Raw genomic sequence first — 144179 nt, forward strand, 5'->3', positions numbered from 1 at the left:
CTTTAAAGGTTTTATAATCGCATGATATAATAATTTATTAACGCATGATGGAATCCGGTGTGACAGTGTAAGTGACGGCCGACAGCCTTGAACAAATTCTGTAAGGTGAAAGTTTTACGGATATACTTTTATTCAAATTTTCTTAAAATTTACCTAGGGTTATTAATGAAAAATATCGATGGAAATGAATCTTACTTAAAATTATGATCCCTTAATTGATTTACTTATATCCTGTATGATGAACTCAAACCCTATATTGACTTGTTATAGCGTATTCTAATTTTTAAGCATGTGCACGCCTTGATGGTTTTGTAGTGAATAAAAACACGTCGGCTGGGCTTAAACTGGATTGGCTGTCCAGGGACACTTTCACTACTTTCGTTATTGTGATTATGATCGGGTGGGACATTTTCTCGCTGTGTTTAATTTGTAAAAGGACATACCTGTGTTTCGTTTGTGTGTATAAAAATAACGAGGACGGAAAATAGAAGAGGCTAAAAATGTGCACATGTACCACGGGAAACACTCTCCCACCTAAAGTTTTGGTGCTTACGATTCAATGTTTATTTGCACGTACATACTTATATCTTTCCCGTGATAAATTCGTCTTTTTCCGCTAACTTCATCACTCAATTCATACATATGGTCCAATTGCCTTTTACACCAATTATTTTGGCTTGAATGAATTTCGATAAAATTTGGCGCAAAGTTTTTTCGACGCATCACTCATAGTGAAATTTCTATGGTAAATGAGATCACCTATTTTTAAATTCTTGAACGTACTTCTCAAATTATAGATATTAGCAGATTTATCAAAAGCCTTCTTAATATTTTAGACTACTGATTTGCGTATTAATTTCAGTCGGTCGGTTCTATCATTGATGTTCTCATCTAGTACTTCCAATTTTCGAATTAGCACATGTTCGCTTGCGTGTGTTAGCATTTGTTGACCAAACAGAGCAAAATAAGGGGTGAATCCGATTGTCTGCTGAATAGAACTTCACAGGGATTCTGTTATTTGTGGTAAATATATGTTCCAGTGTGGCGGCCACCGAAGCCGAATGGTTGGTGCGTGAATACCATTCGGAATTCAGAGAGAACGTAGGTTAGGATCTCGGTGAAACACCAAAGTTAAGAAAAAGTTGTTTCTAATAGCGGTCGCCCCTCGACAGGCAATGGCAAACCTCCGAGTGTTTTCTGCCATGAAAAAGCTCCTTATAAAAACATCTGCCGTTCGGAGTCGGCTGTAGGTCCCTCCATTTGTGGAGCAAAATCAAGACGCATGCCTCAAATAGGAGGAGGAGCTCGGCCAAACACCCAGATAGGACGTAGGCCCCAATTATATATATATGTATTTTTGTTTGTCCCAGTAAGTCTGATCGTCTTTGAAATATGACCGTATACCTTCAATGATGGATCGATTAACTCGCTCGCTGGCATTCGCTTGTGGGCTGTACAAGGCAGTGTAAATACATATTAGACATACATATGTCTGGCAAATACATATATTGGTAAATTGGGAGGTGTTTGGTCATATTATATGCGCCCCTTTGATCCGCATAATTTGATCCGCCCCTGCAGATGTTTGGTCATATTATATGCGCCCTTTTGATCCGCATCATCCGAGTTTGTCCGTACATTTTTTGGCGCCCAACGTGGGGCATGACATATAGTGTTTTTAAATATTTTAGTGGCAATCGCTGATAAACGGATTGAATATTGCTTCAGCAATTACATTTTTCGGAACCGTGGATTTCTGTAAACTTCTTCTGTTTGGCATAAAACTTTAGTTTTGCTGCAGTGATTCACCAACCACCAAATAATCTTCGGCTCACCATTTTCATCATTTTGTCATTTCGCAAATCACACATCCATATCTTTTCGCAAAATTTGTTTGGTGAATCATGTCGCTGGAAGGGTTCAAGCAGCAGCGCTTACTAACCTGGTAAAACATGTCCCGCATAAGGACAATAGTGGAGACAAGTGAAAGCAAAACTGGGAGAATACTTTCGCCCATTGAACTCAAGTGTCGACTCGGAATTTTAGATTCCAATTTTAGGCAGGTGTTGGGCTATCAAACGCAAATCGAGAAGCTCGATCCAGAAGACAATGGTCGGGGTGACCTGGAAGACCTCTACGTCACCATCCGTTCAAACATCCAAATGCAGCTCGGTGAAGATGAACACAATTCAACGTTCCGTGAATCAGCAGCAGCAAATCCTGTCTCGCATTCAAAAATACCAGCATTAAAGCTACCCGTATTCTGTGGAAGGTACTCAAAATATAAAAAATTCATCGCATCATTCATGCACGTCATCGGAAATGAGAATAATATTGAGAAGTTCAACCATCTCCTCAATTGTTTACAAGGACAGGCCTTGGAGACTGTGAAGGCATTCCAAATCACCGGCGAGAACTACTCAAAGACATTAGACAGATTGAAGTCCCGTTACGACAATAGCACGCTCATCTTCACGGAAACCATCAAGTCGTTATTCGAACTGCCTTCTGCTGCAAAAGGTGGTGCTTCTCAGTTACAAAGTTTGGTCGACAACGTATCTGCACTTTATAGTTCTCTGTTGTCAATCGGCTCTGATAATAGACGGAGAGCTGGCTACATAGATAGTGCCCTCATCAGGTACATGGCTAATTTATATTGAAAATAATAGTATTAGTGTAGACGAATATAAAAATGAATGTCTGCCATTGCAAAACTGGGGCGCAAAGGGGGGATACGCAGTGAAAGCGGTGAATTTTGGGTGGAAAAAAATTCATAAGGTACAGGTATTCTATGTACGGGAAAAGTTTAGTTATATGTATATTTGAGAAAGTGTAAAAAAAATTGGCAGACATTTTGCGAGGGGCTAACTCGCCGGCAGACGGCGCTGAAGATTGCAAAAATTAATTTAAAAAAAATCATAAGGTACATGAATTCCAATTATTGTATTTTAAAGTTTAAACATTCCAAAGGCCATTTACAAAATGGCAGACAAAAAAGTGAGGGCTAAGGCCGCGGCAGACGACGTTAAAAAGTGCGCTACACATCAATATTTTTAGTCACATTCTTGATATTTAAGTGCAGAAGAATTATTATCGATATTTATGGAGTGTTTCGAGTGTAAAGTGTCTTGAAAAAGGCAAATCGATGATGGTGCCCCTTATAGTCTAAGAGCTGGCTACATGAAAGTGCCCTCATCAGGTACATGGCTAATTTATATTGAAAATAATAGTATTAGTGTAGACGAATATAAAAATGAATGTCTGCCATTGCAAAACTGAAAAGATTTGTCTCTATAAATAATAAAGTTCAAGAAGTACGACTACAGCGTGACTTGTTCGGCCGAATGTTAGCTATTTGAATGAATGACAATGCTAATGTTGAAAAAATATTGACTTATCCTCTAACACCCGTTCCAATGTGTATGTGTCACTTGGATGGATCGATTTATAAAACAGATAAATCTGTTTTGTTGAAGTCGTTGGAAAAAGATGTTCAAAGTACAGCCCCAAGCTACACTGACATTTGTTTAATAGACGGATTCTTTCTCATACATTGTATCAAGGATTTACCAAAAACATTCGGAAGTATCTCCAAACAAATACTTCAAATGGTGACTAACAATGCAGCCCGTGAAATTCATGTAATTTTTGATAGATATTGGTCACCATCTATCGAAGATTACGAAAGATGTCAGCGAAGCGGTTCCTCTGGTAATCGTATGTACGTGATTTCTGGACCTGAACAATCAAGACCATCAGACTTTAATAAAGAACTCCGAAACAGCTTTTTCAAAGAGGCACTCGTGAAATTTTTAATCGTCAACTGGCAAAATCAAGAATTAATTCCATTCTTTCAAAATAAAAAAGTGCTACTCAATTTTGATAACTGTTATCAATATGAAGCTGTAAATGAAAGCATATTATTTTCAAAAAATGATAAGTTTACTCTCGATTTGCATGAAAAGGCGGATTCAAAAATAGTATATCATGCGTGCAATATCGAGTCAACAGCGAACATTCTAATAAAATGCTCAGATACGGATATTTTAATTATTATGTTGGCTAATATGATTCACGTACAACACAATAGCAAAGTTTATATTCAAACAGGGGTTTGGAATAAGCAACGAATAATTGACGTATCGACGTTGCATGAAAAGTTAGGCGAGATAATGTGTCAATCTCTGCCAGGATTTCATGCTTTGACTGGCTGCGATTTTAATCCCGCATTATTTCGCAAGGGAAAGCAACGTCCTTTACAGATTTTAAAGAAAAATGAAGACTTACAAAAAGCATTCGGTCAAATTGGACATGAATACTGTGATGAAACCGCTGTTTTCCCGATTCTTGAAAAGTTTATCTGTCATTTGTACAACTTTCCATTGTTGAGCTCCGTAAATGATGCACGATTCGCCTAATTTTTAAACCCTATAAGGTCAACGATTTGGAGGAACCTTTCCAGAAAAAAAAATTGCAGAATTTTGACTCATCCACTTTGCCTCCCAGCCAGGCTGAATTAACGCAGCATTTATTGAGGACCAAATATATTGCTACAATATGGAAAAATGCTCATAAGAAAATTCTATCATATTTACGACCAGAAACTTGCGGATTGATATTAGTAGAGGGAAAGTATACATTTAAATGGTTTGACGGACCACAGCTGCCTAGTACAATACAAGATATTATTGATCCTGGAACAAACGAAGGTAATATATTTATCCACAGAACATATAACTATTCCATTCTGTTAAATGTCTAAAAATCATTTTGCTTTGTGCTTTGTTACAGGCGATGAAGACATTAATGCAGAAAGCGAATCAAATGAAGATGAATATAGCGATAGCGAAGGAGATATCACGTCTGAATCAGATTCCGATTGCGAATGTGACTAAAAATGTTGACGTGTAGCGCACTTTTTAACGTCGTCTGCCGCGGCCTTAGCCCTCACTTTTTTGTCTGCCATTTTGTAAATGGCCTTTGGAATGTTTAAGCTTTAAAATACAATAATTGGAATTCATGTACCTTATGATTTTTTTTTAATTAATTTTTGCAATCTTCAGCGCCGTCTGCCGGCGAGTTAGCCCCTCGCAAAATGTCTGCCAATTTTTTTTACACTTTCTCAAATATATAACCAAACTTTTCCCGTACATAGAATACCTGTACCTTATGAATTTTTTTCCACCCAAAATTCACCCCTTTCACTGCGTATCCCCCCTTTGCGCCCCAGTTTTGCAATGGCAGACATTCATTTTTATATTCGTCTACACTAATACTATTATTTTCAATATAAATCAGCCATGTACCTGATGAGGGCACTTTCATGTAGCCAGCTCTTAGACTATAAAAACATCTCGCATTTACTGCTCACTCACCTTGTAATGGACAAGGTTGATGAAGAAAGGCAAAAAAGTGGAAGGAGTCGTTAGACCTCACAACGCTACCATATTGGAAACAGTGCGCAAAGGTTCTTGAACGACGCTGTCAGTTTTTAGAGTCAGCATCGGGCTCCCTCTCGTTTGGTGATTCTGTTAGATCCAGGAACAAACAGGAATAAGCCGCCACGTAAGGGCTATTAGTTTTCATGTACAAATCGCTCTTGCGCATTATGTTCTAATTCAGACCACTTGATTGACAGTTGCTCTCGCTTCAAGCAATTGGAGATTGCTGACCGCTTCAAAGAGGTAAAAAGGTTAGGTCTGTGCCTAAAGTGTTTGTCTAATAAACACCAAATAGCACATTCCTCGTCCGCATTCAGATTAAAACAGTGTGCTCGTTCTCATCACAGCCTACTGCATCGTGCTCCTACTTCAAACAAAATGCAGTCAGTATCGCTTTCTACATCACCCCTTGAGCAACCAACGCAACCTGTAAGTACTGCAGCTGCGCACACACATCGAGAAAAATCGCCACAAGACCAAGTCATACTAGCAACTGCAGTGGTGCTCATCCGAGATGCGTCTGGCTGTTTTCAATTGGGTAGAGCGCTACTCGACTCCTGCTCTTAAGTTAATTTTATTACCGAGGAGTTTTCTCGAAAATTGGGCCTCCCAAGAGAAAAGCACCACATTGAAATCCGGAATATTGTGGACTCGGTAACAAATATTAAACACAAGACATCAGCCAATGTCAAATATCGAATGTGTGACTATGAGACATCATTATCGTTCCATGTTACATCGCAAATCGCCTATCAGCCAGTGGCTGAATTTAATATCATCTCTTTGAACTTGCCGGCTAACATTGAACTCGCCGAAGAAAATTTCTTTAAGCCAACATGTGTAGACCTACTCATCGGCACAGAAATCTTTTTCGACATTCTGTCTATTGGGCAAATAAAAATAGCACCGGGTTACCGTCGCTACAGAAGACTTTATTAGGTTGGGTCGTCTCTGGTCGATATAAACGACCTACAGAGAATTCATCATCAATTTGCCTACTTTCGGTTGAGGAGTCAGTGGATTGCCAGTGCCAATTTGCAACGTCTCTGGAAGCTGGATGAGCCATCAAAGGCAGACATGTGGACCACTGAGCAAAGGAATTGTGAGCAAAGTTACATGCAAACCGTGCAGAGAAACATCGAGGGGAGAGTTGTTGTCAAGCTACCATTTAAAGAGGCCCCTCAGGCCTCTTGGCCTCGTACGCAACTGCACTTCGAAAATTTATTGCTCAGAAGCGGCGTATAATGTGCTATCCTGACCTTCACCAACAATACATCGCATTTATGGATGAATATTCCAGGCTTTGACATATGAGCAACGTTAAAAATGTGGATTTCAATAATCCACATTGTTATATGCCTCATCATTATGTCCTGAAGCCAAGTAGTGCTAGAACTAAGCTCAGGGTAGTACTCGATGCTTCTTGCAAGAGTACACTCCAAAGATCATTTAACGATATTCTTACTGTGGGGCCTACTCTGCAGAAGGATTTATACAGCTTGCTACTACGGTTTCGATTATATCGTTACACACTCACTCCTGATATCGTAAATATGTACAGACAAATTTTAGAGGATAAAAATGATCGCAAATTCAAATACATCTCATGGAGAAGTCCGCGCCACGATGAAATACGCACTTACCAGTTAAACACGGTAACATATGGTACGGCGTCTGCCCCTTATCTCGCAGTACAGAGCCTCAACTACATTGCTGATGCATACGAATCGGGATATGTTCTGGGTGCCAGCACAATTAAAACGTCACTCTACGTTGATGATCTTTTATGCGGTGTCGATACCCTGGCAGTGCTATCGCGAATCAAATACGAAGTCACGGAGATACTGAGGCGTTGTTGTTTCCCTTTGGCGAAGTGGCATTCAAACCACCATAAATTTCGAGAAGATGACACTATGAAAGATTTAAATATGGACGAAAGTTTTACAACGAGCACTTTAGGTATAAAATGGGACCAACTACGAGATATTTTCTTATTTTCTTTTCAGTCGAAACAACCTGTGAATGGACGTGGAACTAAGAGATCAATCTCATCTATTGTATCAGCGCTTTTCGATCCTTTGGGACTTCTCGCTCCCGTTATTATTACTGCAAAGATCATATTACAAGAAATATGGCATAACCTACAAACGGCTTGGGAACGATTTCTCAAGGACATAGCTCATCTCAGTACGCTCTCAGTTCCAAGGATTCTGGATCAACAAATCACAACTCTTTACAAATTCATGGCTTTTGTGATTCGTTTATTCGACCCTATGGCTGTGCTATTTATTTTCGCTCCAAAGCAACAGGAGGCAAACCTACTGTCACCCTTTTGGCTGCCAAGTCGCGTGTAGCTCCAATTAAGAAGCAATCGTTACCTAAACTCGAGTTGTGTGGCGCCTTACTGTTGGCACGTCTACTGGCAAAAATAAAACCTCTATTCAACGCCAACATCACTGTGTTTTTGTGGACTGATTCATAAATTTTGCTACATTGGCTTGAAATGCACTCAGCTACCCTATCAATATCGTGGATAATCGAGTGTCACAGATTCAAGATCTCACAGCAGATGTAAGTTGGCGGCATGTCCCAACAAAGTGTAACCCGACTGATATCGTGTCCCGAGGCTGTACTGCACTTGAACTAAGCAGTTCAATTTGGTTTTCAGGACCATCATTCTTACAACTTGAACCCGAAAACTGGCCCAGCAATCAGTGTGGCCAACTCGATATGGAAGAAATTTCTCGAGAAAAACGTAAGTCAGCTTTTAAAGCAGTCATCGAAGAAAACTACATTTTGAAGGTGCTTGATAGAAGCAGTACATACAATCATTGCTTACAAGTTATAGCCTTTCTATTTCATTTTCATCAATTAAAAAGCAGACCGCTTGAAACTCACCTAGACAAAAGAACTCTATCGGCTAAAGATTTGAAGCAAGCGCTGTGGTGCATTGTTCGGAATGTGCAACAACAGCACTTCGCTGACGAAATACGGCTGATCAACCAAAACAAAACAATATCTGGGCCACTTTTTCTCAACTCGTTTCTGCAGATTCATGGTGGCTTTCGTCTACTACTAGTGGGTGGGCGTCTTGAGCTAGCAGATTTGGCAGATTTTCATAAACAGCCTATCTTATTGCCAGGAAAATGCCACTTCGTGGAGCTCTATATTCGACATTTACACATCACGCATTACCATGCAGGTGCTAAAGCACTGGTGGCATTACTACGTCTTCAATTCTGGGTCATAAATGCAAGAGATGTGGCACGTCGCATTGTGAGATCTTGCATACATTGTGTAAGATATAAGCCGAAATTATTTCAACAGACGATGGGCAATCTTCCTGTATCACGTCTTACGCCATCAAGACCGTTCGCACGGTGTCGTATAGAATTTTGTGGACCAATTGAAACATACCTGCGCATTCGAGGCAAAACACCATACAAAACTTATATAGCCATATTTGTGCCTTCTCAACGAAGGCAGTGCACATAGAAATAGTATCTGACCTGTCAACAGATGCATTTCTGGCCGAACTGAAGCGTATGATCGGTAGGCGAGGATTACCAACTGATGTATACTGCGATAACGCGACTAATTTTGTAGGTGTCAGCAGAAAACTTCAAGAGTTGGAGATGTTTTTATTTCATCAAAAACATCAAGAGTCAATTATAAATTATTGTACTAATCAGTTTATAAATTTGCACTTTATTCCCCCTAGGGCTCCGCATTTTGGAGGCCTATGGGAGGCCACTGTAAAGTCCGCAAAGGATCTTTTGAACCGCAGTGTGGCGAATGGTCACCTTACCTTTGAGGAATTGAACACAGTGATGATTTCTATCGAAGCGATACTAAATTCACGTCCAATTTAACCTTTGTCATCAGACCCAAACGACCTTGAAGCACTGACTCCAGGCCATTTTTTAATAGGCAACTCTCTTAAAGCAATCCCAAAGCGAGAGGAAATGTGCACCAACATGGGTCATATTAGCAAATGGGCTCGCACTGTTGCGATCAAACAGTTGTTTTGACGAAGATGGTCACATGAATATATAAACAGCTTGCTAGCGCGGACCAAATGGACGAGTGGTAATCCTAATGTATTCGAAGGATTGCTAGTGATTATCCAAGACGAGAACGCACCTCCGCAGCGATGGACTATGGGACGTATCATTAAGTGCAATGCTGGCAGTGATAATCGCATAAGAGTCGTCGATGTTAAAACTTCAAGAGGAATCTTACGCCGACAAGTTCATAAAATAGCTGTACTACCTGCTTGAAATACATTTCAACGGGCCCGGCATGTTTGGTCATATTATATGCGCCCCTTTGATCCGCATCATTTGATCCGCCCCTGAAGATGTTTGGTCATATTATATGCGCCCTTTTGATCCGCATCATTTGATCCGATCCTGCGTTGCAGTTCACGCAATCATGAACATAAGGTGATTTGGTCCCCTTTTTTTAGAATTAAGTATGTGTGTATGTACATAAGCATGCAGATCTACATATATGCAAAATAAAACAGTATTGGAATTCATCGATTTATAACGTTTTTCTCAGCATTGACAAACAAACGAGTTTGTCCGTACAGGAGGATTTAAATTGTTTTCCGTCGTCACTTAATATAATCTCCGCAGTTCCAAAAATGCTAAAATCATGTTCTTTTAAAAAGTTGCAGATACTTGAAGTAATATTATATTATTAAAACTCCTAATAGCCTTCAGCAAGGGAAATTTTTGTGAGATGATCAAAAACAATCAAAATTCCTGTATTTCCTTATCTAGATCTGGGATATGGACCAAGTAAATCAATATACAACTTTTTAAACGGGCTCCGTCATGTCGGAGGGTAACAATGCTGATGACGTTCGCTCTTTACCGAGGTCCGTCATAAGCATCGGGTTGTTCTTCGACAGGGCGGAGGAGAAGAGGCTTCTGTCCGCGGAGAGCGAGAACACCGTCCTTGGGGTGATGGAGAGGATCTTGGAGGATGATTATTCTTCAGATAAATATTCGTCACTTTAAGGCGACGTCCGCCAAACCTACTTATCCACCTTGAGCAAGGTGGAGCTGATATAGTCCTGATCCAGGAGCCGTGGCTGACAGCAACGGCATTTCTGGGCTCAGGACGAAAAGCTACAAACTGGTGGCGTATAGCAGGACAGGTAAACCCAAATATGTATACGCATCAGAAAGGAGCTTAACGCATTTTATTTGCCTAATTTTGGCAATGAAGACATTGTAATGAAGCCTGGAGGGCCATTTTGGAAAGCTAGGGCTGATGTCCGTCTACATGGCACATGACGACGTGGTGGAACCACCTCCGGTGCTGCTAAGGGAAGACCTGGCTGAAGCAAAACGCAGGAGAATCGGCGTTATCATAGGCACTGACGCGAACTCCCACTACACCTGCTGGGGAAGTTCAAACGTCAATGCACGAGGTGAGTCACTTTTTGATTATATTTCAAACGAGGACTGGTTTATCTGTAACAGGGGTAAGGACCCCACTTTTATTACCGCAGCCATAGAAGAGGTGCTTGAGCATACTCTGGCTTCTTCTTCACTGATAAACCGAATCTCCGATTGGAGGGTGCTAAACCTTCACTCCTTCTCGGACCATAGGTATATTCAGTTCTCTCTCACTCAACCTCGTCCAATAAGATCCCCCTACAGTAACCTGAGAAGGACGGACTGGGACGCATAGTACAGAAATCTGCTGAACCTACTCCCCAAAGCACCGGGAGGAAATATAGATCAATAGGAAGAAGCGATCGACGAACTGGTGGAAACTCTCAACTCAGCTTGCAACAAAGCCCTGGACACCTCTTGTCCAATAACAGCTTTTTCCAGGAACGAAAAACCGCCTTGATGGACAACAGAGGTATCACAGCTTAGGGCCTCATGCAGACGCCTTTTTAACAGGGCTAAAAGAATTACGTCTCCCTCGGGATGGGAGCTGTATAAAGCAGGGCTAGAAATATACAAGTTCGAAATTAGAAAGGCAAAGAAGGACTCTTGGAGACGCTTCTGCGATAGCGTAGAGGGCTGCCATGAGTCCTCCAGTTTAAGACGAGTACTCATGAAGAGTTCCGCTCCCTTGGGGTACTTAAGAGACGAATTGGGACGTTGAGCGATGAGCGGCGAGGAGTTACTTAAGTTACTTCTCGGCGCCCATTTTCCGACGCGCCCAGAACTTAGCAGCACCGGCCTGGATAGCATTTCAACTTGTATTCCGGACCGGGGCGGGTTGCTGGATATGCGTCGCCTGGCTTGGACCATTGACTCCTTTAGGCCCTTCAAGTCGCCTGGTCCTCACGGCATCATTCCTGTCCAACTGCAAAAATCTGTGCAGGTACCTTGCCGTTGGTTGAGCCTTATCTATGCGAGCTGCGTAGCCAGGATCTATATACCAAGATCATGGAGGGCCGTGAGGGTTGTCTGTATCCCCCAGGCAGGCAGGAGCTCGCATGTCTCCCCTAAGAACTTCAGGCCAATCAGTCTCTCATCTTTCTTACTGAAAACCCTTGAGAGACTGATTGACCTGCAAAGGTAGATCGGTGGAAACTGCTCTACATGAAAGAAATTGAGCACTCTCTTTTTCAGAAGGAGTTTGCGGTGGGCGCCCTCCCCGACATTGAGGGGCTTTTAATAACGTCCTCCCGGAGGCAATTACTAGGTCTCTAGGTAAACTGGGGGTTGGAACGGTCCTTATAAGATTTATCCACAAAATGCTTAGCTACAGAACTGTCGCGGCAGAGTGGGGCGGTATCTCCATCCACCGGCAGGTGAGTAGAGGCACTCCGCAAGGTGGGGTTCTCTCACCATTCCTCTGGGTTGTTGTTTCCAATGACCTGCTGGAGGAGCTGGTGAAGGCGGCCTGCAGGGTAATTGTCTACGCGGATGACGTGGCACTTATTGTTAGAGGAAAATTTGTGGATCCTCTTTAGAACTTGATGCAGGGATATCTGAACGCAGTTGTTAGATGGGCAACGGATTGCGGCCTGTCGGTGAATCCTCTTAAGATGGAGCTCGTCTTATTTACGAGGAAATATAAAATACCCAGAGCTCAACTTTCCTCACTAGGGGGGGCTCCTCTGATGCTTTCTGACAAGGTGAAGTACCTAGGTAATATCCTTGACAGCAAGCTTACGTGGAAGCCCAATATTGAGGAAAGAGTGAAGAAGGCAACAATCGTCTTGTATGGGTGCAAGGGGGCAATTGGCAAAAGATGGGGCCTTTCGCGTAGGGGGTTTTTTTTGCTATATAATACTATTGTAAAGCCTATCTTGTTATATGAAGTCATAGCCTGGTGGAACTCACTAGAGAAGACGACATTGGTGAAGAAGCTGGAGCGAGTTCAGAGGTCGGCACTCATTGGAACAAGTGGGGTGCTTCGAACGACTCCTACTCTGGCGCTCAACGCAATGTTAAATGTGGTACCCGTAGACATCGCAGGCAGAATTGCCTGCCAGACTGAAGGGCTCGGGCTATAAGCTCAACCTCACTTATGGGCACTCAAGCATCCTTAGAAACTTCGAGTTCATCCTCCTGTTAACGGATAAGTGTATACCCTCGTTTAGTCTATCCGGAACCTTCTCCACTCATATTCCATCAAGGGAAGAGGGGACGAGGGGCTACACTTGAAGACAGGGTCTGGTGAACTTGTTCACGGATGGATCGAAGTTGGGAGGAAAGGTTGTCGGAGGAGTTTTCTGCGAGGAGCTCCCCATCAGACTCAAATTCAAGTTACTGGACCACTGCAGTGTGTTCCAGGTAGAGGAGGCGGCTGATTGGCTGCTCACATTCGTACTAACAGTCAGAAAAGTAAATATTTACTCCAACAGCCAAGCGGCAATAAGGGCCCTCGGATCAGTGACGGTGCACTCGAAACTGGTCACGGAATGCCTGACCTCACTTTGGACTGCGTCCGAATTCTTTGGCATAAGCCTAATCTGGGTTCCTGGTCACAGCGACATTACGAGAAACTGTGAGGCGGATGAGCTAGCCAGACAAATGACATGTGAGGAAAGGAGAGAATTGGGATCGGTTGGTTCGGTGACGCTGTAATTACTTTGAGCCTTACTTAATTTTTGAGAAAAGTAAGCAACCGGTATTTCGTCACCATCATCATTATTTTGTAACAAAACAGCACCTACGCCGAGCTGACTGGCGCCACTTTCAATTGTAAAAGGTTTCTCATAATTTGGACTGGCTAGGACTGGAGCAGAACATAGCATTTGTTTCAATTATTCAAAAGTTTTTTGCGCTTCCTCATTCCGAGAAAAATGTTTACCTTTCTTCAGTAAATTGGATAATGGGTTTGTAATCGCCGCAATAAAACGACGATACCAACCAGCCACCTAAGAAACGTCGTAGTAGTTTTACATTCGTCGGTATGGAGTAGTTTGTTACAGCTGAAATTTTATCAGGATCAGTTTTGAGCATTCCATCTCCAACGATATGTCCAAAATATCTTTCTCCTTTTATACAAAACTTATTGTATTTTCTATATTTATTGTTAAACCCACTTTTCCTTAAGTGATAAGAAACTTCGGATAAGATTTGTGTGTGTTGAAATCTTCTGACACTTATTTTTTACATTTATTGTTAAACCAGCTTCCTTAAGTGATAAGCATCTTCGGATAAGATATGTGTGTGTTGAAATCTTCTGACACTATTAAAAGATCATCTAAATCGTCAAAAACTTGGTTTTTTAATTGAGGAGAGATAACGCAGATCCAATGAACTTATGTATTTTCCTTTCGGTATCCTACTTAATATGCCATCAATGTGAGGAAGAGGATATGCGTCCTTGATAGTAACGCTATTCAGTTTTCTGGAATCAAGACACAGACGGACTTTGTTTGGCTTTTTCACTAAAACACTAGACCATGGACTATTCGGAGACTCTTCAATTACACCTAATTTGAGCATCTCATTGATCTCAGCGTGAACGAGTTTATCTACTGCAGGGGATATTGGGAAGTATCGTTGTTTTATCGGACGGACACCAGGTTGCAGTTTAATTACATATTCCATCAAATATTTTTTTCTAATCCTTCTTTCTCGAAGCTTGGAAATCTATTTTTAACAACATTCTAGCTATCGTTGCTGTTCATTACTTAAACAAAGTGTATTTTCCTCACGTTTTGTTTCAAGACAAATTTCAGAGATAACATGCGGAGCAATTTTAAATTAACTCCAAAAGTCAACTCCAAATATAACTTTCTGTGAAACGCTCGATACAATAAAAAATTTTATCTTATGATTCTTGTCTTAAAATTCAAAATTTAAGTCTGCCGTACCAACTATATACTTCTTGTTCATTTCCATCTGCAGTACAGACAGACGTTGTGTGCTTGAGAGTGTGTTTTCGTTTGCAAATGTCTTCCGCTATAGATGAACCTAACCAAGAGACTTGAGCCCCGCTATCTAAAAGTTCTAAATACTCAAAATACAGGATTTTAATTTTGGCTTAAGGCCCTAAGTCGAATGATTTGTGTTTAATGGAACAAACAAGGTGATTCACGATTTTACGATTATTTTAAATGGTTTTCCAAAACTTATTTAAGCGTACCGAAGAACGGCTACTAATTGGTGACTGTTTATTGTTGGTATCGAAAATTTGTTTTATAATCTTGTAGTAATTATTAAGTTGAACGTCATAGGGAATAATTGTATGCATATACGGATTAGTTTTATCGAATTTGTCGGCACGTATGAAAGACGTTGCGAAACCATGGTTTTGGGACTTGTCTCGTCGTATGAGCACTCTCTTCACATATGATTCTTCTTGTCGTTGCGAGGGTTCTGTGTTGAAACCTCGCTCTTTTTCAAGTTTCCCGGACTGCACGATGGGAATTTTGGTCGATAAACTACTGGCGTTCCACAACCATAGCAAAAGACAGTTCTGTCAGCACGACAGTCAGAGTATCTGTGTCCTTCCCCTTTGCAGTTCCAGCAAATTAATTTAGAATGACTAGGATACTTTGTAATCTCATCGGTTTCGCATTCTAGTTGTTTTCGAGGCTCCTCTTCCAATGTTAATTTATTGGCAAAGCGACGTTGTTGTTGATGTTTTACTGTTAAAAGCAAAGCGACGTGAATATTGTCGCTGATTTAAAATTGGTAATGAATTGGTAGATCAACTGATTTCATTAGCCAGGTTTACACCTTTATTTATTTTATTTATTTAATACATATAACAACTGTTGTCGCACTCAAGGTCTTAAATTATGTTGCAAAACTTCTACCAGTTCGATTTCGGGCAAAGGGGACTATAATGATTCAGCAATTTTAAGAACTGCATTTCTAAAATCATCAAAACATTCGATAGCCCCTTTTTGCGGATTAGTTCCTTAATTTCAAATCGCTTCTGTGTTGTTGAAAATCGGTACGCAATGCTTGGAAAAAAAGGCCAGGTGACACGTTCAACTAAGCGACGATATCTCCAATACCGTTCGAATTTTATATCCCAGTTGGATATTAATTGGGCTACTCTACCAGAGTTCGGCACATTAGATATGTCACTGAATCGTAAGTTATCAATGTGTCTGTGAAAACTTTGGTTAGAATTGTTTGCTAACTTCAGAATATCTCTAGGCCAAAAAGGAGTTGAGTTATGCTAATGTGTATTCGGTTGATGAACATTCACATTTGGACTGATATTAGCAGCAGGTTGCGATGGTTCACATTTACGTTTAACCGACCAAATATGTTTGCTACGGTATTTTCGAGTTTCTCTTCAATAACTTGTGAGATACGATTTTCCAAATCGTTGAAAAGATTTGTCTGTCGCGCTGATATCCCGGCGGCTACCATATTCCGTATTCGGTTATCTTCTTCATTGGAGCTAGTATTGTGTATCTTGTGTATTGGCAATAGGTAAGCTTGCTGCACCATCAGAGTGATGTTCTTCATTACGTTCTACAGCAGACAACTCTAAGTCTCTAATAGGATTGTGGGATTGAAAAGCTCCAGCTCTTGTAGGCGCACCAGTATTTTGCGAAAAATCTCTGCTATTACATTTATCATGGCACTGTGGACAAGACGTGTTTCTTTTAAGCCAGGTTAAGAGACATGATCGGTGGAAACGATGGGAATCAATTCAATATAATCATGTAGTTTCGTATAGAAACTAAACAAAGAAAAATTTAAAAAAATATATATTGGATAAGTGGTACACACTCAATCAAATTTGGTGATATCCTGTATTGAAAAAAAATTTACTAAACTATTAATCCAACGATGTTATAATAAGTCCAAAGAAGATTAAATTGCAAAAAAAAATATCAAAAATATTCTTGAAAAGTTATAAATAAGTAGGTTGCGATGAAAAAATTCTTTATCAACTTGCCTTAATCAAAAGCAAAAAATCTGTATATATGAAAAATAATTACAATGGTCTGATTCATCGGTCGTGTGATGATCTGGTTGGCTTAAGAGGTCCTAAGCTAAAGTAAAGTAGGTAGTCAGTATATTGGCATAAAGAAAAACAAATCGGTTCTAATCTAATCAATCGAATTTCCGATTTTTTTGTTTGTTTTTAATTTAAAATAACTAACTATCAAAAGAGAGAAAAACAAAATTTTTATGAGAAAAAAACTATAACCAAGAGTTTTATATGTAATTATGTAAATTGACAAGGCCACTGATAAGCGAGCTGGCATGCAGCCACACAGCAACAAAATTACAAGTAGCCTATAATTACAAAAAAAAAAAGGCTGAAAATAGTTAATCAAATTATTATCGTGCTTGTTGTTATACAATATTCTCAGCGGCCATTTCTTTCGAAATAAAGCCTGTAGAAAATTGTAATTCCCGCGCTTAAATTTTTGCAGAACAAAACTATAAAACTAAAATTCTAAGGTTTACTACATTTTATTTTTATTATTTATAAAAGCACATTATGTGTCCATAGATGAGTTCTGTTAGGCTTGCTTGTGCTAATGTTCTGCCACTGCACCGTGCGCACTCCCTTGTATATTATTATGCGTACCTATTTATGTACTCTCAAAATTGTTACATACTATACTTCCATACATACTCAGAGAACGTTAATGTATACAGAAGTCTCACGGGCTACGAATAGTTTGAATTGTCAGAAATGAAGTCTAACCACCGCGGGGGTGTGGTGAAACTTTTAACAGAGCTGATTACAGCGAATCCTCTCTTAATATATTGGCTCTGCTCAGTTTTTGGCTTCTGTAGGATATCAAATTGACGAAATTTGAAATTTGCTTGTGCATTTCTATATTCCATTGATAAACGAAATTTTATTCAATTCATATTTTCAAACAAACTTAAATGATTGATTGATATGCGCCAACATTTAAAATCAAAGTAACTTTAATATATGTTGATTTAATTTAAAAAGAAGAATTTAAACAAAATACATTATAAATGAGTGCATGTTAGTGCGTGTTAGTAAATTTAAAACTATACAAATTTGATGAAATTTTTTAGTAACTTTTTGAGTCGAAATTAATTCTAGACGAGAATTCATAGAGCATACAAGTGTTTTGGCATATCAATATACATATATTTACATACATATATTATGTTAGTTATGTTTGTGCAAAAGTTCATTTCCACCTTCAATTCTTATATTGTTATAATACATACATACATATGTGCATACGCATGAATTTTATATTTGATTAATGCAAAAGGGTTTTAAAAAAACACACAGCAGTTGCTTGACCAGAAGCTTTCAGTCACAGACTAACTTTATTAATTGACTTTAGGTTTAATGAAAGCTTAAAACTGTGTACATAATTTCTTATTCAGTAAATTTTACAATTGTACATAAATGTTTACTCAACATATTATATTTCTCAATAATAAAAATGCTTATTTATTAAAATGCTTATTTTTTAAGTTCGATGAAATATTGGGAAATCAACGGAAATGATATCATATTACTTTCTATTGATTTCGTGTTGTTTGACTTATTTGACTGATAAATTCTGCAAACTTATCATTTTCCTTTACCTGTCTATGTGCATATGTAACTACTCTCCCTTTTAGATTAGAGTTTTCCTGAATTCGGGTATTTAATTTAATAGTTATACGTTTGTGTTTATTGATAACAACAATGACAGTTATTAGAATTATGATTAAGCTTAGTACATTGCAGCTATGTGAGATTTTACTATGAATTTTCAATTTAAAAATGTTTTCTATATTTGATCTATTTTCCTCCAATATTTCATCGAATGTAATTTTTTTTTGTAAAGTTCCGAGTGTCTTCACATTTTACACTTTGAATATTCTCTTTTATGTTTTCGATATAATTTGAAAAATAGTAGTCACTTATTTTAATTCAACAATTATTATATTTTATGATATAGTTTCCGTTCATAATTGCTTTCTCTTTATTACATGTTTGATTAATTTGTAAATTTACAGCATTTTTAACAATAATCGTTTTACGCCTATGGCTAGAATTTCAAGATCCTTATTTCTGGTGAGGTGACAATTTTGTTTTAATATACAGTGTTTACTTGGTTTCAATCTTTTTAAGCATTTATTTTCTTCGAATAAAAAAATTTTGTTCGCATAAATGAATATTTCTTCTATTTTTGCTTCTATTTCGTTATTTGCTTTATTAGATATTGGAATAACCGTTCTTATTTTTACATATTCAAAGTTTTTAGGTATTTTAATGCCGAATATTAGATAGGTTTTATTTAAAATGGCTGTGCCTAATTGTAGATACTTAAGCTTATTATAATCAATATTATATTTTACTATTTCTTCACTAGTTAAAATATTTGGGTGTAATATTCCATATTTGGCTGATACAACATTTTCTTGTATTTGCTCAATTTTACTTTTTAATAACTGAATCTTTGTATACTGGTCTAAGCATAAATTTTGTTTATATTCGTCATACATAAATGTATTAATAGAATTAAGTTCTTTTTCAATTTTTACTCTATCACTTTTAACAATTTCTTTGAGATGCTCCATAGCTGATCTGAAATAATTATTTATTTTGATTTGTTGGTTCAATGTGTCATTCGTGTGTAAAAAGTGCGTTTGTATATTTTGTCTATCGCCTTCGTCCATTGTACCAAAAAACCATTTTGACATACTACCTATTGCATTAATTAGTCCGCGCTTATTTCTAGTTTTTACTGGCATGAGCGTTAGTAACTTATTCCTTATGTCTAACAACTCTCGTTGTAGTGTCTCTTTATTTTCTAATTTCATTAATATTATATTGTTGATAATAGTTTCTAGTTTGTAAACGTCAATCATGTGTAGTACTATGTCACTATCCTTGGGTATTTCTTGGTTTCTAATTTGTAAATCTATAACTCCGGTTTGTTCCGTTAGTTCCGTCAAAGTCATTATACCTTTACATTGTCGTATCGTTAGTATTATTGCTATCATCATGATCCATGTCTGTATATTTTAAAGGCCGTTTAATATTGCTTGGATGGACTTTATCTAATTTGTGTTTTCTGTATTTGGGTTGTTCTTTGTGTCTAACTGCCTTGTAATTCTTTATAAATCCTTCTGTTCTTTGTTCCGTATACTCTTCTCTGTTTCTATTTAGTTTGACAATTGTTTTTTTCTTTATCTGTTCCAAATTTCTTCTTACAACATCTTGATTCACTTTATTATTATGTACCTCGTAAGGAGTGAACTTTATAGTAGAATGAAACCTATCATTATAGTTTCTAATAGCTTTTTGTATTAACTGTTTAATTGATATGCCCTTGTTTAATTTATTTAACATTCTAAACTTTTCAGAAATGGTATTATGGAATCTCTCAATGTCCACATTACCAGTGTGACTGTTAGGCTTGGTTAAATGAAGTTCTATGTCTTCATTGCTTAGAAATTCCTTAATCCTTGTCACATTAAATTCGTTCTCAGCTATTATCTTTTTCGATTTACCTATTTTAGTGAAGTAGTCTTCCAGTTGTTCAATGATATTAATATGATTTTTTCGTTTAAAGAATATGCTACTTTGAAAATTTGTCTATAACTGTTAGAAAGTGGCAACTCTTCATGACATAGGTATCTATATGAATAATTTCTCCCTTATTTGTGGGTGTTTCCGTGTGAAAAAACTTTGGTTTGATTGGTCTTCTATCATATTTAATAATGGTTAATAACTATTTGTATTAGTTCCAATAATTTCGGGTAGTAAATTTTATTTTTAAGTTGGTCATATGTTTCTTGGATACCTGAGAACATGCTTTCTCTAACATGATATAGCGAAATTTGTTTAACCGCTTCAACCTGGGTTTCGATATCTTGTGCTCTTATTGTGCACTTTATAAACTCTATTTGTTTATCGGAATACATTTCTATTAACTTTTCCTGAGCTATGTTATATTTTCGTTCCGATATTTCCGAGAATATTCGTACTTTTCCCTTTGTTATGCATTTCCTGAAGATATCACTCATCCTGTCGAAATCGTATTCGGATACAAAAATTATTCTTTTTCCATGTAGTGGAATTCCTCTATCTTGTTTGTTTGAATAATGTTTGTTAGAATAATTTGTGTTTTATATTTGTTAACTATCTCGTCTTTAATATAGATATGATCATGTAAGTTTTCTTTAGCTGAATGGACCGTTTCCATCGACACATCGTCATCTAAATTGTCGATTATATTTACGTTACATTCATAATCTTCTAAATTTTGTAATGACTGTGCTTTGCCGGTATTTTCACCCTCCTCCTTATCTTTAATAACGTCCTCGTTATTCTCTATTCTGCTTAAAAAGTCTGCTACTCTATTTTCCTTTCCTTTAATATATTCTAATATATATTAAACTGATATTCTCCTAATTTTAATAGCCATCTTTGATGTCTCGGTGACATATCTTTACCTCTATATATTTTGAATGTAAATATTTTATTGGTTGATGGTCTGTTACTATTTTGAATTTCCTTCCATACAAGTATGGTCTAAAATAATTCACGCTCCACATAATAGCTAAAAATTCTTAGCAGTTGCTGAGTAGTTGTGCTCGTGTTTGTTTAGTGTTCTTGACGCGAAGCATACTGGATGTCCTTCTTGTGATATAAATGCGCCAATTGCATAATTTGATGCATCTGTGGTAAATTCTTTTTCAAAATTTGGGTATCGCAAAATTGGATGCGAACTGATCAATAGTTTTTCAAAAGCCTCTATATATGTGGGATCTTTTACATTAATTTTTACGCTCCTTTTTAAATATTTTGTAATGGGCTGTGCTACCTTGGCATAATCTTTAATGAATTTCCGATAGTAGCCAGTAAGTCCTAAAAAACTTTTTATTTGTTTCTCAGTTTTAGGTAATACAAGTTTTTCAATTACTTTAATTTTATTTGGGTTCGGCTTCATGCCGTCTTTTGTCAAAATATGCCCTAGAAATTCCGTTTCTTTCTTTAAAATATTACATTTGTCTATTTGTATTTTCAAATTTTTATATTCAAGAACTTTAAATATGTCCTGTATTGCTTTGATGTGCTCACTTAATGATGTACTAAATATTAAGATATCGTCCAAATATACAACGCAAGTTTTGTTTATGTAGTCTCTTAAAATTTCATTCATTAGCCTTTGAAATATGGCTGGTGCATTCTTTAAACCAAATGACATTCTTAAGAATTCATATAACCCATGTGGAGTTACAAATGCCGTTTTTTCGCGATCTTCAGTTTTTACTAAGATTTGGTGATATCCTTTTGCCAAATCTAACGTGGTAAAGTATTGAGCTCTTCCTAATTTATCTAAAATTGAGTCAATATTTGGAAGTGGGTATTTATCGTCTATTGTAACTTCATTTAGTTTTCTGTAATCTATTACCAAACGGTATTTCTTTTTTGAATTATGCCTTTTTCCTCCATATCTTTAATTTGTTTTCTTACTTCTAATTCATGTTGGGGTGGATATCGATATAATTTTGAATTGATCTGTTGTTGAGTTGTAGTTTTGAGTTCACGTTGAATTTCCGTAGTGTTAGTTAATTTATGGCCTTCTTTGAATAATAAATTATTAAATCGTTTTAGTAATTTTGTGATTTATCTATGCTCTTCTGCATTCAGATGGTCTAATGATAATCTATCTAAACTTAAGTCAGTAGTTTCAAGGCTATGAATTTGGGTAAAATTGAATGAGTCATTTAAAAAACTGCATTCTCTTTGGCTTAGAATTATTTTCTTTTCTTCAATATCTATTTGTGCATTTAGAAAGTTTAGTATATCCATGCCAATTATAAAATCGTATTTTCTTCCTATGAGTGGAGTTGCTTTCCATCTCACTCTTGCGTTGCTGGGAAGATTAAATTCTGTTGGTGCCACTGTGCATATTTCATAATTTATCATATATTTGTTAGTAATTGTGCTGAATCGTATTGGGTCTTTTAATTTTATTTTAGGAAAGTCTTTTATTTCTTTTATTTCACTATTAACTAAACTTAGGTTAGCTCCTGTATCTATCAATGCATTATAATTTTTATTTTCTATTCTCATTTCTATTTTTGGTAAGCATTCCGAGGCTGTTTCATAAAAAAAATTGAATTGTTGATTTCTCCTTGATTTTCAGATTCTCTATAGCTTTGCCTAGATAATTGCAAGCGATTTTGGCTGCAATTATGGTTAGGGTGTCCTGCATTTGGCGATCTACCGTAATCTCTTTCTACATTATCTATTTCCATTGGTTCTCCTCGATTTTCCCTTAATTGCTCTAAGTTATTGCCTCTATAAAATTGTTGATTCCTTCTTCCTTGACCTGAATTGTTATCTATATAAAAATGTTGATTATTTCGCCTTACTTGACCTGAATAATTGCCTCTACTTCCCAAGTTTGGTGTAAAATTTTGGTTATTCCACCTCTTTTGGCCTGAGTGATTGTCTTTATGACCTTCGTGGGAATATTTTTCACGTTGCTTATATTGGTTTTATTGGTGTTTTATTCTGTTTAAACTGTTCGTCTGTTCTTCTAAACTTTTTGAATTCTGTCCGGACGCAACTGTTTCATATCGTCGTTTTGTCATTATTTCTAATATTGTGTATTAATCATGCTCCTCATATATCTTGCCCAACAATGCCCCCTGAGTGATATCTTTTAAGCTGTTCACCAGTACACTGTCTATATTACTTAAATCTATACCTGCATCTCCTTTATAATAAACATTAATTTCGTCTGCCTTATACTTAATTTTTTGGGCTTCTGTTGCCAATTCACTTACCGTGTTTGCTCGCAGGTTACAGATTTTTCGATATATTTCATGAGGCTCCACGTCTGGCTTGTATCGAAGTTTAAGCGCCTTCTTTATTTGACTTCAGTTGTCCGGTTGAGGAATGTTGATGACTACGTCCTTTGCTTCACCTTGAATTACTCTATAGAATATTGCTTTTGTCGCTTCTCTTCGCGTTCCTTCGTCTTGAATAGTTGATAGCACATATTCGACACTGTTCATGAAGGAGTTGGCTGTTACCTCGCCTGCTCCCGTAAATGTCGGAAGGTGGGTAATGTTCTTCATTATTCTCTGTAAATCGTTGTCATTGGTTGCGTGTCGTTGTTGTATCGATGTACGCCTGTCTTAGTTGTTCCAATTGCTGTTCTCTCCTTGCTAGTTGTTCCACTATATCCTCTGACGGCATCCTTCTTTGAGCCTGCTCCATCTTCCTTCTTTCGCCAAAACTTTGCTGTCTTTTGCTAATTTTTTCGTTTGTTGGTTTATCAGCTAGCTTGTTTGCTAAGCTGATGGTTCTTTTTTTTATGTTGGTGGTGTCTACTTTATAAGTATTCACTGCACTGCACTATTTGTGTTTAGAGGTATTAACTAGTGTTCACTGCACTGCACTTTTTATGTTAGTGGTGTCTACTTTATAAATATTCACTGCACTGCACTATTTGTGTTTAGTGGGGGTAACTAGTGTTCACTGCCCTGTAGTATTAAATTATAGTGGCGTTCATTTTGTAAGTGTTCACTGCACTATTTTCTTAATTTGTTCCTTGGAGGGTCCGGTCAACTCCTGAGTTGGCTACGGATTCGCAGGATTAGTATGGGTATTATAGTGTTTATAATTTTTGTTCACTACTTTATCCCGTATTTTCGTATCACTATCCTTTCATTACTTACAAAAGGGTTTTAAAAAAACACACAGCAGTTGCTTGACCAGAAGCTTTCAGTCACAGACTAACTTTATTAATTGACTTTAGGTTTAATGAAAGCTTAAAACTGTGTACATACTTGCTTATTCAGTAAATTTTACAATTGTACATAAATGTTTACTCAACATATTATATTTCTCAATAATAAAAATGCTTATTTATTAAAATGCTTATTTTTGAGTTCGATGAAATATTGGGAAATCAACGGAAATTATATCATATTACTTTCTATTGATTTCCTGTTGTTTGACTTATTTGACTGATAAATTCTGCAAACTTATCATTTTCTTTTACCTGTCTGTGTGCATATGTAGTTCATGCATCAACCAGGACCTATCTCACAACGCATCGCCTTATCATATTTACAGAGAGTAATTAGGGAGTAAATATCCTAATTATCGAGCAACAATCCTCCTTTGCATATGCATGTACAAATTTGTATGTGCGTATGCACACTTGATGCCCTAGCCTATGTACGTACATATTTGTGTTTTGAACTTCCAACAAAAGAATACTTATTAATAAACATGCATGTACAAATACAAAATGCGTGTACATATGTTCAACCGCACACACAGGGCACTATCTTTATTCCTCTAAATACGTATGACATCCAAAGCTAAAATTCTAAGCCTAGCGACTACAAGAACAAAATACATAGATTAAATCGCGCAGCAATAGCGGTCATCATTCTAGCTGGCATGGTGCTGAACAATCTAAAATAGTCGCGGCGGCAGTTTCAACTATTGCACAGTGGTCAAGTAGCCAGACGTTTTGGTCATAAAACAATAAGTCAAAGAGAAATAGTATGATTTTGATGAAATTTTTACATATAGGGTTTTTTGTGTCGCTGATTCTGAAAATGAAATCAGAATTTCAAAATTCAAAATGGCGGACTCAAAATGGTGGACATTTTTCGCGAAAAGTGTTCAGATTTTACTAAAATTCACATTACCAAGGTTTTTGGGGTCGCTGATTGTGAATATGAGATCAGAATTTCAAAATTCAAAATGACGGACCCAAAATGGCGGACAGTTTTTGCGAAAAGTTTTCATATTTTACTGAAATTCACATTACCAAGGTTTTTGGGGTCGCTGATTGTGAATATGAGATCAGAATTTCAAAATTTGAAATGGCGGACCCAAAATGTCGGACAGATTTGCGAAAAGTTTTCAGATTTTACTGAAATTCACATTACCAAGGTTTTTGGGGTCGCTGATTTCGACAGTAGACGTACGATTTTCAAAAGAATATGGAATATAAATATGGAAAGAATAAAATATAAGAATATTAAAAGGAGGGAAAATATGTCTTGAAAAATAATACACTTAAACTGAAAGTGACGTATCATACATTTATTTATGAAATATTTTATATTATTCATATCTCCTCGTCATTGTTTACATCAAGGATGCTGTCTGCCTCAGCATCTGCGAAATCATGCCTTTCATAACTGAGAAGGGCAATTGCTTCCGGTGACAAACTTTTTCCTATTTTGGGAGGAGTCTTTCTTAAACTAGAAATCAACGGATCCGAAGAAGCTAGAAGTCGGAGAAAAATGTCTTCAATATTTTTTTCTCTCGAACATTTGCGGGAGAAGTGTTCGCGATAATTTCGTACGTCTTTGTTTCGTGACTCCTGAGCTTCTTCGGAGAGCTGTCCTATTGGCAGAATAGCCAGTTCTACTATTCGCGGGCCATGCAACAGCACTTTGTGCACAGTTGTCGACATACAGTACCACGGATATAACTTTACAAATAAATCGGCGGTTTCATCGCAATATTGGCCGAAGCTATCTACTTTTACATGAAACCCGCTAGAAACGACTTGCAAAATTATATGAAATCGTTTGATGAGTTCAACATCGATTCCTAGAATGCGAGCAGACGTCTCAGTGTTTTCAAAAAAACGCCGAGCCGTATTCCCATCATTCGAGTTACCCATGCCTTGCTTTGGGCGATCAACGAGGAGGTTTAATTCATCTTTGAAAGCCTTTTGAATGAAACTTCAGCTCTCGCATAGCCTCCAAATCATTAAAATTTTTCGATGTCGCATTGCAAATATAACATCTCATTGCAGATTTAGTGCCAGTTACTGCATTGCAGACTTTGCCATCAATCATTGTAAAAGTCAATTTAAAACCTACTTTACAATCTGTTCCGTCTATCACTGCCTGCAAAGGTTTCAGATTTGAGATTTGTTCGTCGACAATATTTTTCTCTTCAAGTGTGGATTCTTCGGTTTCGCGTATGAATTGCAATCTAATAGGTCTGCAATACCATGGAGAGGAGGGTCGCGGGTTTTTCCAAATAACAACATCATCGTATTCGTCCTTGTCGTAGCCAATGAGTTGCAGGGGCACGAGGGAAATGAGGAGAACATTTGTGTCGCAGTTATTAGGGTCGGAAAATTTTTGCTTATACTCCTTTTGCCCGGAACTTCCGTCGAACCCCCACTTTACAACGAGCGTTAAATTTTCATAAATGCTGGCATTCACGGTATGTAAGACATCGTTTTGGAGTTCTAATATCCGTTGCCCTGTATGATTCAAAAGTGATTGCAATCTAACTTGTGCACAGTTTTTGGAAATAGAAATATCCTCGGGATAGCATAGTTTTTTCGCGTTTAAAACGGAATTGTAACTTGGGAAAACTTTACAATTATGCAATTGCGTGATGTGTCTCATATTTATGTACTGAGACTTAGTAAATTTCGAATCAAATACGAGTGCTAAAGCGGTGTTTGGGGACATTTGTGTTTCCGTTTTAGCCTTCATGGCATTGATGTACTTGCTTGCTCGCATGGGAGATGTGGTGGTAACATCTGCGACGACTTTCGATGCTAAGGTAGCTCCAGACTCACGAAGAACCATTTTCGTGGCGTACGATAGCTCTTGTGCACTGTAACTGTCACGCAATTTCTGAGCTTTCCTTCTCTTGGAGCGATCACTGGATTCCGAAAAAGAAGTTTCTGGACGCCCGCGCCCACCACTGTTCCTTGGTGTCGTTGACTTCAAACTGTCATCAGCACTGACTTCTAGATCCATAAAGTTGATCTGGTTTAATGAAAACTTCATTAATGTATATAAATTACTATAAATATATTTATATTAATGTAAATTTATGTAAACTATTCACCGTTACGCTCGTTGAATCGTCCAACCAGCTTTTATTACTCTCCAGAAAACGATTTTCCGTACTGCGAGCATTTTTCCATTTCTTTTTCAAAACCGAAATAACTTTTATCAAAGCCATTTTTGATTTTTTTTCGATAACAAAGGAAGGTGTGGCGTCGTCTATTAGTTTATTACAGAGAATTTCTATTATATTATCAAATTTTTCTGACAGAAAAACATCATGGATGGCATCGAATATTTTCATCCTTGTCCATGAAAAAATTTTGCTCTTGAATCCTATTAAAAAAAAATTACTTTAAAATAATAATTTAATTACCATTTAAAAATACTTATTACATTAATTATTTTATTATTATTATTATATGATTTTTGAATATAATCAAAACATGATTTTTAGCACTCTTTTGCATTTATTAATAATTATTTATTGTTTTAATAACAATATTCACTACAGAAATTGGGATAAAAGTAGAAATAAACACTCTGCATATATTACATTCATTCCTAACATTTCCCAGGCATACACACAAATAAAGCCAGTTTCGATCGCCCCCCCCCCCCCCCCCCGCGGCTCAAATGCCCCAACACGCGCTTCAAGCTCGGCAGCGACCTGCTGCAAAGAAAGCGTATTTTTGACGAGCGGGGATAGCGCGGGAGCAAGATCTAAACGGATTCGAAATCTGTATACTTTTCTGCACTAGGAAACGTAAATATCTCCGTGGCAATTCGTGGCAATAAAAATAATTATCTACGAGAAGAAGTGCAATTGAAAAAAAAGGGGGGAAAAAAGCTTGTATTGCGTCATTAATATTGTCTCTAAAAATACAACAATATGGCTACAGTAAAGTATTTTCGTAATGTACGTACCTTTCCGAACAACATCCATTTTAGTTTGCCCTTTTTCGTTGAAAAATGGTGAATTTGCAACTATTTTTGTGTGGCGCTCGAAAACGTGCATGCGTACTGTCGCGCGCGATTCCCGACAAATGTCAAGTTTGAGCGTTCACCACGGAACATCTGTTCAATGTAAACATCTGTTCCTTTGGATTTTAATGCTCCAGTGCCATCTGTTGACGAATATATGAAGCTTTACCTCAAAAGGTAACTTTCGATTTTGGGATTTTTGGCCAGAACGCCGGGCTACTTGACCACAGTGTATTGTACAGTATAACAAAAACTCATCAAAATATTCATTGATAAATTTGAGCTCATAGTTCTACGAGAAAAGTATTTTCATTCATAAAACGAGTCACCCATATGCCAATCTTCTCGACCATTCGAAAATAGTCAATATTGGAATATTTCACGTAGAATTATTTGCCAATATTTGGTAAATCTTGAATGTTTGTTATGTCGAATGGTTGCGGCTCCGTAAATGTGTATGCATCAATATATGTATGTAAATATGTCTTCTAAATGCTCGACAACCGCAGTTGCTATGCATCAAGTGCGCGCATGAGCATACAGTAAGTTGTAGAAAACAACATAAATCTATATACAGTAGGTTCTGTTTTTATGCGGTAGATACGTTCCGCAAGAAACAGCATAAAAAAAGCTACTAGTTCTATAGTAAAACTAAAGATACGTTTCAAATGCTAAAACCGCATAAATCTGAAATAATGTAATAAAATTGCATAAAAAAGGGCACTGGTCCCATATTATAACTATAGATACGTTCCATAGACCGCATGAATCTGAAATAATTAAATAAAATCGCATAAACAAAATATTGTATTTTTGAAAATTATATCTTTATTTAAGAAACGTCGGAATCGAAAAATAAATTTAAGTCAGAAATAGAATCAGACAATACCCACATGTTGCGCGTTCGTTTAGGATTTGGCGTAAAATCACTTTCGTCACTTGAGGAAATGTACACGTCTGATCTAGATAGTTATGCAGGCGGTTCCATACTTGTAGGGTTAGCATTTCTGATGTAATCTGTGATGAGTTTTTGCTTAGCTGGTTTAGAATCTTGTTTATATGTACAATTCCCGATAGGTCGACACCGCACTATTTCAAAACCGCATAAAAAAAAGCCGCATAAAAACAGAACCTACTGTTTATAAAAATTCAGCCGTTTTTCGCGTTGTAATGAGCTTTACGCAGAACCGATTTCAACCAAACTTACACACATTGTTAAGTAGGTCTTGAAGATGGTGTACGTATAGCTTGGATACCTATTGGTGGATACGATCTCGAGATATATGCCAAATCGTGGACCCGGGTAACCTTTGGATTTGTATGTACAATATGGGTATCAAATGGAAGCTGTTGGTGAATGCTTTAGTACAGAGTATTTTTTATGCCGCTCCGTGACTGGGGTCTCGAGATATAGGTCAAAACGTGGATTCGGGTAACCTTTGGTTGTGTATGTACAATATGGGTATCAAATGAAAGCTGTTGATAAGTGCTTTAATACGTGCTAATTTTCATGCCGCTCCATGACTAGGGTCTCGAGAAAGAGACCAAAACGTGGAGCCTAGAATGTGTTTGTACAATATGGATATCAAATGGAAGCTGTTGGTGAATGCTTTAGTACCAGTATTTTTTATGCCGCTCCGTGACTGGGGCCTCGAGATATAGGTCAAAACGTCGACCCGGGTAACCTTTGGTTGTGTATGTACAATATGGGTATCAAATGAAAGCTGTTGATAAGTGCTTTAATACGGGGTAATTTCCATACCTATTGACTCCTAGGGACTCAAAATATATGCCAAAACGTGGACCCGCCGTGTCTTTGCACCGAATTAAACCAAACTTACACACATTGTTAAGTAAGTATTGAAAATGGGTTTCGTAAAGTGTGGTTGTAATTCGGAAAACTGGCAACGGGTACAGCGTTCTTTTGAACCAGCCATAATGTCGTTTACTTTTTTAACGCTTGGGGCGGAATTGAGCTGTCAAATTGACAGTGTAAGCTACAATGTGTCAATATTTCTTTCTGAGTTGGACGCCATAAGGAGAAGACGTAATTGCAAAGTGTAAAAATTTTTTGTGAATTTTTTTGTTAATTTTTTGGAGTGGATTTTGGAACAGAGAATAATTTCTTACGAAATTAGAGAATTTAATGTGAAATCCGAATGTTCAAATGAAATTATGTGTTCGTGGAAAAAAAAAAAATTTTCGTTTTTTTTTTTTTTCAAATATATAAATTGAAAATAGTTATAAAAGGTCCAATGTTTAATAAAACATATAAATTAAAACGAAAAATTCATGGATGATCAAGAAAAAAGACGATTGTTTCTTAGTTATTCATTTGCGTCGATTTGAAATTTAAAAAGAATCTTCTTTTTTCCTGATCATCCATGAATTTTTCGTTTCAATTTCAATGTTTTATTAGGCATTGGAGCTTTTATAATCATTATCTATCTATATATATAAAAATTCAGCCGTTTTTCGCGTTGTGATGAACTTTACGGAGAATGGCTCAACCGATTTTAACCAAACTTTGCCACATTGTAACTATGTTTGGGTAAAATCTCCTTTACTTCTTCATCAATACACAGTATACACGAGGCAGCGTTCTTTTTACGCGTGTGGTTGTTATTGTAAACGGTTGCATGGAGCGTACATTTTACTCACATATGTACAAGTTAACGCAGCAGTATTTATGCCTAAATTTTCATTCCACTACATGCATTTCAATGGAATGCAAACATACATACATATAGATATATTCATACAGAAGTGGCTGCACGCCTGCATTCGTATAGAATAGAAACATACAAATTAGCAGGCACACCTGTAGCTGTGATAAAAAAAGTGCGTCAGAAATATTTAAGAGAAGAGATTGTTTTCACATTTTCCAACGATATTTTCAAGAAAAATTTACAAAATATATATAGTATTTTTGCAAATGATTGATAACAAGTGAAACAGTGAATAAATGGTCTGAAGAATACACACAACAGAAATCGGCAAAAATAATTAATATTTTAGAAGTTTTTACTTTAGATATTTAAGAAAAGAGGTTGATTTCACACTTTCCGTAGATATTTTCAAGAAAAATTTCAAAAATATATATTATTTTTGCTGATCATTTCCCATTTCTGTTCTGTGTAATTTTCATTTCAACGCGTGCTCCCAGTTCAATTATATTTTTAAAAGATGGCGTTAACAGTATGTTAATTTGAATTCCAGTTTAAAAACAAGAAAAGTAGCAATCAAGAGCTCAGAGTGACATAAAGAAGACCACTTTGATTCGGTAAAAGAAATGCCAAGAGGTAGAAGACATGCTAACATCGGACGTAATACACGTCACAATCGAAATGTGCAAAATCACAGACAAAATGAAAGTGAGGAAAATCATGCTGATAGATTAAGTCAACAAATAGATCGTACTAGGTCACGTTCTCAAAATCGACCAATAAATATCAATTCTGTAAACTTGAATGATGCAGCATTTCAATATAATCCACAACTTGATTATTCATCTCACAAATACGTTGCCATTGGAAGTATGGATACAATTTGCGGATTTTGTCAAGCATTGAAATTCAAAACTGAAACACCAGGCATGGAGAAAAAGTTCGTTTACCAGACATACAATATCCGCCCGAGCCATTAGCTACATTATTATCGGGAACATCACCCGATTCCAAACATTTTCTTGAAAAAATTTCTACACATAATTCATGTTTTCAAATGACATCTTTTGGTGCTGGAAAAATTATAACCGATAACTTCATGCCAACGTTCAAGGTAATACATAAACTTCAACGTTCAACCACATTCGCTGACACATCTAATGAATCATTAGATTTTATGGACACAAATTATGGCTTTTTTCAGATTCAAGGGCAAGCATATCACTTAATAGGTTCATTACTACCACTACCCGATGAAGAGTCAAAATTTTTGCAAATTTATTTCATTAATGACAACGATGATGGACTTGAAGCACGGTGTGCATTTTCGAGAAATATAAACAGAGAGAGTTACAAGATTTATTACACACACACAATGTTTTGGTGTAAAGTTTTAAAACAACAATCGAAAGATTGTCATCTGATAATCATAAAATTAAAATTGATGCAAATAAAACGCCTGCCGACGAACATCGTGGAAGATACAATCAACTAACTTCAAGCAACGAGGTTGCAATTGTTATATCTGGAGATGAATTTCAACCAAGAGATATTGTTTTTCAAAGAAGAAATGATACACTGCAACGTGTTAATGAAACGCATCGAAAATATGATGCATTACAATATCCTCTTATGTTCTGTCGTGGTGAAGATGGTTATTCGAGTGATATAAAACAAATAAATCCAAATGGTCAAGAAACAAATAAAACTGTAAGCGAAATGAATTATTATGCATACAGAATCATGATAAGAGAAAATCAAGAGAATCACATTTTAAAATGTCGTAAATTATTTCATCAGTATATTGTTGACATGTATGCGAAAATAGAAACGAACGATTGAATTACATTAGATTCAACCAAAGAAAATTACGCTGTGACGAATACATACATTTACGAGATGCAATTAACAACGATACCAACGTTAATAACATTGGTCAAATGGTAATATTACCTTCATCGTATACAGGCAGTCCAAGGCATATGCATGAATACGCCCAAGATGCAATGTGTTATGTCAGAAATTATGGTCAACCCGACTTATTCATAACTTTCACATGCAATCCGAAATGGGATGATATTAAGAATCATTTATATACTGGGCAATCAGCTACTGATAGGCATGACATTACTGCAAGAGTGTTTAGACGAAAGCTACAGTCTCTAATGGATTTCATTGTAAAACATAAAGTTTACGGAGATGTAATGGCAAATTTGAATTATACAGATGAATTATATAATGAGGCATTAATTAAAATCGAAGACTTTTGCCTGATGATTGCAAATAAAACTCTGAGTGAGTTAGGTATGATCGCACCAAATCGTCCGATGCATGATGCATACAATGCAGAATTAAGACGTGAAAAAGAATATGATCGAAATGATCTGAACACATTTGTAACAACAAACCTACGAAAATTAAACACAGAAAAAGGCAGGCATATGACACAATTATAGACAATGTTGCAAATGAAAGAGGAGGAATATTCTTCTTAGATGCACCAGGTGGGACTGGAAAAACGTTTTTGTTGTCGTTAATTTTGGCCACCAATCGATTACAGAATAATATTGCATTGGCTTTGGCATCATCTGGAATAGCGGCAACTTTATTGGACGGCGGTCGCACTGCACATTCTGCATTAAAGTTACCATTAAATATGCAAGTAAATGAAGAACCAACTTGCAACATTTCTAAAAATTCTGGAATGGGAAAGGTTTTACAAACATGTAAAATTATTGTATGGGATGAATGTACGATGGCTCATAAAAAATCACAGGAAGCCTTAAATAGAACACTGAAAGATTTCCGAAATAACACAAACATATTTGGTGGTGCACTAATTCTATTGGCCGGTGATTTTCGACAAACTTTGCCTGTTATTCCCAAATCAGCAGCAGCTGATGAATTGAGAGCGTGCCTTAAATCTTCTAAGGCACTATATTAGCCTCCAAAAATGTCGATTTCAATGAAATCAATGCCAGTATTTTGACTCAAATTCCAGGTGAAGTTGTCACCTATAAATCAATTGATTCAATCACTAATCCCGATGATGTAGTGAATTATTCAATTGAATTTTTGAATTCACTTAATTTGCCTGGCTTGCCACATCGTTTGCAATTGAAAGTCGGCGCAGTGATCATTATGTTGCGAAATATCAATCAGCCGAAACTATGCAATGGGGCAAGATTAGCAGTGAAACGGACAATGAACAATGTAATTGAAGCAAAAATTTTGAAAGGAAAATTTAAAGGTGAAGATGTTTTGATTTCGCGCATTCCAATGATTTCAACAGATTTGCCTTTTGATTTTAAGCGACTTCAATTTCCCATTCGCCTTGCTTTTGGTATTACAATCAATAAGTCTCAAGGTCAAACACTTCAATTATGTGGAATTGACCTAACTTATCCATGCTTTGGACATGGGCAACTGTATGTATGATGTTCTCGAGTAGGGAAACCATCGCTACTTTATATTTATACACCGCATGAAAATAAAACCAAAAATTTTGTGTATCAGAAGGCTTTAGAATAAGTTATTAGTTTACAATCATTAGAGTAAGTCACTAAAATAAATAAAACATTGTTATTAGAATAAGTGACAAAATAATGGCCGAGAATGGTTATTCGAGTGATGAAACAAGAAAAAAACAAAGAACACTTTTCATTTATATTTTTCTTTCACCCAGCGAAGCGGGTGAGGGTCCGCTAGTCTATATATATAAAAATTCAGGCGTTTTTCGCGTTGTGATGAACTTTACGGAGAAAAGCTCATCCGATTTTAGCCAAACTTTGCCACATGGAAGAGACACATGTGGAGAAGGTTTGTGTTTTGAAATTTTAAGAATTGGATATCAAGGTCTCGAGAAATAGGCCAAAACGTGGACCCGAGTAACCCTAGGATGTGTTTGTACAATATGGGTAGCGAATGGAAGCTGTTGATGATTTCCATAGTATAGAGTATTTTTCATACCGTTTCGTGACTAGGGTCTCGAGATATAGGCCAAAACGTGGACCCGGGTAGCCCTAGAATGTGTTTGTACAATATGGGTAGCAAATGGAAGCTGTTGATGATTTCTATAGTATAGAGTATTTTCATACCCTTCCGTGACTAGGGTCTCGAGATATAGGCGAACACGTGGACCCGGATAACCCTAGGATGTGTTTGTACAATATGGATATCAAATGGAACCTGTTGGTGAATGCTTTAGTACAGAGTATTTTTCATGCCGCTCCGTGACTAGGGTCTCGAGATATAGGTGAAAACGTGGACACGGGTAACCTTTGGTTGTGTATGTACAATATGGGTATCAAATGAAAGCTGTTGATAAGTGCTTTAATACGGGGTGATTTTCATACCTATTGATGACTAGGGTCTCGAAATATATGCCAAAACGTGGACCCGCCGTGTCTTTGCACCGAATTAAACCAAACTTACACACATTGTTAAGTAAGTATTGAAAATGGGTTTCGTAAAGTTTGGTTGTAATTCGGAACACCGGCAACGCGTACTGCGTTCTTTTGAACCAACCATAATGTCGTTTACTTTTTTAACGCTTGGGGCGGAACTGAACTGTCAAATTGACAGTGTGAGTTACAATGTGTCAATATTTCTTTCTGATTTGGACGCCATAAGGAGAAGACGTAAGTGCAAAGTGTAAACACTTTTTGTGAATTTTTTTGGAGTGGATTTTGGAACAGAGAATAATTTCTTACGAAATTTGAGAATTTAATGTGGAATCCGAATGTTCAAATGAAATTATGTTTTGTGGATTTATTTTTTCCGTTCATATGCGATAAGCTACGATACACCATGAGTGAAAAAATGGTAAAAAAAATGAAAGAAAAAAATTAAAAAGAAATTGTTAAAGGATGCAAAAAAAGAGCACGAAAAATGCGTAACTTTGATGAAAAAATTAATAGTCTTATCATGCAAATTGTCAACAATTTTCAGAAGAAAAGAGATAATTTAAGAAAATCACAACAAAATAAAATAATCCTGACCATGTGGACTTGGGCTTTTAAACACATATGCATCGAAAATATAATCCACAAAATTGAAAAAAAAAAAACATTTTTAAAATCTAGGAATACCATAATTACAATCATGTTTATTACAGTACAAATGCCAAGACAATCACGTAATCATATTGGTCGTTCGACAAATAATAATAGGCGCATGAGAAATGCCCGGAATAACGCGACATCAGAAGAACGTCAAGAACAAAATGAAGTAGTCAAACGATTGATGAATAATGTTATCCAAGCAACTATTTGAATTGGCAAATTCAAGAATGAAGACGTTCTAATACCAAGAATTCCAATGATTCCACCTGAATTGCCATTTGAATTCAAGCGCTTGCAACTGCCCATTCGTTTAGCAATAACTATCAATAAATCACAAGGGCAAACTTTAGAAATATGCGGGATGAATTTAGAAGAACCAGTATTCTCCCATGGTCAACTATACGTTGGCTGTTCATGTGTTGGGAAGCCAACAACATTATATATTTACTCAAAAACAAATAGAAAAACAAAAACTATTGTTTATGCCAAAGCGCTTGAATAAAGAATAAAGAAATAAATAATATGAAAACCATATCTTTTCTGTTCTAAACCATATCTATTCTATTTTAGTGTGCCCAGCGAAGCGGGCCGGGTTTGCTAGTATCTTATAAAAAAGTTCTGTGTTGGATATTTCAATACTAGGAGAAAATTTTGAAACAATTATTTTATGCTCTCTGATAGTAGGTAAATAGTTAATTACTATGTATATTACTTTACGTATGTAGTTTTTCAATTGATAAAAAGTGCACAAAAACTAGCTAGCCTACAGCGTTAATATTCTTTCTTCTTTCATACAAACGAATTTTACTCAAGTGCTGTTTAATTTGATCAGTTGCGTATATTTCTGTTAACTTTTGGTGAAAAATATGTCTGTGGTGAACTACGCGCGCAAAACGAGTACCTTTCAAAATTCCATGCGCTCCCGTCATTAACCTTTTCTCTAAACATTAACGTTCTCTGACATTCGTCTGCATGAATTTAAATGAGAAGGAAAGTGAATATTAGCATAAAAAAAGAATATTAGCAATTGCACATACATGTTTTTGGTGTCGATATAGCAGTCCAACGACGCGTAGGAGGCCTCCTCGCTACGTGGTTGTTGCTAGATTTTCGTGCTTTAAATTACATTAGGTTATTCCTTTTTATTACCACAAATTAGCTTGAGGTTTCTTATTATTTAAAAAAATGTATGATACAATTTTTTTTAAATTCTATTCCAGTTGCGTTTCGGGGGGAAAAAAATATAATTATAAAATATTTGAAAAACGTGAAGAAATTAAGAAAGAAAAAACAAAGAACTATGTTGAGAGAGGTTAATGTTAGCATATGCAAAAAATATGCAAAAAAATTACAGAAAAAAATTAAACTATTTGATAATTTTTCACAAAATCCATAACAATTCATTAACTAATTTAATTTCAGTATTAATTTGGTTACATTTTTAACTGTTAACAACTGTTGGGTATTATGTTATATATATCTTAACTGTTGTACGCTCGAAGAACCGCAAAAACCGGCGTTAGCTGAAACCCGTAATGGTCCTTTATTTCCGTTGTAAAAACTTATTTTTTGTTCTTTAAAGGTTTTATAATCGCATGATATAATAATTTATTAACGCATGATGGAATCCGGTGTGACAGTGTAAGTGACGGCCGACAGCCTTGAACAAATTCTGTAAGGTGAAAGTTTTACGGATATACTTTTATTCAAATTTTCTTAAAATTTACCTAGGGTTATTAATGAAAAATATCGATGGAAATGAATCTTACCCAAAATTATGATCCCTTAATTGATTTACTTATATCCTGTATGATGAACTCAAACCCTATATTGACTTGTTATAGCGTATTCTAATTTTTAAGCAGGCGTGCAGCCTTGATGGTTTTGTAGTGAATAAAAACACGTTGGCTGGGCTTAAACTGGATTGGCTATCCAGGGAAACTTTCACTACTTTCGTTATTGTGATCATGATCGTGTGGGACATTTTCTCGCTGTGTTTAATTTGTAAAAGGACATACCTGTGTTTCGTTTGTGTGTATAAAAATAACGAGGACGGAAAATAGAAGAGGCTAAAAATGTGCACATGTACCACGCTATACAGTTTCAGAATCGCCTTCGTTGTGTTGAGGTTGGATGGAATGGAGATCATCGCCATGTGTTTGATGTACACGCTGCACCTTCTTTGTGTTGAAGTTGTAGGATGAAGGAACTCTTTCTCTCTTCTCAGGCATTAAGTTGTTGCTACGGAACAGATTGTGATGTGCTGCATTGTTCTGTGAAGGATTATTATTACTGCATCTTTGTTGTTATGGGAAGTTTGTAGGCCTTCTACATATATTGCGCTGAATTATCGACTTCCATTAGCTCGACGTAATTTCGTCGTGATGGTTGTCCTTGTATCCATCTATATGGCACATGATCGGCCAGCACCGCCCGAGGAGGCTTGTGGGCTTGTGCTTGAAGGAACCAGGAACAAAACCCTGATACTCGGATGCGACGCCAACGCGAGGCATGCGTTGTGGGGAAGCTCTGAGACAAACGACCGAGGTGAGTCTTTATATAATTTTATTATTAATACTAACTTATCTGTATGTAACAGGGGTAACACTTCCACTTTCACCTTTCCTAGTACGAAGTACTTCAGAGGATGGGAGGAAGTGATTGATGTTACTCTACTGTCTGAAAATAGCTCAGTAAGGGTAGATAATTGGAGGGTATCCAATAAAAGGTCCTTTTCTGATCATAGTTGGATCCTCTACGATTTAGATCTTAAGGTAGATCCACCCCTACCGTATCGAAATCCTTTAAGAACCAACTGGAAGAGGTTCAAAAATGCAGTAAACAATAGGTTAGGAGGGATTCCTATCCTTCAAATCACTCTCACGGAAAACCTTTAGAGTAGGGTCACAACACTGGAAAAGGCATTTAGTAGGGCCTACAAAACGTCCTGCCCCATAAAATTTAGCAAAAAAACTCACCCTCCTTGGTGGAGCAGTGAGCTCTTAAAACTAAGGGAAAAATCTAGATCAACGTTTAACCTCAGCTACTCGACGGGAAATTAGGAATTGTACAGAGAAAGTCGGAGACAGTACAAAAAGGCAATCAGGGCCGCCAAAAAAGAGAGCTGGAGGGAATTTTGCTCGTCAATCGAATCCACTAGGGATTCTGCTAGGCTCAGCCGTGTTCTTTCCAAAGACCACTCAATGGCTTCTTGGGTCAAGAAACCTGATGGAACTTGGACTGCTACAGCAGAGGAATCGCTAGAGCTACTGCTAAACACGCATTTTCTGGAATGCAGCGCTTACGAAAGTGAGAAGGGAAACATTAGGCGAAGCCAATATAATCCACAGCATCTTGCAAATGAAATTATTACCAAAGAAAAAGTTGCATGGGCAATCAAATCTTTCTTACCCTTTAAATCTCCGGGGCCAGATGGGATCATTCCAAAGATGTTACAGGAAACCTTGGACTGTATCCTACCATGGCTAAAGCGTGTTTAAACTTAGGCCATATTCCAGATAGCTGGAAACTAGTCAAGGTCGTCTTCATACCAAAAGTAGGTAGAAGAGGACATGAATCAGCGAAGGACTTCAGTCTTTCGTCTTTCCTCTTAAAAACTTTTGAAAGACTTTTGGATATGCACCTCAGAAGCTCTTTGGAGAGCTCTGGTATATCAACTGCACAACACGCATACCTTAAAGGCAAATCTACGGAGACAGCGCTTCACGAGGTAATCCGAACTATAGAGGGCTCTCTAGAGAGCAAACATTATACCATGGCGGCATTCTAAGATATCGAAGGCGCCTTTAACAATGTTAGCACAGATGCCATGCAACGGGCGTTGATAGACCTGGAGGTGGACAGTTGCGTTAGTTACTGGGTCATCTCCATGCTAGAAACCAGGATCATCAAAGCTAATATGGGTAATATCAACATAACCAAGAAAGTCCACAGGGGCACTCCACAAGAGGGAGTATTATCTCCACTTCTTTGGCTATGTGTGATCAGCAAAATCTTAATAAAACTTAACGGAGGTGGGGTAAAAGTGGTGGCGTACGCTGATGATGTGGTGCTAATGGTGTCAGGACTGTGTCCAAATACGATCAGTGGGATCATCCAAAGGGCGTTAGGCGAGCTTAACTCTTGGGCCACAGGATGTGAGCTAAGTTTAAACCCGCGTAAAACAGAACTTATGCTTTTTACCACCAGATACAAGGTACCAACTTTCACCCTACCAAATATCAACGGACAAACTCTGTCACTATAAACCAGTGCAAAGTACTTAAGGGTAATTCTGGACTCCAAACTTAGCTGGAAGTTAAACGTCAAAGAACGGGTAAGGAAAGCAGAAATTGCTTTATATGCCTGCAAACGTATGCTATGAAGAAGATGGGGTCTTCAACCTAAGCATACATTATGGCTGTATAAGGCGGTTATACGACCAATTTTAACGTATGGCTCGGTAGTTTGGTGGAAAGCTCTAGAGAGAGAGAGTACAATACCAAATTACTCGGCAGAATACAAAGATCAGCCTGTGCAATAAAGGTCGGTGCAATCAGATCATGTCCTAGAGAGGCTCTCAATGCACTGACACACGTTATTCCAATAGACCTACATATAAAGAAGACGGCAACCATGAGTGCATTTAGGTTAAATGAAGCGGGTCGCTGGAAAGGAAAAACTTATGGTCACGCTAGTCTATTATTGCGACAAACTCAGTTAACCTCGGTGAGGACTGACTACATCGTCCCGATGGTAACGTTCAATAGGAATTTTGCCACACTCTTTCCATCTAAAAAAGAATGGAAGAAGGGATTCTCTCTAAACAACTTCGATACCACAGTATATACAGATGGCAGTAAAATGGATTGTGGTGTTGGAGCTGGTATATATTCTCATAGACTTGGAATTGAAAAATCTGTGCGTCTCCCTAATACCAGCAGCGTCTTCCAAGCGGAAGTACTGGCAATTGGGGAAGCCTGTAGGTTACTAATAGCAGATTTCTCTTTTAAGGGCAATATCGCCATTCTTTTGGATAGCCAAGCCGCAATCCAGGCGCTGGACGCGACTATAACAACCTCTAAAGTGGTGGAGCAAAGTAGGAATAACCTCACCAACTTGAGTGAAAACCATAGAGTAACCTTAATTTGGGTCCCGGGACACCGGAACATAGAAGGTAACGAAAAAGCTGATGAACTGGCAAGAGGGTGATCTGCCATGAATAGCGCTCTTGCAGTACTAGTACTCACTCCACTAGGTGCGGTCAAGAATGCAATTTCCCTAAAATACCTTCGAAATGCAGAGTGTAGATGGAGAGACCAGACGAAATGCAAAATCAGCAGAACGTTATGGCCCACCTACAACCTCAAGCAATCGTCGACATTAATAAACATGAAACGACGGGACACCTGTAGACTTAGGGCAGTCATAACTGGCTTCTGGTCTATCGGAGAACAAGCCGCCAAAATGGGCATCCCTCACAACACATACTGTCATAGTTGTAAACAACCGGAGAAAAAAGAAACAATCTTCCATTTTCTCTGTGAATGCCCTGCCCTATGGAAGGACAGAATGTCAACCCTGGGCAAACCGCTGTTCGAGAGTCTCGAGCAGCTGTCTGGTTTAGACGTCAACAACCTAATAAGGTTCCTAAACCGCACAGACTGGATATAGTCCTGCTGTAAATAACTGTTAAACAATTTGGTAACGAGGATGTGGCAACAAAATGGTGCGGAAGCGCTAGTTGGATTCTGGATGAATCACCACTCTAACCAACCAACCAAAGTACAGTATTTCGAGTATCGACTGGGAGACGGCAAATTTCACTGAATAAATAACAAAAAAATGGCATCTATTTTTATTAGCCTTTATAGTTAACTACAAATATGTCCTCTATCTTCTACAGGGTTGGCCATATAGCGTTTGCTTTTTGAACCACCTATTTTTTTGAGAATGGTAACACAAATGACATGTCAAATGTGTTCATAATTTACTTAAAGGTTTGACATTTACGAAATGGGAAGCTATACGCTTGAACAAAATTGGGAAATATTGAAAACCTATTTCCAAAATGGTGAGTCTTCTTCTTCTTTTCTGATTTTCACATGGGTGGCTACGTCAATAAGCAAAATTGTCGGATTTTTGGCTCAGAAAATCCACACGTTACTGTAGAGAAGTAAATGCATCCACAACGAGTCACTGTTTGGTGCGGTTTTTGGTCTGGCGGCATCATCGGGCCATGTTTTTTCGAAAATGAGCGAGGAGCCGCGGTTACAGTAAATGGCGAACGTTACCGTGACATGTTCAACGAGTTGTTTGCAAAAATTGTAGAGGATGAGATGGACGACATTTGGTTTCAACAGGACTTGTCACACTGCCAAAGTTACACTCGAACTTTTGGCTACCGTTTTTGAAAACCGAATAATCAGCCGAAATTCCCATATCAATTGGCCGCCTCGGAGCTGTGATTTAAGCCCGTTGAACTATTTTTTTGTAGGAAGCCGTTAAGGACAAATGCTATGCGAATCATCCAGAGACGATTGATGCTTTAAAACACGAAATCGAAGTTGCCATTCATGAAATTGGAGCCCAAACAATCGAAAATGTGCTTAGAAATTGGGTTGATCGAATGGCCTACTGTAAAGCCAGCCGTGTCAGTCATTTGAACGATATAATTTTTCACTAAATGACAATGTTCAATCTTCAAAATAAAAAAGAAGTTTGAAAAAATATTGATTAGTTTTTTTTTATAGCCGATTCAAAAAGAAAATTATACATGGCCCACCCTATATTTAGTTGGATCAGTGGACGTCTAATGGTAGTGTTTAAAAAAACTAAAAAACACGCTTTTATTGCTAATCGCACTAAAAAGTAGAAAATAAATTTTAATGACAAAGAGACCTATAATGAAGTAATAGCAAATCGAACGATCAGTCATAGTCCACTACCTCAGAACAAAATTATAACAAAAATTAAGATACAAATAGAATAATTAACACACTTTTATTAGCTCGGGTTGTATGTATGTAACGAAATCTTTGAGCTTAATTTTCACTGGTTTCTAAAAATCTGATCGACTTGGAATTTTGCACACCTATCAAGGACCGATGACAATGAAATAATTTGATAAAAGATTTCCATTATCCTTATAAGGATTGTCAGGATTAATATTTTCTTTTTTTAACACACTTTTATTAGCTCGGGTTGTATGTATGAATGAATGTAACGGAATCTTTGAGCTTAATTTTCACTGGCTTCTAAAAATCTGATCGACTCGGAACACACAACATAGATGACTAGATGGGAAACTCTTTTTCTCGTGAGAGCGCTGAAAAATGGGCATTTTTTATAACATTTGCCAATATTGCCACACCGGTAGAAACACGAATTGGGTATTTTTTAAACAAAAATTGGGAATTTTTAGTTTCCACACCACCATTGAGGTTAGTATTTAATGTGCGATTGTGTAATAGTATGTATATTACTCGTAAACACCTACATATACTAAAAATAAAAAATGGGCATTTTTTATAACATTTGCCAATATTGCCACACCGGTAGAAACATGAATTGGGTATTTTTTAAACAAAAATTGGGAATTTTTAGTTTCCACCCCACCATTGAGGTTAGTATTTAGTGTGCGATTGTGTAATACTATATTACTCGTAAACACCTACATATACTAAAAATAAAAAATAGTTAAAAAAACTAAAAAACACGCTTTTTTGCTAATCGAACTAAAAAGTAGAAAATAAAAAATAGTTTAAAAAAACTAAAAAACACGCTTTTATTGCTAATCGAACTAAAAAGTAGAAAATAAATTTTAATGACAAAGGGACCTATAATGAAGTAATAGCAAATCGAACGATCAGTCATAGTCAACTACCTCAGAACAGAATTATAACAAAAATTAAGATACAAATAGAGTAATTCAAATTAGAGTTAAAAGCGTGGGATGCTTGATATAGTAAATATTACAATCATTCTATTGGCAAATACCTATGTACAGGGGGTTATGAAAGTGAAGCAAAATGCATCCCACGCTTTTAACTCTAATTTGAATTACTCTATTTGTATCTTAATTTTTGTTATAATTCTGTTCTGAGGTAATTGACTATGACTGATCGTTCGATTTGCGATTATACTAAAAATAAAAAATAGTTAAAAAAAAACTAAAAAACACGCTTTTTTGCTAATCGAACTAAAAAGTAGAAAATAAAAAATAGTTTAAAAAAACTAAAAAACACGCTTTTATTGCTAATCGAACTAAAAAGTAGAAAATAAATTTTAATGACAAAGGGACCTATAATGAAATAATAGCAAATCGAACGATCAGTCATAGTCAACTACCTCAGAACAGAATTATAACAAAAATTAAGATACAAATAGGGTAATTCAAATTAGAGTTAAAAGCGTGGGATGCTTGATATAGTAAATATTACAATCATTCTATTGGCAAATACCTATGTACAGGGGGTTATGAAAGTGAAGCAAAATGCATCCCCTGCGAGTCATCCTCTCGGAAACCTCGTTTGGTATCAAACGGCTCGTAGAGGTCCCTACCCATTCTGACGGCGCTGCTGGTATTAGTCTTGTATTATCGTATTAGTTTTGTGGGGATACCAAATTCTGACATCGCGTCATACAGGTAACTCTTTTTTGTACTGTCGAATACAGCTTTGAAGTTGACGAAGAGATGGTGTGTATAAATTCTCCTTTATTGGGGTTTTCCCCAAGATTTGGTGTATTGTGAATATCTGGTCGATTGGGGACTTTCCAGGCTTAAAGTCACTCTGATAAGGTCTAATCAGTTGGTTGATGGTGTTTTAAACAATACGCTCGCTAGGACCTTATATGCGGTATTTAGAACACTAATCCCATGATAATTGGCACAGATTGCTGGATCACCCTTCTTATGGATTTGGTAGAGCACACTTAAATTCCAATCGGCAGGTATACTTTCATCCGACCATATTTTTCTTAGAAGCTGAGGCATGCACCTTAGAAGCACCACAGAAACTGATGCACACTCCTCGTTGCCATGTTTGAATAGCTCAGCCGACAGTCCGTCGGCGCCCGCAGATTTGTTGTTCTTTAGACGCGTTATTGCTATTTTTATCTCGTCATTAATCTACCCGTTCACATGTAGCACATTACCTGCAAAATGGCAATCAGATGTCAATACTTGACAGGTTTGTTTCCATAGAAATGCTTTGGCGGAATATTTCGGAGTTTCTGGTTTGTTGAATTAATTTTAACGATATAAAAAAAAGACGAGGAGAAGGAATACCTAATTAAATTGCTGTTAGTAATAAACAGTTGGATAACGACAGCTACTGAGGTTTCCAAAATTATGGCAGCAATATGAATTTCGATATTACATTTTGTAATGAGTAATACGTGGACTAAGCGTTTATAGACGCACACTTTTTTCTGTTATATAAATTCATAATTATGATTAATAATATTGTACCTAACAAAAATTTGATTAGAATTATGCCTACAAACCTGTTTTTTTGCCGATATCCAGTTTTTTTAGTTTTTACCGTGACGTTTATCTTCACATTCGTAAAAATAATTATCTATTACACAGAAAACACAGGGTTGTATGTGAAAAAGTGTGGTAATAATATAGGATTATGTTATAATTTCAGGATTCGGGAGAGAAATTTTTTGTCGGGGCGGTATCCACCCACTCGCGGAGAATCTTTTAGGTCAGACCTTGCTCTCCAAAATGGCCCAAAGAAAATAATCCATCGAATTCGCGTCTAGTGAATTTGAGAGCCATTGTGTGAACGTCATGAAGTTCGGATCGTTGTTTTTTAGATATTCTTGGTTCACTCGAGCTTTGTGAGACGGTGCCGAGTCCTGTTGAAACGTCCATGGTCCGCCACCGATTTCGATGACTACCTCCATGACGTTTCGCGATGCTACCAGTATCATTGCGCGAGTAATGGTGCGATAAACAGAAAGAATGGTTCCATAAACTCGAGCTCACGAACAATCGCTGGTTGTGATTTTCCAGCCAAATATTTATATTGCAATCACACCATTACCTTTGAAATCCATTACTGATTTTCTTTCTTCGCGTTTACTCTCGGCAAAATGCTTCCGCGCGCTTGTAAACAATATCCAGGACTGTCATTTAGCCAAATAACAGACAAATGATGCCCGTGTATCAGCTGCGTGCGGTCTGAAGTTGGTTACACTTCGAGTACCGGATCCTGTATAATTCTCCGTTTGTTAGTCCATGTAGCGATAAGGATAACAGCTTCTAGTAGCTCATGCGTTGCAATTTCGATAGTGTTATCGATTGCAAGTATGACAGTGTTATACGTTGGGGCAATTACTTGCTGATTTGCCGATGTTAGGTCGTGTGTATACAGAATATATAACATAAGACCCAAAATGTTTTCCTGGGGTTCGTCTGCGTTTAAATTTCTTAGAGACGAATAAGCACTTTCGTGTTTTATGCAAAAGTACTTATCATTAAGATATGACGAGACCACCTCGCAGCATTGTCTGCCCGTCTATTTGGCTTTGTACAAGGCTCGCTTTTCAAGAGGAGCATTGTGCCCGCGAAGGGTTTGAGGAATACTAAATAAATGGAGTTAGCTTCGTCAGTTGCCACGCCAGGCCCAGTCTGATACCAGTACAGTGCCAGCAGCAAGATATTGGGAAGCGCCTGGTAATAATCGCGGGTGACTTTAACGCCTGGGACCCAAAATGCGGCAGCTAATGAACAAATAAAAACGGAGAAATGCTTCCTGAAGTACTCGTTCCACTGTAAAAAGCATGTCAACTTATACCTACCGCAAGATGGACATAGATATTACTCTGGCAAATTATGAGTGAAATTGTTGTTGTGGTTGTTTTAACAGCGTTGGTAGCCCTGTCAGTGTAGGCATATCACCGGTCGTCTTCGTCTAGCTCATCTGGGGGTAGGCCCAGGAAACATGCTGTTTCAACAGGTTGGGTCCAGAGGGAGAGGGGTGTTAGATGAGTCGGTTTGAGAGGGCATGTGAAGAGGTGGTTAGTGTCGTGCGGGGTACCTTCACATACCGGACATGTGTTTGGTATGTCGGGGTCGATTCTGGATATGTAGGAGTTTAACCTGCTACAGTATCCAGAACGTAGTTGTGCCAGTGTTACACGAGTCTCACGGGGAAGCTGGAGCTCTTCGTCTGCAATAGGTGGTGGTTGGACTCCGATTACGGCATTCACAGGACGGGAGTTCATGAAGGTGGTGACGGTCTCCCGGTGGATGTCGTTTATTGACTGTCTAAATACTGTCCGGTTCAGTAGGTTGCGGTCAGTTTTGTCCTGGATTTCGTCAGCGTAGTCTAAGAGGTGTCTCCTGACGTGAATGGGAGGCGGCTCAGGCTCAATCAGGTGTCTGCAGGGGTGAAACCTGCGGTAACATCCCAGCAGGAACTGCTTGCTGAGCAGTTTGTTGTGCTCCACTACTGGGAGCATTCTTGCCTCGTTATGTATGTAGGTGTTGAATGGGAGACATCAGGGGGCCCCCGGTCGCTGTCCGAATGGCGGTATTTTGACATGTCTGTAGCTTTGTCCACTGCGTATCACTAGTCCCAGGCGACCAGACAGGCGCAGCATAGTTTAGAACCGGCCGACCAATTGCCTTAAATGTCGAAAGCAACAGTTCTTTGTATTTGTCCCAATTGCTGCCGGCCAGCGATTTAAAGACCTTGTTGCGATTTTGGACTTTAGTGGCAATTGCAGTTGTGTGCGCAGAGAAGGAGAGCAAGCTGTCAAAGGTTACACCCAAAATTTTGGGGTTATTTACCGTTGGAATTGGTGTGTCGTCGCCTTTTACCTAAAGGGACAGCTTGACCTCCTTTGTCCAGGTGGTAAAGTGGGTCGCCGTGGACTTGGTGGGGGAAAGTTGGAGATTCCTCGCAGTGAAAAAGCGAGAAAGGTCGTTATGGTAGTTGTTCACTTTGGAACACAGGCCATCAATGTCATTTCCCGACGCCATTATCGTGCAGTCGACAGCGTATGAGATCAAGGAAACTCCCGCTGGTGGTTGGGGGAGTTGCGAGATGTAGAAGTTGAACAGCAAGGGGGAAAGGACACCACCCTGCGGTACACCTTGCTTAATCTTCCTCTGCTTTGATGTTTGATCTCGAAAAATCACTGACGAGTGCCGACCGCTCAGGTAGTTTGCGGACTACCTCTTCAGCCCTGACGGGAGTGTCGACTGATAAATATCATCTAGTAGCGTAGAATGGCTGACTGTATCGAGAGCTTTCTTCAGGTCCAAGGCTACTAGGACAGTCCCCTCGCAGGGGCGGTTTTGGTTAAGCCCGCGGTTTATCTGGGCGTTTATGGCGGTGAGTGCAATGGTGGTGCTATGCACTCGTCGGAATCAGTGCTGATGTGGGGCTGGGGCCAGGTGTTTCGTGAGGAGTGGGACACCCACCCACAGTAACGTTAAGGTTCTCATTATGGACATTACCGAAAGAAGGCTTAAAGTTGTACGCAAACTGACAAGGCCAAAGTGGAATGACGAGAAGTTTGATAGCGAGGTCCTCCAATTCATGGTTGAGCTATTTCAGCTGGTTTTACCCTTAATAGGATGAAACTCCTAGAAGAAGGACTGCGACTAGCTTGCGACGCGTCCATGCATAGGCAAGTAATGTGTAAACACATATCTCCGTGCTACTTGTGGAACGAAAATATCATGGTACTGAAATCAAATTGCCTCACCGATAACGTAAGATGCAGCGTAGTAGAGGAAGACCCAACTTTGTTGAAAATATTGTTACTCCAAGCGGCGGCCAAAGAAAACTCAAGCATCGGATGGTATATCAGATAGAACTCAGAAAGTAGCGTTTCCCAAATGCCTAGAGATATTTTTTAGCGGTACTGCAAACCAGTCTTAATAAATGCATTTTCCCAGAAAGGTAGCTTGCCTTCCCTAAGGGCAACCAAAACCCTGGTGAACCCGCGTCTTATGCTTTCTAGACACTATGGAAAAATTTCTTGAGGGAATCTTTAGCAGAAGACAAAGGTATTTTATCCACATACTAGTTCGGATTCAGGAAATTCCGCTGAACAGTAGTATACGTGGTAGACTTAGCAATAAAGGCATAGAGGGCAAGAGTTAGTGTGGCTGGAAAAAACAGAATACTGCGTTGTGGTAATTCTGAAGTAAGAAACGCTTTTAACACAACTAGCAGACAGCGGATATTAGAAATCGTCATAAAAGTAGGGGCGCTTTATATTATTAATAGGGAACTATTTTATGAACTGTAAACTGAGGTTTAGAAAAGGCAAGGGCATTAAGGAGTGCATCGCGTCAGCAGCAGGAATTAGCTGAGCAGCAAATTGATGCAGTTTTATTAAGCAGCAAGAAGTTAGTAAAATTTATGAATCTATGAATGTGAATGTTGGGACTGTACTCCAATTCAAAGCTAGGTATTAAATACCCAGGAGTGGTGATTGAGAATCTTTTAAACTTAAAAAAACACCTGGAATATGATATGATGAAGACATCGTGTGTGGAGTCCCGTCTGTCGCGAACAATGCCAAACAACGGTGGCCCTAGCCATAGCAAAAGAACCCTACATAGTAGGGAAATAAGAAAACTATCTGTTGTGCGCTTTGCGGACTATCTGCGGGCTCTGTACAATTTATGATAACGCTTCCTCGTCAATTGGTAAGACCGGTGGCAGAGATCCGAAGGCTAGATGGACCCTACTTTGCAACGTGGTAACGAAGGAAGCATGGGGAAACAAACTACTACCTAACCCAATTCCTCTTAAGGCGTGGGCTATTTCCCAAATAAGTCCATAGATATGACCATGACCCTTACCCAGACTGCATGGAGAGGGAAGAAGGTGTTGATAATGTTTTATTTCAATGCCTACGCTATTCTCCCGAGACCTTTAAAATATTAAACGGAGAAAATATTGTATATTTTATGCTGAAATCAGCTGATAACTCAAGGGAATCGACGCATATGTAAAACATATTCATAATGATTTAAGACCGTCGGAGCCTCGTCAACGTCAACAGTAATTAACAGCCTATAGATAACTAGCCACATGAGGTACTACCTCTTTGGCAGTTCCATGGAGGAGCGGTAGATAGTGGAGAGGTATTTTATACGTAGGTGTATTAAGTATAAGGACACGTTTTGCTCCTCATCTCATTTCAATCCGAGAAAAATATAACTGAGATGGGATAAAAACTACAGCTACTTTTTATATAAGATTTATATCCGTCAGACTATCTGATGTCTTCTTTGCGATTCTGTTGTTATCCATACGAAGTACATATCCTTTTCATCGGAGTCATTGCGATTTCATGAAGCACACTATGTTCTGTCCATTTAAGAGGTGTGTTAAAAAAATTAGTTGAATTTTCATTTTTCTCCAAAAATATTTATTTATTCATGAATTTTTATTTTATCTTCTTGAAAGTAGTCCACATCAAAATATAATACACTTATGCTACCGTTTTTTCCAATCCTCGAAGCAGTTCTTATATGCACTTTTTCGTATGTCCTCTCTCACCGATTCTGTTTGTATATCCTCAATCGTCGCAAAACACCGTTTTTCCATGGGTCTCTTCAATATTGGGAACAGGAAAAATTCGCAGGGGGCTAAATCTGGTGGATACGGTGACTAAGGCATGATAACGGTGTTGTTTTTGGCCAAATAATCTCTCTCAAGCAAATATGAGTGACCAGGAGCACTATCATGACACAAAAGCCATGCATTTTTTTCCACAATTCCGGGTGTTTTTTTCGTATTGCTTCACGCAAACGGCTAACTTCAAGGCAATACTCCTTATTTACCGTACGACCTTGTGGTCTGATGCACTATGGTAATCGAAGAAAACAGTGAGCAAGCCCATGACATTTGATTGAACTTGACGTCCTTTTTTTGGTCTTGGCTCTCCTGAACTTTTTCACTGGGGCGATTGGGCTTTGGTTTTGATGTCATAACCATTTACCTATGATTCGTCCCCAATTATGACCCTTTTAAGCGAATATGGAGCATCGTTGACGTCATTCAACAATTCCTGAGCGATGCTCACGCGACTTTGGTTTTGGTGAAAACTCAGTAATTGATTGCATGGCATAGGGCAACCGATATGCCGCCCTCCTCAGCAACTTCTTTGATTGTGATTCGACGATTCTTCATAACAATTTTCTTCACTTTCTTAACATTTTCTTCGAACATTACCGTGCTGGGGCGTCCAGAACGAGCGTCGTCATTCACATCTTCTCGAACTTCTGTGAAAAGCTTGTACCACTTCAAAATTTTTTTTTACTCAGAGTACTCTCACCGTGTGCCACTGTCAACATTTCAAGTGTTTATGTTACAACTTCTTTGATCAAATTTATTCGGCAGCAGAAAATCGCCGAACACGCGAAACACTTGTCTAATAACAGGTGGCGCTAAAGTAATCCTAATCCAATCCATTGGCCCCTAATGTCAGTTCTGTTTTGACATTTGTGTAGTAAACACATGCGAAATACACGTTAATAAACAATGTTACGCTACACTGCTCCAGAACGCGGAATATTGCTGACTATTTATTTGACCAATAATCGGTCGGTGACTTTGGCACAACGCGAATTTCGTCGCAGATTTCCTCGCCGTCCAACGCCTACTGGTGAAACACTACGACGTTTAGCCGCTCCCCTCGAAGAAACTGTCACAACACGAGATGCATCAGCTGTTAGCTGCTGACCGCCAATCGCGTCTAACATACTCTCAAGCCATCCTTAATCACCACCAAGAGGAAGATGATTTTTCATCAAAAATAATCATGAGTGATGAGGCCCATTTCCATCTTAGCGGGTACGTAAATAAGCTAAATTTACGCTTCTGGGGCACTGGGGCAAATCCGCGTGTAACCCACGAAGAGCCATTACATCCGCTCAAAGTCACTGTATGGTGTGCTGTTTTCGCTGGAGGAGTCATCGGACCTTTTTTCTTCGAAGACGTCGCTGGCCAAACGATTACTGTGAATGGTGAGTGCTACAGAGCAATGATCAACGAGTTCTTTTTGCCGCAACTTGATGAATTGGGATTGGAAAACATGTGGTTCCAACAGGACGGTGCAACGGCACACACTGCACGTGCCACAACCGATATGCTGAAGGATGCATTTCCCGGGCGCCTAATCTCCCGTTTTGGCGATTTGTATTGCTAAAACCGTGAACATTTCTTAGAGACGAGTGTACCAACATAAACAAAATAATAATCGAATGTCGAATTTACGTAGCCCGCGAAATATGAAAATTCACCTTATTTTTTTAACACACCTCTTATAAGTTCTGCGATCTCATTGTCATGTTTCACATCCATACGTGCCTATTGGCCTTATAAGGGTCCTATAGATCTATAGCTCACACGTTCTTAACAAGGGTTTGTTTTTAAGCAATTTTAGGTGTACGAAATAACTTCCATCGTTTACGCAGTTGGTAATTTATACAGAAAAGCGAATCTTCTCTACTACTTAGGTTTACTCCTAGGTACTTGAAGGTTTCGACTTTTTGAAATACGTGGGGCTTGACTTTCAGGTTGCCATAACCACCATTGATTCGCGATCTAACCAAATATTAATCTTTTCAGTATTGACTTATAGACCAACCAGCTTTTGCTTTGTTAACCATGTAAGCGTTTATGTCGAGTATAGTTCTATAAAATGGAGGTATTTTTTTTAATGTCGAGTATAATCGACATTAAGAGAAATAAATGGGCTTTGTTATTTGTCTTATATATTCAAGTAAACAAAACTATATATATATATAATTGGCGCGTACACCCTTTTTGGGTGTTTGGCCGAGCTCCTCCTCGTATTTGTGGTGTGCGCCTTGATGTTGTTCCACAAATGGAGGGACCTACAGTTTCAAGCCGACTCCGAACGGCAGATATTTTTATGAATAGCTTTTTCATGGCAGAAATACACTCGGAGGTTTGCCATTGCCTGCCGAGGGGCGACCGCTATTAGAAAAATATTTTTCTTAATTTTGGTGTTTTCACCGAGATTCGAACCGACGTTCTCTCTGTGAGTTCCGAATAGTAGTCGCGAACCAACGCATTCGGCTACGGCGGCCGCCAAAACTATATATTATATTTATAATTTATCACATTTTAATAGAATAAACTAATTATTGAATTAAGCTCCTTTTAACATTTTGAGGACGGACGTTTCCGTCGAGAGATCCTTTAGTGTTAACTATGAAAAAGGTCTTGGTAAAAAATTTGAAGAAATTACATATGAACATAACTTGAAAATAGCGCGTGGCCCTCTTCGATCCGTTTCTGAACTACATATTAAAAAAGAAAAAAGGCAAAGAAAAATCTAGCGAATATTGCACCATGGATTCTCGTTTGATTTATAAAAAGCACTTCCGTACCCTAAACAGTCTGTTTCGTTAGACTATTATAAGCGAAATATGTACGTTTATGACTTGGAATTCAATAATTTCCATAAATATAATGTCAAGATATATGTATGGGATGAAACTACAACATCAAGAGGTGCACAGGAAGCTGCATCATGCATTCTAGCGATATTAATAACTTACAGTGATGCGTGTTCTGGCCAAAATCGTAACATTACAGTAACATTAACATGGATGAAAATAGCTCAGTCAAGTAAAAACAGTATTGAAACGAACGGTATACCACAAATTTTAGGTATCTGGTCATTCCTTTCTACCGAATGGCCGTGATTTCGTTTTGATAGAAATTAAAATACAAAAAGCAACTTAATTATATCATACAACCCTGAGCATTAATATGAATTGATAGAAAAGTATAGAATAAAAAAGCCATTTTCGGTAAAACGAATGTCGCAGCCAGATTTTATTTCGACGAAGTCAATAGAAGAATCAATAACAAAAAGAGTAAAAAAATTTGCGCGCGAAACTGGAAGAAAAACATAAAGATATTATGTGTTTACTGCCATACGGGATGTTCAGTTTATCATGAATATTTTAAGAATCTTAAAAACTAGACAAAATGATAACAATGGATTACTTTTTAAAAATAATTAATAAATGTTCTTGAATTATTTTATTAAAGGGGTGCGCCAGTCAAAGTACGAAAAACCAAATCCAACACTTCCAAAATAAGGTGCTTAGGTGCTTTGTTAAAGCACCATGGTACTGCAGAAGTTCCGACATTGAGCGCGACCTTAAAATAAGCTCCGTCAACCCTGAAATCGCAAACATTGCAGTTACCCATAAAGAAAGACTTATAAACCACATCAATGCAGAAGCACTTAATTTAATTGAAACCAACGGATTAATACGAAGGCTCAGACGCACTAAGCCTAGCGATCTCATGTCATGTAGAGTGAAAATTGTGTAATGTTATCATAATTAAGTTGCTTGTTAGTCATTTGTAAATATTTATGAACTAGTTGCAATAGAAAAATTAAAATAAAAAATAAAAAATTAAAGTTACTGTTTCAAATAAAACTCATAGTTCTTTATTGCCATAAGTCATTTATAGAACATAATCGGCGCGTACACTCGGAGGTTTGCCATTGCCTAACGAAGGGCGACCGCTATTAGAAAAAACTTTTTCCTCCTTTTGGTGTTACACGGAGAATCGAACCTACGCTTTCTCTGAACTCCTAATGCTGAAAACAGTGAACACCGCACGCAGTCCCTTACCGCAGTCCCTTACCGTGCACAAAAACTCACCCCCGAGAACAACTGCGTTCTTTTAATTACATATTTACACAATACATCGGTTTGTGTGCGTATGTGTTTGGTTATATCTACACAATGTTGCCATTGATATTTCTGCGTACACACTTTTTCACACATCCGCGTTATCAGTTACAATTTTTCATTGTTTAATAAACCAAAGCCAAAAACCAACAAGTGCAAATAGTTCATTTATCTATAATTAACATTATTCAATAGTATTTTTAAGTTATTTTACAAAAATTATCATTTTTGTAAGCTTATTTTGTAAATGATTTCGAAATGTACTGCTTGGCAACACTGTGTGGTGAGAGAGCAATCAGCTGAGTCGGTATTACGGGATTTTTTTTAAAATCGTGAAATAAAATCTACGGCACTACGATACGGAAGGAAGGAACTTTTCCTTTACATTGGGTTCTCATTAGTTTGATCGAATCAGCTGAGTCGGGATTGCGTTTACGGTGTTCACTGTTTTCAGCATAATGGTAGTCACGTACCTACGGCGGACGCCATATTTCATATTGATAATAAATTTCTATTAACCAAGTTGTGTGTATTGTAATATATGGTATACTATACTCGCACATTCATATTGTACAAATAATGTAACATACTGAGAGAGAGCGAGAGCAGTTGCTCTACACCTAAGTATGTATCAAGGCGTATTGCTGAAAACAATGAACACCGTACGCAGTCCCTTACCGCAGTCCCTTACCGTGAGCAAAAACTCACCCCCCAAAGCCAAAAACCAACAAATACAAATAGGTCATTTATCTATATTTGACATTATTCAACAGTGTTTTTAATCTGTTTTAACAAAAATTATGAGTTTTCTAAGTTTATTTTGTAAATGGTTTCGAAATGTACTGCTTGGCAACACTGTGTGGTGAGAGAGCAATCAGCTGAGTCGGTATTACGGGATATTTTAAAAATTGTGAAATAAAATCTACGGCACTACGATACGGAAGGAAGGAACTTTTCTTTTACATGGGGTTCTCATTAGTTTGATCGGAACAGCTGTGTCGGGATTACGTTTACGGTGTTCACTCTTTTCAGCATATCTCTACAAGGTGGTATCATTAGAAAAGCTGATAAATTCGCCTTGGGCGAATTGGCACTTCTGTGCTAAGGCGAATTCACTTTGTTTACACATTTCTTTGTTTCTACATTGTTATGTATATTTACTCCAAATTCAGTTAGAAACCATGTTCAACAAAACGAACAAGGTTTGAGCATGTTTTAAAAAGTGGTTTACGAGTATGCAATATTTTTGTCTTCTGTGTTTCAATTTATGTTTCAGATCTTTGGTATGATAGATGCATATGTTGCGGAAGGCGAGTTGCTTGTTGTCCTATACTTACGGTGACCACAAATTAAAATTGAAAAAACAGAACAAAGATTTTTTTTTTTGGAAATTTTTTTTTATTAATAGTAACATAAAATTTGTTTGAAAAAATCCACATTTCATAGATCTCATTTCATAGATTTTGACTTCAGTTTTAAACTATGTAACAAAAAAAAAAAAATTGTAAATCACTGATATTTTTCACAGCTGTAAATTTGCTTACGTTTATTTTCCTCATTTTATAAATATTCCTTAAACTCTAAGCAATTAAGTTCATAATTTCATCTTGTTATTAAAATTGATTTAACAGTCTCAATTTTCATTTGTGATTTTTCATCAGTCCATATATTGTTTAATATGGAAAATACCCTTTCGGTGGGGGCATTTGAACCCGGTAAACACAAATTAAATTGTACAATTTTTAAAATATTTTCATACGGTATGGTATTTTCTATAAAATGCTGGAATATTTCAGTCCATTTACTGTCGACTAGCTTTCCAGCGTCCGCCCATTCCTTCAATTTGTTAGGAGTAACATACGTGAACTCATCAAATAATTCGCTGTCATTAATTTTAATATGGCTTCTCTTGCCTAAAACATAAATCAAGTTTCTTTCAACATCATGCCAAGATGGCACCGTACGCAGAAGAACCCATTCCATCACTTCCACCTCTTTACATGCATGATCCCATTGATTTAAATATTATACGCAATTAATATAAAAATGTTGGACATTATCTCTAATTTCACTTATATTTTCAGTTCCTGTTTTCTGAAACTCTGAAACTATTTTCTTCATCGTGAGTGGTAAAAAAATTTCATCTCTGCGTTCTGCGAGTTTTAGCTTGTTTTCTTCTTTTTTTAGTAATGCAACCTCCACCATACAAATATTATTTGATTCAATTTGCGTAATGTAATTATGGAAAAGAGATGCTTGGCAATGTGTAAAAAAAGCCACATTTCGGAGGTGGAATTTTCAAAAAATGCTTTTAAAATGTTTGGGCAATTAGGTTGTTCTAAATAGTATTTCTTTAATGGTTTGAAAAGTTTTAAAATTCGTTCAATTGCTGGCTTTAAAGTAAGCCAGCTTGTTTTACTAAATCCCAACAATTTTTTATATTCAACATCAACAGTATAAAAAATTTCCTTTAATTGCTCAACTCTAACCGTATAAATGTAAAATTATGAAAATATTTTTACAACAATGACTTCAATGTCCATTGGAAGGCAATCTATCGATGCTTGTATACAATTATTCACAATGTGAGCAGTACAATTTACGCCAATAAGTGTACTTCCGGTAGACGCAGCTAGTTTATGAAAAAGATTATTTTTTCCGCGTCTTTCGGATCCCCCGAAGTTACAATTAGTATTGTCTGCACAAAGGGCGAGTAATTTCTGACTTAACTCAAACTTTGTCATGAGATCAAAAATATATTTTTTGAGTATATCTGATGATCCACCGCGCAGGTCACTTACTTCTAATATTTTTAATTGCACACCTTTTTTCGGTAAAAAAACCTAACTAGTACTGGGCATACTTCGATACTAACATGATTCGAGCAATCAGAAAAAAAACACTAACAAAACTAAGAGCATTCAAATCTGCTACGACTAGTTGCATTGCATTTGGTGCTAATACATTACAGATAATAGCTTCACACTTTGTGTGACCTGATGAATAATTTTCATCGAAGCACCTTTTTATTAGTTTCGATGTGCAGTCATTTGATCGAAAAGAAAAATTATGTTTCACAGTATGGAATGCCCAGGTCCCTTCATTTATACTTGTTTTTTTTTCCCCCTTGAGCATCCATTGTACGAGTCCGCACAAAGTTCAGTACACTTTTGCTGGTTGAAGCTGCAATATCAGCATTACGATGTTTTCGTGTTTGTAAATGGCGTAGCACATCATGTTTGCCTCCATTAGCGGTAGAAAATACAGCCATACATTTTAAACATTGCACTTACTGGTTTGGATTCTTTTTAAGAACTTGTATTGGCTTTGCATTTCCTCAATAAATATGCACTTTCTATGGGGGGGCATTATGTAAAGCTGAAATACAAATAGCACTTGTGAAGCTAAAGTTTTATATCTACTTGCAGTAAAACTTACCTATTTTTATAATTTTCAGCGGTGAAATGCAAAAAGCAACTTAGATTCAATTTATGTACATATATTGCACAATCAGCTGTTTAATAGGGAATGCTAAGTGATATCGATAGCAACATACATTTTGATTATTAAAGAGTTGCCACCGCGAAAAAAACAGAACAAAAAAAGAACATTTTCGCATAACAGAACATTCTTGATTATATTTCTTAAAAAAAAAAATACGCAGAACAAGCGTTTTAAAAACAGAACGGTTCTGCTAAAAACAGAACGGATGGTCACCGTACCTATACTGAAATATTTAAGTCAATCAGCAGTGGTCTGAACCTGCAGTGGAGTAAGGAAACTCCACTATACCAGTATCGGTTATGGATTTCATTAGTCCTGATACGTTTGAATACATATAACGCAAGTCTTTTGGTGTCTAGTGGCTTCAATTGAGGGTTACATTACAAATGGATCACTTTGCCAAGAGGCACTTTGAGGGAAGATGAACATTTTAAAGGAAATAAACTAATTCAATGTACGTATTTGCGAACAAATCCACATTTTACTTATAAATTAGCAAATAGTTTTCCCCTACATGGGAACCAATTTATATATATACATATAGGTATGTTCTCCTCATAGCCACGTATCTATTTGTTACATCATTATAACGCTAGCTTTGTGTAGTACAGAACGAATGTAATTCATGTACATAGTACATATGTACGTAGTTATCCGACAACTTCATAGTCATAGTCAACATCAAGTCTATAAGCTAAGTAAAGAAATTAAAATAAAAAGACAAAAGTAGTTTGTAAACCTTTAAGGTTAAATAAAACTTGCTAATTCGACATATTAATTATATTCTTTTTCCAAACCGTTCAGAAAGAAATTATTTGCTTAAGAATACCATTTTATTTCGAATATATACATATATATATATATATATATATATATATATATATATATATATATATATATAATATATATAATTGACGCGTACACCCTTTTGGGTGTTTGGCCGAGCTCCTCCTCCTATTTGTGTTGTACGTTTAGATGTTGTTTCACAAATGGAGGGACCTACAGTTTCAAGCCGACTCCGAACGGCAGATATTTTTATGAGGAGCTTTTTCATGGCAGAAATACACTCGGAGGTTTGCCATTGCCTGCCGAGGGGCGATCGCTATTAGAAAAATGTTTTTCTTAATTTGGTGTTTCACCGAGATGAGAACCTACGTTCCGAATGGTAGTCACGCACCAACCCATTCGGCTACGGCGGCCGTCTAATACATAGTATGTAATAAATTATAGGTCCTTCCTATGTTGATGATGTATAATTTGTGTCTGCAAGATATTAATAAAATTCAAAATGTACTTTTATACCTATGTTTCCGCAAATTTCGTTTTACCGCTCTCCGTTTTTATTTAACAACAAAATTGAACACTTTTTTATTATGAATGCTGTAACTTCTTGCTCAGGAGTAAAGAATAATAGGATTATAATTCTAGCTGTTAATTATTTTTCCTATTAATAACACAAATGTACTTCGAACACTTTAACGCAACAATCAAAAAATTTATTTACTATTCACAATACAATTCGGCTTGGAAATAATTATTTTGACACTTGTGCCAAAAAAGCAAAAACAAAATACATGTAACTTTTTGTTTTTGTACAACTGCTATCACCTTGTATAGATAGAAGAAGAGTAAGATTGCGATCCTGTGCAAGAAGAAGTTCGAGTGAAAGTGTTTTATTATTTTTTCTTAAAAATTTGAAAATAATAATTTAAAAAAGAAAAAATAAAATAAAAAAGACAAAAGCAATGGCTAGACAAGCAAAAAATGATGACATTTATATTTATATTTTTGACGGTGCAAATTTCAATAACTGGAAATTTAGGGTTTTGAATTTACTGCAATATAAAGAATGCAATGAACCGGCAATCAGAGACAAATTAGAAACAGAAAAAATTGGAAAACAACTGTTTTAAAAGCAAAAACAATATTAATAAGTACAGGTTCTGATAAACCGTTAAAAATATTTAAGAGATTACATGGGTTTCGTTGGTTAAAAAAATCGATTTATTTTTTTTTACTTATTAATTTCTACAACATCTCAGGAATATTGTCCTAAATTTTCAAGTCGATTCGAATAATAAATTAGGAGATACAGCCTTTGGAATGTGTGCGCTCCAAGCCACTTTTATTGTTACTCAAAACTTTAAACGCGTTTTTCTCGGAACCGTGTTTTCAAAGTCGGTTGTCAAATGTTCTCGAAAATTATTCAACCGATCTTGATGAAATTTTACACAGGTGTTCGAAATACAATTTACTCGTGCTTGAACGAAGGATTTTGTTTTTCTTTTCAATTACAACTATTTAAAAAAAAACAAAATATCAAGCAAATTTGACCGAAATTTTCATTTTTTTGCAAAAATGTCTGCCAAAATTCCAATTTTTACTTTTTTCTTCTTTCCTTCGTTCAAGCTCGAGTCTATGGTCTTAACTAAAGAACTAATTTTTGTTTTTTTCATTTTTGATGAGCCTGTCAGGAGTTATGCTGACAACGCGGAGGCGCCTTTTTTCGAGGGGTCACCGGATATGACGTCACAATGGAGGAGTTTTAATGTTTTGTCTTTTGAAAATTTCAGAAATTATTCTTTAAACATGTATCTATAAGAGAGAGAAAAGTTTGAATTAAATACAATAAATAATTTTTTACATAGAAAAAAAATATTGAAAAGAGGCCTTTTTTACCCGACGAGACCCACGTAACCCCTTAAGATGCTTTCCATTTCAATTCAACCGGGCTATTCGGGCCATGTTCTTCGATTTCGATGAAACTTAAATATGTTGCTCTCTGGTCAAAATAATGAGGCACGTATTTTTTTGTTCGCCCGAAAAAATTTTTTTCAAGAGTTATCGGCAATTTTGTTCTCCGGCTCAAACTCGATTTTTTTTAATTGTATAAGAAAAAAAAATTTTTAAACGCCCATAACTTAGTCAAATATGAACCGATTTTAATAATTTTGGGTTCAAAATGATCGTAATTACTTACACGAGCGACTTCATGTAGAAACAATTGCAAAAAAGTAGTTGAAAATTTTTTATTTAGCAAAAAAGAAAAAAATTGAAATTTTTTCGAAATTCAATATTTCAAAAAGTGTATTTTTGTTTTTTTTTATAACTTTTTCCAAATCAAGAGGACACGTCAAACTTCAATTAAGCTGAATGCCCAGTAGCTAAAATGAGTTGTTATTGAGTAATGAATTTTTGAGTAAAAAACCTGTTTCGCACTTTTTGTTTTTTGCAAAATAAAAAATTTTCAACTACTTTTTTGCAATTGTTTCTACATGAAATCGCTCGTGTAAGTAATGACAATCATTTCGAACCCAAAATTATTAAAATCGGTTTATTCAAGAAAAAAACTTAAGTAAAGGTGATAGTGAGAAAAGGCCAAACGTGAGTACATTTAACGTAAAAACCAAAGGAAAGTATTATCAATGCGGAAAAATAAGGCATAACGTAAAGGACTGTTGGTATACCAAACAAAATGTGAATAGAGGGTAACCCAAATACAAGCAAATATCAACCCGTTAGAATGAAATAAAAACCAAATTCCTGAAAAAATCGAGTAGTTGCAAAAACCACATTATCAATAATGGTAAATACTTTTGTAGTTGTATAAACTTAGAAACCCCGATTGATGTAAAATTACCAGACAATAAAACTTTAAAAGCTACAAAGATAGGAGCAATAAAAATTTATTTCAAGACTTATTATAGCAAAGCAAGAGTCGAATTAACAAATGTGTATTATGTAAAAGATGTAAAAAGAAATTTATTAAGTTTCTCAAAAATAACTAAAAATAATACAATAGTAGCGAGAAATGCTGCTGCTAAAATTTACAACCGAAAAGGAAAACTAATAGCTGTTCCAGACAAAACAAATGGCTTATATTTTATGAAAAGTTTTGTAATACGAATATTTTTAAAAATAATTTGTATAACGTTTTAAATGCACTAAACCCGCGCACCAACCTGTGAGTTCGTTTTTGTAGTTTGTTTAAATTGTTCTTTTTAAATTATCGAGGGAGCATAGAACTGAACAATCAAATGCCTAAACTAAAAAGAGAATTCACTGTAATAACCACATCACGGCGGCGGTTAGACTTCATTTTTGACAGTTCACACTATTCGTAGCTCGTGAGGCTTCTCTATAGAGTATAGTGAGCTACAAATAGTGTGAATTGTCAAAAATGAAGTGAAACCGCGTAGACTTTTTCACCTCGCTCAGCTCGACCGCGGGGAACTTCTTAACAGAGCTGATTACAGTGAATTATGTACAAGTACATTGGCTCTGCTCAGTTTACGGTTTCTGTATGAAATCAAATTGACGAATGCCGAAGTCATTTTGCAAGGGATTTGCTTGCGCATTTCTATGTTCCCTTTATAAACGAAAATTTATTCAATTTATACAGGGCCCGCCATCTATCGTTACGGATTTGAACTAGGTATTATTTAAAGAATGGTAACACTTAGCTGTCATCTGATTTGACATAAAATTAGTTTTATTCTTCCGCTGAACGAAAATGGTTGTGTATACGCTCAAAGAACGCTGGGAAATATTGCGACATTAGTTTGAAAATCATGGTAATGTTGCAGAATGTGTACGAAAATTACGTACGGCAATGGGAAGAAGAAAAGCAACGAATGAAGCGTATGTGCGTTACTTTGCGAAAAAAGTAAGAGAAACTGGGTTGCTTATTGACAAACCAACGCGTGACCGACCAAAAACCGTGCGTACACCCGAAAATATTGCTGCTTTTTTTTTTTATGGAGGTGGCAAAAAGCATTGAAAGCCGAAAAGTGTGAGACTTGTCTTTCGACTCACCCACTAAAAACCCCACCCCAGCTCCGTTTCCCTCCCGCGGGACGACCGTTAGGTAATACTTCACGGGAGGGGGAGCGGCCTATTGCCTCTTCATGAAAATCTGCGCTGATGTTCATCACGTCGCAGTTTGGTATTTACTTATCGTTAAGTATTAATTCTGGTAGGGGAGCGGCCTATTGCCTCTATTTGAAAATCTACTCTGCTGTCCAGCGTGACGCAATTTGGTGATTCCTAATACCGTTAAGTATTACTAGGTACTACTTCACGGGAGGGGGTGTGGCCTATTGCCTCTACGTAACAATCTGCGCTGTTGTTCATTGCGACGCAGCTTGGTAATTATTATCCTTGTCATGTTACTGACAGCGGACCAATGTTCTTCTGAGTCAAGCATGATGTCTACTAGGTTGCTAACCATTATTGGCTTTCCCATCCTAACACTCAATTCTACTCTTTCCAGCTCGAAACGAGGGCAGACAAAGAAAACATGTTCTGCATCTTTAACTTAACTGTCGCAAAAGGTGCAGTACGGGTCATCTTCGTGCTTAAATCTATGCAGATAAGCCTTAAAGCATCCATGCCCACTATGTACTTGGGTCAGATAGAAATCTATCTGACCATGCTTTCGATTTATCCATCTTGTGGTATTCGGGTTCAATCGATATGTCCATCGTCCGTTCATGGAGTTCCTCCATTCCTCCTGCCAAGTACGGATGCTTCGCTCCCGTTCAGTCCTTCGGTTAGTCAGCTGTGCTGGATCCGCTCGATGTTTTTTTATTCCGACGAATTCTAGTGCAGTCAGCTTAACTGGTAGCATACCCGCGAGGACTAGTACAGCATCTTCCGATACTGTGCGGAATGCACAGCACACCCTGAGGGCACATAACCGGTATACCGATTTAATGCCTTTCATGTATGTGCTGCAGTAAGTTGCTTCGACCCAGGCTGGTACCGCATATAGCAAGATAGATGATACCACACTGCTAAGCAACTTCCTAGAAGCCTGCCTAGGTCCTCTCGTATTCATCATAATGCGTGTCAATGCGGTTACAGCCTTCGCTGCTTTATCGCTGGCGTATGTTAGATGCTGTTTAAAGCTCAATCTGTGGTCAATCATTACCCCGAGATATTTGATGTACAGCTTAGATTCTAGTGCGTGGTCACCTACTCTGAGATTCGCTGTTTCAACTATTTTCCTGCTACTGATGAGAACTGCCTCTGTTTTATGGTTTGCAAGGCTTAAACCACTAATGGGCAGCCAATCTTTTGTGATTTCGACCGCTTGGTTGCAAAGCGCTTCGGCCTGGTTTAGGAATTTAGCAACGACTACGATTGCAATATCATCAGCAAACCCTATGATTTGGGATCCTGGAGGTAGTTGGAGACGCAAAACTCCATCGTACATTATATTCCAGAGGAGTGGGCCCAACACTGACCCCTGTGGTACTCCTCCGGTTACTCTGTACCTTTTCATTCCTTCGTCGCTTTTGTATTGCAGCACTCTGTTAGTGAAGTAGCTTGCAAAAATTTTCTGAATGTAGGCTTGGACTCGGAAATTCTCCAGCACATTTAGGATTTTGCCCCAGTTTGCTGTATTAAATGCATTTTTTACATCTAACGTTGTGACTAGGTAATACTCTTTATCTCCGTAGAGCCAGCGAGAACCTTCAATCGCTTTGTGAGCAATGCGCTTAACCGCTGTAACAGCATCTGTGGTAGAGCGTGTTTTACGGAAGCCATATTGGTTCGGCGATAACCCTCCGGCACTATCGATGGAAGATTCCAGGCGATTTACAATTAGCCTCTCTAGTATTTTCCCTGCCGTGTCCAGTAAGCATAGTGGGCGGTATCCTGAGGGATTTTCCGCCGGCTTAGACCCTTTTGGTATTAGCACTAGCTTTTGCAGTTTCCACTCTTTCGGAAATGTGCATTCTTCTAAGCAGGAGTTGTAAACATCCACAAAGATTTCTGAATGCTTTTGGATTGCCAACTTAATGGCTTCATTCGGGATCGCATCCGGCCCGGGTGCCTTATTGCCTTTAATCTGTTTGCAAATGTGCAAAATTTCGTCAGCGTTGGCCAGGCATCGATTTCCATCGTCTTCCATACAGCTGGCAGCGTTGGCTGCGATGCCTTGCTGTTGGGGGAACAATGTTTTGACCACGTTGCGCAGAATAACAGGGCACGTCGTGGGCAGCGGTTTGAAGGCTTTTGTTTTTTCATCACCAGCTGGTATGCAAATCCCCATGGATTTCCTTTTTTGTTTAAATAGGAGTCTGTTCCTTTCAAAGCTGGTCGTACCTCTCGACCGCTGATATGTTCTTCTTGCTCTATTGCATTCTTCGCGTGCTGCAGAGATTTCTTCCGTCCACCAGTGAACGAGCTCTCTGTGGTTTTTATTAGGCCTTGTTTTACTCATAGCTGCATCACATGCTTTAGTGAGTTGCCTCATGACTTGGTTAGTTTTTTCAGCCGCATTTCCAGTAGGTGTAAAATTTGATATCATTATCTCGAACACTTCCGGGGCCAAAGTTCCAACCCGGTATCTGACCTCGTGCGAGTTAGATGACTTCGGCCTATCATGTTTGCCTATAACGCAAAGTATTGCAAAGTGATCACTACCAGTGTAATACTGGCTAAGGGACCATCTCGTACTACTCACGAGGCTAGAGCTAACAAATGTCAGGTCGATTATTGACCCTTTCCCTGCTCTTTGGAATGTTTGCTGGTTCCCGGTATTCATAAGCGCTATGTCAAGCATAACGAACGCTTCTAAAAGGGCTTTACCTCTAGGGGTGGTTCGAGGGCATCCCCAGTTCACTGCCCAAGCGTTAAAGTCGCCAGCTACAATGACCGGACTATGATTTTTAATGTCATGTGCAAGTTCTTCCAGTGCGTGTATGGCTTCCGCTAATGTTAAGCTAGGTGGAAGATAGCAGCTGTAAACAAACAGCTTACCAACACGGGCTCGTACATAACCACGTGTTGCGTTTATATTCGTCATTCGTGACCTAATCATTCCACAACTCCATATAGCCGATTTGCCTGTTGTGTCGGATACCCAATCATTCCCATTTCCGTATTTATAGGGTTCGCTGAGTATTACAATATCTATTTTGTGCTCTCGTACAGACTGTTCGAGCAGGCTTTAAGCCTTCTCGCAGTGATTTAAATTCAGTTGGAGAAACTTCATTTATGTCGCATTTCTTTAAGTGCTCTTTGATATAAGGGGCACTTGTTGCTAGTCATCGCGTGTGCGGTGTCGCTTATTTGTTTCTTTTTGCAAATTAGGCAACTTACTGTTTGGGTACAACTCTTCGCCTGGTGATCTTTACTGCCGCATTTAAAGCAGGACTTGGTGAAGTCGTCCGTACTTTTGTATCTCGCTGCGATATGCCCGTACTCCATGCACTTGAAGCACGTTTTCGGGTCAAGTTTTTCTCTAATACGGCCGATAACTAGGCCAATCCATATTTTGCCTGCTGCTGTAAGCTTAGTGGCGATCTCTGGTGTTACTTTAAGGGTCGCCGTTTGCGTCCCACCATAAGCTTTTCGCAAGTTAGCAACTGCAGACAAAGGCACATTTAGTTCCCTGAATTGGCTAGTTATAGCTTCATGGACTTCGTCTTTCGTCGTGATTTCATCGAGATCACGAATTTCGATTTGGCGTAGTTCAGTTCGTGTCCTTACTTCAACTACATCTCCTAAGACAGATTTAACTGCTTCGTTGATCTTCTGAGTGTTTGGATCAGATGATCGCTCAAGCACCAGTAGCAAGTCCCCATTTGCAGTTTTCTTAACACCATATACTCTCGAGTTAAGCTTCTGTAAACATGGCTCTGTTTTCACGCGTTTCAGAATGTTAGGGTATGAGACATTGCCAACGCTTTTCACAACGATCGCGTCTTTACGGGGCGGTCTCTGTCGCCTGCGATTTCCCCTCGTGTTTGCTTCGTCTCTTTGTTTCTCGTCTATTTTTGGACTTTTATTGTTGTTTCCTTTACGGTTTTTCTTATTTATTACCGTGTTCCATCCTTCGGAGCTGGTTTGCTCTTTTGTTGATACCGGCGTTGCCTTCAGTGTTCCATCGTGGTCACTTTTGCTCTTTTTTGCCGGGCTTTTCCGTGCAGCGAATGCAGCTATGGCGTACCATCCGTGACGCGCTTTATAAGAGGCGATGTTTGCGTGCATTCATTTTTTGCTTCGAGAACCACACTTTTTGACCCTTTTAGCATCCTTATTCTAGAAGTCAGAATCGACCTTTCTAACTTCTTATGGAGCTCAGAAATGCTCGAAACCAGATCACGCATTGGCTGGTTAATGTTACGCTTTGGGAGTTCCATCATCTCCGTTAACTCTTTAATTTTGGCACTGATGCTGCGGTTGAGCTCTTCTGTTGTGGCCTCCTTTGCGACACTGCTGTATTACATGCATGGTGACGCAGATCGGGTTCTTCCAATCAACGGAGGCGAATGAGCCAATCTCGAGCTCCTTTGAAAGGGGTTTTTTACCGTCTGCAGTCTCCTTTGGCAAATCCAATCATGGATTGGTTGTTGCTATTTTAGCTTCTTATAAGATATTTTTATTTTGATTGCTTGAATTCATGGTTGTTGGACCCCAACTCGTAAGCCGTTATCCCTATCCCGGTGCGTAGTCACTTATTCATGATTCCATGGTTATCTTTGAAAGCAGGGAGGCCATGCGAAGGTTGACGAAGGCTCCTTATGAGAGCCTAAGTTCAGAGCCGAATCAGTGCTTACTAGGAATGTTACATCTAGACCTACGCCGACAGTTAATGGCGACGGGATATAGAGCGTTCTTAGAGATTTGCCATAGTTTTAACGGGGTGGGGGCGGCTGCACCATTAACCTGAATGCCATTTCAGCTAGATTTCAATCTGCTTACTAAAGAAACAGAATAGTGCACCCGTCAGCTCGTGGCAGTATGTTCCAAACATTTTCCAGTGTATCGTAATTAAGACCTTACTGGGCTCGGTCTTAATGTAGATCGTATTAAATTAGCAGCCGCCCCTAACATGGGGGACAGACGCTGACCAGGGAGCCGTCCGATATGAGTCAGTAGCTTCTGGATTTTTGTATTTTCACCATGCCTTTGCATGGTGAGGGGGACACTTATTTTATTAAAGGCGGTGTCGTTTCGCCTTTGTCACAGAAACCTCTTCGGATTAGCTAGCTTTTAGGCCGTTTCCTCCGTTTCTGCCGCTCATTGTCGGGGGCTGCTTATTTGTTAGAACTTATTCGCAACTAACCTGCTACTACAGGCCGTCCGGCTATCCGCAACCTGCAGACCCCCACGGTAGCTTAGAGCCTAGCTTAGTCGCCCGATCCCTGGGGAGCGCGACCTCCATACATATGTATCTACGTGCTGCTGTGGACGAGAGTGTTCGTGAATCACCAGGAACATCAGTTCACCATGTTCATTATGTCATAGCTGAAATACAGCCGCATACAATCGAAAATGTGTTGAAAAATTGGACCGATCGTATGGGATGGTGCATGGCTAGCCGAGGCAGCCATATGAATGAAGTTGTGTTCCATCATTAACTGGAAGGATTGTACTTCAAAATAAAAAAACAGTTTGGATAAATATTGAGTAGTTTCTTTTTTATAGCATTTTTAATTCCGTAAAGTTATATGGCGGACCCTTTATTTTCAAACAAATACAATTCCATATAAAGATGAAATTGTGCGCCAACATTTAAAATCAAAGTAACTTTAATGTTTGTTGATTTATGGTAATTTAAGGAGAAGAATTGAAACAAAATACATTATAAAAGGACCTCACATTTTGTTGCGTGCATTTTAGTAAATTTAAAACTTCATACAAATTTTATGAAAATTTTTACTAATTTTTCGAGTCGAAATTAATTTTAGACAAGAATTCAAAGAGCATATTGGTATATTGATGAATATATATGCATATCAATATATGTATATATATACATACATATATTAAGTTAGTTATATTTGTGCAAAAGTTTAATTGCATCTTTAATTCTTATAGTGTTACAAATGTATGTGCACACGCACTGCAACAACACGGAGGTCCACGCTCCCTAGGGATCGGACTGCTAAGCTGGGCTCTAAGCTACCGTGGGGGTCGGCAGGTTGCGGCTAGCCGGAAAGCCTGTAGTAGCGAAATAAGTTTAAGCGAATAAGCAACCCCTGACAATTGAGCGATCAGGACCGGAGGATGCGGTATAAAAGCCAGCATAAATCTGATGAAGTTCTTGTGACAGTGGCGAGAAGACTCCGCCTCTTAGATATAGGTGTCCACCTCGTCATGTGAAGTCATGATGAGTAATACAAAAAACGAGGCGTGACGGCTCCATAATGGACGGCTTCCTGATCAGCGTCTGTTCACCATGTTAGGTGCGGCTGTCAAACCATCAACAATGACATTAAGACTGAGCCCAGTAGGGTCTTAATTGTGGCGTACTGGAAAATGATTCGATAAAAAAAACCTTGAGCTGACGTCTGCACTATTCTGTTTCCTTAGTATGCGGAGTGGTATCCAGCAGAAACGGCATTCAGGCTAATGGTGCAGTTGCCCCCGCCCCGTTAAAATGATGACAAATCTCTAGGAACGCTCCATATTCCGCCGCCATTAAGTGTCGGCGTAGGTCTAGATGTAATATTCCTAGTTAACACTGATTCGGCTCTGAACTTAGGCTCCCATAAGGAGCCTTTGTCAACCCTAGCATGGCCTCCCTGCATGCAAAGATAACCATGGAATCGTCAATGGTGACTACGCATCGGAATATGGATAACGACTTAGAAGTTGGGGCCCATACAAAATGAATACGAATAACACAAAACTACAAACTACAGAAGAGGCTGAAGTAACAGCAAAAATCGCAACAGCTATTGCAGATGGCAATAATGGCTGCGGGAATCTCCTTAAAAACCCTTTCCAAAGGAGTTCAAGGCTGACCCACTCGCCACCAGACACGGGAAGGACTAAATCGGCGTCACCGTGTATTCCGTGGTTTCGTAAAGGCGATGACGGCTGAAGAAATTCACCAAGCAATCGGCGATAAAGTAAAGGAGTTAGCGGAAATGATGGAGCTTCCGAAACGAAACATCAATCAGCCAATGAGGGATCTGATAGCGAGTATAACGGATCTCCATAAAAAACTAGGAAAATCTGATCAAGCGCACCACGGATTGCACGCCAAAGAGGGCAATTGTTAACGCCGCCGCAAGCTCAGCCAAAAGAAGTAAAACTGGCCGGGTTGAAGTCTTGAGGAATACGCCGGTTACAACGAATGAGCAAACAAGAACAGAAAAATGGCAAATGGTTAAATCGAAGAAGAACCAAAAGGGGTCTACGCAGAATACTCTAAAGCGAGACGATAAGAAGACGGAAAATAGCGACGCCAAAAACAATCGAAGACGGAGAAGACCACCACGTAAAGACCCTATCGTAGTCAAAAGCGCTGGTAGCATCTCATATGCCGAAATCTTGAAGCGCGTTAAGACAGAGCCAAGTCTTAAGGAGCTTAGCAATAATATATAAGGAGTCAAGAAAACAGCCAAAGGAGAGTTACTGCTGCTGCAGACAAAATCATCAGACCCAAACACCTCCAAGGTTCATGAAGCTGTTAAGGCGGCCCTAGGAGAAACTTTAGATGTCAGGGCACTTACGGAGCTGAGGCAGGTGGAAATTCGTGTCCTTGATGAAATCACGACAAAGGAAGAAGTCCACGAGGCGGTAGCAAAACAATTTCAAGAGCTAGAGGTACCTATCTCAGCCATCCTGGGCCTGCGAAAAGCTTATGGAGGAACACAAACGGCGACGCTAAAGGTAACACCGGAAATCGCTACCAAACTGGTGGAAGCTAATAAAATCCGTAAGCCTCGTAATTTGTCGCATACGGGAGAAGATCGAGCCAAAAAGACGCTTTAATTGCACGGAATATGGGCATGTGGCAGTAAGCTGTAAAAGCTCAGCTGACCTTACAAACACCTGCTTCAAATGTGGCAATAAGGACCACCAAGCCAAAAACTGCACACAAACAGCAAGCTGTATAATGTGCAAGAAGAAAGAGGCAAGTGATACAACACATGCGATGACCAGCAGTAGGTGCCCTCAATATCTGAGAGCTCTTAAATAAATCCGGCAGAAATGAAGATCTTGCAACTAAATCTCAACCATTGCGAAAGCGCTCAGGACCTTCTCGAGCAGACTATACGGGAACAGAAAATAGATGTTGCTATACTTATTGAACCCTATAAACACAAAAAAGGCAACGGCTGGGCCTCTGACACAACAGGCAAATCAGCGATCTGGAACTGTGGAACAAATAGATCCCAACTGATGAGCGTGAAGGGAGCCCGCGGATTTGTACGTGCGCGCGTTGACGGTACATACATTTACAGCTGATATCTACCTCCCAGCTTAACCCTGCTGGAAGCAACAGGTATCCTTGGGGCCTTGGATACAGGCTTGTTATGAAAAAACTTAAAGTATTTAAGCCACTTCCAACAACATGCCCAGTTACTCTACGTAAAGTAGTAGAAACACTGTTCCCCGTGCAAGACACTATACGAGACTACAAATTGGTAAGACTCGGTGAAGGCGACCAAAATGTGCAGTTAACAAACAAAGAAGAACTCCTGATGAGCATAAAACGGATAAAAAATAATAATGCTCCAGGCCCGGATGGAATCCCCAACGAGGCCTTAAAAGTAGCAATCCAAAGTCGTACCGACATTTTTGTAGATCTCTACAATACATGTCTAAAGGAAGGTACATTTCCAACCCAGTGGAAGTTGCAGAAACTGGTTTTAATTCCAAAAGGATCTAAGCCTGCGGAAGATCCTTCAGGCTACCGCCCCCTGTGCATGCTCGACACCACAGGGAAAATCCTGGAACGCCTGATCGCAAATCGTCTGGAGGCTGCTATAGAGGATGTAGGCGGTCTATCACCCCGACAATTCGGATTCCGGAAAGCCCGTTCAACCACAGATGCTGTATCTGCAGTCAAAACCATTGCACAGAAAGCGATTGAAGGTATTCGATGGCTATACGGTAGCAAGGAGTACTGCTTAATTGCGACGCTGGACGTTAAAAATGCCTTGAATAGGGCGAATTGGAGCAAAATTCTAATCGCGCTGGATAGTTTCCACATTCCAATTGTCGCCAGTTACCTTTCTGACAGAACCTTGCGTTATAAAACCGATACTGGTGTAAAAGAGTACAAAATAACTGGCGGAGTTCCACCAGGCTCAGTCCTCGGCCCTTTGTTATGGAACGTTATGTACGATGGAGTTCTGCGTCTCAATTTACCTCTAGGGTCACAAATTGTAGTATTTGCTGACGACATAGCTGTTGTGGTCGTGGCTAAATCACTCTATCAAGCGGAAGAAGCATGCACCCTAGCTGTTGGTATGGTAAAGGAATGGTTGTGCAACAGTGGTTTAACTCTTGCGGACCATAAAACCGAAGTAGTACTAATTAGCAGTAGGAATATTGTGGAGTCGGCCAACATAATGGTGGGAGTAATAATCGACCGTAGGCTTAATTTCAAAGAGCACTTGGCGTACACGAGCAGCAGGGCAGCAGAAGTAGTAACTGCGTTAACGCGAATAATGATGAACATCAGAGGCTCTAGGCAAAACTGTAGGAAAGTACTCAACCCAGGTGTCTCATCGATTATGCTGTATGCAGCTCCAGCATGGGCGGAAGCCACAAATTGCACCTCATACATATGTGAAGTGCATGAAATCAGTGTACCGATTAAGTGCCCTCAGAGTGTGCTGCGCGTTTCGAATGGTATCGGAAGACGCCATTATGGTTATAGCAGGACTACTCCCAATCAACCTAATGGCAACAGAGTATGCTGAAATATACAAAAAAAAGCTACTTCACAACGGGTGACAATACGCAAGATAGCAAGAGAGCGTAGCCTGCGTTCATGGCAGGAGAAATGGAGCTTGTCCCCCAACGGACGCTGGACGTACCGTTTGATTCCCACAATTTCCAAATGGGTTAACCGTGAACATGGACAGTTAGATTACTATCTGACCCAAATACTGACGGGAAATGGGTGCTTTAAATCCTACTTATATAGGTTTAAGCACGAAGACGACCCGTACTGTTCTCATTGTGCACAAGCTGTAGAAGACGCAGAACATGTTTTCTTTGCCTGTCCGCGATTCGTGTTCGAAAGGGAGGAATTAAGCACTAGGGTGGGGAAGCCAATTTCGGCTGATAACCTAGTGGATATTATGTTAGAGTCAGAAGAAGATTGGTCCGCTGTATGTAATATGGCAAATATAGTAATCTTCGAACTCCTTCGCGCTGAACAACAGCGCAGATCTTCATGAAGAGGCAATAGGCCACCCCCCCCCCCCCCCCCCCGTGAAGTACTACTTAACGGTTGTCCCGCGGGAGGGAAACGGAGCTGGTGTGGGTTTTTAGTGGGTGAGCCGAAAGGCAAGTCTCACACTTTTTGGCTTTCAATGCTTTGTGCCACTTCCATAAAAAACAAACAAAAAACAAAAAAAAACAAAAACGCACTGCAGCAACAATGACCTATCTCACGCCGCATTGCCTTATATATTACAGGGAATAATATATGTATGCATTTTATTGATAGTATAAAACTTTGAAATTTAAAATAAATAAATGAAAACTTCAAAGAAACGTATTTGCATACATATATGGGACAACTCAGTTCTATTGCATGTTTAATAAATATAGTTTTGCACGCATATGTATGCACTGAAGCAACATTACCTACCTCACGAGCATCGCCTTATCATATTTCATGCAATAATTAGGGAGTAAATATTCGAATGATCGAATTCCTTCAAATGCTAAAACAATTTCTTCTGCATATACATCGACGTATTTGCATGTGCGTATATACCTATATGCACACTTGATCCCTAACTATGTACGATCAATTGATCAAATCAAAAAATTCTTTATAGAAAACGCTTCATTACTAGGCACACAGGAAAATGACATATGCAAATATAAATATGTGAATTTTTTATACATACTACATGCTATACTATGGCAACTAGAATCAAGGTCTAGCCTATGTATGTACGTACATACATATATGTGTTCTGAACTTGAAGCTACACAATGCTTACTAATACGAGTATACACAACCGCACACGCAGGGCACTCACTTTATTCCTCTAAATACGTATGTATGTACATATTATATGTCGTTCAAAACTAAAATTCTATGCAACTACAAGAACAAAATGCATTCATAGGCGCAGGCGTAGCAGCCATCATTCTAGTTGTCATGGTGCTGAACAGCCTAAAATAGTCGCGGCGACGCTGAACAGTTTCAACAAAAACTCATCATCAAAAAATTCATTGATAAATTCGAGCTCATATTTCTACGAGCAAAGTACTTTCATCCATAACACGAGCCGCCATATGCCTATTTTCTCGACCATTCGAAAATAGTCAATATTGGAAAATTTTTATCAAGTCGAGTGGCCGCGGCTCTGTACATGCATACGTATGCATCAATATATGTATGTAAATATGTCTTTCTAAATGCTCGACAACCGCAGTTGCTGTGCGTAAAGTGCGCGCATGAGCATACAGTAACTTGCAGAAAACTACATACATAAGTAAGTATTAGCTTAAAAAAAAGTTCTGTGTCGGACATTTCAATACCAGAAGTAAATTTCCAAGAATTATTTTATGTTCCCTGATAGATAATTAATTAATTAGTATATTACTTTACGAATGTAGTTCTTCAAAAAGTGCACAAAACATATGCATATATCTTAGTTAGAAACGTACTCTGAAATCAGAGCATTTGAAGATGCCTGTAAACATTTCAAGGTTACTGTACATACAATGCTGTGCCTATGAATGCGCGCTGGATTTCTTGACAAGTTTTAACGTTATTTTTTTTTTTCATATGTATATAATTTCCCAATTTTATGTTTGCATATGCCATATTCCTGTGTGCCTGGTAATGAAGTGTTTTCTATAGGGGATTATGATTCAGTTGAAGGGAATTCAACAAAGTTTTACAGACACCAGACAGACATAACATATTTATGATTTTGGATGATTTGGAAAAAATTCAAATACATAGTCATATTAAAAAGCTACCTAACATTCTTTGCCTCTAATCACCAACAAATTCTTATCGACTGCTGCTAAATTTACATAATTCAGCCCCTTACTGTTACTTTTGTTGAAAAATGTGTCTGTGGTGATTAGTCTTCGCGAAACGAGTACCCCTCGAAGTTCCATACGTTCCTGTCATTGAGACTTCTCTATACATTAACGATCTCTGGCTGCTTATTTAAAAAATCGTACAATAGCCAATACCTAACAAAATAAAAGTCCATACGAAATATTTTTCGGCAAAATCCTAACGTAAATCACACAAAGATCTATGGCAGAAAGGTTTTTGTAAGAGTACCAGAAGTTTTAAGAAAACACAAATGGGACGATAAATCACAATTGAGAATATTATTAGCGTATAGAAATAATTGTTACAGAGTCCTTGTTAACAATAAAGTAAAAAATGCCACACATGTAAGAATAGTGGAAAATTAAACAGAACTAATTTGCTTAGAAACACGAAAATAATAAATTTGAAGAGTAAAGTTTCATATATACGAGTATAAACTCGGAAAATGGAAACAATAAAGATAATAATGCAATTGTGAATATGAGAACTGAAAGTAATAGTGCCTAGAAACCTGATCAATTAACTTCTTTATCTACTTTAGAGTCTTATAGAAATAGAGAAAATAATTTTGATGTTGAAGGGCTAAATAGAAATTTACAAAGTGAAGAAAGGAATGAACAAATCCTCTTATTAGAAAGAACCTCTCAAAGAAATGTACGTAATACATTCAATGAGGCAATTAGTTGTGATGAACATAGAGAATGGAAAAAAGGAATGTACTCAGAAATTAACACTTTAAATAAGAATGAAACCTGAATTGTTATTGATAATCCTAAAGATAAAAGCAAAATGACATTAAATCAAACGAGGTATATTGAATCATTAGCGATAAAAAATAATCTAGAAAATACAAAGTTGTATGATTCTCCAATGGAGAGTAAATTGAAATTACAATAATGTAATGAGACTAATGAGAAAATAAGGTATAGAATTTTGATCGGTGAATTATTATATATTAGTAACGGCACAACGCCGGACACTGCTTTTAGTATAAACTATTTAAGTAGATATCAAAGCTGTTATGAAGAGACCCAACTTATAAATATATGCATTGCAAGTATTAATATTATTAATAATATTAGACTTAAAATTAAAGTATTTTGACAGTTTAAATGGTATAAAACTTGACTGTATGGTTAATTCCCATTTTGCCCGTCGTAGTATCAGAGAAAGTTAATGAGATGAGAAGGCGCAAATGTTACTGTTAACTATTTTTAGTACAATTGAGATTTGAAAGGTTTGTAGTAAGGGATTTTAGAACACCGACTTTATAGACCCCACACTGAGTTTTGCCAGCACAGAAATTGAAAACACCACACATCTTTCACCACAACACACAACACATCTCTCACCATGATATTAAACCAATTAAATATTTACTATTTTCTTATTTTTGAAATAATAAGCGAATAAGTAAAATTTATTACATACAATTTTTTCGATTACATAAAAAAAAATTTTAATTAGAAACATTTGAAAAAAAATTAAATGTCAAGTCATGCATTTGCAAGGGATAAGGCGCGGTGCGTTTGCTTCTGCGACTGCGTTGTGTACCTTCTGAAGTTCTGAAAGTAATTCATGGCATTTTTTCATTACATACATAGGGTGGGCCATGTAAAATTTGCTTTTTGAATCGGCTATAAAAAAAACTAATCAATATTTTTTCAAACTTTTTCTTTTATTTTGAAGATTGAACATTGTCATTTATGAATAAAAAATAATATCGTTCGAATGAGTGCCACGACTGGCTTTACAGTAGGCCATTCAATCAACCTAATTTTAAGCACATTTTCGATTGTTTGGGCCCCAATTTCATGATTGGCAACTTCGATTTCGTGTTTTAAAGCAGTAATCGTCTCTGGATGGTTCGCATAGCATTTTTCCAAAACGGCTCCCCACAAAAAATAGTCCAACGGGCTTAAATCACAGCTCCGAGGCGGCCAATTGATATGGGAATTTCGGCTGATTATTCGGTTTTCAAAAACGGTAGCCAAAAATTCGAGTGTAACTTTGGCAGTGTGACAAGTCCTGTTGAAACCAAATGTCGTCCATGTCATCCTCTACAATTTTTGGAAACAACTCGTTGAGCATGTCACGGTAACACTCGCCATTTACTGTAACCGCGGCTCCTCGCTCATTTTCGAAAACAAATGGCCCGATGATGCCGCCAGACCAAAAACCGCACCAAACAGTGACTCGTTGTGGATGCATTTACTTCTCTACAGTAACGTGTGGATTTTCTGAGCCCCAAATCCGACAATTTTGCTTATTGACGTAGCCACCGATGTGAAAATCAGAAAAGAAGAAGAAGACTCACCACTTTGGAAATAGGTTTTCAATATTCCCCAATTTTGTTCAAGCGTAAAGCGTCCCATTTCGTAAATGTCAAACCTTTAAGTAAATTATGAACACATTTGACATGTCATTTGTGTTACCAATCTCAAAAAAGTAGGTGGTTCAAAAAGCAAACACTTTATAGGCCACCCTGTACATACATAAATGAACTTACATACTATATACATACATACATAAATGATGGTTTATGACAATATAGTCTGTATGTATATGTCAATAAGAAGTATTTTCATTCACAAATAAAATAATGGTTTAAGATAAACCAACACTTATTTTATATGGTATTTCAATTTATAGGTTATATATGTATTCTACAGCATATTACATATGTATGTACATATCTACGTTTGTATATGCACAAGGGCAACAACATCTTGCTTTCATATGTATGTACATATGCATGTATGCCCAAATAACAAAAAACCTTGACTTATGTTTATACACATGTCACACCACATCACAAGAAATCAAAAACACATACGCACTAGGGATGGCCTTCTGCTCCTTCGTTGCATTCTCTTTGAACTCCTCTATCGACTGAAATCTCCTTCATAACAGGTGAATACGGTGCTTGCACGATGGTATTTAGTTGGTGTTTGGTCAAATAATCCAGCACAATTTGGGCTCGGTGCGATGGCTCGTTATTATGGTGCACTACGCCTTGGCAATCCAAGAAAACAGTTAACATCACCTTCTCGGTACTTTTTGCTCATAGGGTATACATATCCCATCTTTTCACTGACGGACAAGAAGACGGTCGCAGTTGTTGTTTTTATATGCATACATTTTGCGCTCGATGAAGGTTTGTATATATAATATTTATATACATATATGATATATACCTGTGCGTGTATGCGTGTTTGGTTTTCTGGACAGATATTAGAATATTTTCTCATCAATATGTGCATGTAAGTAGTTAAGATTGGACTAAAGAGATTAAATATATGAATGCATATTCATATGCATTGCCTTTATGGTTACATATAAATCAGTTCAAAAGCAGTGTGAATAATTTTATATAGCAAATAAACTTCTAAATAACAGGTATTAAAAAAGCTTGAATACACTATTTTTAATCAATTCTAAATAAACCAAATACAAAAAATTGGATAAAAATATCGAACAAAGAAAAATGTGTACAGGAATTGAACCTGAATCAAATACGAAAAAATACCAGTCTAACGGTTAGAAGCGATAGAAGTGAAACCTTCTGTAAAACAAACTGAGAGAGAATGAGACGAAAGCAGCATTAGGAGCGGGATAATTATAGGTTCATTATAATATTGCTATAAAGTTCATATTTTATTTTCTTCATTTTATTATTATTCATCCTCAATGTTTTCAATTTCAACAAATGATACGAGTGGCTTATGATAGCTAAAATATGATACAAATGCTTTGGTTTCGATGTTGTCAACATATCTTTGAAATACCGCGTCAATTGTTGTTTTTGATCGTGTTGTCGATTCAGTGCGATTGTTACACATTTTTAAATTGAATGTTGTATTGAGAAAGTCAATTAAAGGAACCGCTGTGTCCAATGCAAAATTTACGTTAAAATCGCCACTTAAAATCATTGGAACTTTATCGTAATCTTTTCTAAGTATCCGCGATACTTCTGGTGTATACTTTATTAAATTTTCTTTAATGAATTCCCTGATGCTATTTATTGATTGATTCGGTGAAGTAAAAATTGCCACAATTAAAACTGTTTTTCCATTGCTCAATCTGGTTTCGCATGCACATATTTCTCCCACTTTAGAGAGCTGAACAGACAGTGATTCTAGTTGCTGTGCATTCAGATCTATCTTTGGAGTTACAATACGAGCACCGTCATTTTGATTGTGGTATATTGCAACACCGCCTGCAATTGCGGTAAATATTTAAAAATGAAAATATTTACGAATATAAAAATACGGACGCAATACAGCACACGCGGTTGCTACTACCCAGCAAAACCTGCGTGACCGAAACTCTCACACAATTACACTTTTTTGTATGTTACTAACACATATGCACTCGTATTTCTTTGGAAATCGACTTTTTTTTTTATGGTCCGTCCCCTTTGGAAAAGGTGTAAGCAGTAAGCAAACTTCATTCATATATTTTTTCTCATTTTTGCATCAATAGAAAAAAAAAACAAAAAAAACGGCAAGTGGCTGTCAAAGCAATAAGTCAAAAAGATATCTTTTCTCTCTTTTTGATATCAAAGTAGGGCGAGAATCAAATTGTCAACCTTTGGCAAATATGTAAGCAGTAAGCAAATTTCATTCATATATTTTTCCTCATTTTTAAATCAGTCAAAGTAAACAAACGCCGTAGCCGAGTGCGTTGGTGCGTGACTGCTATTCAGAATTCACAGAGAAAACGTCAGTTCGAATCTCGGTGAAAGCAAAATTAATAAAAACATTTTTTAATAGCGGTCGCCCATCAGCAGGCAATGGCAAAACACCGAGTGTATTTCTACCATGAAAAAAATCTGCTCATAAACATGTCATAAAACAAAATGAAATAAATGTATAAAAAAAAAAAAAATTTTTTGTGATTCGAACCAAGGATTTCGGATTGGAAGCCCACATTGCTAGCCGCTGGGCTATCGCGCTGTGCTGTCGCCGCTGGCCTAAAAGTTATTTTGTTCGTCGCTACGTTTATATGAAACTGGCACTGGCAAACGAATCCATATGTATGAAAGGGATAAAAAATCACACGTACACAAAAAATTTGGCACAATTTTCCCAACGCTTTTAACAAAGTGATTGTAAAGGGGCGGGGCTAGTGACAGTTTAACGACCACGCGTGGCGGTCATGTGCAGGGTAACCTGACCACCACTCTTCTTGCTGGGTATGAGCGTCGTAACGCGTATATTACACAGACGTACTAACATACACACAAACATTCGTAGGACGCTTGGTCTAAGCAAGTATTAGGTAGTGTAGTATAGGTATACATAATGCCTTCTCGCTCACCGTGGCTCCGTAATACGCAGGCGCGCCCACATACGTACTAGCATACATACAAACATATGTACATACGTATGACGCTTGAACTAAACACCAAAGCAAGTAATAGGCAGTGTAGTACCCAGCCACACACATATACATACGTATATCAACATATAAGGTTGACAAAAAAGTCTTGCGGTATTTCCGCAAGCTTGTCTTTGCAAGCGCGTAGTTCTAGTTGTATTCGTCGCATCGGTTCACGCTAGAGCTTTTTGGAAAGCTCTTTTCACGTGCTAACACGTGTTTGATTAATTATTGTTTGCTTTTAGTCGTTCGTGAGTTATAGCATCGCAAACATGGAGCAAAATAAAGAGAAAATACGGCATATTTTACAGTACTACTACGATAAAGGCAAAAATGCATCTCATGCTGCCAATAAAATTTGCGCAGTTTATGGACCCGATACAGTTTCCATTTCCACCGCACAACGATGGTTTCAACGTTGCCGTTCTGGTGCAGAGGTGATCGAAGATGCGCCACGGTCCGGAAGGCCTGTCGTCGAAAATTGTGATAAAATCGCTGAATTGATCGAAAGAGACCGGCATAGTAGCAGCCGTAGCATCGGCCAAGAGCTGGGCATGAGTTATCAAACCGTTATAAACCATTTGAAGAAGCTTGGATTCAAAAAGAAGTTCGATGTATGAGTGCCACACGACTTGACGCAAAAAAACATTTTTGCCCGTATGGATGCATGCGAATCGCTTCTGAATCGCAACAAAATCGACCCGTTTTTGAAGCGGATGGTGACTGGCGATGAAAAGTGGGTCACTTACGACAACGTGAATCGCAAACGGTCGTGGTCGAAAAGCGGTGAAGCTGCCCAGACGGTGGCCAAGCCTGGATTGATGGCCAGGAAGGTTCTTCTGTGTGTTTGGTGGGATTGGCAGGAAATCATCCACTATGAGCTGCTCCCCTATGGCCAAACGCTCAATTCGGACCTGTACTGCCAACAACTGGACCGCTTGAATGCAGCACTCATGCAGAAGAGACCATCTTTGATCAACAGAGGCCGAATTGTCTTCTATCAGGACAACGCCAGGCCACACACATTTTTGGTGACGCGCCAGAAGCTCCGGGAGCTCGGATGGGAGGTTCTTTTGCATCCACCGCATAGTCCGGATCTCGCATTAAGTGATTACCACCTATTTCTGTCCATGGCGAACGAGCTTGGTAGTCGGAAGTTGTCCACAAGAGAGTCCTGTGAAAATTGGCTTTCCGAGTTTTTTGACAATAGGGAAGCGAGCTTCTATAAGAGGGGCATTATGAAGTTGGCATCTCGTTGGGAACTCGTCATCCAACAAAACGGCGCATATTTGACTTAAATCGCATTATTATAACCAAATTTATGAACAATTGAAAATTCAATAAAAATACCGCAAGACGTTTTTGACAACCTTATATAACACTTCGTAGTGTCGCTTTTTCGTTTCATCGAGTCTCAAATCACTCCCAACGATTCTAAAGAAGTTTTCACTTCAACAAAAAGTACACTTACGATATGTCTCTCATGTTTGCGATAATTTCTAATTGTTAATGGACTTTTCTAAATTGGTCACTTATTCGATTCACGGTTTTAAAGGCATACAGTCTGCGTTCGTTGAAGGTTTGCATGCATATTGTATATACATACATATGTATGTATGTATGTGTGTATGCGCGTTTGGCTTTCTGGGCGGATGTTAGAATGATATTTTCTCATCAATATAGCTTAGATTTGATTAAAGAGATTAAATACATGCATACATATATGCATGTTTATATGTACACATTTCTTTCTTGAATGATTTATATAAAAATCAGTATTCATTCTATTTTATACCAAAAAGAAATTTCTACTTATCAAATGCAAAAAAACGTAAAACACTATTTTAAACCAATTATAATTAAAATAAACTCCAAAATTTTACCAAATTTTCCTGGTTTGAATTGTAAAAAAAATCGTGCGAGGAAAAAAATATTACTTTTCAGAGCTTGAATCTGAATTAAATACGTGCCTTAAAAACCAAACGAATAATTCCGCCGATTTTAGCTTCTGCGCCACAAATTAAATGCCTGCGCGTCTTTCTTAATCGCAAACTCATTCGCTTCGCTGAGTATGAAATACGACGAATCCCTTACTAGTGTGTTGAATCCTTGTTTGTTTGTTTGTTTGTTAACAGTAATAGTAGCCCCGCCAGTGTCGGGCATATCACCGGCGATCTTCGTCTAGCTCATCTAGGGGTAGGCCCAGAACGTAATTGTGCCAGTGTTACACGTGTCTCCCGAGGAAGCTGGAGCTCTTCATTTGCTGTAGGTGGTGGTTGGACTCCGATTACAGCATTCACAGGACGGGAGCTTAAGAAGGTGGTGACGGTCTCCCGGTGAATGTCGTTTATTGACTGTCTAAATACTGTCAGGTCCGGTAGATTGCGGTCACTTTTGCCCTGGATTTCGTCAGCGTAGTCTAAGAGGTGTCTCCTGACGTGCCTGGGAGGCGGCTCAGGCTCAAGCAGGTGTCTGCAGGGGTGAAACCTGCGGTAACATCCCAGCAGGAACTGCTTGCTGAGCAGTTTGTTATGCTCCATTACTCGAAGCATTCGTGCCTCGTTGTGTAGGTGTTGAACCGGGGACATCAGGAGGCAACCGGTCGCTGTCCGAATAGCAGTGTTTTGACATGTCTGTAGCTTTGTCCACTGCGGGCCACTAGTTCCAGGCAACCATACAGGCGCTACATAGTTTAGAACCGGCCGACCAATTGCCTTAAATGTCGATAGCAACAGTTCTTTGTATTTGCCCCAAGTGCTGACGGCAAGCGATTTGAGGACCTTGTTGCTGTTTTAGACTTCAGTGGCAATTGCAGTTGTGTGCGCTAGTTAACGACATGGCCTCACTTTCTTCTTTTCTAATCACTTCAGTCCATGGTCAATAGACATGCATTATAAAGTAAACAACATCAAGCCGATAGGAGTTGTTTTCACATACATTATCAAGTAAACAACAATAGAAATTCGGTATCACCAAAACAAACCATAAACATTCAAATAGCTATCTACAAGTAAAAGTAAACAATACACAATCAGCAACGAATTATCCCGGTGCGTTAACAACCGCCGCATTCAAATAGTATAAATAGCAGTAAGATTTCTGTAACAAATTAGTCTTAGGAATATCGAAAATAAACACGCACTTCGGGGTTAAAATATAAAAAAGATATTTCTTTTTTCTCACATCGTGAAAGCGATATTAACCTACTGGAATCGCGAAGAAAGCGACAAGCAATCTTCAATTTATCACGTTTATCGTTGGACATAGACTCCGAAATGACTGCACAGGAAATCGCTAATCTAAAGGCACAAATCGCTGCTCTGACCACAGGACTCACTGAAACTCAACATATATTGAGTTCCGTCGCAACATTTAACATCACCGTCACCAATCAATACCACGACTGTACACCACATATCACCAATGAGTCACAAATTAACCTAGAAATTTTCAAAACGTTACCCATATTCTAAGGCGATAAGAACCAATATCGGTCATGGAGAAAACGTGCCTGGACACACATGGAAAATATAAAGAATTACTCTACTACACCCACTTACTACACGGCACTCTCTATTATACATTCGAAAATTCAAGGAGAGGCAGCCGACATTTTAATTTACCACGACACCAAATTCCATTTTTATGATAATATATAATAGACCATCTCGATTACACTTATGCGGACCAGAGACCACTGCATGTGTTGCTCGAAGAAATGAAGAGAATAAGGCAGGAAAAAAGAACCTTGGCAGAGTTCCATTGCGAAGTCAGTAAGGCACTTAATCTTGCACTCACTAAAGTTGAGATGGATAGCTCAAGAAATCCATCACCTATGAAAGAATATGCGTACAAGGAAGCTGTAAGGACATTCATTCTTGGTCTGAACAGCAAATATACCAGCGGCACCCTATATAGCCACAATCCAAATGACTTAGAAACCGCTTACGCTATCGCAAGTACAATATACCACGATAACGTGAACTCACAGTTCGACGTTCCGCAATATAATCAGCACAGACATTATAATAGTACATTGAAGTATCAAAACCAAGGCAGAATATATTACGAGATACCACAAAGGTACAGCCCAACGTACAGGTGCAATACAACCGAACTGCACCCAGGCAACAACACGAACCAATGGACGTAGATCCATCACAACAGTACACGAGATCCGCAAATAGGAATCATTCTGCTCCACAACAAAAGAGCTATGACCGCCAAATGCAAGGATTAGCTCCAAATAATCCATTTCGAGGAGATCCTCAAAAAAGAGACCGAAATCCTTCATATCGTAACTACAACACACAACAGAAGGTACAACGTGTGAACCAAATACGCGAGGAAAAACTATATACAATCGCTTGCAGCAGAATACGAAAATGATGAATATGAAACAGGCAGTGTTTTTTTAAGGCGCATAAACGATTTGCCGTGTCTGCAACGCCACTGCAGGGATACAGGCAAGCTAATTAACATCCTGATCGACATTGGAGCAACCAACAATTACATAAGTACAAAATGCAACATCGGTGAGTCTATTTCCATTAAACCAGTAAAAGTGAAAACCCTTCACGGTTATTCAATAACAAAATCAAAAAAAATTGTAACACTATTAGAACATAATATCACATTTTTTGAAACAGATGCATTAGAAGAATTAGATATGCTTCTGGGTGAACAGGGACTTAGAAAAATAAAAGCAGAGACCGACCTTTTCGAGTACAAGCTCAGTTATAAATATAGGACCAAGAAAGAAAGTGAATCTGTACAAAAAATAAATTATACAGTTAATAATGAAAAGTATATTGCAGAAATTGAAAAAATTATGCAAAAAAATGAAGTCACAAACGAAGTGCTACCTTATACTACCACGATACAAGCTACCATTAGAACGAAATCCGAAGATCCTATTTGGACCAAGCAATATCCGTACCCTATGTCGGATGTGTACTTCATTAACACAGAAATCAAAAAACTTTAAAAAAATATAATAATCCAACCAAGCAAAAGTCCGTACAACTCTCCCATTTGGACAGTCGCTAAAAAAGGTACCGATGAACAAGGGAAAGCTAAGCGCAGAATGGTCGTAGACTTTCAGAAGCTAAACGCTCAAACTATCACAGATAGATACCCCATACCTGATGTGGATATGACCATACAGAATTTAGGTAATGCAAAAGTATTTACAACTTTTGATTTAGAGTCAGGCTTCCATCAGATTCTTATTAATGAGTCCGACAGAGAAAAAACTGCCTTTAGTGTAAATGGAGCAAAATACGAATTTCTTCGCATGCCTTTCGGTCTGAAAAATGCTCCTCCTATTTTTCAAAGATGCGTAGACGATATCCTTAGACCATATATCGGCAAGTTCGCGTACGTTTATATAGATGATGTTCTCATTTATTCTTCTTCCCCTGAAGAACATATCGAACACATTCGCATAATTATAAACGCGCTTCATTAAGCCAACATTAAGATATCTAATGAGAAATCTCACTTTTTCCCAGACTCTGTGGAATACTTAGGGCACAAAATTAAATACAACAGGATCACAGTAGACCCTACAAAAATACAAACTATTAAAGATTTTCCTATTCCCATAACACTGAAAGAACTTAGATCTTTCCTAGGCCTCGCTAGTTATTATAGGAAATTCATACAGAATTTTGCAGCCATTGCCAAACCACTCACAACATTCCTCAGAGGAGAAAACGGTGGCATATCCAAATCAAAGCGCAAAAATAAAAGTCACCTTAGACGAACCTGCACTAGAAGCGCTGGAAAAAATTAAAGAGGAACTGCAAGCCCAGGATGAACTCTTCCAACCCAATTTTAATAAACCTTTCGAATTAACCACAGATGCTAGCAATTTCACTATAGGAGCCGTATTATAGCAAAACCGGAAACCCATATCATTTATTTCGCGAACACTCAGCCAAACAGAACAGAATTATTCTACGAATGAGAAAGAGTTACTCGCAATTTTTTGGTTACTACAGAAACTACGTAATTACTTGTATGGTATAGCTGATTTAACAATTTACACTGATCACCAATCTTTAATCTTCTCCATATCAGAAAAAAACCCCAATACAAATACGGTGCAAAACTTGTTTACAAACCTGGACATCAGAACGTTGTTGCTGATGCACTTTCCCGCCAGCAAATAAACAACACTTCAAATTCTGATGACTCCCAACATTCAGCACAAAGTTCCCCAACACAAAAACTTAAACGAGTAAAGCAACCATTAAACTCCTTTAGAAATCAAATTATTATAAAACAGTCAGACCAGGACATCGTCGAAATATCCTCACAAAATATATTTTCTAACAGCCGGCATACGCTTTTTTTAACACCAAAACTGAATTGCTAGACAGACTAAAAAATATAATTAAACCTAAGGTAACTAATGCTCTGCAAATAGACGAGCAAATATTATTTTACGTCGAAAATGACATTATCAACACATTTTCAACTGTATCGATCGTAATAGCGCAAAAATTGGTGGACGACATCACCGAAACCGAACAACAAGAACAAATTATACAGGACATACACAAACGTGCTCACAGAAACTATAAAAATAACGCACGGGAAATTTCGATCAGATACTACTGGCCAAACATACGTGACGCTTGTAAAAAAGAAGTACAGGACTGCGAAATTTGCCTCACAAATAAGTATGAACGCCGACCAAATAAACACCTATTGGTGTTCGCCAATACCGAACAAGGTAGGCGAATACATACATTTAGATTTATTTTTTATGAGCAATAATATGTACATTAGTTCAACCGACAAATACTCCAAATTCTGCCATTTGAGACAAATACCATACGAGATACTATCTCAAATATACGCAAACGCAAAGTTTGTAATGGCACAACAAATATACAAGCGACTACAAATAGCGCGTACCAAAACTCCAGCCTATCATTCGACAACAAACTGTCAAGTTGAACGAACGTACAGTACCATAATAGAACTCGCGAAAGTTTTAACACATCAACACAGTTCGGCACCTGACGAACAGATATTTGAAGCAGTCCGACAATACAACAAAACCCATTCGGCAACCAACGGGTGACCCGAGGACGTGTTTTTCAATCAAAGGGGGTATCCTGACATCAAAGAGCGTCTTCAACAAAACCAAGCGAGAGTTTTGCGATACCACAACCGCAATCGGAAACAGCTGAACTACAAAGAAGGAGACGTCGTATATTCAAAGACGCATAGAAGGAACAAAAGCGTAAAAAAATACGCCAAACATATCGTCAAAAAAGACAACGGTGATACAATAACGACCAATAAAAGAGTTATTATTACGGTGACCATCCGTTCTGTTTTTAGCAGAACCATTCTGTTTTTAAAACGCTTGGTCTGCGTATTTTTTTTTTAAGAAATATAATCAAGAATGTTCTGTTTTGCGAAAATGCTCTTTTTTTGTTCTGTTTTTTCGCGGTGGCAACTCTTTAATAATCAAAATGTATGTTGCTATCGATATCACTTAGCATTCCCTATTAAACAGCTGATTGTGCAATATATGTACATAAATTGAATCTAAGTTGCTTTTTGCATTTCACCGCTGAAAATTATAAAAATAGGTAAGTTTTACTGCAAGTAGATATAAAACTTTAGCTTCACAAGTGCTATTTGTATTTCAGCTTTACATAATGCCCCCCCATAGAAAGTGCATATTTATTGAGGAAATGCAAAGCCAATACAAGTTCTTAAAAAGAATCCAAACCAGTGAAGTGCAATGTTTAAAATGTATGGCTGTATTTTCTACCGCTAATGGAGGCAAACATGATGTGCTACGCCATTTACAAACACGAAAACATCGTAATGCTGATATTGCAGCTTCAACCAGCAAAAGTGTACTGAACTTTGTGCGGACTCGTACAATGGATGCTCAAGGGGGAAAAAAAACAAGTATAAATGAAGGGACCTGGGCATTCCATACTGTGACACATAATTTTTCTTTTCGATCAAATGACTGCACATCGAAACTAATAAAAAGGTGCTTCGATGAAAATTATTCATCAGGTCACACAAAGTGTGAAGCTATTATCTGTAATGTATTAGCACCAAATGCAATGCAACTAGTCGTAGCAGATTTGAATGCTCTTAGTTTTGTTACTGTTTTTTTCTGATTGCTCGAATCATGTTAGTATCGAAGTATGCCCAGTACTAGTTAGGTTTTTTTACCGAAAAAAGGTGTGCAATTAAAAATATTAGAAGTAAGTGACCTGCGCGGTGGATCATCAGATATACTCAAAAAATATATTTTTGATCTCATGACAAAGTTTGAGTTAAGTCAGAAATTACTCGCCCTTTGTGCAGACAATACTAATTGTAACTTCGGGGGATCCGAAAGACGCGGAAAAAATAATCTTTTTCATAAACTAGCTGCGTCTACCGGAAGTACACTTATTGGCGTAAATTGTACTGCTCACATTGTGAATAATTGTATACAAGCATCGATAGATTGCCTTCCAATGGACATTGAAGTCATTGTTGTAAAAATATTTTCATAATTTTACATTTATACGGTTAGAGTTGAGCAATTAAAGGAAATTTTTTATACTGTTGATGTTGAATATAAAAAATTGCTGGGATTTAGTAAAACAAGCTGGCTTACTTTAAAGCCAGCAATTGAAGGAATTTTAAAACTTTTCAAACCATTAAGGAAATACTTTTTAGAACAACCTCATTGCCCAAACATTTTAAAAGCATTTTTTGAAAATTCCACCTCCGAAATGTGGCTTTTTTTACACATTGCCAAGCATCTCTTTTCCATAATTACATTACGCAAATTGAATCAAATAATATTTGTATGGTGGAGGTTGTATTACTAATAAAAGAACTCAAGCTAAAACTCGCAGAACGCAGAGATGAAATTTTTTTACCACTCACGATGAAGAAAATAGTTTCAGAGTTTCAGAAAACAGGAACTGAAAATATAAGTGAAATTAGAGATAATGTCCAACATTTTTATATTAATTACGTAGAATATTTAAATCAATGGGATCATGCATTTAAAGAGGTGGAAGTGATGGAATGGGTTCTTCTGCGTACGGTGTCATCTTGGCATGATGTTGAAAGAAACTTGATTTATGTTTTAGACAAGAGAAGCCATATTAAAATTAATGACAGCGAATTATTTGATGAGTTCACGTGTTCGTGTGTTAAAACCTATGTTACTCCTAACAAATTGAAGGAATGGGCGGACGCTGGAAAGCTAGTCGACAGTAAATGGACTGAAATATTCCAGCATTTTATAGAAAATACTATACCGTATGAAAATATTTTAAGAATTGTACAATTTAATTTGTGTTTACCGGGTTCAAATGCCCCCACTGAAAGGATATTTTCCATATTAAGCAATATATGGACTGATGAAAAATCACAAATGAAAATTGAGACTGTTAAATCAATTTTAATAACAAGATGCAATTATGAACTTAATTGCTTAGAGTTTAAGGAATATTTACAAAATGAGGAAAATATACTTAAGCAAATTTATAGCTGTGAAAAATATCAGTGATTTACAATTTTTTTTTTGTTACATAGTTTTAAACTGAAGTCAAAATCTATGAAATGTGATCTATGAAATATGAATTTTTTCAAACAAATTTTATGTTACTATTAATAAAAAAAAATTTCCAAGAAAAAAAATATTTCTTCTGTTTTTTCAATTTTAATTTATGGTCACCGTATTTATTATACATAAGGACAAAATCAGAGTAAAGGCATGTATGTAATAATATTTACCATACTTTTCTCTATCGTACTTTGCGATAATATAATAGATTTAGCCAATAGGAAATATGTACTAGTAGAAGCAGATCCTGTTTACATTTATCAAGACACAGCCTTCTTGTATCACATATCTAGTCTCTCAAAAATAATCGCGCCATACGAAAGAATAATGAAATCTGCATATAATTTAGAAAACCAACCTGAAACTCAAATTTTAGTGAACAAAATTGAAACCCTGAAAACTCAACTCATTCCAAATATTTAAAGACCCAAAAGATCACTTAACTTTCTTGGCTCCATGTTAAAATTCATCACTGGCACACCAGACCACGATGAAAATTAAATTAAATTAAATTAAAAATTAAATTTACACTTAATGCGCTAATAGAAAATAATAATAAGCAAAGAACAATTAATTCACAGTTCGAGAGAATACTCGAAGCCCTCGATCCCAAAGCAATAACCGAAAAAATTGTTATAGCAGAAGTTGATAATGAACTTCAATCAATAACGAACACTATAAATAAATTTGAAAGATGAGTACGATATTAAATTTTAAAGATGTGTTCGATTTAATAAAACACGAAAAGTTGGATCTTCCAATAATTAATATATTAGAATATGCCGATATTCATATCTGTTACCTACAAGAAGCAATTATAACAATATACAAATATCCTATCCTCGAAACTAAATGTAGCCTATTTAATGTATATCCTCTAGCACATAAGCATGGTAAAATTAATTTATACCCTAAAATCGCAAAATGTATCGATTATCAAAGAATATCTAAATGTAAAAACTATATGAATAACTTTATTTGTAAATCAGAACCCTCTGACAATTGTACATACTATAAAAATATTAAAGTACAACTCTGCACAATGCGAAACAATCCACGAAAATGATGCTCCACTCCGCATCTTAGAGAATGGATATATTTTGACAGACTACGAGCACACTTGGAACAATATGCATATCTCCGGCCCTAAATTGATACATTTTAATGAATCCACAAACATCGATAATATCACATATTACAATCATCAACTACAACTGAGGGAAATCAAACACAACAAAAATAACGAAAAACTTGAAGTACTCTGCATCCTTTCCTCAAGATAATATACAAATTTCCTCTTTATACAAATTCAGCAATATATAAAAACTCTCAACATTTTTGATACCTATTGAAAAAAATTCTGTACAGTTTACGTTCTTCACAGTAATGGGATTCTTAACCCTGGAAGTTATCACTTGCGGTATGGTACACCTCTGCCGATACCGCGAAAATAGAAAGATGCTTAACAGACGAAGGCAAATTGAAGAATTATATGAACTCGAAATGAACCGTCTTCAACAGCAACTTAAAGCATCACCATAGCGAGGACGCTACGTCTTAAGAAGGAGGGGAGTTAACGGCCTCACTTTCTTCTTTTCTAATCACTTCAGTCCATGGTCAATAGACATGCATTATCAAGTAAACAACATCAAGCCGATAGGAGTTGTTTTCACATACATTATCAAGTAAACAACAATAGAAATTCGGTATCACCAAAACAAACCATAAACATTCAAATAGCTATCTACAAGTAAAAGTAAACAATACACAATCAGCAACGAATTATCCCAATGCGACAACAACCGCCGCATTCAAATAGTATAAATAGCAGTAAGATTTCTGTAAGAAGTTAGTCTTAGGAATATCGAAAATAAACACGCACTTCGGGGTTAAAATATATTATAAAAAAGATATTTCTTTTTTCTCATATCGTAAAATCGATACTAACTCGCAGAGAAGGACAGCAAACTGTCAAAGGTTACACCCAAGATTTTGGGGTTCTTTACCGTCGAAATTGGTGTGTCGTCGACTTTTACCTTAAGGGACAGTTTGCTCTCCTTTGTCCATTTGGTAAAGAGGGTCGCCGTGGATTTAGTGGGGGAAAGTTAGAGATTCCTCGCAGTGAAAAAGCGAGAAAGGTCGGTGAGGTAATTGTTCACTTTGGAACATAGGCCATCGACGTGTTGCCCGACGCCATTATCGTACAGTCGTCAGTGTATGAGACCAGGGAAACTCCCGCTGGTAGTTGGGGGAGCTTCCAGATGTAGAATTAGAGCAGCAAGGGCGAAAGGACACCACCCTGCTTTATCCTCCTCTGTTTTGATGTTTGATCTCGAAAAATCACTGACGACCGCTCAGATAGTAGCGTGGAATGGCTGACTGTATCGAGAGCTTTCTTCAGGTCCAAGGCTACTAGGACAGTCCCCTCGCAGGGGCGGTTTTAGTTAAGCCCGCGGTTTATTTGGGCGTTTATGGCGGTGAGTGCAGTGGTGGTGCTATGCACTCGTCGGAAGCCGTGCTGGTGTGGGGCTGGGGCCAGGTGTTTCGTGAAGAGTGGGAGTAGGAGTAAGAGGGCTTCAAGTGTCTTCACTATTGGGGAAAGGAGAGTTACCGGCCGATAAGATTCCCCTTGGTTGGCGGGTTTCCCAGGTTTCAGTAGTGGGACCACTCTCCCTGCTTTCCACTTGTCAGGGATGATGAGAGTGACCAAGGACAGATTGAAGACCCTTGTGAGAAATCCTACTCCCAATGGTCCCAGGTGCTTCAGCATCAGCGCGTTTAGTCCGTCAGGGCCAATGGCTTTAGATGTTTTTGATTTGTTGATGGCCTCCTGAACCTCATCACCGGAGAAAGTAAGTGGCGCACTGTCGTTCGTCAGTTTGTGCAGCCTTCTGGTAGCACGACGTTTGGTTCTGTCGGCCGGAGGATGCAGAATAAAAAGCCGGCTAAAATAGCTCGCGCATCTCTTCGGGTCCAACGAAGTACAACCGTTGAAGGTGATAGTCACCTTGTCGTTGTGCTTCGTAGGGTTCGACAGGGACCTAACGGTGGACCAGAGCTTACTCACCCCAGAGGTGAGGTTACAGGTCTTCAAGTGCTTAACCCATTTAGTTCGCATGTGTTGGTCTACCAGTTGCCGGATCTCCAAATTGAGATCCGTTATGCGGGGATCCCGGGATCGGCCTGGCGTAGGTGGTCACGCTCGTTTGCCAAGCAGGCTGCTTCAGCTGGGAAATGAGGACAGATGCCCTTGAAGCTTCCAGCTGGCATGAAGCGAGCCGCAGCAAGAGCGGCGAAGGTTTCTTCGGTGAATTCCGTGAAGCCGGCCAATTAGTTTTTGTAAAGTTACAATAGGAGAGGTGGTTCGCGGAAACAAAGTCGGCAGGTCTCTCAATTGAGACGATAATGGGCAAGGAGTCTGATGCAAGCGATAGCATAGGTCGCCAGGTTATGCTATTTATCAGACCCGCGCTAGCTATTGTTAGGTCAGGCGAGCTGCTGCAATTGCCCACTACCCTGGTGGGGGCATCGTCGTTCACAGTGCTGAATGTCGAATCGTCTATTTGCTCTGCCAATTGCTGTCCCCTACGATCATTTGGCAGGCTTGAATGCCAAAGATCGTGATGCACATTAAAGTCACCTACAACCAATCGGTTTTCACCTCTGATGAGCGCACCTATATCAGGTTGATATCCTGCCGGGCAGCAGGTGACAGGGGGTATATAAATGTTAAAAATTTCAAGCTCGGAATCGCCTGTCCGGACAGCTATGCCTGGACATTCTAAGGTGCTGTCCCTGTGGTCGATTCCTTCAACGATGAGACGATACTGCACTGTGTGGTGGACTATAAACGCTAGGGCACCACCATTGTCGCGCTCGCGATCGTGTCTGTGCGCGTTATAGCCATCCCTGGTGATCAGAGAGGACCTAGCGTGCAGCTTGGTTTCCTGAACCGCATTTATTTTGATACTGTGCCGGCTCATGAAGACAACTATCTCGTCGACCTTGCTCGTGAGTCCGTTACAGTTGAATCGCAGAAGCTTAAAGCTTCTGGGTGATGTCGTTGTAACTCGAGGGGTGAGGGATGCATGCGGTTGCTTATGTTGGGCCTGCTGTACAATCCGATGTTGTTGTTGCGGCCTGATGATGATGGAGGGAAGGGGATGGGTTAAGTCAGGGGAGTAGTGTTGGTCCGATAGGCTCCTTACCGTAGAGGTATTGGTGGTGGTGGCGGTTGGTAGTGCCGAGCTATCAGGGGGGTAGTAGCCGTGGAGGCATTGATGGTAGCGTTTGGTACGAGTAGATGCCGTTTTGCATAAATAAAGAGTCATTCGGTTTATCACGTAAGACGAACACGGTGCTATCGTCATTTTTAACAAGTCATAATAAACTATGAATCTATAAATTAGTACTCGAAAAAAGCTCATTTAACATTTGCGCCTTCTCATATGTATGAATTGTCAAAAATGAAGTGAAACCGCGAAAACTTTTTCACCTCCTTATCCTTATATTCGAATTATTTTCATTAAAATTAAATCCAAATACATTTGCTGTCCATACAATCACTTTCCAATTTTAAACGCGAATAAGAAGAAGATTGGAATGGGAACAGTATGGTGTTGCCGGATGCCTGCAAATGAAAACAAAAATTAAGTATTTGAGTATAGTGTTAATAATGGGCATGGGGGTTATTGTGCGTCCTTACTACACAAACGCATATGACGTTTTAATTTAGGGTTCAATGGTTTTAACGCGGAAAGGAGTTCTACGCAAAAATACTGTGGTTTGTGCAGCCAAAGTTGGACTGATGAGGGTTATTTTTTTGAAGCGCGGGCGAAGGCCGCCCACGCGAATATGAGTTCTACGCAAAAATACTTTGGATTGCGTAGCCGGACTTGGACTGATGAGGGTTATTTTTTTGAAGCGCGGGCGAAGGCCGCCCATGCGAAAAAAAGTTCTTTGCATGAGGACCCGTTTGTAAGACTGATCTAAGCAATGCAAGACACTTATAAACTCGTGTGTGTATCTGATTTCTTGTAGGAATGTGATGTGTTGGGACATTTGAATAAATAAGTCAAGGTTATTTGTGCATACATGCATATGTACATATGAAAGGAAGATGTTGTTGTTGCCCTTGTGCATCCTTGTTTTTCATATACAAATGTACATGTATACATACATATGTAATTTGCCGTAGAATACATAAACTATAAATTGACATGCAATATAATTAAAATAAATTTTGATTTATCTTAGACCATTATTTTATTTGTGAACGAAAATACCTCCTATTGACATGTACATACATACATATTATATTGTCATATACCATCATTTATGTATATAGTAAGTACGTTAATTTATGTATGTATGTACATACATATGTAATAAAAAACGTCGTGAATTACTTTCAGAATTTATTAAAACTTATATGCGTCACGCGCACGCATATCTACGTTGACCGACAAAAGTCTACATAAAATAGCAAAGCTACGGCAAAAAAACCTAAAACCAACGTTGACAAAAGTCTACATAGTACTGTCTACATAATACAAATATCTTACTCCAGTGTGAAGAACTTTACTTAACTCTAAGTAATATTGCTTCTTAGTATTTAGTTGGTCCACCATTAGCATCAATTACAGCTTGAAGCCGTCGTGGCATCGAGGTGACTAAATTTGTTAACTCTGCAGAAGTTATATTGTTGGGAGCTTCTATTAGTCGTTCTTTGAGTACTGAAGCGATTGAAATCGGATTTTTTCTAATTTTTCGATCTAAAATTTCCCAGACATGTTCAATAATATTCACATCTGGGCTTTGCGGTGGTGTATTTAATTGCCTTGGAGCATGGTAAAGCAGCCAATCCTTCACAATGTGTGTTGTGTGCTTTGGATGGTTATCCTGTTGAAAGACTCAACCTGGACCAAACTCCAAATCATCTACCGAAGATTTCAGATTCCCTTCCAATAGTGATTTGTATTTATAAGGATCCATATTACCTTGAATAAATACTAATCTTCCTACTCCAGATGCAGCAACAGATCCCCAAACCCATACATTGCCGCCACCATGCTTCACTGCTGATACCAAATTCTTCAGACTCAGTGCAGTATATTTTTCCCTCCACACTTTTGCTCTTCCATCGCTACCGTATGTGTAAATTAAACTTCGACTCATCTGTAAACAAAACTTTTTGCCAAAAATCTATCCCCTTTTCCCTGTATGCTTTGGCGAACTCCAGGCGAAGTTTACGGTTTTTTTTTCAGAAATAAGAGGCTTTTTTCGAAGTGTTCTATTATGAAAGCCGTTTTTGCTCAGAGCTCTTTGAATTGTTCTTGGATGAACACACTTGTTGGATGAGCTTGCTATATCCTCGGCCACTTTCGGAGCAGAAACTTTTGGATTTTTGCCCACTTCTTTTAGAATTAAGCTGAAGTCTTTGCGAGATAGTTTGCTCGGGCGTCCACTGCGCGGCTTATTTTCCTTGGAACCACTATTTTTACACGTTGCACGACTGAAGTTTAAGTTTTTTGAAATTTCGCCATATGATTTTTTTTCTTTCCTGTGCTGAATGACTAAATTTCTAACATCAACTGATATTTCTTTTCGAGGAGCCATTGTACATGCTTAAGTATTCAAATTGCAACTAAAATCAATATTAGCAAAGCAACAAACATAAGAAAAGGGAAGAAATAGACAAACGGTATTTTACCATTATCACAACATAGGATATCAGAGTACAAGCTAGGAAACCGGTTCTGTATGTATACTTTTGTCAACGCGGTTTTTGCGTTTTTTTAGCATAACTGTGTTGTTTTATGTTAAAGAATCGATTTGGTTTTCGCTAAGACGAACGAAAGGGAGGGATGTATGTAGACTTTTGTCGGTCACTGTACATAGAGATCACAAAACCTTGGTTCACAACGCAGTCGCAGAACCAAACGCACCGCACCTTTATCCCTTCCAAATGCATGACTTGACATCAATTCTCGGCGCCATTTTTTTTTTTTTTCAAATTGTTTTTTTTAATTTATTCTTTTTTGAATGTAATCGAAAAAAATTTTATGCAATAAATTTTACGTATTCGCTTATCATTTCAAAAATAAGAAAATAGTAAATATTTTATTGGTTTAATGTCGAGGTGAGAGATGTGTTGAGTATTGAGGTGAAAGATGTGTGGTGTTTTCAATTTTTGTGTGGGCAAAACTCAGTGTGGTGTCTATAAAGTCGGTGTTCTAAAATCCCTTACTACAAACCTTTCAAATCTCAATTGTACTAAAAATAGTTACAGTAACATTTGCGCCTTCTCATCTCATTAACATTCTCTGTTGATAGGAAAACAACAACAGTGTTTATTATTAGAATGTATAAAAATTTAGTTTTTTGGAAAACTCATAAACAAAAAAAGTTACAAAATGTTCAACACTCGCTGAGAATACTGCATTGCCAGAAGCAGTAACCGTAATATTATTTTTCAGAAATTTGAAATGACGCTTTCAATTTGAAAATAGAAAAGCCTATACAAATATTTGAAGCTAACTCAGGCGCAGTAGCAATTGGAAAGTTTGGGAACTTCACTAAGCGCATTGAAGTTGAATATCATTATGTGTTTATGGCCGGAATTGGATGTTATTGATCTGGACAATGTTTATTTTCAACAAGACGGCGCTACATGCCACACAAGCAACGAAACCATTGATCTTTTACGGGAAATTATAAAAAGGATATTGTCCTGTAAGCGTGGTCGTGGTGGTCATTTGCCTGATGTTATTTTCCACTATTAACGGCATACCTTCCTCTTTATAATGAAATAAATACCCGATCATTTATATTAAAAAATAGCATTTCTCTTTGAATTTCAAAATAACACCTCTTATTGGAAAACCCTTTATAAACCTGAACATACTAAATGAATCACTCTTGTCAACAAAGACTAAGAAAATTATAAATTAAATTGCGGCATAATATAAAAATACTTTTTAACTCGTTCAAACGCAATTCATTAAATATCTCGAAACAAGAAATATATGACTTAGATTACTTTCATAATTATGGGCACATACATACATATATGCCCCTAGTTGTTGCAGTCACGTTTATCTCCTTTTATATGGACCTGCAATATTAAGCTAGATTGCCAGTCCCTAGGGATCGTTTCGTATTCCCAAATTTGCTCCACTAATTTTGTAAGCAATTATACCATCTTCACCGCTTGCCTTTCGATTTTTAGTTTTTGTATCACAGAATTAACATCATTTGGAGCCGATTATCTAATTCTGCGGTGTGGTATAGTTCTGTTAAATGATCCTCAGGATCGCCATGCGAGTTGACATCGTTAGTAAGCAACTTAGAGAATTATTTCTGCCAACCGCGGAGGGTTTTTGCTCCTGCTAGCAGCACCATACCATCTACAGCGAGGCAAATATTTAGTTTCGGTATGAAGGCGCACGTCTGTTCCTTGATATTTCGAGAAATTTATTTAGCATCTCTGGCTGAGAAGCGAGATTCAATATCTCGGATCGGAACTTTTATTGACTCTTTTGCAAGATCCTTTAGGCTATTCGCCGCTTTCCCTGGTATTCTGGGACGTTTGAGCGGGTGTTCCTTATCAAACTATGATATCCTACGGTCATACTGGCGGATGCCGATTGTTTTTGTAGCTGTCTCAATTAGAGTACTTTTTATTTGGTTCCTCATTTGAACAGGAACCAGTTGGTATATTCTCAAGTTTTTGTGAGAGTTCTTATTGATATTTGTAACAGGTTACTCCATTAGTTTGTAGAGCGTTATTGTTTAATTATTTACGCTCCGTTTGCTAGTGAAATATGCTGTTTCAGTTTACTCTTAACCAAAAAGAGTCTTGCTTTAACATCTGAAACGATGGTAGAATGTCCTTTGTCTATGAGTATGCGAGAAAGAAACGCTGCTTATCCACAACTTTCTACTGAACGAAAAGTCCATGAGGCTACGTCCGGTGTAGTTGGTTGACAAATAAGGTGAGTACTTTCTTTCCTCGGTTGTAACAAAATCCTTGTTACCAATTTTTGAATTTAAGTCCCCAGTAGTATAAGGGTGTCATATCTACTCACTTTAGTTCTTATATTCCATGCACCAATTTTGATCTCATAAGCTTTAATTAGCCGAAATTCGTTGCCATGATTTTCCGTTCGTATCCGAGTCTTTCCTAAAGGTTTAATGACAAGAAGGTCATTGATTGCGATGGAGTTGTCAGCCCCATGCATAAACGAAGGGTGTCTCGCATTTCCTCAAAACCGATGATAAAGTTATACCACTTTTTTCCAGTCGCCAGAGCCTCTTTAGCGTAATCTGGGGGCGCCACGTGGAGGCGAGGTTGACAGCTACGTGCGAGTGGTTATATTTGAATATTAAAAAATACGCTTCCGCATCACCACCTTAGGAATTATCAAATGAAGAGTGATATGCCGATATGCGCCATGTTTGGCCAAGATCATTCATTACCTCATGTCCTTTGTTACAATTGGCTGAAAAAAAACTTTACAGGCTAAGACAATTACAGAAATTGCGAAAACCTTCCCCTAGATAATAATTCGAGATCTACCTAATGACAGATGTTTTTCAAAATTAAAAATTCTGTGATCACGAAGAAGTGTGGTTTCACCAAAATAGCGCAATCTAACACTCGAAATAAACACGAAATCTGAAGGAACAGAAACAAAAATCCGAATAAGGTTGTACAAAAAAAATTAAATATTAATCCATAATTATTGCTGAACAATTGCAAAGTTGTATTCATCTCCTCAGACGAAACGCTTGAAACAAAAGCCTTTTACTATTAATAATTACGTGACACTTTTTTCGTCTCCAGGGGCGAATATTTCTAAACGATTCACGTCTTCTCTTAACAATTGCTTAAGACCTCAATTTTTTCGTCTCCTAAAACTAATATCTTTCGGCACATCTTTCTTTGGTTATCTTATAATTATTAAATACTACTTTCATAGGTTTAAGTAAGTTTTGTATATCTTTTGTTTATTAAGATAAAATAAAAAATTTTTACCAACCCGCCGTAGTTTTTACGTTTCATTACCTTCAACATTTTGGTCTTCCAATCATCCCTAAAAACGAAACAAGAAATACAATACAAGAAATATATAGCACAGGTCTCCAAAATTCCCTTTCTTGTTTTCCACACGATTATGAAGCACAAAAATGGCTCACGTCATAGTTAGGATAAAATCGGGGGTAAAAACTTATAAATATGTTTATCAACCATTTTCTCAAAACCGCAGCATGGTAGAAACTTAAACCTATATTCGGACTAAAGCTATAATAATCTTATATGCAATTATGAGCTCAGCTCATATAAATTACTACTAGGGCTTTTACAAATTCGATGTCAGTTTTTCAAAACAGAAAATGACAGTACTAAGTGAATCAGAAAATCCCCAAACGTTCAGTCTGTTAACCTCAGGTAAACTTTTTGATTTTGAATTGTGAAAAACTGTTATCCATGTCTACATTATTTACTAAAAAAAGAGAAATAAGAACTTCAGAACTCTTGAAATAAAACTGGGTTTCTTCCAAAATTCGAATTAGATGGTCTTAATGGAGCACCCGTTTTTATACCACTTTAATAAAATAAGCGTACTTACCTTGGGATTCAAACCGGAACCTTGTCGCAAAAAGGTACCCGTTATAAACCAGAAGCTATTCGATATTGAAAATTGATTCTCCACAATATCGGACTCTTTCATGCAAGGATGCGGATTATTCCATTCATATGGTGAAAAACGGGCCATCACGAATAAAGTAAACGAAACAAGTACATAAGCAGCAAGTACGTACAACCATATTTCCATGGCCAAAGGGTTCATGAATGAAAAAAGACGAGTAGGTTGGCTGGTGGGAACCTAAAAGAGATTAGCGTAAAGTCAATGTATTTAAAAAACTAAAATTTTTCAAATAATTTTTATTTTTACTGAAAACCGATAACTATAATAACCGTATATGAAAGTTCACAAAAAGAAAAAAAAATAGTTTTGAACGAAATAGGGTTACCCCAAGCTTTAATTTAAGTAAAGGGTAAAGTCTTTATTATACCAGCTTTTTACGAAAAATAGTAGTAAACACACCCAAAAACGCGATTGAGTGTCACTGATAGTTATCCAAAAAATACTCGACCGGTAATTTTCAGAACCTTAGCTCAAATTTTTAAATTTTAGTCCACCACCGTGGATTCGCCATTTTGAATTTGAAAAACTGTCCGTGGACTTAAGATCAGCGAATGTAAAGTAATGTAATTTAATAATTTACAATTCCATCGAAATCGCTGGATCTCCCCATTTTATTCCAAAGAGTATGTTCCTTTATTGGAACTTCCATATATGGTTATTGTAATAGATTCAGGCTTTATTAATTCGAAAATTGAAGTCCCTAGCACGTTAATTTCGTCTTAAAGTTAACGTCTAAAATATTTTCAAAGGGAGAGCGGCATATAGTGATATATTATATTTTCATGTGAAAGAAACAAAATAAATTGATTTATTAGTTAAAACTCACGCATGTTATTACATTTAAAAGAGCATAACTATTTTATGCTTTGTTTGATTAAATAACGTTCGATTTTTAAGTGACAGTACTACATAAATCTGCTAGAAATAGATTTAATTTGGCGTCGTCGGCAATGTCAGTCCTACAGTGCTAGTAGTTTTAAAAAATTAGCCACCATGTTGTGGCCGCCATCTTGGATTTTAAAATTTTTCATTTTGTATTTTAAAGTAAACTTTATTAGCTAAATTTTGAGACCTCGTACAACTCTTTCCGTTGAAATGAATTCTTTTGGTATAGGTTATTAGAATGAATTTAATGAATTTTGATTACATTTTTAGCCATATTAAATGAGCCATCTTGAATTTCGTTTTTGGCCACTCTGTATTGAAAAGTAGATAAAAAGAGCTAAATTTTAAGCCCTATGAGAACTCTCTAGGTCAAAAACATTTTTGGATAGATAGGGGTCTCCCGTTGAGAAAGAATGCCCCATATATGTTCATATTCTTATGAACAAACATACATACATAAGTATTTTTTTTTCAACTTCCTTTATTTAAACTTTACTGCTTTTATTAAAACCAATGAACTATTGAATATTTTAAAGTAATCAATTTTGTTAAGCAATGTTTGTTCATAAGTATTTTTTAAGCGATTTGAATATTGTCAAATAATCATAATTTTGTTGTAAACAAACATTTTGTTGTAAACAAAATTATGCAATTTTCCTAGAATTGTAAATCAAATTAAATACTGTCAAGTAATCAAATATTCATTATAAATAAGAAAGTTTAAGAAATAAAAACTCAGTTATCAGTTATCAATGGTAAACTCAGCAAGTGTTTTTTTTTTAACAACCAGGAAGTAACCTATTTTTCTTAATCTCAAAACTGAGCACCAATCCATTTATATTATTTGCTGAAGAAACAGCTGGCTGTATCAATACAAATTCAGGAAAGAAAAGAAATTTCAAATCGGTTAATATCTTCCGTTCGCGCATTGCATTTAAAATTTACAAATTTTATAATAAATTGAACAAATATTCGAAAAATTGTAAGAGGTGGAAATGATGTTAGATAAAGTTCATTTTTTGTAGACTATTACAACATCAGGTACAGTTTGAAAAGAAAAACGTCTACTGCTCTATCAAAGCCCCTACAGCCCCTGAAAAGAAGTGGGAAATGTCATTTTTTGTATAAATTTACTTAATTGCGGGTGGTTAGTTTCTCTATTTTAATTTTTGTATAAGTCTTCTTGAGTATATAAGTAGAATAAATTATTCCCCTCTTAGCGCGCCCTCTAACCACACTGTCTTAAAGAAGTTTTGTATAGCTCTTGGCCCGCCCTTTTTGGACGACTCAGAACTCACCGCGTGAAGGTGACTGTACTACGAGTTCCACCCACTCCCTTCCTAACCAACCAACCAAAGATGAAAAATTATTTATTCGAGAGTGGCAAAGTCTGCTTTAGTGTCCAATTGAGGCATAACTGTACGAAAAATGAGTGTTGCTCTTATAAACCCATCACGTCTCTCGTTCCCATACACTTTTGAGGACGCTTAAGTTACTAATTTTACGCAACGCCCCACAGCTTGCGTATGGCATGGAATATTTGTTAAATCTATGGTTAATTTTGGTTTTTCTTTATCAGAAATTAATTGTAAGATATCTTCAGAAGAAAGGCTGTCTAAAATTGGGGGGCAGGTAAGTTTCATTTCAGACCAATTACAAAATGTATTTTACAATTTGAATGAGATTTTTAGATGGCTCTTGCAAAGAAATGTATAATTCTAGGAACCTGTTTGCAATTGTCAACCAACGAGAGTGTGATATTGGTCCCGTATCTCGATTTGCTAGATCTGGGGAGCAATGGCAATGTCATGCAAGTATTTCTGATCTTTACTTAAGCTTATTGCGTCAAGCGTTCGTGGAAGAGAGCATTCAATCCTCTGAAAAGCCACGATGGACAAAAATTCACATTTAGCCAGCTGTTTGCCAAGAAGCCCACTGAAAGACTGAGGACCTGTTGTTTTACCATCAAGTATTTCAACTAGATGCCTCAGAGGTAATTCATTAAAATGTAGGAGACAGATAGCCCATTGTACTGGTCTTTTTAAACGCGTTTCAATGGATTTTATTGCACCATTCTTCCACCCAGTATTTGTTGACGTACCATCACATCCAAACACTACAACATTAGATTGATTTATACCATTTTCTTCAAAATAATTTGGAATGCTGTATGCTGTGTTCTTTCCACTTTTTGAAGTAGGTACTAAATGACAAAGGTACTCTGAGCCTGGTTCTGTTATTACTGAAATGTGCTCTTCTTTTTTTATAGATTGATAACGTGTGTTTCCTTTTTCAACTAAAACTAAAGTGTCATCCATCCTGCCATCCAAATACACACACATCGGATCGTTTAATTGCTCTATTGCATTCCCCGATTCGATAAGTTTTAGTCTACATTTTTCTTTTTCTCTTCTAATTTTGCTTCGATCAACAACAAAAGAAGTATCTTTGTCCGTTATAAGACCAACGTCTTTAAATGCACTAGACACAATAGATGCTGCTGCTCTATCAAATACTCCAAAACGATCACTTGTTCAAGCCGTTGCTGGAAGTGATAGCGCATCTGTGCATTTTTTGAACTTGCTGACTGGGAGGAAATAGAGCGTGAGATCTGAAAATCGGGATCATTCTTATCATTGTCAACTTCAGGAGTTATCTCTGTTTCAGAATCAATGCTACTACAAGAAGGTCCAGGTAAGTTGGTCTGGCTTAAGTGACGAGCTTTTCTCTGCAACTTTAATGTAAGCTTTTGAGTTTCTTTGGTATCCCCTGTCCCAATCTTACCTTGTCCGAGATATCTTTGAGCATATAAAAATTTGATTTCTAATGGAGGTATCTTTCTATCTTTAGGGCATGTGCAGTTGATAGTTACCGGCCTGGAACAAATACACTTGTCAAAGCTTCTTTGACAAAAGCAATTGAGTGTCATCTCGCACTTGCAGGACGAAATGTCAAGTAATGTACTTGAAGATTGTTCAATAAAATCATTGTACTTCTTTTGTTTCTCAGGTGTGTCTTTGTCCCTTGAATAAGATTTACGAAGAGGGTAGTATCGATCATGTGGATGTTTGATCTTTTGTACAACTCTTGTGTGGGAAACTATTGGAATCGAAGCCATAAAATAAAGGGACTCAGTCTTATGAGCTACAGTATCTGCTACAACTGTGAAGCTTAACTTCTGACCAGAACTGGCAGCAGAAGATTCTACTGTCATTTGTACCTCACTTCTTGCCAACATTGTATAATGTCGGTATTAGTGGGAAGGACCGATGACAGCAGTGGTTTAGGTGGACCAAAAAATGTGCAGTGTATGTCCTTACCAGTAAGAGACATGATTAAAATGTTTGAAGCGATTTAATGTTAAGTAATTGTGTAAACTATGTAATTCAAAAGAACATCGAATAGAAATTTTTTTGACCAAACAGCGCTGTTCGACAAGAGTAAAAGCAGAACTGGTAATGACCAGAGAGTACTAGCTCTTCTGTGCACTTCGTTTATCGGTATGCCAGAATCAAAAGCAAAATGAAAAGAAAGACGATGGAATACAAGTAACCAAGTGGAAGACGATCTAAAGCACAGACGTGTTATAGTAGCCGTAAGCCGCTTTCACGGAAGCCTCATTTGGCATAGGCTTCCTTAGTAGATTTGGTGTAAAATTGTAAAAAGTTGATCGCTCAGAGCCACAGAAATGGATAGATTAGAAAATTAAAAGTGTTATGTATAAAAAGTGAGCTCGATCTTTAATCATTCACAACTTCTACAAGTTATCGTAAATCAGCAAGATTTGGGATAAAATTTGTAAATTTTAAATGCAATGCGCGAACGGAAGATATTAACCGATTTGAAATTTCTTTTTTTTCCTGAATTTGTATTGATATGTAGCAACTTTTCCCTGCTATTACGATATGATTTGAAAAAATTTACGTAATTATAAATTATAAAATTACGAGTGGTTTATAAAGTTTCACAACTCAAGTGTGTAATGTCAAGTAGAAATTTTAGACACTGTTGGCTGATATTATTTTCGGTTTTGAAACTAAAAGCATGGTCACAGTTGTTTTCACTATGAACAAAACTGCCCAGAAGTGTAATATCGCTTTTAAATCGCCACTAAAGGCATCTAATTTAAAACGCTCAGAACGTCTTACTTCGCCTAAAAGTGAGAAAAATGCTTGATTGGATTTCGCCCAACGAAACGTTTAAATAGCGCAAGTAAATCTATAAAAAAAATACATGTTCTAGAAATTCCAGTATGGTTCTTAAGCAGTATTTGAATAAGGGATACTCTAAAAGCTATATTAGAGAGCTATATAATATATATATATGAATATGTATAGGTATATGTATATATATGTATGTGGCGTACCCACAAACTAATTGTATTCTACACTAGCCTTAAGATTTGATATGTTGAATTTATATTAATTTTGCTATGGCAACACCGTGCTACTGGCATGAGCTGTCATTTCATTTTCAATTTCAATGTTCTTCTCTTTTTGGATCGGGCTCGTGTCGGTAACTAATTTAAAGTTGTAAATTTAATTTCCTTAACAATAAATCACAATAAATCCAAATTGGTGACCCCGAACGTTTTAAAAAAGCTATCGTATAAATGTTTGTCCATTATATTGAATTTTCGCCGCTTACTTGGAATTGCTGCCGTTTGTTTGCAAGTGTGCACATCGAAAATCCACATAACCACACCTTTCCTGCACTTCTTGGCAAATTTTGCACACCATGTCTCTGAACGACAGCATGGCAATTAGCAATAGCGACGCGGATGCTGCGCACAACGAAAATTATACCACAGCACCAAGAATCCCACATGGTAATAGCGGTTCGGATGCTGTGCATACCGAAAATTACAACACAGTACCACGAATTCCACTGCCGCAAATGAGTGAAGAGAACATTGAGGCCTACTTTTACGCCTTAGAATTCTGGTTTCACGCCTCGCTCATATATTCTGACTCCAGAAAATTCATATCGTTTTAGCGAACCTTTCGCCGCCTAAACTACTTGAGCTTAGGTCGATCATCGAGACAGCACCGTCAACCGGAAAATATCGGTACATTAAGCAGAAGGTAACTGATCATTTCACTGATAGTCAGCAACGGCGCCTGCAGAAGGTGCTCAAAGATATACCGAACTTTTCAGTGAGATGAAGCGCGTTGCTGGCAGCACGCTCAACGACAGCCCATTGCACGACTTGTGGGTAACGCGTCTTCTACCGTATGTACAAGCAGCTGTAATAGTAGCAAAAGTGTCTCTCGACGAAAAAGCTAAAATTGCTGATTCCATCGTGGAATCCATCGGTTGGCAAAACGGTCATGTGGATGTTGTGTCTACACACAACGAAATTTCTAACCTCAAAAGCGAAATCGCAGAATTAACTCGAAACATGCAAAAGTATTTAACCTTGAAGGACCGTCCTCTTCGATCAAGGTCACCTTCTCGAGCAAGGAGCCTACGGCGCGACAACCGACATGCCACTTCGGGACATTCTTGTTGGTATCATCGGACATTTGCCGACAAAGCAATGAAGTGTCGCAAGCCATGTGCGTTTTCCCAAAAACAATCATCTCAATAATGCTGCTCAGCTGCAGCGATTTCAGGTACCAGCAAACAACCTGAGATCGTTAAAAATTACCGGCTTCGTATCTTTGACTCTTCGTCGAAAATTAATTTTCTTATTGATACTGATGTGTCAGTAATACCGTCACATACGAGGGCAGCTAGAGCTAACTCAACCGAGTTAAAATTGTTTGCCGCGAATGGTTCACCTATTAGAGTGTATGGTGAAGTCATTTTAAAATTAAGTTTAAATTTACGCCGCGAATTCGTTTGGAATTTTTTGATTACCGACGTTTCTCATGCTATCATCGGCGCTGATTTTTTACGAGATAGTAAAACCGAATTAAAATCTGTTTGCGCAATTCATATGACACCTTCGGTGAGTGTAAAAACTGTCAACGTGGAATCAAATTTCGCTGACATTCTGCAAGAATTCGTTGATATCACCCGGCCACTACCAGTGGGTACAACGACGAATTCCAATGTAGTTCATCGAATTATAACGCAAGGCCAACCTGCCTTTTCGCGCCCGCGACGACTTTCGCCCGAAAAATTAGCAGCTGCCCGCGCTGAATTCGACTCACTTTTGAAATTAGGAATCTGCCGGCCATCAAGCAGCAGTTGGGCGAGTCCGCTATATATGGTGCGCAAAGCTGACGGATCGTGGAGACCCTGCGGGGATTATCGATCCCTCAATGCGCAAACCGTGCCGGATCGATACCCACTCCCGTTTCTGCAGGATTTCGCAAATGTCTTGGCAGGTAACACAATTTTTTTGGAAAATTGATTTGCAGAAGGCGTTCCATCAAGTCTCTGTACATGCCGATGACGTCTGTAAAACGGCCATCACTACGCCCTTCGGGCTATACGAATTCACAAAGATGACTTTCGGTCTACGAAATGCAGCCCAGACGTTTCAACGCATAATAAACGAAGTTTTTCATGGTCTTGATTTTGTTCTTACGTACCTCGACGACGTATGTGTTGCATCGAAATCATTCGAAGAACATCGAAAACATCTTCAGCAGGTACAGGGTGGCTGATGAAAGCCGCTACCAAAAAAAAAAATGGAAAAACTTTTTTTCTTTTTAAGTTATCTGTTCCATTTTTGTTTTAATTTGCAGATTGATTTTTAAAATTTATTAAAATGGATAACTGGGACACACAAACAAGAATTAGGATAGTCCGCCGCTATCACGCACTGGAGTCCGTAGTTTTGGTACAGAGAGAGTACAGGCGGATGTTTGGCGGCGATCCCCCGAGCAGATGGACCATAATGAGACTGGTGAATAATTTTGCTGAGCAAGGAACAGTCGCAAGAAGGCCTTATCATCGAAACCCACCAGTTCGGATGGAGGAAACGATCGCTGCTGTAGCTGCAGCTATACAAAGCAATCTAAGGGTTTCAACAAGAAGCTTATCTGCTCAACTTGGTGTCAGCCGACAGTATTTGCAAACAATAATGCACAAAGATTGATACTTATTTCCCTACAAAATTCAAATGGTTAACAAACTGAATGCAGCAGACTTGCCGATTCGCTTGGAATTTTGCCAGAAGATCCTGCAAATGGTGGAAGAAGACCAAAACAGGTTAAACTGCCTTTTCATGTCTGATGAGGCCCATTTCGATTTAAACGGCATTGTGAACAAACTTATAACCCACAGATACTCCACGAGACGGAATTGCATCCTCTTCGCGTGACAGTGTGGTGTGCGGTTTCTTCACGCTGTATTGTCGGGCCTTATTTTTTTGAAGAAAATGGTCACACCGTTACGGTTACTGGAGACCGTTATTTGAAAATGCTGAAAGAATTTTTCTATCCAGAACTACGCCGAAAGAGAATTCCTTTCAACTCTGTGTGGTTTCAACAAGATGGGGCAACGTCTCACATAGCCCAGACTGTTATGACAGAGTTGCGTCGAAAATTTCCCAATAAACTGATTTCAAGAAACTCCGAATTTCGTTGGCCCCTAAGGTCGCCTAACCTTACTGCACCTGACTTTTTCTTGTGGGGCTTATGTAAACAAGAAGTTTATAAAACAAAGCCAACAAATTTGGATGAACTAAAACAATCCATTCGGGCAACAATTGCGGCTATTCCTGTCGCAACTCTCAAAGCAGCAATGAACAACTTTTTATTAAGATGCCGCACTTGTGTCAACGAGCATGGGGGGCATTTAAATTCAATTATAATTGAAAAAATAATTATTTTTAAAACTAGTTAAGCTACATTTAATAAAATTTAATGATCTTCAACTTGAAAAAAAAATAAATGAATTCCATACACTAAAAAAAAGTTATTTGAGTTTCTTAATGTAGCAAAATTCATCAGCCACCCTGTATTTAAACGATTGCGAGATCATAATTTAACTATCAACGCAGCGAAATCCGAGCTTGGGGTTACGAAACTTGAGGTTTTGGGACACTCCATTACCAAGGATGGCATTCGACCCCTAGAAAGTCGCATAGAAGCCCTTCGTAACTTTAAACGACCCACCGTCGCAAAAGAGTTGAAGCGGTTTCTAGCAATGCTAAACTTCTATCGGAGGTCCCTGCCGCATGCAATGGAAACTCAAAGGTTTCTCTTCGACATGATAGGCGCAAACAAGCGCAACGATTCTACTCCTCTATCCTGGTCCGACGAGGCTTCAAGTAATTTTGAAGCCTGCAAGGAGCAACTGGCGAAATGTGCAATGCTGGCACACCCCGTATCCAATGCGGAATTATCATTATGGGTCGACGCACAGTGGTCAAGTAGCCCGACGTTTTGGTCAGAAAACAATAAGTCAAAGAGAAATAGTACGATTTTGATGAAATTTTTACTTATAGGGTTTTTTATGTCGCTGATTCTGAAAATGAAATCAGAATTTCAAAATTCAAAATGGCGGACCCAAAATGGTGGACATTTTTCGCAAAAAGTGTTCAGATTTTACTAAAATTCACATTACCGAGGGTTTTGGGGTCGCTGATTGTGAATATGAGATCAGAATTTCAAAATTCAAAATAGCGGACCCAAAATGGCGGACAGTTTTTGCGAAAAATTTTCAGATTTTACTGAAGTTCACATTACCAAGGTTTTTGGAGTCTTTGATTTCGACAGTAGACGTACAATCTTCAAAAGAATATGCCACATTAAAAGAGGGAAAATATGTCGTGAAAAATAATACACTTAAACTGAAAGTGACGCATCATACATTTGTTTATGAAACGAACTTAAATTTTAATTGGAAGAGCATACATTTATTCATATCTCCTCGTCATTGTTCACATCAAGGATGCTGTCTGAAAACTTCATTAATGTATATAAATTAATATAAATATATTTATATTAATGTAAATTTATGTAAACTATTCACCGTTACGCTCGTTGAATCGTCGAACAAGCTTTTATTATTCTCCAGGAAACAATTTTTCGTACTGCAAGCATCTTTCCATTTCTTTTTCAAAAGAGAAATAACTTTTATCAAAGCCATTTTTGATTTTTCTTCTATAACATATGAAGGTGTTGCGTCATCCATTAGTTTATTACAGATAATTTGTACTAAATTATCAAATTTTTCTGACAGAAAAACATCTCGGATGGCATCGAATATTTTCCTCCTTGTCCATGAAAAAATTTTTCTCTTGAATCCTATTAAAAAACAATTACTTTAAAATAATAATTTAATTACCATTTAAAAATACTTATTTCATTAATTATTTTATTATTATCATTATATGATTATAATATTAAAAAATCAAACATGATTTTTATCACTCTTTTGCATTTATTAATAATTATTTATTGTTTTAATAACAATATTCACTATAGAAATTGAGATAAAAGTAGAAATAAACACTCTGCATATATTACATTCATTCCTAACATTTCCCATGCATACACACAAATAAAACCAGTTTCGATCGCCCCCCCGCGGCTCAAATGCCCCAACACGCGCTTCAAGCTCGGCAGCGACCTGCTGCAAAGAAAGCGTATTTTTGACGAGCGGGGATAGCGCGGGAGCAAGATCTAAACGGATTCGAAATCTGTATACTTTTCTGCACTAGGAAACGTAAATATCTCCGCGGCAATTCGTGGCAATAAAAATAATTATCTACGAGAAGAAGTGCAATTGAAAAAAAAGAAGGGAAAAAAGGCTTGTATTGCATCATTAATATTGCCTCTAAAAATACAACAATATGGTTACAGTAAAGTATTTTCGTAATGTACATTCCTTTCCGAACAACATCCATTTTAGTTTGCCCTTTTTCGTTGAAAAATGGTTAATCTGCAACTATTTTTGTGTGGGGCTCGAAAACGTGCATGCGTACTGTCTCGCGCGAGCCCCGACAAATGGCACTTTTGAGCGTTCACCACGGAACATCTGTTCAATGTAAACATCTGTCCCTTTGGATTTTAATGCTCCAGTGCCATCTGTTGAGGAATATATGAAGCTTTACCTCAAACGGTAACTTTCGATTTTGGGATTTTTGGCCAAAACGTCGGGCTACTTGACCACTGTGCGACGCCTCAAATTTCGCCGCGGGTGCCGTGCTGAATCAGGTGGTGGATGGTAATATTCAACAGCTGGGTTTTTTCTCGAGGATATTCACGAAGGCTGAGACGCGATACAGCACATACGACCGTGAGCTGACAGCTTTGTACATGTCACTACGCCATTTTCGCTACATGGTAGAAGGCAGAATGTGCCACATCTACACCAACAACAAGCCGTGGGTGTACGCATTTCATCAGCGTCTGGATAAGGCATCGGACCGGCAAGTAAGACAGCTCGACTTCATTTCACAAATAACGACAGATATTCGTCACATTGAGGGTGAAAATAACGCCGCCGCTGATTTGATGTCGCGAATTAATTCGATCCACTACTCACCAATTGACTATACCCGCCTAGCTGTAGACCAAAATACGGATGATGAGCTTCTGTCCCTGCTATCAGGTAATAAGACTCATTCTCTTAAACTAACGAAATTTGCTGTCCCTTCTTGTTTGCGGAAAGTATACTGCGATTCGTCCACCAACAAAATACGTCCATTTATCACAAGCAAGTTCAGATCAAACGTTTTACATGCTATACACGATTATGTATACACTGCACGTCTTATGTCTGAACGTTTCGTGGGGCCTTCCATCCAGCGCGGCAGCAGACAATTTGCCAGAAATTGCATTCAGTGTTAACGATCGAAGGTTATTCGTCACAACAGAGCAGCACTACAACGCATTACAACACCAACACAACGTTTTTCACATCTGCACATCGATATTGTTGGACTCTTTCCTCTATCCAATGGCAATCGTTATTGCCTTACGATAATCGACAGATCACGAGGTGGCCAGAAGCCATTCCCATGCCTGACATCTCAGCACCGACGGTGACAAAAGCCTTGCTAAACGTATGGATCTCGCGCTTTGGTATTCCTGTGAATATAACATCTGACTTGGGTAGACAGTTTGAAAGCGCTCTTTTTCAAGAACTTCTAAAACGCCTTGGAGTTAACCACCTGCGAACAACGCCGTACCATCCTCAAGCAAACGGTATGGTTGAGAGATGGCACCGTACTCTGAAATCAGCGATTTTATGCCATAATCATGAGAGATGGACGGCGTACCTGCCCTTATTCTTGCTAGGATTACGATCAGTTTTCAAGGATGACATAAAGGTTACCCCCGCCGAGCTTGTTTACGGAACTACACTTCGGCTACCTTCGGAATTTTGGGTAGACAGCAAACCTTCAAATAACGACCACGAGATGCTTTCTAAACTTCGCCTAGTCATGCAGAATTTGAAACCTGTTGACTCCGCATGGCACTCCACACCCAAAGTCTTCATCCATCCATCACTGAAGTCCGGCGAGCAAGTCTTTATCAGAGATGATTCAATTCGACCATCACTTTCATCGCCGTACAAGGGCTCCTATAAAGTCCTGCGTCGAACGCCGAAATATTACACAATTCAAATAGGAAGCAAACACGTCAAAACTACCATCGATCGTCTTAAGCCTGCTTTTGTTGCTGCGATGCTTCTAAGAGGGGAGTAATGTGGCGTACCCATAAACTAATTGTATTCTACACTAGCCTTAAGATTTCATATGTTGAATTTATATTAATTTTGCTATGGCAACACCGTGCTACTGGCATGAGCTGTCATTTTATTTTCAATTTCAATGTTCTTCTCTTTTTGGATCGGGCTCGTGTCGGTAACTAATTTAAAGTTGAAAATTTAATTTTTTAACAATAAATCACAATAAATCCAAATGTATATGTATATATAATTGCAATAATTATTGGCGCTTACACTCTTTTTGGGTTTTTGGCCGAGCTCCTTCTCCAATTTATGAGGTGCGTCTTAATATTTCTCCACAAATTGAGGGACCAAGAGTTTTAAGCCGACTCCAACGCTTGCCGGGGTGCGACCGCTATTAGAAAAAACTTGTTCTATTATTTGGAGAATTCGAACCATTGGATTGCCAAATGATAGTCACGCACCAACCCATTCGGCTACAGCGGCCGCCGAACTTTTTACAGGGTGGGCCATATAGCGTTTGCTTTTTGAACCACCTATTTTTGACATGTCAAATGTGTTCATAATTTACTTAAAGGTTTGACATTTACAAAATGGGACGCTTTACGCTTGAACAAAATTGGGGAATATTGAAAACCTATGGTGAGTCTTCTTCTTCTTTTCTGATTATCACATCGGTGGCTACGTCAATAAGCAAAATTGTCGGATTTGGGGCTCAGAAAATCCACACGTTACTGTAGAGAAGCAAATGCATCCAAAACGAGTCACTGTTTGGTGCGGTTTTTGGTCTGGCGGCATCATCGGGCCATTTTTTTTCCGAAAATGAGCGAGGAGCCGCGGTTACAGTAAATGGCGAGCGTTACCGTGACATGCTCAACGAGTTGTTTCCAAAAATTGAAGAATATGACATGGACGACATTTGGCTTCAACAGGACGGTGCAACTCGTCAAACTGCCAAAGCTACACTCGAACTTTTGGCTACCGTTTTTGAAAACCGAATAATCAGCCGAAATTCCCATATCAATTGGCCGCCTCGGAGCTGTGATTTCAACCCGTTGGACTATTTTTTGTGGGGAGCCGTTTAGGAAAAATGCTATGCGAACCATCCAGAGACGATTACTGCTTTAAAACACGAAATCGAAGTTGCCAATCATGAAATTGGAGCCCAAACAATCGAAAATGTGCTTAAAATTGGGTTGATTGAATGGCCTACTGTAAAGCCAATCTAGGCAGTCATTTGAACCATATTATTTTTCATTCATAAATGACAATGTTCAATCTTCAAAATAAAAAAAAGATTGAAAAAATATTGATCAGTTTTTTTTTATAGCCGATTCAAAAAGCAAATTTTGCATGGCCCACCCTATAATTAGCATTTATTTTCATATTTCCCCAGTTTGGACGCTTTCAATACTTTTTCTAGATCGTTGGTACTAGAGTAGTACATGAATAGACTCGTACAGTTGTGGCCAGTTGTTTTTTTTTTTACTTTCACTACTATGCTATGTGTGCTCATCAATGTTGTGTATGTTATATGTAGGCCATAACGTATTGCTAATTTTGCATTTCGTCTGGTCTTTCCATCTACAATCCGCGATTCGGAGGTATTTAACGGAAATTACATTATTGACTGCACCTAATGGTGTGAATACCGATTCTGCAAGAGCGCTACTCATGGCGGGAGATCTGTCATTTCATCTGCTTGCCAGTTCATTTGCTTTTTCATTACCTTTAATGCTCCGATGTCCCAACACCCAGATTAAGGTAACTTTATGGTTTTCACTCAAGGTGGTGAAACTATTCCTACTTTGTTCCACCACTTTAGAGGTTGTTATAGTCGCATCCAGCGCCTGAATTGCAGCTTGGCTCTCCGAAAGAATAGCGATATTGCCCTTAATAGAGAAATCCGTGATTAGTAGCCTACAAGCTTGCCCAATGTCCAGTACTTCCGCCTGGACGACACTGCTGGTATTGGGGAGACGCACAGATTTTTCAATTCCAAGTCTATGAGAATATATACCAGCTCCAACACCACAATCCATTTTACTGCCATCTGTATAGACTATAGTGTCGAAGTTGTTTAGAGAGAATCCCGTATTATATTCTTAATTAGATGGAAACCACTCTCTTCCTATTGAATATTACCGTCGGGACGATGTAGTCAGTCCTCACCGAGATTAACTGAGTTTGTCGCAATAATAGACTAGCGTGACCATAAGTTCTTTTAACCTAAATGCACTCATGGTTGCCGTCTTTTTAATACGTAGGTCTATTGGAACAACGTGTGCCAGTGCATTGAGAGCCTCTCTATTACATGATCTGATTGCACCGACCGTTATTGCCTTGGTCGTATAACCGCCTTATACAGCCATAACGTATGCTTAGGTTGAAGACCTCATTTTCATCCAAGCATACGTTTACAGGGATATAAACCATTTTCTGCCTTCCTTACCCGTTCTTCAACATTTAATTTCCAGCTTAGTTTGGAGTCCAGAATTACTCCTAAGTACTTTGCGCTGGGTGAAAGTGAAAGAGTTTGTCCGTAAATATTTGGTGGGGTAAAAGTTGGTACCTTATATCTGGTGGTAAAAAGCATGAGTTCTGTTTTACGCGGGTTTAAACTTAGGCCAAAGAGTTAAGCTCGCCTAAAGCCCTTTGGATGATCCCACTGATTGTATTGGGACACAGTCCTGACACCATTAGCACCACATCATCAGCGTACGCCACCAGTTTTACCCCACCTCCATTAAGTTTTATTAAGATTTTGCTGAGCACGCATAGCCAAAGAAGCGGAGATAATACCAAGCTCCCCCCCCCCCCCCCCCCCCTGTGGAGTTCCCCCGTGGACCTTCTTGGTTATTTTGATATTACCCATATTAGCTTTGATGATCATGGTTTCTAGCATAGAGATGACCCAGTTACTAATGCAACTGTCCACCTCTAGGTCTGACATTGTTAAAGGCGCCTTTTATATCCAAGAATGCCGCCATGGTATAATGTTTGCTCTCTAGAGAGCCCTCTATTGTTCGGAATACCTCGTGAAGCGCTGTCTCCGTAGATTTGTCTTTAAGGTACGCATGTTGTGCAGTTGATATACCAGAGCTCTCCAAAGAGCTTCGGAGATATATATCCAAACGTCTTTCAAAGGTTTTTAATAGGAAACACGAAAGACGGATTGGGCAATAGTCCTTCGCTGATTCATGTCTCCTCCTGCCTATTTTTGGAATGAAGACGACCTTGACTAGTTTCCAACTATCTTGAATATGACCAAAGTTTAAACACGCTTTAAAAATTTCCTTTAGCCATGGTAGAATATAACCCAAGGTTTCCTGTAAAATTTTTGAAACGATTCCATCTGGCCCCGGAGAGTTAAAAGGTAAAATGATTTAATTGCCCATGAAACTTTCTCCCTTGTGATTATTCCTTTTACAAGATGCTGTGGATTAGATTGGCTCCGTCTGATATTTCCATTCCCACTTCCGTGGACGCTGCCCCCGGAAAATGCGTGTTTAGCAGAAGTTCTAACGATTCTTCTGCCGTAGCAGTCACGGCAAAACCTAGCAGAATCCCTGGGGGATTCGATTGACGAACAAAATTCCCTCCAGCTCTCTTTCTTGGCGGCCCTTATTGCCTTCTTGTACTCTTCGACTTTCTCTGTACAATTCGCAATTTCCTGTAGAGTAGCTGAGGTTAAACGTTGATCTATATTTTTTTCCCTTGGGTTTAAGAGCTCACTTCTCCATCAAGAAGGGTGAGTGTTTTTGCTAAAGTTTATGCCACAGGACGTTTTTTAGGCCCTACTAAATGCCTTTTCCAGTGTTGTGACCCTACTCTCAAAGTTTTCGGCGAGAGTGATTTGATGGATGGTAATCTCTCCAATCCTTTTTTTATTACGTTTCTGAACCTCTTCCAGTTGGTTCTTAGTGAATTCCTATACGGTAAGGCAGGATCAACATTAAGATCCAGATCGTAGGAGATCAAGCTCGATCCCTTTCATCTAGAGGCTAGATGCTAGTTAGAAATTTAACCCACCGTGACTCTGAGGGAAGCTCCGTATAGGGACTGGCGAACAACCCGTTCGCAAAACGGCGCATGTGCTGTTCGTCGAATTATCTATACGGAGAGCAGCGTACCAACACTTCCCAAGCCGAGGAGTTCTTGGAATCGTGCCGAAGGCTGAATGGTGCAGGGAATTGAAACATGTGCATCGCCAACGGAGTTTCCCTCTCGAATACCTGGCCGCCTTCGAGAGTAACTGTGGCCTTACCGCGGTAGGAGGCTCTGTCGCAGGGGACCCCATTATTTCCCCTCGAAACTCGTAGGTTGTGCAGCTTGACGCATTTAGGTGAAGCAACCATAAGAAACAAGATGAACACAAACTTAAAAGATAAAAAAATAAATTCGTGCCACACTGCGAGACAATACCCTCCTCCGAGGAGGATAACCTGCTGGCTTCCAGCCAAGATATGACGGAGTCAGCTAGGAGTAAGGGAAGGGCTAGCCACTGTTCTCCCTTACCAAGCAAGCAATAACAACAAACAGACCTACCAGCAACATCGTAAAAGGCGGCTGTCGGCACTCAGAGAGAGAGCCAGGCCGAAAAAAAACATAAAGTGGAGGGTACCCTCGTGAAGTCGCGCTAAACGAAGGCGCGTTTCATTCTCAGCGAGATTGCTTATGAGCTCGCTGGAGCGAGACCTAAACCTAAAATTGACAACAACAGAAAAAGCGATGCGACGAAGAGGAACAGGGCACAAGACGTGATCGATCAGGCACCGAAGAGACTTAAGGTGTCCAACAGCGTCGAAGATACGACAAAGCAAAAACTATTCAGTAAGGTGGTTAAGGATAACATCCTCTATGCACTGATAGACGAAACCACTAACAGCAACAAAGTAGTCCTGCAAAGGTGGGGGCAGGTGAAGGCCAAACTGTGCAAGCTCGTGCTAGACAAGCATGTAGTTGGAGCACAGGGTGGAGCTCTCCCTTCCTTCGATCCTGCGGGCGTACTGAGAGGCTGTAGGGTGATCAAGTGCGACAACGGCTGGTCAGGGGTTGTCTTAGAAAGGTGCGTTGCTGAGATCAGCAGCTCACTGGAAGGCTTAAAGCTTAAGCTCATTTCGGGCAAGGACATACCTTGCCCTCCTCGCGCTCGCATTTGGATACCTGTGATGGACGGAAGCGGTGCAGATGTGCTGAAATTCTTAAAGTCACACAACCCTGCGGTGCCGGTGGACGACGGGGCAATCGTGAAGACAGAGAAACCGCAAAAGAGCAGCATGTCATTCGTTCTGCAGATTAACGATGAGTGCCTGCCAATACTAAAAAAACCTGACAACAAAATGGGGTTTGGTCTAAGAAAGGCCAAGCTGAAAATTTTCAAAGCAGACAGCAATGAAAATAAGGATGACATAGATGAGGTCGACCACAATATACAGCTAGGAAAGCTGTAAAAGCTCAACCTAGCTGAAGACGACAACAAACCCGATACCTAGAGCCATACAGGTGAATCTGCAGCACTCGAAATGTGCTACAGAGAACTTGGATGTCTTCCTCAGGGAAGGGGACATCGACATCGGATTTATACAGGAACCTAGATCAGAGACAATGAGCTTAAAGGGTTCCAAGACAACAATAACGTCAACATATTCTACAATAAAGAAGACGGTACACCCCGATCGTGCATAATCACTAAAAAACACTTAACAGATTTACTGTATTTTAATATTAGTACCTACTCCCGACTTTACTGTGATGAAAGTGGAGCTGCAGAAATCGGCAATATAGCTGGCATCGGTGTATATGCCACATGATAAACTGGCGCCGCCAGACGAAGTAGCTCGATTCCTATCGCCACTAAACAAAACAGATAAACTGCTGATGGGCTGCGAGGCAAACGCCAGAAACGAGATCTGGGGCGGTTCAGAGACGAGTGAAAGAGGTGAGTCACTTTTTGAATTCCTATTAAATACCAACCTCGACATATGCAACGTAGGCTATTTCCCAGGCTGGGAACAGGTCTTAGACGTTACCCTATGCACAAATAGTAATTCCCAAATAGTCACAAATCGGAGAGTATCCGACAAGAAATCCTTTTCGGACCATAGATGGATTCTCTTCGATATCAATGTTAAGCTTGAGAAACCGACCCCATATAGGAACCCTAGAAGAACAAACTGGCACATATTCAGTAGAGTAACCTAGCCTAAGCTTCAACACATAAATAAAACCATAACGTCAAGTGAAGACTTAGATGAGAAAGTAGGAGCTTTCGAAGCTTCGTCGACAAAAGGGCTTGAAGCTTCATGTCCCTCCACATATGGCAAAAAAACCTTTCCTACCTGGTGAAATGAAGATTTAAGTCAACTCAGGAAAATGACAAGAGAAATCTTCAATACCTTCTACAAACAAAAGTACTTCATACCCTACAAAGATTGCCTTAGGGAATACAAGAAAGCAATCAAAGAGGATCGGACAGAGGCTTGGAGAGATTTTTGTAGTTCCATCGAATCAACCAAAAATACGGCCAGACTAGGTAAGCTTTTATCCAAAGAACACTCCTGCGCTTCCTTCTTGAAGAAAAATAACGGAGAATGGACAATATCCTCGGCCGACACACAAGAATATCTTATAAATACATATTTCCCAGGCAACACAGAATATATTGAGAACAATATTAACAGTGTTCCAACGTCCCACCTGTCATCCAATACAATCAATCACATCGTATCCTATGAAAGAATACTATGGGCGATGAAAAACTTTGAACCATAAAAAACAGCCGGCCCAGACGGGATATTCCCAGCCATGCTGTGGAACACTCAAGAACGACGGTTCCTTGGCTGGAGGTCTTTTTTAGAAAAGGCCTTATGCTAGGGCATATTCCAAAAAGGAGGAGGGTGAAGATGATTTTTATCCCCAAAGCTGGTAGACGCGGTCATGATACAGCGAAAGATTTCAGACCCATCAGCTTATTCTCCTTTATTCTCAAAACTCTCGAGCGGTTGTTGGATGTTTATCTCAGGGAGAAGATTACAGACACAACGATTTCACCATATCAGCATGGCTACCTCAAAGGAAAATCCACAGAGACAGCTCTTCTTGAGGTTGTAAGTACGATTGAGAGGAGCATAGAATACAAACAATACTCACTAGTCGCTTTTCTCAACGTAGAGGGGGCGTTCAACAATGTTCGCACAAGATCCATAATTGAGGCTCTTAATATGTTAGGCACAGACATAAGCGTCAACGAATGGATAGAGAACATGCTTAAAACTAGAATAATCATCGGTGAGGTAGGCAGCAGCACGGTAAAACGCACTGTCAACAGGGCAACCCCTCTGCTTTGGCTACTAGTTGTCAACAATATCCTTACTAAATTCAACCGAAGGGGAATTAAAGAAGTGGCGTACGCGGACAACATAGTGTTCATGGTTTCAGGAATATTTCCAACCACAATCAGTGAGATTATGGAAGGAGCTCTGGTATTACTCAGCAATTGGGCCACGGACTGTGGTTTAAGTATAAGCCCGAGATGATGCTATTCACCAAGAAAACCCAGGTACCAAACTTTAATCTCCCAAAACTGAACGGCGTTAGTCTCACGCAAACCCAACAGGCAAAATACCTAGGTGGTATCCTAGACCCCGAACTCAGCTGGAAGTCCAACGTAGAGTACAGGGTAAAGAAAGCGAATATAGCACTTTACACGTGTAAGAGAATGTTAGGTATATAATGGGGTCTCCAACCAAAACTAACCAATTCGTCCTACATAGCCAATTTAAGGCAAATACTAACATATGCGGAACTAGGCTCTGGTAGCCTGCAACAGAAAAGAAATATAACAAAGCTAAACTGAACAAGATACAAAGAGCAGCGTGTTTTCTAACTACAGGAGCGCTACCATTAGACTTACACATTAAAACAATCGCTACTTGCAGCGCGGCGAGACTCAGAGACATAGGTAGCTGGACAACAAAGTCGTACGGTCACAGTAAGATTCTCCTACAAGAACCCCGCTGCTCAAAAATAGATCAGACTACACTGTCCCCGACCTTAACTTCAAGAAAGACTTTACAGTACGATTTCCACAGAGAGCCGAATGGAGCAAAGGGAAGATGATTGGAAAATACGATATCGAAATCTATACCGATGATCCTCAGATGAACTGTGGTGTGGGAGCTAGCTTCCATTCAAAGCCGCTCAACCTATCTCAGTCAATTCGTCATTCTGACTATGCCAGCGTGTTCCAGGCAGAACTGCTAGCGATCAAAGAGGCATGCAAATCACTAAAATCGACAAGGAAGTTGGTGCAAGAGTAGCTGTCTTCTCAGACAGTCAAGCAGCTATAAAGGACCTAGATTCCAACTCCATTTCATCCAAACTTGTCTGACAGTGTAGAGGGGAGGTGGAAATGCTTAGTCATTGGCTTGATACCACTATGATATGAGTTCCCGGTCACTGGAACATACGGATTAATGAGATAGTGGATGAGCCAGCAAGAAAAGGTTCGACACTAGAAATAGCAGAGGCGGTGGCAGTCTCCACCCCACTCAACACAGTAAAAGCATCCATTGCTTCACACTATCATGCTTTAGCCGAAAGAAGATGGAAGCAACTAATTGCACGTATTACAACAAAAAAAACACATGGCCGTCATACAAAATCCAGAGGACGAATGATCTGTTAGGATGATCTCGGCCAAACATCTCACATATCACTGCAACAGTTACAGGCCATTGGAAAGTAGGAGTATCTGCAGAAGTTGTCAAGCGGAAGGAGCGAAGGAAAGTCTTTGCCACTTCTTATGTGAATGTCCAGAGCTAGCTAGGGCACGACTCCACTCCTTTGGTAAGCCCTTCTTGCAGCAAAGTAATGAGATCTCAGACATCGAGATAAAGAACTTGCTGCTATACCTGGACCTCACTATATTAAATGGATCTGACGAAATAAAACAAAACCAAAAAAAAACATCATAATACGAGGACGGTGGTAATAAAACGGTGCTGGTCACTAATTAGGACTATTTCCCTCGAAATACTCAACCCCTTCAACAGCAACGACAACATCGATCAGTTCCTCCCATCCCCTGAACTACTCCGTACTGGGAAAGGAGAAAGTGGGAGTGTTACCCCTGTAACATACCGGCAAGTTAGTGTTAATTATGAAATCATCAAGAGACTCACCTCGGCTGCTTGTTTCGGAGCTTCCCCATAAAGCGTGCCTTGCATTGGCATCGCATCCGAGAAGCAGGGTTTTGTTTGAGTTTTCCTGCACAAGTTTACGGGCCTCCTCAGGCGGTGCTGGTCTACAATACATGTTTTGGGATTACTTTCTATCCGTTTATAGTACATATTGTAGTTTTTTCCAGTGAACCCCTTCCCAGCGGGGCTGCGCCCCCAGGGTTCCTGAATTAATGCGATGTCCACGTCCTCCTCCGCCAGGAGAAAGGTTAGGTTGTCCGTTGCAGTCTGTGATTGCTGCAGATTAATTTGGACACCTTTTAACCCATGTTTATTGGTTTCCTTTTTCGCACTCGGTGTCATCTAGCTGCATGCCAGTCAGCAGTTCGTTGACACCATCGACCTCATCCTGCTCCTCTTCCGGGTTCGCAATACGGAATATCTTCAGCTGGGCCTTCCGTATGCCAAACCGAAGTTTTTTTCTACTTTCTCCATTGGTCCCAGACTCTCTTCTGTAATTAGAAGGAGGAAAGACATGCTGTGGCTTTGCTGAACCTCCGCTTTGATGATCGACCAACCGGTCATCGGCACCAGGCGCCTGAAGGTAGGGGATTAATTTATTGGCTTCAAACTCCATGTTTGGTACCCAGACGCAAGCCCTCGGCCTTCGTGGAATCTCGCTAGCCGGAATTAGCTTGAGTTTCAAGCCTTCCCAGCTGTTCTGGATTTTACCAATCACGTTTGTCAGAAAATGCACTGAAAATTGGTAACCGCCTGGTGTTTGGCCCTCCGGGTTCGCCATGACATGGTCAACGATTATGCGTGACAACCGTGCCTCAATCTCTGACCACTGGTTTTCCGGCGTTACAAGTTTGATCTACCAATGCCATTTGAAGATGGTCCCGTGCCACCTCACTAAATCCCTTGGTAGGTTTGGTGGCAACTGCACCCTGATCCGAGATCTTGTGCTTCTGTGTTACCTTCCCAGTTTCGTCGTGCGAGAGATTTCGTTTTTTGACATCTGTCTTATTGGCGACTTGGAATGCCAAGTATTCGTCAACCACCTTTTGACATCTTGCCTTGTCGGTCTCTTTGGGATGAACTTTACCTTCGGTCTCGTTTTTTCGAATCCCTTCAAAGATAGCGAGAGACCTTTGGTAGAGTTTATACCTCGAGGGACCTGTGTTACCACGGTTTTGGCCCATGGCTTTAGCGGATGTTGTTGGTTGATTTATAGTTGTTGGCGTACTATTGTCCACAGCTTTGTCCTCACCTGTTCCTTGGCTGGAGCCCAAGAGCTTATCCTCTGAGGGTGACGCAGTCATCCTCGGTTCATCCTTGCTCGTACGTCTTGTCCATTTGTCCGAATGTTTGTTAAGTGCGTCTTTCTCTTTCTCCTGTCTGTATGTTTGCTTGTCCGGTGGTTTTGTCCGCGTGTTCGTTTTTATATCAGTCCATGCTGTTAATGCGTCCGTATGTTTTCCAGTCATTTTGTCCGTTTGTTTCATGTTTGTTTTTCCGTCATCTGAGTTTTTATTTTATGGTTTAAGCATTTCATCTGGTTCGTACGGTCACCTGCCCCGCCAAGGGAGCTGCCCATGTCGCCATGCGCGGTGATCAGGGAGCATAAAGGGGAAATATCCGGTCGACCATGGCAGCGCCCCATACCATGGCAAGGCCACCATTACAACCAGAGGCGGCCTGATATCAGGAGGACTCCGTTCGAAGGCATCTTTATTTAGTCTCCCGGCTGCCAAGCCCACCCAATAGGCACGGGGCGCATCACACCTTGGGTTGAGGGAATTTTTCTAACGAAGTTTACGTCTTCGACCTGTATGGTTCGCGGGAGATATTTGCTCTCCTACCCCACATATCTGGGAGATGTTCCCCTCTCCACTACCTGGGGACGCGCCCACTAGGAACAACATGCTCCCCCAATTCAATACAATCGATACAATCTGGGTGAATTTATGGCTATATGTAGACGTCCAACAATCTCTCCGAAATTTTCAGAAGAACAGAGAGCAAATTACTCCCGCCATAGTCTAGCCTCGCGGTGTGTGGCAAGCGTTATAGATATTTGTGACAAGAAGCGGGGTTTTGAAGTTATAACACATTCAAAAAGATGCCTAGAAAATTGACATATGTAAATATTAACATATAATGACTCGCAGTTTATTTCGTGTACTCATTTATTTCAAAGAAAATGTATGGCGTTGTTTACATAAGTTATATAAGAAAACATTCCAAACATATTCGGCGATACATATTTAAATTATAAACACCAGAAAATAAATTCAAAGTAACTTTAATTTGAGAAGAATATTTACAGCAAAAACAAAATACAGCAAAGTATAACTTAAATAAAAAATATCATATAATTTCTTCTGAATAAAGGATCACAATAAATAAGCTGTTAGCCTTACTATTTGAGAACCATTTATACGGCATACCGAGCCCATAGTATAGTATGTTAAATACTTGGCCATAGGCAAAACAAAGATCTTTTAAGTTCAATCCTACGCTATTTAAAGATTGCTCTAGCACTAAATTTTCATATATTAGGTATAATTGAATCACGCGAAATCTTTACATTTCCTCCTTTCCAAAGTATTTAAAAACAGAAGATTATCCTATGTAGAATGGTAGTTCTGTGTTTCTCTACTCAAACCTCTGAATAAATGTAAAAAAATTAGCTATTTTCAATACTACCTTTGTTTTTGCTATGAAATCAATTAAATTGGTTGCTTCAAGTTAAGGGTTAACCCCACGGCCAACGAAAACCTTGATTTCAAACTATCTTCGGAGCTCCCTTTTTCAAGCTGTTATCCACTAATTAGATTTCAGTTTTTCTGATATATGTGTATTTATAATATGTGTATTTATAATTTGAGTAATTTTGGGTCCTCGGAATAGTTTTCATTAGTACGTTTCTTTCTCCCTTGGCACCGATATTGTTATAAATATTTAACATACTTAATTTACTATATTTTTATTACTTGAACTTAATATTTCAAACAGGTGGCAAACATCTTCGAAAACATCATCGAAGGTTAACGCGATTAAGAATAGTGTGAATTGTCAATAGGTAGGTCAACTCATGTGCCCAAGATTAGACCGTTAACGGGCTCTTAGAGAATTTGTATTGTAATAATCAGCGCATGGGTTGACGTCACATAGGTTATACTTAGCTTCTGTGAAAAGCTTGTACCATTTGTAAAAACTTTTTTGACTCTCACCGTATGCCACTGTCAACATTTCAAGTGTTTTTGAGCCATTATTTCCATTTTTTACACAAAATTTGATGCAACGTCTTTGATAAATTTTTTTCGATACCATCGTCATATGTATGGTAAGTATCAAAGGTAACTGGTAGCTTCATATCATAATGCGTGAGTATGAGATCTAATTGCATATGCTTCTTTATCTCTTTAAATGCATTCCTGCATTTAATATCCAAAATGAATTCCACGCAGTTTTGCAGTAATCGATTAATGTCCCATTATGTCACTTGAATTTCGCACAAATCGTCCCTAACTCACGAGGGCCATAAAGGCTCGAATATCCTCTCGGTTAGTAGGTACTTTCATGTCTTGGATTGCCGGAATCTTACATTTCATTCTTTGAATGTCCTCTTTGCTGATAATGTAACCACAGTATTCTATGCTGTCTTTAAAAAATTCGGATTTTCGAAAATTAATCCTCACGTTGCAGAAATCGAGTCTTCTTTGAACTTCTTCAAAGCGCTGTCGGTGCGTGTGATCATCTGGTGCCGTGACCTTACTAACGTCTAAAAATACTGATACCCCTAGTATATCACTTAGTAATTGCTCCATTAGACGCTGCCATTTTGCCGGAGCGCTTGCGATTCCATACATCATTCGTATTAGCTCGGGCGGATTTCTAATTGCAAATATGTTGTGGATCAGTCAATTTTTGAAAACTTTTATCCGCCAGCCATTTTGAAAAACAATTTCTCCACTGTTGGCAAGGGATGCTCGTCGACTATTAGCACTGGATTAAGGGCGGCCATCATAGCCGAATGGATTGGTGCGTGACTACCGTTTAGAATGAAAAAATCAGAAAACTAAACCCCGCCTCTGAGGCGCAAAGATTGTAATTTTTACGTATTTCATTATGATTGAATGCAAGTGGCAGCACGAGCTTTCAAACCATTATAGTAGTCTCTTGTGTGAGTTTGTGGGCGAACGTTCATTGCGCAAAGTTTTTTTGTTACTGAGATATATTAATTCGTGTTGCCTGAGAGGCGAGGTTTAGTATTAAAGGTATTTTTCTGACTACATATTATTTGTAAATATTTCCTTTTTTTCGACAGTAGCTATAATGTTAATGGCTTTTTCGTTTAGAGATGTGTACTTCTGACTCCCAAATAGAAAAATGGCTGGAGGAGCTGTCGCTAAATGGAAGCGAAATAGAGGACAATTTAGAAAAGGATTTCGATTCAGACGATAGTCTAATTGATCCAAACTTTCAAATTGAATCTGAAGATGAAGTTGAAAATATAATTGTGGGCAATCAAGAATTGACTCCTGTTGCAGTTTCACCTATAGACGTACCACAAAGTAATGACCAACCTAATGACTCTTTAATAATCAAGCCTTCCGAAGCTATTGTAAGAGGTAAGAACAATTTCATTTGGTCGACTGAACCGTCTTCTACAAAACGAAGCTCAAGTAGAACTCCAGCGAGGAATATTGTTCATATTTTACCGGGATCAAAGAGAGAATTTAGGGACGTTACAAAGCCTTTAGATTGTTTTGAAAAATTTTTCACACCAAATACAATTGAAGAAATTCTTCTTTATACCAACGAAGACATTAAAGTTAAGTCCAATAATTACAAAAAACAAACCACAACCACATCATTAACTAGAACAGAAGAACTTCGCGCTCTCCTTGGAATTTTGGTTTTAAGTGGTGCACTAAAGAACAACCATTTGTCAACTAAAGAGCTTTTTGATCCTTTGCTCTGCGGATCTAAAAATGTTGCTACAATGAGTATGGAACGTTTCAGATTTCTTATAAATTGCCTTCATTTTGATGATCGGAACACACGCGAAAATAGAAGAAAGACCGATAAATTTGCTCCCATTCGAAACGTATGGGAGATTTTTATTCAGCAATGTAGAGATAGCTTTAAACCGGGGTCATATGTGACAATAGACGAACAGCTACTAGCATTTAGAGGTCGATGTCCATTCCGAATGTACATACCAAACAAACCAGCTAAATACGGAATAAAAATTGTGCTAGTCTGCGATGTCAGAACTAAATATATGTTTGATGCTTCACCATATTTGGGAAAAAAATTTTAATACAGTAGCTGGCGAACCATTAGGTTCTTATTATTGTAAGCTTCTCACTAGAACTATACATGGAACAAATAGAAACATAACTGTAGACAATTGGTTCACTTCCATACCATTAGCAGAACAGCTATTAGCGGATCCTTATAAGTTAGCTTTAATTGGAACAATTAAAACTAACAAAAAAGAAATTCCAGATGAGTTCAAGCATAATACATCCCGTCGTATTGGAACATCCATGTTCGGTTTCCATGATAAGTTAAGTCTTGTTAGCTATAAAGCAAAGCCTCATAAAACTGTTTTTTTAATATCAACTATGCACGACGAACCCACACTTAACTCACTATCAAAAAAACCTGTAATTATTGAATCCTATAATAAAGGTGCTGTTGACACTTTTGATCAGATGTGTTGTCATGCCAGCTGCAGCCGCAAAACCAGGCGTTGGCCATTATGTATGTTTTACGGTATGATAAATATGGCAGTATTGAATAGTTATATTCTCTATGTTTCAAACTGTGACCAAAAACAAATCAAGCCAATGAGCAGAAGGGATTTCATGAAGGACCTTAGTGAGGATTTGTGCTGTGACTGGCTCTCAATGAGACTTCAAGAAAGACCATCTATGCAAAAACGAGTTCGTGAAGCAATAACCGACTCTATTCATAGCTCCGAAGAGCAGCAAGAAAACTCTGAACCACAAATAAAGAAAGGGAAAAGATCAATGTGCAATTACTGTCTATCAAACAAGAAACGTATGAGTGTTTATTATTGTGCAAAATGCAATAGAACGTACTGCCTGGAACACAGATCCCCAAATTGCTATACATGTGATATAAGAAAAAAGGTCTGAATTAATTTTTATGTACAAAACAAAATGTTAATAATATATTTGAAATTCTTTACTTTTATGAAACTTAGTACAAATAGCTATAAGAAAAATATGAATTTTATGTTTTTGTTTTAAAGAAAAAAAAATTATAAAATTTTTTCTAAATGATATCCTTGCAAAAAAAAAAAATTTAAGTGTTAATTTAGTGTAAGTACATAATTGGCTTATAAAAACAATTTGATGAAATATTTTTTTTATATTATATATTAGTTAAATACTTTAACCCTCAAAAAATAAAATGTTTTTCAATACAAAAACTTAACAAAAATTAGAGAAGAATTTTGTTTTTTTAAAAAGTAGCCTGATAGGCGAGCTTTAGTTCTAAGCGTTTAAAAAAAAAGTTTAGTTTTCTAGGCTTGCCGGTGGATATAAATTCACAACCGGTTTCCCTTGCAGCATTGTAGAGTTGACGCTTTGGTTGTTTTAAGTCTTGAGCCCCAATGAACGTGTTTGCGTTGAAGTCTCCTCCTATTATGAGTTTCCCCATATTCTTTTGAATATGTTGTTTATACAGGAATGATTTGATGTTATGTCGTGGAGGACTATATACTGCAGTTAGGCACAATTTGTTCGTTTCGTCATTTATTGTTATGCTGGTGAATTGAATTTCTTCAATGTAGACTTTTTCTGTTTCAATATGTCTTATGCTATTTTTAACCAGAATTGCACTTCACCCTCTGGCGTTGTTTAAAGGATGATTTGTGTAATAAGTGCTGTAATTTTTAATCTTTGTAAATGTGTTAACAACCCACACGTTTGTGGATTTCTGATAGATACACATCTATTTTTTCTATTTGGAAAACTAGTTCTAATTCATTTAAATGTTTCGTTAATCCGATCACATTCCATGTCATTATTCGAAGTGATTTCTCCATTCTTATAAATATTTATTTGCGAGCTTTTCGAATCGCTCCAGACGTCTCTCCAGGGAATTATAAAAAGTTTCTTACTGCTTTAAAAACGAAAGAATTTGGGAAAGTGTATCGCTGCTGTTGTTTTCGTTGTTTCGAGATTTGGGTATATTTTCTCTTGCAATATATGCATATGTTTTTATTTGAGCTGGTTAAACTTCAGAACTGCATCTATTTTTGAATCTATTTATTACGAGCAAACGTATTTGCACGTGGAGCTAAATTCTTTTGAGCTATTTTTGTCTTATTCTTTTTATCTTTTGTAGCTCCTTTGCTATTAAACATCCTATATAGTTGGCCGGGTGTTCCTCCCCACAATTAAAGCATTTGGCTATTTGGTATCTGGTTGGATGCAACTATGTTTGCCTGTACATTTTACACATCGAGGTGGTTTGCAACAGTAGTTTTTTGTGTGACCGTAAGATTTGCAAGTTTTGCATTGAGGTATTGTTACACAAATATACAAAGGTTAAAGCAAACAAACAGCTGATTGTGTGCTGTGTTCATTGCTGTGTTCATTGCATCATCTTATTCTTATACTCATATGTACATGCGTAAAATAAACTCGTTAATTCTCTTTTCTCATCTGTAAGCATAAACACACGACTTTTTATTTCCAAGAAAAAGGCTACAGGTTATGGGCCCAGCGCCTGTCCAACGCGTGAGAAATAAAATTGAAATTTTCCTGGAATATTGCGGCATTTAAGATGGAAGAAATTAAAATCAACAAGCTTGAAGTTGAGGACGGTTGGACCTTATGGAAGTTCCAGATAAAGGTGATGCTTAGAGCTGGTGGCCTACGGGAACTTGTAAGTGGAGCTGTAACGAAACCTGAAGCTGACGGTGAACCTAGAAAGCAATAGATAAAAGATGATGCAAAGGCGCAGAAAATTCTGGTCGTTTCAATGGGCGAAGCACCGCTGATGCATATTATAAATTGTGAAACTGCTGCTGCTATGTTTGCTACGCTGGAGAGCGTTTACGAGCAAAAGTCGGATACATCGATTCATTTGCTACAACAACAATTTTTTCAATACGTAAAAAGCGCCGAAGACAGCATTGCAATGCATATAGCGAAGTTGCTGGGTGAAAAAATCTCCGAGAATATGCTGGTAACAAAAATTCTAATGACATTGCCGGAGCAATATAATCATTTCTTTGCGGCGTGGGAAGCAACAGAGAAAAAGGACCGTACATTGAAAATGCTAACGGCACGCTTGTGTATGGAAGAATCTAGATTGGGTGTGCAGCCAAATACACAAGGAGCGTTCGTAGCTAATCAAGTTAAAGGTAAAGGCGACAATAAGAAGAAAGGAAAATGTTTCATTTGCAAAAAGTTTGGTCATTGGAAACGAGACTGTCCAAATAGAGAAAGTGTTAAAAAATTAGCACATGGTAATGCTTTTGTTAGTGAGGTTATGTTTGTGCAATCAAACATATCACGTGAGAGCAGTTGGTACATGGACTCTGGTGCTAGCGATCACATGTCTTATCGCAAAGAATGGTTCCATGATTATGTCAAGTTTGATACTCCAAAAGATGTTCGCATTGCGGATGGTTCCATAGTGCAAGCATATGGTAGGGGGGATATTCAAGTTGAAGCTTATAATGGCAACGTCTGGAACGCAAAGTACTTGGCTGATGTGCTATATGTACCTGGTATTAAAATGAACTTATTTTCATCCAACGCATGTTTAGACAAAGGTTACTCATTGATAGCGGAGGGCAATGATTGCTATTTTAAAAAACAAGGCAAAGTGTGCTTACAAGGTCTACGAGAAAATTCGAAATTGTTTATGCTATTATTGAAGGTTAACGGCGTGGAAGCTCAGGCGAATTTTAGTGCGAAATCTGAGTCGTTGCAACTTTGGCATGAACGCATGTGTCATCAAGCTAAAGACCATGTGAAGAGCGTACTAACTCAACGAAGTATTTCTTTTAATAGCAATGATTTTTTTTGTGAGGGATGTGTATTCGGTAAACAGCATCGGATGCCATTCCATGAAAGCAAAAACAGAGCTAATTCGATAGGAAAGCTTGTTCACACTGATTTATGCGGCCCTATGCAAGAGATTTCATATGGTGGTGCGCGCTATATGTTGCTATTTCGTGATGATTTTTCAAATTATCGATGTGTCTATTGCATAAAGTCAAAAGCAGATGATGCATTATTTGTTGAACGTTTTTTAGATAAAGCTGAAGCAGAAACCGGAAAGCGAGTACAGTGCATCCGTTCCGATAACGGACTAGAGTTCGTTAACAAAGACGTGGCAGAAATATTTAGTAGAAGAAAAGTGGTTCATCAAAAATCAACACCATATACGCCAGAACACAATGGCCGCGCAGAAAGAGACATGAGAACAATTATCGAAGGTGCACGGTCTATGATTCACGCCAAAGAATTGAGCCTGAAATACTGGGGTGAAGCAGTGAACAATATCGTGTACACTCTTAATCGGAGTGGTAAATGTCAAGTGGATGGTAAATCACCATTTGAATTGTGGTTTAATAAACAGGCTGACTTGTCTGTACTTCGAGTTTTTGGATCGGAGGTTTTTGTGCATATACCACAGGAAAAGCGAAGAAAACTTAATGCGAAATCCAAGAAAGGTGTGTTTGTAGGCTACGAGGAAAACTGCAAGGGCTATAGGGTTTGGATACCTAATGAAAGAAAAATTGAAGTATCAAGAGACGTTATAATCAAAGAAACCTGCAAAGAAGCCGCATATGTGCATGAAGAACAAGCTGAAGCAGTGGAAGAACCAACTACGAATGCTAACAAACCAGAAACCATAACTGAAAGCTGTGGCAATCAAGATAGTGAAGATGCAACCAATCAACCGCAGATACGTAGGATCATGACACGTTCGCAAAGAGGAGATATTGAAAGTAAAGCTGCACTAAGCTATGCGTATATTGCTGAAGCAGATGAGCCGGATTGCTATGTGAAAGCAGTGTCTAGTAACCATTGTGCGCAGTGGAAGCGTGCCATGGATGAGGAGTTTTCATCGTTAATAACAAACCAAACCTGGTCCCTGGTAAGTTTGCCTACAGGTAGAACAGCGATTTCTAACAAATGGGTCTACAAAATCAAGCGTGGAAAGGAAGGTGAAATCGAACGTTTTAAGGCGCGTTTAGTCGCTCGTGGCTTTACGCAAAAGTTTGGTACTGATTACTTCGAGACTTTTAGCCCTGTTGCCAAGTTTACGTCAATTAGAATGATTTTTGCCATGTCAGTTGAGCTTGACATGATTGTAAAGCAGTTTGATGTGAAGACAGCGTTTCTCTACGGAACTCTAAGCGAGGAGATTTATATGCATCAACCTACTGGTTACGAAGATGGAACTGACAAGGTGTGTAAGCTGAACAAAAGTCTTTATGGTTTAAAGTAGGCATCGAGATGTTGGAATCAGAAATTTACTCAGATGCTGGAGACTTGTAATCTAAAAGTCAGTGCAGAGCGCACATGCGTTTTTATCGGGAATTTTAACAGTGCGAAATTAATTCTTGCAATTTATATTGACGATGGCATCATAGCAGCGCAAACAACAGAAGCACTTTGTAAGCTGATCGATTATCTCACGAACAAACATACGCAACAAAAGTGTTGGAACGATTTGGAATGCTCGACGCCAAGCCCGTCACAACTCCAGCAGAAGGTGCAAATTTAAACACAGAAAGCAGTCAGCAAGTGCAGTACCCATATCGCGAAGCTGTTGGATCTCTTATGTATTTGTCTACAGTGACACGACCTGATCTAGCCTATGCGGTGTCGTATGCAAGTCGTTTTCTGGACACTTATACCAGCGAACATATCGTCTTGATAAAGCGAATCTTCAGATATCTACGAGGGACTCTCAGTGAAGGTATTTTATTCAAGAAAATTAATAATTTGTCTTTGACCTGCTTCAGTGATTCGGACTTTGCTGGTGATTTGGGGACAAGGCGATCAACTGGAGGTTATGTAATCATGTTATGCGGCGGTCCTATTTCGTGGTCATCAAAAATTCAGCAAACAGTTGCACTCTCAACAACCGAAGCAGAGTACATGGCCGCTTGTAAGTCAGTAAAAGAACTAATTTGGGTTCGTCGATTATTGGAGGAAATGTCCGGAAATCGCACAGTACCAGAACTTTGTTTAGACAATCAAAGCGCAATTAAACTGGTGAAGAATCCACAATACCACAAGAGGACCAAACATATTGAGGTCAAATTTCATTTCATCAGAGAGGTGTATGAGAACAAAGGCTTCACGCTCAAGTACGTGCCAACAAATACACAGCTGGCGGATATTTTCACGAAGCCTCTAACGATTTCAAATTTCAATCATTTTAAGTCACTTCTGAAAGTTTGTTCATGTTTTGAAAATGAATAATCTGATCAATGAAAGTGGAAGTGTTACACAAAAATACAAAGGTTAAAGCAAACAAACAGCTGATTGTGTGCTGTGTTCATTGCTGTGTTCATTGCATCATCTTATTCTTATACTCATGTGTACATGCGTAAAATAAACTCGTTAATTCTCTTTTCTCATCTGTAAGCATAAACACACTACTTTTTATTTCCAAGAAAAAGGCTACAGGTATCAGTCTAAATGGCTTAAGAATTGAGCCTCATATCCTCATCATATTTGAAGGATAGTATAAACATGTTTAGCAGCTCTTTGGTTTTCCACATTAGTTTATTTATTGCATTTGTTATTTCAAACCTGTCTTCTTTAAGATCGGATATTATGGATACTGGATCACATGTAAGAGGTAGGTTCTTTACTTTAACTTTAATTTCTCGTCTTGGTTTATTTTCATATGTATACATATATAGTTATGTATGTATATATATAATTGGCACGTAAAACCTTTTAAGGTGTTTGGTCGAGCTCCTTCTCCTATTCGTGGTATGCCTCTTGATGTTGTTCGACAAATGAAGATAATTTACTCCCTCGTTTTTGGGAAATAGAGGAAGTTCCCAGAACGCCGTTGGTCTGCTCAGCAGATATACTTCGCAAAGAAAGCAATCAAAAAAACTACTCGTCGAAACCCCAAATGTAGTAACCCTACCCATAAAGGACCCCGAAAACCCGAGAACCCAGAAATACTGCATTAATTGCTTGGCCAGATCACACCGGACAAAAAAATGGATAAGTGAAAAGAGATGTCGACATGCATTGGAAAGCATCGGTCCACCCTGCATGAGCATCCGAAGTTACATACTCACGTCGGGGAAACTAAAAAAGAACAAAAGATCGAAACACATCCCTTTACCACATTTACAGGACCACCCTCATTACTGGCCAAGTAGACCCTTATGCCTACGGCATTCATCCGCATCAAACAACATGACTCATAGCATAATGTCAAAGTCATCATCAACCCAACTCAAAAAATAACATCCATCGGTTAAAAATTAGTGAAAAGGCTGAGGCTGCCGCTAACATATTTAAACGAATATCGCTTCCGAAACCTCAAAATCGGATCGCTAACCGGCGACCAGTTGCGTCTTAAAGTCTACGCTTTAATATCGAGGGATTTACCCACACAACCTCATGAACAGGGTATAAGTGAAGAAATTCGAAAAAGTTTCGATCACTTACTCCTCGCTGACCCTTCCTTCAACAACAAAAACAACGTAATGTTACAACTCGGAGCCAATATATACCCACAAATTATTAGATCCGGCATATTCCACCCCGGCAATAGCACAATTGTCGCCCAGAACCCCGCACTAGGATGGATTTAACCGGAACTATAAATTAAACTCTAAGTACAACTTAACATTTGCATTGTCCTATTAAATTCTAAAAAGCGAAAGAAGTTCAATGCAGTAATGAATAACCGCGCCGAAATCACTACACAATTTTTAATTTTAATAACTACCAGCCCAAAGAGGAGACATAGGTGGAATTTATCAAGATAGTTTTAACACCCAGAACAGATTCACAAAATTTTAAAGTTTAATATATAAGTACATTCATATTTGTGTAAATAATTAATATACTTATAAATAGTATACACACACAAATATTTACACGCACCCTATTGCACACATATATAAATAAAATTATAACAAGTTGAATATAACAGAATATTTTTCCTTATTTTGGAATCGGGCACATATCGTCGACATGCCCCGACAGCAAAGATGCCAAAATTTTGGCAACAATGTTGTCGCGATTGTGTGCTACCTTCGAGGAACCAACAGAGCAGTTCTTAATGCTCTAAATGTCGATGAAGAAAAACCATGGTGTGCTTCGCTTTTTTTTTATTTAATTCTCATAAATATATTTAGTTTTTGCGGGTTTATTTTTGACCAATAAAAAATGTTGGTTTTTTCTAATGTTCCTCCTCTACTCAAATTGTTAAGAAACAATTTTCTGGATGAGGGATTTTTAATCATTGGAGAGTAAAAAAGGATACAATTTTAGAGTTGTCATGTACATCGAAAATGTCTCAGTTTTAAGTAAAAAAACTGCTGAATGCTAGAAAATAGATTGCTTTAAAAATGTGGGTTCAAAAAACATCCTAAGATGTATCAGGTCAGTCCATAACCCAATATTTCCTATACCCATAATTTCACCTTTGTACGATTTTTGCATGCAAAAAATTATTCGCGGAATATAACGGTACTATTTATATTTTCTTTGATACATTGTGCATTCAACAAGTGATTTTAATCGCGGATAGAAGCACATGTTGTTAAAAAATAAAATGGAATCTTCGAACGCGTATAAGACGCATATTTTGTATTCTTTTTTATAAGAGCGGTAAAAATGCAACAACTGCTGCTGCAGAAATAAACACTGTTCACGGAGAGAATACCGTGAGTGTAAGGACTGCGCAAGAGTGGTTTTCAAAATCCTGAAGTGGTAACTGGAGGATGCCCCGCGCGCTGGTCGTCCTGAAGTCTTTAACTCCGACGCCTTGCTTGAACTCGTGGAAGCTGAACCAAATTTGACAGTCGATATAATAGCTCAGAGGTTAAATTCATCGCATGGAACAGTTCACAGGCACCTGGTTTAGTTGGGAAAGGTTTCAAAGCTGGGAAAATGGGTTCCGCATAGACTTTCCGTCACCAACCTTCAGCAGAGAGTGAATGTGTGTTCTCAGCTACTGCAATGGCTTGAAAATGAAAGTTTTCTGAACCGTATCGTTACTGGTGATGAAAAATGGGTCCTTTACAATAATCCTGTTCGCAAACGCCAATGGTTTGATAAAGATGAAACACTAGACCTTCACCCCAAGGACAGGAGAATGTCTATTTGATGGGATATGGCCGGTATTATTTATTATGAATTTCTGGAACCAAACCAGACGATAACTGCTGATTATTATTCCCATCAGCTATCAAGCCTGAATGAGGCACTTAAAAAAAATCGACCGTCTTTAGTGAATAGACGCAAAATTTTGTTTCACCACGACAAGGCAAGACCTCATACGCAAGGCAAACTTTAGGCAAGCGGATGGGAGCTAATGCCGCATCCACCATACTCTCCGGATACTGCACCTTGTGATTATAACCTTTTCCGTGGAATTCAATCCCATACGAGTAACAATAACTACTCCTCAAAAGAAGCTATAAAAAGGGATATTGAAGCGAATTTTGGCTCCAAGGACAACATATTTTTTGAGCAGGGAATTAAAAATTTGCCTATATGTTGGGAAGACATTGTAAATAATGAAGGAAAATGTATTATTGATTAATAAATACTTTAAACATGTTTTTTATTAATTTTAAAATCACCTTTAAAAAACGCACGAACTTGTGGACTGACCTGATACATCTACGGGCATGACCATAACACATAAAATTTCTACACGTCATTTGAACGTTACGGGATCGCTCCGACAGAAGATGAAACATTTGCCAATTATGTATTTGCCCATATGGTGGCGCATGCTATAACAAGAGCTGCAAGCTTAGCTCATTTGCAGCAATATATAGTAATTGGAATGATTGTTTTCAATTGCTGAAAATAGTATATAACATTGGCCTATATACATAATTATATTTACTTATACCTAAATTTCAATATTTTCAGACAAATGATTACTTCGACATACTTAACGTCAATGTATCGAATTGTGACATAAGTAAAGGATATCACGCTTACGGCGTAGCTCTTGAGGAGCAGGATGAAATAATCAGACAGATGACGGCAATGATGAAAACCATGAGGGTGATTGGGAAACACAATTTGCTACCGTTCCAAAAAGGTATATTAACAAAAGGTGTGGGCAAAAAGTAAGGTGAATTTATTTGTCAAACTTCGCGGGATCAAAATTTCGCTCTAGTTATTTTTTTCATGAGTTGGCAGCACTATTAATTACATCTGGGCCAACTTTCATGTGAATGTCATTATCAGTAATATATTTACGCTTGTGTTTACCAAACGACCAAGAGTGCATTTTTCGATTTTTACAATGTCTGATTTGATTGAGCAGAGAAGTGCCATCAAATTTTGTTTGCGGAATGAAATTTCGGCTGCGGAAACGTTTAGGATGTTGCAGAAGGCATTTGGTGATTCAAACATGTCGCAGAAAAATGTTTATAAGTGGTGCAAAGACTTGATGACTTGGAGCGCTCCGGACGACCATCGACGTCAACAGATGACCAACACGTCAAAAAAGTGAAGGAGTTAGTGCTCAAAAATCGTCGGTTGACTGTTAAAGACCTTACTGATATGATCGGAATATCAGAAGGATCTGTGAAAGCCATTTTGAAAGACCATTTGGGCCTATGAAAAGTCAAATCTCGTTTGGTACCGAAAACTCTCAATTTCTTGGAAAAAAGTCGTCGCGTTGATATGTGTGAAACAATGCTTTCAGACTATCAGGACAAGCTCAAATGCATCATTACGGGAGATGAAACTTGGATTTATGCTTACGACCCTGAAACAACCGACCAATCAAACGAATATCGTGCTAAAGGCGAGGCCAGACCGAAAAGAGCACGTCAAAGTCGTTCAAAAGTAAAGGTCATGATGAGAGTTTTTTTCGATTTTCGTGGTGTGGTGCACTATGAATTCCTTCCACCTGGCCAAACTGTTAATAAGGAATATTATTTGATCGTTATGCGTCGTTTACGTGAATCAATTCGTCTAAAAAGACCAGAATTATGGGCCAACAACTCTTGGTTTTTGCATCATGATAATGCACCGTCTCACACTGCACTCGTTCTTCGTGACCATTTCGCCAAAAATTCCACGCATATCGTTCCGCATCCACCGTATTCGCCTGATTTGGCTCCGTGTGACTTCTGGCTATTCCCAAAACTCAAGAGACAACTCCGAGGAACGCGTTTCGAATCGATTGAGGAGATAAAAGCTGAATCGAAGAAGGTGCTGATGGTTATACCGGAAATGGACTATTTGGCAAGTTTCGCCGATTGGAAAAATCGTTGGCATAAGTGTATTTCATCGAGAGGGGATTATTTTGAGGGGGATGAAATTGATTTACAAGAATAAATAAAGATTTTTCATTTTACAACCAAAATCACCTTACCTTTTGCCCACAGTAGTATACCATTTATTTTCGACACACTAATGGTTCTCAATATTTTGAAACATGCTATGTTGAATTATCTAAGCCATAAGCGTTTATTTCCAAGAATCAGTCGAATATCGCTTTGAAAATATCGTTTGCGGATATTAACAAGCGCTTCAATGTCAAATATCTGCTCACATATCGACTTAACCAAGATATCTTTTGGTTAACTTATTTGGCGTTATCCGATCCAAAGGCGTAATGATTTGTGTGTGATTTGGAAATCTCACAACCACCACTTACAGGAAATTTTTTTACCTCTAGAACAGAGTATAACAACTAAATATAATTCATGTATAATAAAAGAATGTGAATACTTTCACCGGTATTATATTAAAAACGTTTGACGATCCTTCAGGGCCCTTCCCTACTGATAACGACCCGTGTAGAACGAACTAGGAACTATGGACGGGGCAAGGTAAGAAGAGCATTGGACCTTGCGACGTCTACTCGGTGTTGGATTTGTTGTGGGAGAGAGACTTTGTCACCAAGTACTGTCGTTCTCTCGAGTGGACGATCGTCTCGAAGTAATCCGCTCTTTGTGCTAACGCCCCGACGAAAGAGAACGACGATGCGACCAAAGATTTCTTCTATGAGAAGCTGGAACGTTTCTATAAGCGCTGCCCCCGCCACGACATAAAAATTGTGCTAGGCGACTTCAACGACATGGTGGGCAAGGAGGGAGTGTTTGGTCCCACAGTCGAAAACTTCACTTGCAGAACGAAACGTCCAGTAACGGACAGAGGCTGATCGACTTCGCTGGGACTCGAAACATGGTTGTCTGCAGCACCAGATTTCAGCATAAGAAGATACACCAAGCAACGTGGCCGTTTCTTGATCGACAACCGCGAAACCGGATCGAGAATGCTGTGATACGCCATACACGCTTCTGAGTGTGTTTCAGATGCACGTACGGTCCGAAGACCCAACACCGACTTGGATCATAACCTTGCTGCAGCCAAATTACACACACGCATCTGTGCACCCAAAAACGTACATCTAACTACACAAAGAATCTTCCACATCGAAAAGCTACAATACTGTCCAACAATCGGGCTTGAAATAACACTTCTCGTTCGCAGCGCTATGGCCGCTTTGCCACTAAGCATTCTAAAATGTTCTTTAATAAAGGGTGTTTTTTTTTTACAGGTTAGGTTTTCAAGTTGGCACTACTTTTTTCGTAGATGGTCTTTTTGACAGCTGCATAAATCAAGTATGCTCAGTTTGGTTTGCCATTTCATAATGAAAAAACTTACACCTGAACAACGTTTGCAAATCGTGGAAATTTATTACGAAAATAATGGTTCGGTTCGCGCGACGCATCACAAGAAAATTTTGTTGAGCAATGAAGCTCACTTTTGTTTGAATGGGTATGTCAATAAGCAAAATTGTCGCATTTGGAGTGAACATAATCCCCAAGCCATTGCTGAGACGCCGTTACATCCTCAAAAAGTCACTGTTTGGTGTGCTCTATGGGCAGAGGGAATAATTGGTCCATATTTCTTTAAAAATGAAGCCGGCCATAATTTTACAGTCAATGGAGAGCGCTATAGAGCCATGATTAATGACTTTTTCGTGCCTGAATTGGACGATGTTGATGTGGACGACCTTTGGTTCCAAAAAGACGGCGCTACATGCCATACAGCCAACGCAACAATCGATTTATTGAAGGAAACTTTTGGAGAGCGCATTATCTCGCGCCGTGGACTGTGGCGTGGCCTCCAAGATCGTGCGATATAACTCCTTTGGACTATTTCTTGTGGGGCTATGTGAAGTCGCTTGTCTACGCAGATAAGCCCAAGACGATTGACGTCTTGGAAGAGAATATTCGGCGCGTAATTGCTGACATACGGCCCTAATTGCTGCAAAAAGTGGTCGAAAATTGAGCCTCTCGGCTGGAATTTATTCGAGCCAGCCGCGGCGGCCACTTGCCCGAAATCATTTTTAAAACATAATGGCAAATCCTTATCTTTATAATAAAGCTAAATTCTTGGCCATAACATTAAATTATATACGTTTTATTTCATCTTGAAAACCTAACCTCTAAAAAAAAACACCCTTTATAACAAACACTATTCTATTCATCAACGCAAACGCACAATTCTCAAAGCAAAACTCGTTCATTCATAAAATGAGCCCTCCACATCGAATGGTGATTGTTTTAGCTGCTGTGTGTCAAGTGCACGCAGAGTCATACAGTAATGATACCAAAAACCGCCATTAGCTTAGAACAAGTTTACGTCTTCGAAATTTCGTACTAAAAAATTTCAAATTCATTCATTTTTGTTCTATCTTATTTAAGATATATCTTCAAATATGGGACTATTTAATTAATAAACAATGTACAAAAAATGTATTCACTATGGACGAGAAGTGTGAAATTTACTTTGAAACCAGGAAAAATGTTTAACCAACATTTTAGACTTAATTCATCAAAAATATAAAAGCTATGAAAAACCAAAAAACAAACCCGAATATCAAGGATTCAGCGTAGTCTTGCCCACTAAGGAACAAATTTGTATGAAAATTCTTCCATATCTACCCCCTGTTTATATTGAGCAGGAGCTCTTCGCGTAGTTTACTCCTTGACCACCTTTGGTCGTATTTATTACTTGACGGGATTATTGTCATACTCCTTCTTCTTCTTAATAGACGCGATAACCGCTTACGTGATTTTGGCCGAGTTTAACAAAGCGCGCCTTTCTCATGCTAACCGGCGCCAGTTGGACACACCAAGTGAAGCCTAGTCCTCTCCGCCGGATATTTCCAACGCAGAGGAGGCCTTCCTCTTCCTATCCTACCACCAGCTGGTACCGCATCAAATACTTTCAGAGCCGGATCTTTCGTACCCGTTCGTACGACATGACCCAGCCAATCTAGCCGCTGGATCTTCATTCGCTGCACCATGTCGTCGTAAGGCTCATACAGCTAATTGCTCCGTCGCCTACGATACTCGCCGTCGCCAACGTCGTTTGTTTGATGACAGGACGTACTTCGTTTTGTTCCCGTTCACCACCAGACCCATTCGCTTTGCCTCTTTATTGAGTTTGGAAAAGGCAGAGATAACAGCACGTGTGTTAAGGCCGATGATGTCAATATCATCGGCATACGCCAACAACTGTACGCTCTTATAAAAAATGGTGCGTAAGCGATAAAGTTCTGTGAGTCGTACGATCCTTTCCAACATTAGGTTAAAGAAGCACACGACAGCGAAACACCCTGTCGGAAACCTCGTTTGGTATCCATCGGTTCGGAGAGATCCTTCCCAATTCTGACGGCGCTGCTCGTATTGAGCAACGTCATCTTGCATAGCCGTATTAGTTTTGCGGGGATACCAATCTCAGACATCGCGGCATATAGGTATCTCCTTTTCGTACTGTCGAACACAGCTTTGAAGTCGACGAAAAGATGATGTGTGTCGATTCTCCTTTCATGGGTCTTTTCCAAGACTTGGGGTATTGTGAATATTAGGTGGATGGTGGACTTTCCAGGTTTAAAGCCGCACTGATATGGTCCAATCAGTTGCTTGATGGTAGGCTTCAGCCTTCCACACACTGCGCTCACTAGAACCTTATAGGCGATATTTAGAAGAATAGTTCCTCGATGATTGGCACAGATTGCAGACTAACCTTTCTTATGGATTGGGCAGACCACACTTAAATTCCAATCTGCAGGCATGTCTTCATCCGACCATATTTTGCATACGAGACCTTACCAGTTCCTTGCCACCGTGTTTGAATAGCTCAGCCGGCAGTCCGTGGGCTCCCGCCGCTTTGTTGTTCTTTAGCCGCGCTATTGCTATTCTTACCTCGTCATGGACGGGTAGGGAACGAAAATTCCGTCGTAAACAATTGAGGTATCGGGATCTTCACATTCTCTGTAACATGCGCAGTTGTCACTATTTAACAGGTTTGAGGACCACAGTTCAAACACGCTATGGATGTCAGTCACCAAATTGTCGTATTTGCTCTTACAGGAAATCGCGCCGGTCTTCAAACTTTCCATAAGCCGTAGAACTTTCTGATAGAATCTTCCGGCGTATTTTCTGTTGGGCAGCATCTCAAGTTCCTCGCATTCCCATATTTCGGCATCTCTTTTCTTCATTCAAATAATACATCTCTCTTCTTTTTCTAGCTATCCCACATGGCTCGCGTTGCGCCCGATCGCAGCGTGGCCCTATAGGCAGCATTCTTTCATTCCGCAGCAGCATGGCATTACGCGTCGTACCAATTGCTTTTTCGGGCTCGCTAAATTCGGATTTCTTCTTCGACGGTGGTACGTAGAGAGCGAGAAAAGTTGCTTCATTGCTCTTGCATGCCCGATTGTTGGGAAGTACTCTCTGAGAGCAGGAGCCTGTCTGTTGCGATTTTAGCTTTCTGATGTCGAACATTCCTTGTATAGTTAGATGCACAAAGGTGTGTGCGAAGTTTGGCTGCAACAAGGTAATGATCCGAGACGATGTAGGGTCCTCGGATCGTACATACGTCTAAAACACTAGAAGTATGTCTTCCACCTATCACAAC

The 144179-nt window shown here is 38.5% G+C and overlaps 1 protein-coding gene across 2 annotated transcripts; it reads right to left on the reverse strand.

Annotated features, from left to right (window-relative positions):
• Positions 1–37427: 37427 nt before the first annotated feature.
• LOC129250830 (glutamate receptor ionotropic, kainate 2-like) lies at positions 37428–101500 on the reverse strand. 2 transcript variants are annotated; one of them, XM_054890415.1, is made up of 2 exons: positions 101243–101500; positions 37428–37477 (listed from the first exon to the last, which is right to left on the reverse strand). In XM_054890415.1, the coding sequence occupies exons 1-2, from the start codon at positions 101462–101464 to the stop codon at positions 37451–37453; spliced, it is 249 nt and encodes an 82-aa protein (XP_054746390.1). In that variant the 5' UTR covers positions 101465–101500; the 3' UTR covers positions 37428–37450. The 2 variants fall into 2 exon arrangements, with proteins under 2 accessions (XP_054746390.1, XP_054746391.1); XM_054890416.1 differs by lacking the exon at positions 37428–37477 and adding an exon at positions 101071–101116.
• Between the last annotated feature and the right edge of the window lie 42679 nt (positions 101501–144179).

Source organism: Anastrepha obliqua, chromosome 6 (genome assembly GCF_027943255.1).
Source record: "Anastrepha obliqua isolate idAnaObli1 chromosome 6, idAnaObli1_1.0, whole genome shotgun sequence".
Taxonomy (NCBI): Eukaryota; Metazoa; Arthropoda; class Insecta; order Diptera; family Tephritidae; genus Anastrepha; species Anastrepha obliqua.

Bases quoted from the DNA above. Each gene is read 5' to 3' on its own strand.
- LOC129250830 (XM_054890415.1), bottom strand. From the start codon at position 101,464: ATGAACCCTTTGGCCATGGAAATATGGTTGTACGTACTTGCTGCTTAT. The intron at 37,478-101,242 runs GTAAGTACGCTT...TGTAATTTAAAG, and splicing joins GTTCCGGTTTGAATCCCAAG to CACGAAAATCTAGCAACAAC.